General features: G+C 39.7%; 8 protein-coding genes across 17 annotated transcripts; 4 read left to right on the top strand and 4 right to left on the bottom strand.

Moving 5' to 3' along the window:
- Positions 1 to 2,127: 2,127 nt before the first annotated feature.
- On the bottom strand, positions 2,128 to 24,928 carry scara3 (scavenger receptor class A, member 3). Its single transcript, XM_061704498.1, has 13 exons — positions 24,811 to 24,928; positions 21,489 to 21,574; positions 9,147 to 9,182; positions 8,973 to 9,017; positions 8,734 to 8,853; positions 6,947 to 7,027; positions 6,754 to 6,863; positions 6,417 to 6,661; positions 5,742 to 5,961; positions 4,561 to 4,649; positions 3,077 to 3,269; positions 2,808 to 2,985; positions 2,128 to 2,727 (listed from the first exon to the last, which is right to left on the bottom strand). The coding sequence occupies exons 2-13, from the start codon at positions 21,493 to 21,495 to the stop codon at positions 2,240 to 2,242; spliced, it is 1,812 nt and encodes a 603-aa protein (XP_061560482.1). The 5' UTR covers positions 21,496 to 21,574; positions 24,811 to 24,928; the 3' UTR covers positions 2,128 to 2,239.
- A 1,663-nt stretch (positions 24,929 to 26,591) lies between these two features.
- Positions 26,592 to 38,466, top strand: clu (clusterin). The gene is made up of 10 exons (XM_061703727.1): positions 26,592 to 26,679; positions 31,486 to 31,644; positions 31,759 to 31,907; positions 32,705 to 32,875; positions 33,757 to 33,927; positions 34,386 to 34,602; positions 35,171 to 35,311; positions 35,882 to 36,108; positions 36,758 to 36,945; positions 37,984 to 38,466. Exons 2-10 carry the CDS (start codon positions 31,530 to 31,532, stop codon positions 37,994 to 37,996), a joined length of 1,392 nt encoding a protein of 463 aa, XP_061559711.1. The 5' UTR covers positions 26,592 to 26,679; positions 31,486 to 31,529; the 3' UTR covers positions 37,997 to 38,466.
- Positions 38,467 to 38,962: 496 nt separating this feature from the next.
- Positions 38,963 to 61,059, bottom strand: reps1 (RALBP1 associated Eps domain containing 1). Of its 2 annotated transcripts, XM_061703725.1 has the most exons (20): positions 60,902 to 61,059; positions 60,325 to 60,494; positions 56,428 to 56,551; positions 55,546 to 55,775; positions 54,816 to 54,981; positions 53,592 to 53,722; positions 52,706 to 52,874; positions 52,561 to 52,624; positions 50,049 to 50,203; positions 49,365 to 49,486; positions 48,923 to 49,003; positions 48,247 to 48,334; positions 47,804 to 47,905; positions 47,578 to 47,638; positions 44,591 to 44,783; positions 44,316 to 44,510; positions 42,829 to 42,918; positions 42,517 to 42,671; positions 42,299 to 42,404; positions 38,963 to 41,085 (listed from the first exon to the last, which is right to left on the bottom strand). In XM_061703725.1, the coding sequence occupies exons 2-20, from the start codon at positions 60,475 to 60,477 to the stop codon at positions 41,017 to 41,019; spliced, it is 2,454 nt and encodes an 817-aa protein (XP_061559709.1). In that variant the 5' UTR covers positions 60,478 to 60,494; positions 60,902 to 61,059; the 3' UTR covers positions 38,963 to 41,016. The 2 variants fall into 2 exon arrangements, with proteins under 2 accessions (XP_061559709.1, XP_061559710.1); XM_061703726.1 differs by lacking the exon at positions 48,923 to 49,003 and having other exon boundaries at positions 60,325 to 61,059.
- A 1,346-nt stretch (positions 61,060 to 62,405) lies between these two features.
- On the top strand, positions 62,406 to 66,811 carry abracl (ABRA C-terminal like). The gene is made up of 3 exons (XM_061705079.1): positions 62,406 to 62,515; positions 64,277 to 64,342; positions 64,721 to 66,811. Exons 2-3 carry the CDS (start codon positions 64,282 to 64,284, stop codon positions 64,903 to 64,905), a joined length of 246 nt encoding a protein of 81 aa, XP_061561063.1. The 5' UTR covers positions 62,406 to 62,515; positions 64,277 to 64,281; the 3' UTR covers positions 64,906 to 66,811.
- Positions 66,812 to 68,517: 1,706 nt separating this feature from the next.
- heca (hdc homolog, cell cycle regulator) lies at positions 68,518 to 78,476 on the top strand. Of its 3 annotated transcripts, XM_061704842.1 has the most exons (7): positions 68,518 to 68,994; positions 70,717 to 70,871; positions 70,992 to 71,722; positions 72,693 to 72,859; positions 74,090 to 74,244; positions 75,289 to 77,102; positions 77,511 to 78,476. In XM_061704842.1, exons 1-6 carry the CDS (start codon positions 68,811 to 68,813, stop codon positions 75,451 to 75,453), a joined length of 1,557 nt encoding a protein of 518 aa, XP_061560826.1. In that variant the 5' UTR covers positions 68,518 to 68,810; the 3' UTR covers positions 75,454 to 77,102; positions 77,511 to 78,476. The 3 variants fall into 3 exon arrangements, with proteins under 3 accessions (XP_061560826.1, XP_061560825.1, XP_061560824.1); XM_061704841.1 differs by having other exon boundaries at positions 70,717 to 71,722; positions 74,132 to 74,244; XM_061704840.1 differs by having other exon boundaries at positions 70,717 to 71,722.
- mtif3 (mitochondrial translational initiation factor 3) lies at positions 76,235 to 78,431 on the bottom strand. The gene is made up of 4 exons (XM_061704843.1): positions 78,375 to 78,431; positions 77,444 to 77,900; positions 76,976 to 77,127; positions 76,235 to 76,880 (listed from the first exon to the last, which is right to left on the bottom strand). The coding sequence occupies exons 2-4, from the start codon at positions 77,895 to 77,897 to the stop codon at positions 76,635 to 76,637; spliced, it is 852 nt and encodes a 283-aa protein (XP_061560827.1). The 5' UTR covers positions 77,898 to 77,900; positions 78,375 to 78,431; the 3' UTR covers positions 76,235 to 76,634.
- A 1,145-nt stretch (positions 78,477 to 79,621) lies between the features above and the next one.
- On the bottom strand, positions 79,622 to 82,231 carry knstrn (kinetochore localized astrin (SPAG5) binding protein). 2 transcript variants are annotated; one of them, XM_061704640.1, is made up of 9 exons: positions 82,151 to 82,231; positions 81,828 to 81,875; positions 81,612 to 81,741; positions 81,488 to 81,517; positions 81,314 to 81,413; positions 81,113 to 81,227; positions 80,964 to 81,025; positions 79,968 to 80,042; positions 79,622 to 79,886 (listed from the first exon to the last, which is right to left on the bottom strand). In XM_061704640.1, exons 2-9 carry the CDS (start codon positions 81,850 to 81,852, stop codon positions 79,758 to 79,760), a joined length of 666 nt encoding a protein of 221 aa, XP_061560624.1. In that variant the 5' UTR covers positions 81,853 to 81,875; positions 82,151 to 82,231; the 3' UTR covers positions 79,622 to 79,757. The 2 variants fall into 2 exon arrangements, with proteins under 2 accessions (XP_061560624.1, XP_061560625.1); XM_061704641.1 differs by lacking the exon at positions 81,828 to 81,875 and having other exon boundaries at positions 82,151 to 82,190.
- Positions 82,232 to 82,452: 221 nt separating this feature from the next.
- On the top strand, positions 82,453 to 102,488 carry knl1 (kinetochore scaffold 1). 6 transcript variants are annotated; one of them, XM_061704679.1, is made up of 32 exons: positions 82,453 to 82,592; positions 84,383 to 84,475; positions 85,172 to 85,206; positions 85,305 to 85,344; positions 85,471 to 85,527; positions 85,651 to 85,733; positions 85,804 to 85,859; positions 85,946 to 85,964; positions 86,046 to 86,089; positions 86,170 to 86,222; positions 86,346 to 86,955; positions 87,089 to 87,104; positions 87,257 to 87,300; positions 87,379 to 87,428; positions 89,929 to 89,991; positions 90,945 to 94,562; positions 94,647 to 94,779; positions 94,853 to 94,902; positions 94,984 to 95,082; positions 95,151 to 95,266; positions 95,358 to 95,448; positions 96,769 to 96,885; positions 96,975 to 97,062; positions 98,633 to 98,695; positions 98,781 to 98,820; positions 98,924 to 99,028; positions 99,164 to 99,255; positions 99,865 to 99,930; positions 100,120 to 100,229; positions 100,337 to 100,458; positions 100,586 to 100,711; positions 101,267 to 102,488. In XM_061704679.1, the coding sequence occupies exons 3-32, from the start codon at positions 85,178 to 85,180 to the stop codon at positions 101,361 to 101,363; spliced, it is 6,297 nt and encodes a 2,098-aa protein (XP_061560663.1). In that variant the 5' UTR covers positions 82,453 to 82,592; positions 84,383 to 84,475; positions 85,172 to 85,177; the 3' UTR covers positions 101,364 to 102,488. The 6 variants fall into 6 exon arrangements, with proteins under 6 accessions (XP_061560663.1, XP_061560662.1, XP_061560665.1 ...); XM_061704678.1 differs by having other exon boundaries at positions 85,943 to 85,964; XM_061704681.1 differs by having other exon boundaries at positions 85,286 to 85,344; positions 85,943 to 85,964.
- Positions 102,489 to 106,855: the final 4,367 nt, after the last annotated feature.

The following is a 106,855-nucleotide window of genomic DNA, read 5'->3' as shown; positions in this document are numbered from 1 at the left end:
TATGATGTTTAAATGGAGACATCAGCATGACATTAAAGAATAATAAATGTCTGTCATATATTCCTGGTTTACTGGAAATGTATGTTACTGTAGTCTACATTACTCTGCATTATGTAATATATACATTTTTCAGCAGATCACTTGGAGCAGTGCAATTCTTGACAATCTCTTTATGTCCCTGGCAGAAACCTCAAAAATGTGACGGGAGGCTCCGACATGTGTTTTTTGTTAATAATAAAGCCGCTCCCTTTCCTTCACAAGGCAACAATAACAATGTTCTGCAAGACGGATAAAAGCAAGACCACCACTTAAATGTCTACTTTTATTGTTCAATGCAAGCCAGTTGCATTTCATGACAAAACTCAGTTTTATTAAAAAAAATAATAATAAAAAATAAAAAATAGTATGAATCTGTATTTTTATTTCTTTGATATCAAATACTTTTCCACGTGTAAAATGAAAAGTGATGACTCTACTATAACAGCAGAAGTACAAACTGTGGTAATACACCAATCAATGCACTTTTTTGTCAGTTGACAAAGACTTCAGAGTTTATTCTCATTTGACGAACAAGAACCAATGCTATGTATTCTTCTACAACATTTGTGGTGAAAGTTTAGCTGATTAAACTTAGCTTACCATTAACACCAAAATAAAGAGGACATGTTTGTTCACTACACTAATGTTGTAACACTCGAGGCCAGTCTTGGTCCCGAGACCACATTTTGAAAGTGTTGGTCTTGTCTCAGTTTCGGACTGGCCGGACTCAGCATTTTCCGTCAAGACCGGTCAAGACCAGCACTGATCTGCTATTCTTCAACTTCATTAATGTGAAAATAAGGACAAACTATTAGTAAAATGACAAATACCTGCAATTAATTTGTTTGCTAACCTCGTACCATCCCCGTAATGTCTGCAACCTTCGGGGTGCGCATGCAAGCGAAAGTGAAAGGTAAGTACGAAACTGAGCGAGGAAAGCCCAGAGCACGACATGTCCGCTAAAGCAACGATAATTAAATTTGGCTACCTCTGCCACAAAGACTTCATATGGAAAACAACATGCAAAAGAAAACAAATTCTGCGATCTTCAACTGACTGAAACAGCGGGGACGAAGTTGAATATTAGCTGGCATCTTAAAAGAAAACAAAAACACAGGTAACCTAACGTTAACTGTACTTAACACCATCTTTTTTAAATGAATATTTCTGGAAAGAGTCATGGTCATGGTTTTTAAAATTGATTTTTATGCTCTTGGTCTTTTCACGGTCTCAGCTTGTTTCAGTCTTGGTCTAGTCTCGGTCTTGACTTGTCTTGATCTTGGTCTTGACTTGGTCTCAACTCCCAAAAGTCTTGGTATTGTCTTGGTGAGCTCTGGTCACGGGCAAGTCTTGGTCTCGGATAGTGTGGCAAGTAATTGTGGTATTTACCCTTGCTTTTAACCAGCAATTTTTAAAAATACATTTTATGTAAGAAACTATGCTAAGAGAATTGCCATCTGGCTACATTCCACTTTTTTATCACACCAACACAATACAATCTTTCAAATCTTGTTCACTGTGATAGAATACAGTATGTATTTCCACAAATATTTTAGCAAAAATGACAATGTTTGAGCTCAACATTGTACATGCAGTACCGGTATTGTAAACTGCTAATGGCCATTGGAGACTTCAAATGAATTGTACAACTTGATTTTCAAATTCTTCAATCACCTGTTTAACACAACAGATGCAAATTTAATCTTCAGAGTACCTGCTCCGAAAAGCCACAAAATGACAAATTGCTCATCTACAATTATAGAACCATTAAAGTGCCATCCTTCAGAGAAAGGTGTATCTGCATATAGATAATGAATCAAGACTACATTGTTTAAAGTTAGTAGTAACCCTCCTTCTCATGGCACAAACAACCTTCATCTTCAGTCAGTACATTCGAGTTTAATAACAGCCATGTTTCATCATCACTTAGTAGTGTGTTTTACCCTGGGAAAAAACATCTGTTATTTTCTGACGTGGCAAGGTGGGTGAAGGCAACCTATATTACACAATAATCCAAGGTGTCAGATGATGTTCAGTCTGTAGGTAGTGCTCTCTACCATTATTGGGAATCTTCATCATCTTCAAATGTCCGGTTTTAATTACTGTAGGTCTTTTTTTTTTTTTTTTCTTAAAAACTCTTCTTCAATTGTTTCTTTGTGCTTCATTTAACTCACTTGAGTCCACGTCCAATTCCAGCCCGTTACTGTCTTTTGGCTCCAGCAGCAGGTTCGCGTCTCTGCTGTGTGCTGGATGCTTTATAGAAATATTGTGCTCCTGGAGGTCCAGGGGTTCCTGGTGGTCCAGGGGGCCCAGTTGGTCCTGGTTTCCCTCTGGGTCCTAGTGGTCCAATTATGCCTGGTAGTCCTGACTGACCCTGGATCCCTGATGGACCTCTTGGTCCTGGAACCCCAGTTTTACCAATTGGACCCATATCACCTTTCTGGCCCTTCTCACTACGTGGTCCTGGTTGACCAGGGCCTCCTTTGGGCCCTGCGTTACCTATCGGTCCTTTATTGCCACTAGGGCCGGATTGACCAGGCGCACCTTTGGGCCCAGAAGAGCCCTTTTCTCCTTGCAATCCACGGCTACCTATTGGGCCTCTATCACCTTTGCCTCCGGTCAGTCCAAGAGGTCCTTTTAACCCAGTCTCTCCACGGTTACCTTTGGGGCCGGGGGGTCCTGGAGCACCTGTTGATGGATGGATGCATGAAGGTGCAGCGAAGGTGGTACACCGAACACGTGTTTTTTATACACAACAACTACTCTACCTCTTAATATAGTGAAGTTCTTGATCAGTTGTGTATGGTGAGTGTCCACCAACTTCATCTCCTCCATCACCATGGACAAGTTCCTGACATCCACATCCAAACGGATATTTAACAAAACGTTCTGCTGCCTCAGTGTGTCTGCTGAGTTAAGAAGTAACAAGACGCTGCTGTTTATGTTCTGCAAATGGTAGAGACAGAGAAAATACATTAGAATGTGGTCTGTCCAAAAAAAATCACAATCCATTCTGGTGTTTCTGAGTGGTAACAACCTGCAGATCTTCCATTTGTCTGCTCAGGCGGCTCTGGCAGGTGGAGCTCTCAATGTTGATGTACTTATACATGCTCTGGACGTGACTGACAGTGGCATTGATGCTGGATGATATCGTGTCTATCTCCATCTCGATGGAGTTCAGCCGACCGTCCAAGGCAGAGAAACGTTCCCCAGTCCGGTTTTCGTAGTATCTAACAATAACCATTAAGTGAGGCTTTAACTGCTCTGCTGTAAAATAACTTTCATCATAATGGTAGCATTTTTTGGGCCCTAATGTTTAACGTTAGATTGGGATTACAATAAGACATAAAACCAAGTAATTCCTGTGGTACGGGATATGATTTTGGATATTATTCACAGTCATAGTGAAAATGTATCCATTGTGCGACCAAAGACAAAGACCGATATCAAGAAGCGTCAGATAATAAGATAACTAATTTATCGTGTGGCTATTGCTGCCAGTACGATCGCTGACAACAAAGCAACCAACAGAACACCATGAAATTATTTCAATGTCACAATGTCCACTCCGTTATCATTTGCCCAAATACAAATACAAGAACATGGAGGGGGGAAACGGAGGAATTTCAACATGAGCTACACATTTCACATTATGCAATGTGGCTTGCTTTAATTTTGCAGATGTCTAAAGATTCAGTGCAATCACTAAGTAAAAGTACTTTGAATTCCCAGTACAGTGGTACCCTGCTATATTGCGATTCATCATTTGCACCCTTGCTGTATCGCAGATTTTGAAGTGTTTTTTTTTTTTTTTTTTTTTTTTGTGGGTTTACAAAACACAGGCAAGTCTGAATTAGAGTTGTGCGCCTTCAGTGTAGTACATCGTTATGCCGCAACATTATAGGCAGCACTGAAGTCTAATGGAAAGCGATGGAGTGTAATTACGAACAAGATGAAGGCAGGGAAGGCCCAGTAATAATCGTTGTTGCTACAGAGGAGAACGAATATACACCTGTGAGTATTGTTGTATGCCCTGTTTGTATGTGTTGCTGCTCTGTGTGTTTTAAAGTAGCAGTTGTTTGAAGGTTTATAACTACCATGACCTTTCTGCTAATTTCTTACATTTTATGCTAGCATGAAGCGAGCGGACTTTCATTTGACAAAATTACATGGTTTAATTGAACCATATAACTGGTGTTAAATATACAATGTTTGATTATCTTTTGTGTCAGTTTTGCAGTAAACATCAACTGGAAGTGACAAAAATAAACAGTTCGAAGCAAGCACAGATTGCCTCTTGTTTGGAGAACTGTGCGAATGAGAGAGCGAGAATGGGAACTCAGGAATACTTTAAAAAGTGGGTTTCAATAAGTTAATGTGTTTATCGCACATGGGTGGGGTAAAACTATTTAAACATGTCTTTATTATGGTCTCTCTATATCGCAGATTTTCACCGATTGCGGGTGACTCTAGAACGGATGCCCCATGAGGAATGCGGATTAACTGTAGTACCAAACATACTTGGAATGGTAGTGCAAGTCATGCATGTTCTCCTCATGTTCATCCATGAAAGATGTGACATTGTCGAGTTGCACCTGCAGGTTCATCACCTGAAAAGGACATTACATAGTCTTGGACATTCCAATTACATTTCCCTAACCATAACTCCAACCCAGTAAACCATTGACGCATAAATCAATGTTTGTCAACTGGACTTCATTCTGATATTTGTCATCCTAAAACACAACCACCCACTCCTACATTTGTGAAAATACAGACATAGAGTGAACCCCCAGCTATTCGCAGGGATAGGAACCAAGCCCTACTGTAAAAATTACGATACATTTTCAGCATGCTCACCGGCAAAAAGGCTTATTCATTTTGTATATAGATGCCACAAGATGGTGGCAAAGCACTTAAAAATGGAGATGATCATAAAGTATCAACACTATTCATCTAGCATGTACACAATCATTAACCTACGTTACGTAAATGACTGTACTGATCAGTAGTTAAATTATTCAACTCGAACATACAACGTTCACTTAAAGCTCATCAATAGTATTAGCTAGCATAGTAGCGTAAATAACATGCTCGCACAAACTGATGTGACATCACACATGGGCAAAGAAATGTGCACACTAGCATAGCGGTATGTCATTAAACTCATATATTAAATTTTACACAAAATAATAAATGTTAGCAAATTGTAACGCAAAGTAGACTAAACAGGATTTTAGTAGCTGCACCGGAAGAGAAGATAAAACTCACTTTTACCTTTAGCTTCATTTTGACTGTGCATGAGGTACATTCAAGGACAACCAACAAAACAGGACAAACTAGACAGACAAAAAAAAACACCATCAAAAATTAAAGCTACCAACAACCACACCAAAACACCACAAGAAGGCGCCAAATAATTACTTGTATCGCTTTGGCCTGAGCACAAAAATACCAAATTGATGTTTTTTTGTTTTTTTTGTTTTTGTTTTTTTTTAGAAAATAGCAGAGGATAGGTTCCAAAAATAATCTGCAAAAAATGCTTATTCGCGAATGCCAAACCACGAATATGCGGGGGTTCACTGTACTGTAATGCATTAGTTAGGCCCTGACCATAACACACCCTTCCTGTATTTTGTACATTTATCTTTACCACTGTAGGCTGGTAGTCGCTTATTATTATTTGACTCAGAAACACATACCTGCAGACTGAGATCATAGTACATCTCCGAGGAAATGGAGATTCTCTGGTGGTCGGCGATGATGCTGTTTTGGAGGGACCGTAACATTTGGCTGTTGCTGCTCGCGTTGGCTTTAATCGTGCCCAAAACTTGACTGTAGTTTTGCCAGTCGTTAGTCAACTTCTGGAGGACCAGAGTCTCCTCATCTGATTTTTTCTGCAGGGCATCAATCCACATGGTGCTAGAGAGGAAAGATAATATAGATAAAATATTTCCTGCTATGACAAGAGCTTAGATTTAAGATGGAAATGCATGTTCCCTTTTGAATATTGTACACATTGAAAGAATCAAAAGAACTGAATGACAAACTCCATCAATCGTAGCTTTAGTCTGGGATTGATGTTATTCTTTATTGGGGTTTCACCGAATACCAAATGATTTCCATATGTGGTCCTTCAAAAGTGAGCCAGTGCTGACTAAGACGCAACTACAATCTCAACAATGCAAAAAGTAGGGGCCCTTGGTTTACGACGGATTTGTGCACCGGATGTTGGAACGGTAAAAATCCCTAAAAGGTCTTAATTCCACCATCCAGACCTCAAAATGTCGTATGTCGACACCACCGTAAAGTGCGTATCAAGATGGCCAAGATGTTTGGCGAGTGTCTTTCTGTAATTCTCACAGCTTTCCACTCACCTAAGTGCCACTGTTGTGTTGATTTGCTGGGCAGTAGCTTTAACGTCATACTGATCCTCTGTCAAAGTTTTCATTCTCTCTTCCGTTTCCTCTATCACGTCCTTCCAACCCTCCACCTGGTCTTGGTATCCCACCAGCAACTGGTTGAGAAATTTGATTGACATGACGTGGTTCTGCATATCTGTGCTCAGCTGTTTGCTAGTGCCTGTTAGCTTGGTCTGTGTCTGAGAGGCTTGGTCCAGGACCTGAGGGGGACAGCAACCATTGTACGGTGGGCGTGAATATTTTTGGAAGCCTTGTTATCTTATTGTACATGTGCATGTGAGCCATTGTGTACCTGCTCTTGTCCCAGTAACATTTTCTGGATGTCCTCGAACTCCTGCTTGAGTCGATTTATCTCCTCACTGTACAGGGTCACGTCCAGACAGTTGGAGCAGTTACTGATTTCTAAAATATCAAGATAGGGAGTTATCTTTTAAGATGGCATGAAAAAAAACAAGTGTGTAGGATGGATAACGGAGAAGCATTACCGTCTATGACTTTCTGTGCCCTGGTGATTTTCTTGTCATAGACTGACTCTTCCTCAGATAAATAGTCAACCTTCCTAAACACTGGAGAAAGAGGAGTTTTGGGAAAATGCATCAAGATCATTTGTAGTCGTAGACAACCACAACTACTGAATAGCTTCTGAATACACTTAATACGGAGTGTAAATATAAATAGGTCAACATTGAGGAAAGCGATACCATTTTTTGCCAATGCCGAGTTCTCAAGTACTGTCGTTTCCTCACAAAATATGAACATATTCCAAATAAAACTGTGAGGTGGACAAATACAGTAACTAACAATCCAATGTAACACACTGCGATTCAGTAAGTGCAAACACATTTCTTGGACGCCATTTGCGTTTGTCTGGCTTCAATGGGATGTTGAAGGCTGCCTGCTGAAATAATTAAAATAATAAAAGAATACAGGATCTGCAACTGTAATTTCAGTTCTGACATGAAATTGTGTGGGGTCTTTTTTTGTTTGTTTTTTTGTCATTATCGAACAGATGCAGCCAAATGAAAGATGAGAGAAAGCTTATGCAGCTGCTCAGGTCCTCAAATCCCCCACGAATTTCCCAGGAGCGTGTTTGAGAGCGTTTGAGTGAATGGTCTGCATTTTCCAACATTTTCCACATCATAACTGCTGACTCAGGGGAGTGATGCGGCTCTTGGAGCCCAAATAAACGTATCCACGTTTTGTGCGCATCACCTGCTTGCTTTGCATTCATATGGCTCCTGTGACAGTGAGACTCACGGTGCTTCTTTGAATTGATGACTCAGCAAATGTACAGGTTTTTGAATGAATCCCTTCTTTTAAAAATCTGTCCTTTAGCTTGTTTGAAGGACTACCAAACAAAAAAACACAATACACTGTAAAGGATAACGTGTACTCCTGGGACTGCTTACAGAATATTATATTTGTGGCCTTGACCAAAATATGTATTACTAGATCACTGGAGAACACACAATAAGCAAGGAAATAAAATTAAGGTTTGATGATAAAAAACAATTTTCTTGTGCCCGTGCCCTGTTTTAGAAGTTACTGTCAAGTGGGTTCCAAATATTTTTTTGTTGATTACATCATCTTTTGTGTCATATACTAGGTTACATTTTCAACAACAAAATAAAAACACGAGAAACTAATCTATTTTACAGCTAAACTGCCATCATGCAATTCTGAATTTTAAGTTTTAGATGAAAACATGCTTTCCAATTCGCACGAAACCTGAACGTGTATTAAAGGAGCAACACTGCGTTGCTTGCAAAGTGTTGCTTTTTCTTTTTTTTTCTTTTTGTATTTTTTACCAAGATACTGATACCAAAGAAACACAAGGTATTTGTAGCTTGTAGTAGTGGTAGTTATAATATTTTTTCTTTTTTAGCTACTTTAAAGGGTATATGGCTTGTGTACAGGCCTCATTTCTTACTATACAGTACTTTAATCTGTACTTGAACCTAGTCTGTGAGACTCAACACCGAGCTTCACTTTCCCCTCTGAGAGCCAAGTGACAGTAAATTATGCAGATTTACTGCTCTCCGACACAATAAAGAGGACCGCTGATGTGTAAAACATCTGTTGGAACAATGCAGCTGTCAGGTAACAACATGGCGCACATTTGTTTGATCTGTGGGTGTTAAACACTGTAAGCTCTCAATTATATACATTCTTCTCATGAAAGCTTTCTTCTGCATCATGTTTGTCCATGTCAATAACTGACAGGATGTTGACTTATTGCGTGCGGTTAATTAAACAATCAATCATAAGTCACCTAGCGAGGCCAGCACTACGACTGTGATGATCAGGAATGCAACTAATGCGTATAGGACTTTGACAGCCAGTTGGAGGGAATGGCTCAGCTGGCACCTCACACAACCTCCTCGAGTGCGACCTGGACACATCGTTACATGGATCATTTCAAATTTGCATAGCTTACATATAATAAAACACAACAGATTTGGGCTCAAAAGCCGTTTTTGTTGTCAATACACGTGTGCATGTGACCTGCACCTCTAAAAGGAGGTATTTCCTCCTCCTCGCCATTGAACTCCTCCTCTACAAAACACAATTAAAAGCAAGATGTTATGTTTTGTTTCATTCGTCAGGTCATTATCACGGCAGATTTCATCAGTTTCGTAGCTATGATGTAACCGATGACAGCCAAGGGGACCGTAATATTATTACCTTTGAAAAGCTGGTTCTCATATCCTCCATAGCTGTCTGTCAAAGGAAGAAAGACATAACAAAGTAAGAAGCCAACAACAACTTTCATCACCACTGCCATAAATCATACAAACCAGCTGCTCTGTTGTCATATGCTAAAATTTGCAAGAATGGTCTTCTCTCATGACAAGTTAGAGAGCTAAAGCTATAATATGTCAAATGTGTTTCAAAATCATCCTGATGCTACCCTGGCGAACGTTGTATTTGTTATTAGTACAGTGACTCTAGATCACCGACAGTACTTTGGTTGGTATGTAATACTTGTGGACCAGCCAGTACACCTGTAGAGTTGTGTTAACAACAGCATCAGACCTTCGACTCCAACAGGCCTACACATTACTGAAATATTGCCTTAGCTCCTTCAACTGGTGTGGGCAAAGTATGCCATAGGGGCAAAATACAGTCCATCCCATTCTTTCATCTGGCCCACCGAACAGTTACATTATCAAGAGTTCTGTAATATTTGTTGCATTACTTTAGCCCAATATTGGTTACTTAAAATGTATTTGTTAATTCTGTATTTATTTTGTATTTTCATTCATGTGTTTATTTATTGTGAATAATGAAATAAAATAAGACATTTTACATTTCATATTTTAATGTAATTAATTAGTTAATTTATTATTATTAAATTAATCGTATTTGAATTGAAAAAAAAAAATTAAAATTCTAACATATTGTATTATTAAAGTTAAGTATTGTCCATACACTACATTGTAACTTGTTTTTCCCATCATTTACTTGTACATTTGTTTACAAGACCCTCCCTCACCCCTGGCCATTGAAAGACGAAATTGACGCCGCTCAACGTCAATGGCAGTGACCATTCAGATTCCAATTGACCTCTTACACATATACTATGTACTTTATATTGGTTTAACACTTTAAAAAAAATAAAATAAAAAAAAAAACATGTTGCCATGAACATGCTGACTCACACTCAGTATGTACCCAATCACACGCACTTATGAAAAGAGTCGTGAGTTCCACCAGAGGATCAAATGAACCACACAGGGGTCGTAAAAAGTCTTAGTACCTGACTCTTTTCATGTTTTAATAACTGCATGGAACACACAAACATAACTCACACACTGGAGCATGTTGTACATGATGTCAGGTAATGAAACCACTCAGCAGACCCGCAAGAAAACCTTAAAAAAATTCCAGAGGAGAGGCGGGCAAATGACGAAACCTTTTATGCTGCTAAATTATGATTATGTAATGACAATAGTCATGTAACAAGCTTGGTCGTCAACATCGGCTTTTTTTTCCCTTTTCGTTTCATGGAAAATGAATTAATATTACACTGAAACACATGGCACAAGTGAGGAATATTTGTTTTTGTTGTTTGAGGGTATACCCTTAGAGACGTGTAAGCTCCGGTCAATAAAACGGACTGCAAAAAACATGCAAAGTCAAACAACATAATCAGGAGTTAAAGAAGCCAGGCTAATGAATGCAGATGCTAAACCGTAACAAATCCCTCATGTACAGGTATTTACATTGTATGTTCATTTGTTGTTTGTAGAAGAACGACCCAGAATTAAAAACAGTAGCACTGATGCTAGTGCTAACACAATGTGAGAGGTGTCCTGGCTTGTCCATCAATATTATAGAGCACTTGGGTAGGTGATGTGAGCCTGCTGTGGCAATAACAGAGGTACTCGTCTCCGTCTCTAAACTGAAACTGTATCATTATTACTTGGAATTATTTGAGCATGGTGACATATTGCAAAGGAAGAAGAAGCACTTGAACAGGGCAAAGGGCAGAATCATCAATCTTGGTGTCATGACAATGAAGGTGATATTCACGCAGTGAAATTTTAAGCAGGGGTCACTGCAAGGATTTCTATCTTATTCCATTTCTACAGCTAATATAAACACTAAATAGTGAGTGTAGATCAGTAAAATTACCTTTTATTGAGCGCAGTCCATTTGAAAAAAATGTTTTGGCCCTGATAAAAATAAGTACAATGTTCTTAAAGACAAAGTAGTTCTAGCTGTGTTATGATTTTTGGCCTAGATTTAAAAAAAAAAAAAAAAAAAGAAAATGCTCCCAGAGTGCAAATCTGAAGAAAAAGAAAAGAAAAAAACCTGACAAGTAAATCTGACATCTGACATAGATTTACACCGTGACCTTCATTCAATGTGAGAAAGTTTACTTGCGGCCACAACGGAAAAGCTGTGGTTGCTCTCGATCTGAGCAGGGCTGACATGATAGAAAAAGGGAAAAAGAGAGATAACTACGAAGAAGAAGAAGAAGAAGAAGAAGAAGAAGAAGAAGAAGAAGAAGAAGAAGAGGAAGAAGATGAAGAAGAGCATGAACCCACTTATTCAGTTTGATGGTAGACCGTTGGTAGCAATTAGTTAAACAACATGGAAATGCCAGTATAAGTAGTGTCTTGGCTGGCTCACCAATATTAACAATTGAAGTAAACCGTTACATATTGTTACTTTAAATTAGTTTGGTGAAATATTCCTTGTAGCAAAACCATTATTTTTCCCTGTTAATGCTATCAATATTAAATAGCTATCAATAATTGGATCACTTGTCAACAAAAAACATCTTTATCACTGTTGATTGTCACTTACTTTTGCTTAGAAGTTATAATTTGAGCAACAGCAATTTCTATACAGGTATTGTCCTGCCTGGTCTACGATACTACAGATCACTGAAGTAGGTGATCTGGGGTCATCATGGCATTCTTGACACGGATGCTATTCTTCCAATTACAAACCAGTTTTACAGTACATTGTTGAGTATTGAATACAGTTGATTTCAGTCACGTTTGTACATGTACACCATATCAAGTACAGCTATTAGATCTTAAACTGGCTTCCAGAATGCATACTTGAGTGTTTTCATTTGCCATTTGAGTTTGAACTCTGTCTCCTTACCAAAGTGCTTAACTATTTATTGTCAATTATTTGGACTTTCCCTGCAAATCTAAAGTATCAGCACATCGTTTAGAACCTAAGTCGGTATCCACCCTCAAATATGTGTCTGCTGTTTAAGCCTTCCCACCCTCCGCCACACCAGCCCTTTCTCCTTTGCTCATGTTTTCATTTCTCCCCGTGGAAAAAAAAAATAAATCCTCCCATCTGACTCGTTAGTGAGGAAGCGGACCGGTCCAACACACACTGAGCAGTGCTGAGCTGACAGCGGCACAACAACACGGTCGTGCAAAGTCCCACCTAAACAGCTAAGTCACGGCCAAACCTTGTGGAACCACCAAAAATATATTCAGCTCTTTTTGAATAAGTGGCCATTTGCATGTAATTTAAAATACACCTACGACATAAGCAACTTGAATATGAACTGAGACACCACCTTTTTTAGCCACCTTTATGGCAAATTGTTGATGTTTTTCAACCACAAGGTAGAACATGATGATGATGCTCTTAAACTACTTTATTTAATTAATAAGTTTGTTGGTTTTGATCTAGTTAAGGTTATGTTTTCTTTTGCTTGATTAGTACTGTTATTCTTTAGCTCTATGGTTTCTGGTCTAATTAGAGTACAGTGGACCCCGCAGTCCGGTCCCTAACCCTGACCTGAGAAAAACTGACATGAGAAAAAAAAATAACAATTGTTTTAAACCCATTAAATTATTGAATAAGTGAGGATAAACCGCCAATAAACATTTTCGGGCATTTTTTTCGGACAAAAAAAAAAAAAAGTTTAAATCTGCGAATAGATGGATTTCTAGGTGCCGAACCGCGGGAATGCGGGTGTCCGCTGTATTAGTTTCACCTTTGTTGTCAGCTGTCATCCATGCTAGCCCCGCCCTCACCCGCATTTCTTCCATTGAGCTTTCTGCTTTTCCAACCTACCCACCTGTGTGTCATCACTCTTGCTGGACCTCATTTTGTTGAATTTTGCTTTATTCTTCTTTCACCAAGTTTTGTATTTTACGCTAAATATAGTTTACTGTATTGTATATTTCTAATGGGTTCTCATTCACTACTTTTAACCCAACTGTTTTTGGTTAAAGCGAACTCTTTTGGTTATTTAAAACTACTTCATATGTGAGCAAAGTGCAGTATATTTACATATTAGGCTGGAAAACTATCATTCATATCATGTCTAAGAATCAAAAGCTCCATCTCAGGTATTGGGCCTCATTATTCTTATTAATCAGGTAATTTATCAATAAGGAGTTGGGCTGGCTGCAACTGAGTGGCAGCCAGTCTCGGGCGTTTTCAGTTTTCCGTTAATTCCTCCTGAAAGGCACATTCTGACATTTTGTAGAAAGTCTTCCCAGAAGAGTGGAGGGAGGGAAGACTAACTTCATTTGTTCCATTTCCACTTCTTGTAGGGGTGATGTCCAGGTGTCCCAATACTTTGGTCTATACAGAATAGAAGCCATGCCTTGTTGTTAAAAGATATAACTGTAGCTTGACACGTAACATTATGTAATAAATGCTCTGTTGTGCAGAGCAGACCGAACCCAGACATTGTGTCCAAACCATGGATGGAAAACTGGACGAAGAGCAAAACAAGTGCACTATTTAGCCTTGTAACGACTTACAGTATGTGTAAAGGATTTACCACCAGGGCTGGAAAATGCCTGTTCCTAACTCTAATAAATTCAAACATTTCCTATTTCGACTCATTGCAGATGCGATCCAGCACAAACCAGATGAACCCGACGAGAGTAAAAGCATACAAAGACAAACCACATTAAAGCACGAGGAACTCGCATCTCTGCTCTGGACAAGACCACTAAACTTTAAAATTATTATCATGTCAGCCTCAAAGACACTAATTGTCTTACACAGTAAGTTCTGTCCTGAATAGTTCTTGCTTGTAGTTTGAAACAAAGTATGAAGTTAATATTACTTATAAAATCAGCCTACAGTATGTACAGCCCCAATTCCAATGAAGTTGGGACGGTGTGTTAAACATAAATAAAAACAGAATACAATGATTTGCAAATCATGTTCAACCTATATTTCATTGAATACACTACAAAGACAAGATATTTAATGTTCAAACTGATAAACTTGATTGTTTTTAGCAAATAATCATTAACTTAGAATTTTATGGCTGCAACACATTCCAAAAAAGCTGGGAAAGATGGCAAAAAAGACTGAGAAAGTTGAGGAATGCTCATCAAACACCTGTTTGGAACGTCCCACAGGTGTACAGCCTAATTGGGAACAGGTGGGTGCCATGATTGGGTATAAAAGGAGCTTCCCTGAATTGCTCAATCATTCACAAGCAAAGATGGGGCGAGGTTCACCTCTGCATGAACAAGTGCGTGAGAAAATAGTCGAACAGTTTAAGGACAATGTTCCTCAATGTACAATTGTAAGGAATTTAGGGATTTCATCATCTACGGTCCATAATATCATCAAAAGGTTCAGGGAATCTGGAGAAATCACTGCATGTAAGCGGCAAGGCCGAAAACCAACATTGAATGCCCGTGACCTTCGATCCCTCAGGCGCCACTGCATCAAAAACTGACATCAATGTCTAAAGGATATCACTGTGGTTCTGTGGTCCGACGAGTCCACATTTCAAATTGTTTTCGTAAATTGTGGACGTCGTGTCCTCCAGACCAAAGAGGAAAAGAACCATCCGGACTGTTATGGACGCAAAGTTCTAAAGCCAGCATCTGTGATGGCATGAGGCCCTGTTAGTGCCAATCTTATGGGTAACTTGCACATATGTGAAGGCACCATTAATGCTGAAAGGTACATACAGGTTTTGGAGGAACATATGCTGCCATCCAAGCAATGTCTTTTTCATGGACACCCCTGCTTATTTCAGCAAGACAATGCCAAACCACATTCTGCACGTTACAACCGCATGGCTTTGTAGTAAAAGAGTGCGGGTACTAGACTGGCCTGCCTGCAGTCCAGACTTGTCTCCCATTGAAAATGTGTGGCGCATTATGAAGCGTAAAATACGAAAACAGAGACCCCAGACCGTTGAACAGCTGAAGCTGTACATCAAGCAAGAATGGGAAAGAATTCCACCTACAAAGCTTCAACAATTCGTGTCTTCAGTTCCCAAAAGTTTATTGAATGTTGTTAAGAGAAAAGGTGATGTAACACAGTGGTAAACATGAACCTGTACCAGCTTTTTTGGAACGTGTTGCGTCCACAAAATTCTAAGTAAATGATTATTTGTTAAAAACAATGATGTTTATCAGTTTGAACATTACATATCTTGTCTTTGTAGTGTATTCAATTAAATATAGGTTGAACGTGATTTTCAAATCATTGTATTCTGTTTTGATTTATGTTTAACACAACGTCCCAACTTCATTGGAACTGTTGTTGTAACATTAACCTCAAGTCAGAGTGTAAAAATAAATTGAGGAGTGACTGCTTTAAAACCTTAACCAGCTATTGATAAACGGTTTCTCAAATAGTGTCTGGAGGCCTGTATTTATTAACCTGCAGGAAGAACAAGTTGTTTATTTAAAGGTGTTTATTTGAGAGGAGGCATTTATACAGTATGTAAGCTGATTGGTCGATGCAGAATTGTTTATCTTCGTGTTGCAATTGGAATAATATGTGTAACTTTTTTTGAGCAGTTTCTATTTACATTGTTTTTATTCTCGGTCCTCTCAATAATACAGTAGTTGTTGGCTACATGAGTTTCTGCATCCTCTATGTGGAGACACACCTGCAAGCGCTCTGGCGAAGAAACTTCGATTCAGGTTTGTACTTTTCTTGTACTTCATAGTAAAAGTAATTGCATATTCCTGGGGGCACCGCATGGTGCGGGTCGTGGGGGCAGCAAACTGACTCGATGATTTGTTTAAGTGGATGCCGCACGGCGTCCATTAGAGTGACGGCGGCTGCTTATGTGGGGAGGTACGGTAGTTGTATTTAGGAAACGTGGGCAGTGCTTTTGCATGCATTACTTAGGAAAACTCTTACAAATCATAAAATTCAATAATCTGGATAAGTATTTCATCAGTATTGTGACAAATGTCTCCACTGTAACATCCTCTTATTTGGACAATCCACGTAACCTAATGTTCTTATACATAGAATTGTTGGGACCTCGTGTAACGGCAATTTATTCCAAATCCAGTTTTCTACTGTTATTGCAAGTGAGCATCTGGACCAGATGGTGTTCTGTGGCAGTGAAACACACCTATAAAAATATCAAGGTTGGAAGCATGTGAAAGCGGGCACTTTCCATGCAACTGTAAACCACAACAGAAGATACATTTTCTAAAAATCCAAAAGTACGTTCCCCCAGCCAAATGCTTCCTGACTGTTCAGCTCTCCTCTCGTCCTCCAATTTAGCCATTTGACCCCGTGTGGTGTTTGTAAATGTAGCACCATGCCATTATTGAAACAGCTAAGTAGCATTTGTACTATTTGTTTGTGGTTCTTTGGTGATGGTTCCTCTCGGGCGGTTATGAATGGCATTTCCAAAGACCTCAATATCAATTATACACATTGTCATCAATGTCGTGTAGTCACCAACATGCACAGGAACAACTATTTATTCTTACCTTTTAACCTTTACGAGCCCAGTTGCAAATGAAAGCAGGACTAAAAAGATGCTCAACGTCAGATTGGAGGTTTGGACTAATAAAACTCAGTTGATTATTTCGATGTCTTCTGACTGAAATGTACTGTACATGTGGCCTCCTAAGAAACAAATGTAAATGTTTGGAATTTGTTGCACTGAATTGTGAAACTAGAGTTATAGTTGAGGCTTCATGAGAGTGAAGGTTCTTTTATCGTGGTTCAGTAGTGAAAAGGGATATTTTAAGGGGCGAAACGTGTTTTCTGAAACCAATTTGGGCAACGAGCCTGTGGCACACAAACAGCAAAGCCGTGTTTATACCAAATTGTTGTTGTCGTTTTAGTTGCTGTTGTTTTTGTTGTTGTCACTTTAGGCTTGTCCCATCAGGGGTTGCCCAAGCAAGTCACTCACATGATATGTTTGGCACAGTTTTTACGCCAGATAACACCTAATATGACTTTTAATGCATCGTTGTCGACGGCACGTTACGGAAGTTGTTAAAGTGCCTGCCTCAACAGTCAAGATATTCTGAGTTCAAGTCTCTCAGGAACTCCTGTATGGAGTTTGTATGTTCACCCTTTGCATTGGTTTTCTGCGGGTACTCCGGCTTCCTCGTGCACATTCCAAAAACATGCATGTTAGGTTCACTGAAGACTCTGAAGAAACTGTGTTTGGAAATACAAAGTACATTAAATGTATGAGGAAAAAAACGTCACAACTTGGTCAAAATGGAGGAAAGAGAGACACGTTTTAGCCCGTGTTGACATTGCCTTGCACGTTATGAATAGGATCGTCCACGTAGGACTGTTTAAATCTTATAGATTTGAATCCATCCGTTCATCCCTTTTCTATTGCACTTGTCCTCATTAGAGTGTTGTGAAAGCTGCAGAATATTATTTTAGGGCGGTGACGATATGAGGTAAGAAGTTATGTATAGTACCCATTCGGGTCTTTGCTCACTCTTTCCCCATGCCTTGCGAGACCTGCCCATCATCCGGACCCTCTCCCACTCCGAGCCCCCGCTGTCCCCCGGCCCTGTGAAGAATGTATGAGGCAGCATATTTTGCTCTGGTTGAACTGGGCTGGACTCACCCTCAGAAAGACTTTGGAAAACCACATCAACAGAGCTGTTGTACTCTTTGGCTTAGGAACGCACCGTACATGTTCTTGGAGTTCATTGGCTGTGCCGCCATGTGGCTCCAGACCACCTGACCACCTCCCAGAATTCTCGAAGGGCAAAGGGTGCAAGATGGGTGTGATTACTATTCATTGGCAATGTCAAATCCAAACACAATCTCACATCATGTGAAAGAGGTTATAATCAGTCTGTGATTAACAACTGTACTGGACCACTGTAATAGCAACATATAGCAGACTGCTGAATAGGTCAATTACACTCAGGTATTCAGATGATATATATTCCTGCCTAAGTGTTTATACTGGTAAAGCACAGATAAAACATTCGGGTAGGGATTGGGGAAGCAGCGTGGTTGGGTTGTCATGGTTATAACCATAACAGGAACTGGAAACAAACAGAGGTGTCCTACTCCACAGGGTTGGGAGTTCAATGTCAAAGGAAGCATGGAAAAAGGTAAGCTTTTGTTTGAATGAGGGACAGGAGACATTAAAAGTCTATGATGTGACACTATTTGTTCTTTGAAATGGAAATTTAAAAAAACAAAAACATTTACATATTGTGCTGTATGTCATGTGACTAAATGACATCACTGTGGATAGATTATATATTTTCTGCATATTCAGCCTTTTCACTTGAAGAATTTAGGTTTTAAAATAGTCTACTGTACATACTGTACTACTCAAAAGTCATTGCTGTTTGTTCTGTTCTCAGGTCTCAGGGAATCGAATAACATCTAGTCACCATCTGAGTGTCAACATGGTGGTTTGTGTATTTTACATTCTGCCCTGTTTGTATGTCGCCTGGCCGAAAATAAACTCACCGCTTACTGGGTATGGGTATAGAAATCTGACTACTGTCCTCCAACCAGACAGGATAACAAAATTACCAGTAAATCAAAAAATTATTATTATTTTTTTTTTAAGACGTTAACCCTTTGGTAAACATCCGACTACATTTTGACACAAGAATGCTGAGTCACGTTTTGAGTTCACGAATTGAGTTCAAATAAACATTTTTAAAAGTTTGTGGGTGTTGAAATGATATGGTTGACTCCAGAACAGTGGTTTGGACTTTTATTTTTATTTTTTTGCCATCATTGCACAATTTATATTGCTTTCCCTTCAAATTCTATTTTTTTTTCTTCCAACTGCAAAAATCACACAGAATAACAGAAATTCTTTGTGGTTCACTGTAAAACTTGAACTTGAACGATCAAGCAAAAACAGCCAGTAAAATTTCCCTGACCATGTTGATGACAAGCATCCTTGGGAAAGTCACTATATAAATCTAACTTATTGCTATTGTTATTATTATTATTATTATTATTGTTCTTACTATTGACCACTTGTTGCTAAGCCAATTCAACGCCAATTGGTTCAGTAAATTAATAAGTTGGGTTTTGTAAAGTCTGTGTTCATAACATAAAAAATGGCAAATAATAGTTATTCTCACTAGTCTGTTTGAGTCAATCACTCTGTATTATATATAAAATAGTTATAGTATTCGGAAGGAAAGAACAACAGCGCCTACTGTTGGATCAGATACTGCAATGCCCTCGCTGGCCCTAATGTTGTTGCCGCTGCTCTTTTTTTTTTTTTTTTTTTTTTTTTACAATGGCGTCAGGGCTTACATCATTTCAAGCTGTTAGCCCACATGTGGTATTTCCTCCCACTTCCTCCTCCCAACTGTACCCTTCAAGTCTCTGTCGGGCTTTCAGTCAAACCTCTGCGGCTCAGCACAAAGCTTGTGTGAGAAACATGTAATGCTCTAGCCCTCCTCTAAGCCCCCTGGCAAGCTTTGCCTTCATACCAGCCATCCATCCATCCATTTTCTACAGCGCTTATCCTAACTTCGGTCGAGGGCGTGCTGGAGCCTGTCCCAGTGAACTGCAGGCGTCAGGCGGTATACACCCCGAACTGGTTGCCAGCCAATTGCAGGGCACAAACAACAAACAACCGGAGAAAAGCCACGCAGACACGGGTTGAACATGCAAACTCCACGCAGGTGCGGCTGGGTTTGAACCCGGGTCCTCAGAACTGTGAAGCAGATGTGCTTGCCAGTTGTTCACCTTGCTGCCGCCTACATACAATGTCGCTTCAAATCTTATGTTCTCTTGCGCTCTCGAAGAGTAGTCAAGATGTGGGAGATTTGGCTACGGCACAAAAGACTTTTTGTCGAAGTAATGGAGATCTAATATGCACGCACACGCACAGCGATTTAAAAAACTGACAGATTGTAGTTTCTGACCCAAGATCAACAAAGCAGTTCTTTCTCAGGACTGTAGATGTGAAGCATATGCGCTACTTTTTGCAGGTGCATGACTGCATCTTACCGTGCAGGTACCATGCTAGTATAGCCAGCCAACCATTTCTTATACCGCTTGTCCTTATCAGGGTCACGGGAGTTCAGCTGGAGCCTATTTGAGCTGACTTTGGGCGAGAGGCTGGCCTGGTCTCCAGGCAATCGCACTCAGGTTCCCACCAGAAAGGCCTCTTGTGTTGAAAACAGTGGTTCCCAACCACAGTGCTAATGCACATTAGACCCGGAAATTAACCAATTTCACTTCGTAGGTGCGAAAATTCTTATTTATTTTCGACAAATAATGCAGCTTAGTTCATCTATCTATGCCAGCGACGAACAGAGTCAGGAAGAAAAATCAAATGCTTTTCCACAGGATTGGCAGAAGTATGCAGTCGTTGCCATGCAACCGCATAATGGCTTTGTGTTTAACCACGATAAACACAAATCTGTGAGAAAATTGAGCGTTTTAAATTGAGATTTTCGCATGTAAAATAGATGCCTTGGCTCAGTAAAGCATGGGGGAAACTGGTCGAAAGTCTGCCACTGTTACTATGATGTGACATCATTAGCCTCATAGCATAATTGCCCAAGTCATTTTTAAGCTACTACTCAATCCATAGGTTACATACCCCTCTTATATAACATTTCCACCAATGATAATGAAGCTTTTAGATTATTCCTGCAACTATCCACAAAACTATTTCCGATTGTCCTCATTAGGAACATATCACAGGTGACTTTAGGCAAGAAGCAGGGTACACCCTCGACTCGTTGTCAGCCAATCACAGAGCACATATACTATATCAGCAAGTGTTTCGCAACCTTTACTAAGACTAGGTATATGTTTTACGTTACAAAAATGTCACAGCACACCACCAAACAAAAAAAAAAAAAAAAAAAAAAGGGATACACAGGTTAATTATGTATCTTCTGCCATCTAGCGGAGGGGCAATTAATTGTTCTGCCTGCCACTATATGTTGCTGATATAGACAGATAGCAAAGATAATTTTAGTATCGTAGACAAGTAATTTTTGGACCAGTTAAGTGAGATAGGATAAAACGTGGCCGGCATGGTGGACGAGTAGTTCGCAAGTCTGCCTCACAGGTCTGAAGTTTGGGGTTCAAATTTCAGTTCAGGCATTCCTATGTGGAGTTTACGTGTTCTCATGTGGGAAGAAGCTACAATACCTGGAGAAAACCCACGCAAGGGCTCAAAATACACACAGATTCTACATAAGATTCAAACCCCGAACCATAGAATGGTGCTAAGCACATTCCCCCTTACCAGAATCTGTTTTTAAGATGATGCCCATCTCATTAGTGGATGCACACACGTTTTGTTATAACCGAAATACACTTCACCTTTCATGGTCCCTCACTTGGGCTCACTAATGCTCAGCTTGACGCTCGTGGTTGTGGTAGTGGTGATGTCGCAGCCTCCTCGGCTCCTTTCCGCAAAACAAGTGCACGGGTCAAAGCGGTCAGCAGGTTGAGGAATTGACATTCATTTTCCAAGTCCCAAAAAACAAAGAAAAAAATGGTGAAAGTCCAAAAGTTCCTCAATGTTCTGCCAGAGTTTAAAATATGGTGCAAAACAAGCTAATTCATTTGCATCTTAAAATTGACAAAAACATGTGTATGTGTAGTTTAATAGTGGTCTGATCTTTAGGTGAATTACAATAATGGTGTTCAAAGTGCTAAAAGTGCCTTAGATTGCAGCTCTGTGCTCTCATCCCTCTCCCATCAACAGCCTGAGGAGACTAAGAACCTCTGCAGAATGATTCCATGTGCAACTTTCAGAGGGAGGGAGGAAGAGGAGGAAGACGAAAAAGGAGAGAGCAAGAGAGGGAAACAAAGAAATTGGAAACATGAGGGAGGGCCTTGAACTGGGACAAAAAAACAAGAAAAAGGCAAGGCAAAGGAATTAAAAAAAAAAAAAGGGGGGAGGGGTCCGTGTGTGTTTTGTGGCTGAGTTAATGATGAACAAATGTTTGGACATGACAAGAATGAGCACCTTGAATACATGTAGCCTTGGAAAGTAACACTAGAAAATAGCTTGAAGGGAACACCTGCACACACCAAAACCATAATTCCAACCTGGCACTATTCTCATTTTGCTAACCTCAGTGTGCAGCAGGTGCCATTACAGTGTCAAACCCACCAATTACAATGGTGAGAATATTGACTTAACGTGGCGTAATGTCCAAATTTGTGACTTTCTTTCGTCAAGCCTGAAATTTGACCAGGGCAGTCAATTTATGAATTTTTGTAATTGTCTCGGAACACCTACGTTTATTTTATTATTCATGAAGGACAAACATTTGTGCTGGCCAACCACAACAATAATAGAGATATTGAAGACATTTACTGATTTTGAAGCTGTTATTATATAAAAACATATATAATGGATATCTAAACCATGCAATACAATCAAAGATATTCGAATGAAGTTTGACACCTGTGCTTGGAATGTTACAAAACGTGTTTGAAAATACAACACGACAAAGTCAACTAATCCAGGCAAAAACTATTCAAGAACACACTGAATACCCTGCAGGACATTCTTTGCAGCGATTGCAGGCAATTTTCAGTGTAACGTCCTTCTTGTGTGACGTCGACATCCCTGCATTGCTCCGAGGCCACATGCTCCATTATCCAAACCAGAAATGTATCCGATGACAAACATCTCTCAGCTGTCCTTTGATCACGAAGAATTATATCGTGCCGCGTTTCTAAATCAGTACACATTCCGACGCAAACACGCTTCACGCATGTCGGCCGACTCAAAGCTGCAGCTAAATTGATACCAGAATCATCCAGATGATTTTATTTTATTTTATTTTTTGAAGTCCATCTGGAGCCGATCAGCGCCGGCTCAGTCAGTATCACCCGTGGGACCCGTTAAGCCTGGTGATAATTGCGCCGTGTGCTAGAGGTGACTCATTAAGACGTTCAGCCAGGCCTCTGCTGAGCCTCGCCACAACCGTGGCGACTGTTGCACGTCAATGCTCGGCCAATTGGACAAGCACGTATTTTCATCCTTGGAGAGCAGTGATTCTCAACTGGTGGGTCAGGACCCAAAAGTGGGCCGCGGGCAAGGTAGCAAAAAAAATGACGACGACATACGATGTTTCGAGGTTCATAACAACTTAATTAAACAAGAAAGACCACAAGGAGGCATGCTCAGTTACCACCGTACTTACTGTTTTTTTTTTTTTTTTTTTAATCGGACTGTTTGATGTTGACATTAATTCCTCATTTATCGCGGGGGTTACATCCGTAGTAGGTGAAATCAGGAAAGTACCATCCAATTATTTGGGGGGGATTATTTATACATATTTTAAAGCTGTATGAATCTCCTAGACTCTTTTTAATCTTCCACTACCTATTAACCACTACCTTATTCTTATAAACACTTTTTATACTCTTGAACACCTTTAAAACTCCAGAAATGTACTGCAGTACTGTACACTATGTACATTTTATTCCTTGTAATGTGTCATAATGAATGTTTCCTTTTTTTTCTACAATTTCAATGTTTAAGGTTAGGACGTGTTAATTTTAGCACAAACAAATATAGCATACAGTAAAAAAAAAAAAAAAAAAATCCTGCAATATGAATATGAAAACAATCTGCAATGCACGGAATCCGCAATAGGTGAACCACAATATAGCGAGGGAACATTGTACTGGGTAGAAAAAAATGTAATACAAATATTTACTGTAAGTGACTCAGTAATCTCCAATAATATTTGTTGTTTTTCACAGAGGATAAAGAATAGGAGGATTGTTATATTGTCTGTCTGCATGTTTTTCTGTCACGTTTGTGTTCAAATATCTGTTCCTTAATGCTCAGTATCTTGGAAAAGCGCTCTAAAAGGCTTTTTGAACGTAAGCTTGTGTCGTTATGTTTGAAGAAGAAGAAGAAGAAGAAGAATCACCTTTTATTGTCATGGCTATTAATAGATTGTCTTTATTGATCTCAACTTCTTCTGTGAAATTGCGTCAAGACTTAGCAAGAATAGGAAAATGTGGGTTCCAGGGTGACAAAAGATGAGAACAACTGCTTTAGAGTACTGACCATTGACTTATTGATGACCTGAAGGCATACCTTAACCTTAGAAGCTGTGTAAATAGCTCTAAGTTTCTGATTGCACAAATACACAGTCTCTGTCAACCATCTGGACCCCTTCACACACACACACAAACACACGCACACACAAAATGGAACAAAACAACATTTTGCACTGGGTCACGCAACAGATTTTCAGTTTAGTCACACTGGATCTGTGGCTGGTAAACCATCGACACCGACTAACGCGAACTCCAGATGTGTTTAAGCTTCTACGGCACTTTTAACTTGCGCCATTAAAGGCACATATGTATGTCATTGTAAAAGACTGCCGGCAGATATTGAAGTTGCCTTTTGTCTCACGTTAGAAATGGAGACCTACTTATAAAAGAAGATTTTGGGGACAAGCCAAGACATATTTTTACAGTATGTTACTGCCGCAAAAGGGAAATTGTGAACATTGTCAGTCCCACAGCATGTTTTTGTGCATTATTACATACACAAACATTATTATAGCATCACAAACAAGCGCTAACTAGATCACAGACATTATTTTCTATATTACAAGCCAGTGTAATGTCAAAAGCTGTTATTTTTTCGGTTCATTATTACCTGTTGTTGCAAATCAGGGGTGGGCAAATTATGCCTGAGGGATCAGCACAGGAAGGCCAGAGCCAAGATTTGAACCCTAAAACTCAGAACTGCGATGCAGATGTACTGACCACTATGCTGCCGTGAATTTTAATGTGTGATATTATTGTTTTCAGCTCCCCCCCCCCCCCCACTCCCCTCCCCCCCCAAAAAAACCCCGTAGGTATCAATTGTGACATTTCAAGCCTCTGTTTTATGTCTCCAGCAAGAGATTTATAAGCTGTGAGAGTTGAGAGTTGCTGCCACCTAGTGTCACATTTTGTGATAGCACCGGGTTCCCCCCTGGGAAGAGCTGAAAAGTGCAAATCGCCTGCACATGCAGAAACAAGTTTCAATTTGGTTTATGGAAATGCGAGTGTGCGTGGCAGTAAATTACTGGAACATGGCGCATCGGTCCATTTCCTTTGCAACTAACTAAAGAATTAATAGTTTAGTTTGTCTTCAAAAAATAAAAAGAAGAAAGAAATGCATACGCATTTGTCAATAACTTCCACATACGTCTGTTGAAAGGATGTTTTGTAAATGTTTTCATATATTTTGACAAATATCATTTAAGTGCAATTCTTTTGCAGATTTGATATAAGTGTGACATTAAAATGTGCAAATTGTTTGCTATTGTTGATAAGCATGCTGCCTTACAAAAACACCTTCATGTTAGATTAAGTTCAATGCATTTGACAAATGCATTTCAATGTGCTATCCACTTGATTTAAAAGCCTGTAGTATTATTCCTTTTTTTGTGTGCGTGTTTCACGGCACCGACCACAGACAACACTGACCTTCCCATCTTCTAATTACTTTTCATTTCAAGACCATTTACACGCCCTTTTCTTCTTTCATTGTGACTGTTTTCACTTAGCCTACAAATTAGGATTGTAGTATGTTGTTTTTCGTACAGCACGTTTTAGGAAACGAGCTGGTTGCATTATTAAACGTTGAGTCATCTTCGTCATCATCAGCATGAATCCAGTGTTTGTGCACAGTTCTATCTTCGGCTGCCAGTAAATTACGACATTTCTGGAAAAGTCCTCAGATGCTTGAACGTCAAGTACACAGACGAACAACGGGAAATTGCATTCTGATTTTCAAAATAAATATTTCGGTTCCATTGAAATGAAAACACTTCTTGGAGCATTAAAAATAAGGATATTTATCGGGTTAAAGAAAAAAAAAGAGGGCATTAATTCAAACGTTTTTCTTTTGTAAAATAGGTTCATTGAAATGTATTTATTCATTTATTTATTTTATTATTCATTTATCTCATTAAATCGTTGGTTATTGAATTGATTGTAAATAATAAAAACGTAACATCATTGTAATGATGTTAAAAATGTTAATGCATAATTTTATTATTAAAATAATATGTTTTACATTTCTACATACCCATTTAAAAAAATTACATGTTTTACTTATTTGCTTAAAAAATTGGTTGATATGATATAATTAAATTAATTATAAACACTAAAATAGAGTAATTCTTGTTTTATTATTTAAAAAAAGACTTTTTACATATACATTGTAACTTTTATTTTTTAAATATCATCTACAAATGACCTAGCTTGTCTGTCCATTTCAAAAATCAAAAGCAAAAAAAAAAATTCATTATCCGTGAATGCACTATGTTTGTGTAAGGTAATCGAATAAAACCCCATCTCTCTATCATGACGCCATATGACATACCGTGACTTCCCTTTTATTTTGAAGGTCATAACCGGAAACTTCTTCAGATGAGTCACGTGTCTGCATGTCCCAGTTATCTGCTGCTATATAAATACGCGAAGCAGAATGATGCGAACAACTTCAGACGTCCTTAGCCCTGAGGATACATAGGTGAGTAACAGGTGCTTTTATTTTCCCTGCAGTCTGCTACAACACAGCCTGCAAAGTAAACACTTTGTCTATTTGCACATGAATATGAGTGCAGCATTAATATGATTATTGGAAAGACTGCGCAACTAACTAGCTGCGGTCTTTTATACTTGCTGCGTTTTGTAAACATCATGATTTCAATGTTTTATATAATGGCTAGGGTGAGTTTTCAAGGCTGATAAGTAGCATTTATAATGATGCTGAATTCTGGACCACATGGCTGAACAGATGACTTGTTTGTTTTGCTTACTCATGGGCGTGACCTCCATCTCTGCATCAGAATAAGTGGATTAAAGTAGATGAAGTGATAAAAAATATACTCAGTGTACTATGTGTGTATATATATATATATATATATATATATATACAAACAAACAAAACAAATCCCATATTTACAATAGTGACAGTGGACGGTGAGAGTTTGGGATATGGGGTCATTATGGGGGTCGTCCAACGATAACGTAAGTGACACACCAGTTGAGTCCTTCGGGTGCGTGAAGCCACAGGCGTGTGAAACGAGGACACCATTATCCCTTTTGCGAGGTGAATTTAAAAATATTTTGGAGCGAGAGAGAGAGAGAGAGAGAGAGAGAGAGAGAGAGAGAGAGAGAGAGAGAGAGAGAGAGAGAGAGAGAGAGCGACAATGACAATGACAAGTCAATTGAAAAGCAACAGCATGCAAAACGTCTTCCCAAAATGTAGCTGAACAACTTGTCTATGTTTTTTGTACATTCTTACATGCATTGTACATAATAATAATAATATGGGAAGACACTGCAAACCACAACAATAAACACACTGTTACACGAGTATGTCTCTGACAGTATCAATCGAAACCGAGACAGGATTGTATTGGTTCTGATATAAAAACAAACTGCAGCGGTACCTAATAATGTGACCAATAAACCAGTATTCTATTTTCTTTGATGAATTTAAAGTCTTCAGTTAACCCAACGTGCATGGTTTGGGGATGTGGGAGGAAACCAGAGCATGCGGAGAAATTAAGAACTTCAAATGTTATCTTATGCAGATGTAGAGCTGTTTGTTTTGAGTGCGCTCCCAGTTTTTGTTCAGATTACGGAAGCTGACTGAACCTTCGGCCTTTCTCTGGAGTGTTGCGTTTGAATTCTGTGAGTTGTGTAACCACCGTCCGTGCACGCAGCCTTTTATTTTAAATCCCGGAGCTCGGCCTCGGAATTGTGAATCATTCCCCTTTTCTCTTTGTCAACTGTCTCTGTTTAACTCTCCCACACTTGGGCTGCTTTTGTTAGCGTTGCTCACCCCCACGGCCCTTTCCACCCCATCTCTGCACCATCTCAGCCACCCTGCCCGGATGATTTTATCTCATTCAAAGTTCCGAAAGGGAGGCAATCCTTTCCTGTTTTAAAAAAAAAAAAAAACCTGCACCGACCAACAGATACGCAGTAATAAAGCGTCAGGTTTGCTTGTGAATAGAATACTAACCTCGTTGTCCAGCTCATGCATTATCACAGAGACGGAAATATTTTCTTTACTTCGAGATACAGTCCTGCTGGTGTTCAAAACCTGTTAAGAGCTGATACAAGAGACACAAACATTATGGGGAAACATCCACACACATGCTTATTTATTACATTCTTTCAGACCAAGTGGTGAGTCCAATATTTGTTCCATGAAACTGTCTTAATTTATTGTTTTCATTTTGTAGCATTTCCCTTGACTGCACTGCTTCCAGTACGTGTATGTTAGATTATTTCTGTTCACTCAGACATCAGCCACCATGTGCTGCCATATGCTTCTAATCCGCACTAGGCCTTCCGAATCAGTAGTGCTGGCCCATGTAACTTCAACTATACTGTATTAGCAATGGGACTGCTTCTTTAACTAATCAGATTTCTAATTCGCCCTCATGATGTCAGCATTTTTCCGTCATCTGATTAGTTGGTCAGAACAAAGTTTACTTGTTACAGCAAGTTCACAACTTCAACTAGCAAAACACATTTCTATCGCAATCGGCACAAATTAATATATTTAATGATAATTATCTAGTAGTGTGAATTTTGTTTCGATTTATTTGCATTTTATATGTATTTGTTAAATGCTGATTCTGAAAGCTCCAGATGATGTCGGTGGGCGGTTGTGTACCGGTTTACTGTGTTTTTGTATAGTATTGGTGGTTTCTGCACAGTAATTGCCTCGCAATACCGATATTAAGCGGGATAAATCCCCACTATGGGCCCACATACCAAATGCACGGCCTGCCACAGGTCAGAAAACCCCATTCAAAATACACTCCTCTTATATGCGGTGGGACTTCAAGACACATATGCGAGTCTGTGTGACTAAATAATGACAGGAAAGATGTTTTCTCTCCTCCATGGTACAAATTTAGCTACGTGAAATGCATTGTGTCTTCGGTGGACATCATTGATTCTGAAAGTGTGTTAAGCGAAGGGATCACTGAATTAAAGGTTCAAACTCTGCCTCGTTTTTGATGAACACAAATTACTATGGGCCAACTATGCTTAACCGTATTTATGGTGGTGCTTGGAGAGCTATGTATTTTTTGAGGTAGTACTTGATGTAAAGGGTTCGACAGCCACTGGTTTACATGATTAGAAACAAAATCATCAATTTATCATCATTGTAATTAGTAACTACAGCATTAGGTAAGCCTGCACTATTGGGATGCAATACTGTACTGTTCATTATTGTAGTTGTAGTTTTGCAGTGGTGTAAAACTGCATTGTCTCATACTGAGAGGTGTCTGTAACATTTTCAATCACCAATGGGAATTCCCTTTATTATGATTTAGGATATTATACTGTACATAAAATTAAAATTAAAAAAACATCCACAAACACGGATCAATGAAAATTCCGTTTTTTTACCGATGTGTCCCATAGCGGCAGTAAATGTTATCACATACAGCAGAAAAATACAAAGGAAAATGTATTTCAAAACTCAGCATTATTTAGCTGAAAGTCTGTTTCTGTTTTAATATGATTGCGTTGTTACAAAAAAAAAAGGCCAGTTCATCAAATCGACTGTCAAATCAAATCAAACACATTTGTACTCTAATAAATACGCAAGTGGATAAAAGTGACCGTGCCCGCTTTGAGGTGTCCTTGTAGAGAAAAGGTCACCTAAGTGTCTGTTTTGATAAGAGGCGTAAGGGGTCAGCAGAACAGACCAATCGGACGTCAGCTGAAATGGGTAAACAGAGAAGGAGCTGGCCGTTCGTGTTACGTAACGTCCAGCGGAAAGTCACACTTGGTGAAAGTCACGCAAAACACTGATCTAAGGTCAGCGTGGGCGCGTGATGTTCTGGTTACATTCATTCATACTCCACACACTCTGGGAGGATTGCGCAAAATATCTCAGTTGGGGTCACCAGTGGTGGAAGACAACAATACGTAACCATGTATAAATACTTTATTTATATTTCGACTCATTTTTTAAGTTTTAGTATTTATTTACATATTACTAATTTAGTTACTTTTTATATTTCATCAACTTTTTTCGATGAAAGCTTTTAGTCTAACTTATTTATTTACCATTATTTTCATATCATATTACTGTATTATTTGTATATATTTCAGTTAAGCTTGATATTTTATTTTCCTCCATTTATTTTATTTGAACTTATCTTTAGTAAAGCCTTTAGCCAAGAAAGGCATTTGGTCATCTTATTTTATTTTATTTTTTTAAAATTCATTATTATTACTAGTATTATTAGGTGGGCGTTAGCTTCCTTCCACATTCCAAACGCATGCGTTTGGGTTAATTGAAGACCTTAAATTGTCCTTAGGTGTGGAAGTGGGTTGTGAATGCTTGTTTTTCTACAAGGCTATTTGTGACATATTAAAGGTATGTGTACTATATTAAGGCTAGGTGAACCATATTAAGTTTATGTGAGTTGAAACAATCCTTATCAAAGCTGCGGCATGTGTTGGCATAACGGGTCTCGGGGGGTGTACGGTATGTGGCCTTGTGGGTCTCAAGTATGGAGCACAGGATAATGATGTGTCTAACCTCGTCAACCTCAATCTTGGAATAACATTAATATTAAAGCACCATAAAAAGAAATGCATGGAATAAATATAGTCATATAGTAAGAGTGAGTGGGGTTAGTAAATAGGCATGAGCTGGGACGGCTTGTTTTTGTTTGAGGGCCCCAAATTAGTTTTTCGAGTAATGAGCCATCGCTTGCTCGAATTTTTGCTGTCTTTTGCAAACTGAAATTCGAGTCGTGAGCGACCTCCATATGTTGTGGAATTTTTTTTTTGTAATTAAGTTATTTTAATGCACGCGGGCAAGGAGAGCCACAGTCGCTGATGTACTTTCAGCCGTTTATCGAATAGGACAAACAGTCAAACAGCCAAAGATAAAAAAAAAAGAACACTCGCAAGGAGCCCCCTTCTGTGTGTAATAAAAATACCAAAAATGTATTTTTGTCGTTGAAATATCACGTTTCAACCAAGCGCTGTATGATTTTGTATTAAAAGGACATATAATAAACAAATAATCCCTCAAATCTTAGAGGTGCTGGGATTCAATTTAGGGGTGCTTGAGCACCCCAAAAAATTAGCTATGGGAATTACACTTTATGACACGTTCTCCTTTATTATTTTTATACTAAACTATACTGTTTTGTTTTTTTTAATTAAAATATAACATGAAAAAAAATATTGGTGTTTTTGGGTGGTCTGGAACAAATTAATGGCATTTCAATTCATTAAACTAAACAATGTAGTTCCTTACCACAGTGTGTGTTTTATCACACAGGCATTTGTCATCATCACCTGCTGGCCCTTGAAGAGTCAGAGAAGATGTTAATGATGATGATGATGAAGATGAAGAAGGGGTCCAAGTCGCTGGCTGTGGTGGCTTTTTTTCTGGCGTCAGCCAACTGTATGCTGCCTCCCACCAGCGAACACCTCAAGCGTAAGCTCCTTCGGTCACACGTCAAACACAGGAAAATAATAATCCCTTTTCTCCAAGTGGGATACAGAAATGCCCCTTTATATAAAGCCATACTCAAGTGTTTCTTCCCTGCAGAGATCTCAAAGGAGGGAGAGAAGTACCTGAATGTGCAGATTGAGAATGCCATCGGTGGAGTCAAAGAGATGAAGAATATGATGCAGAAATCTTCAGAAGACCACAAGAAGGTTTTGGAAGAGCTGGAAAAAACCAAACAGAAGAAAGAGGTACAGGCTGTCCATTCATCAAGCCAGGGTCGGGTCACGTGTTATAGACCCCACGAAATCGTAATGATTTATTCACCCCAGGGAGCATCATTTTCTGTTCCAGCATGACTTAAGCAGGGTACACACGGACAACATATTAACCGTACGTGGTCGATTGAGATGACAAATACGGCACACCACATACAGTACATAACGATATCGCCACCCACAATTTCCCGTCTGCGCCCTCAACCCAGATGTCTATCGCATTACCAATACTTCCCTGTAGGAGGCAGCATAGTGCCGCATGGGTATCCAGACTGCCGGAAAGTACAAAGATCAAGAAAGAGGAGCAGAAGCAGAAATAGAAGAAGCTGTTAGTTATGACTACATTGCAGTTGCAAACTCTTCCCCTAGTCATCTTTTAGAGACATTCAACGTTTGGGCCATTGATGATTTTGATCGAAGGGGGGGCGGGGGGGGGCTTAAATTTGACCCAATTGTTGGTACGGTAATCTCACCCCCTCCAAAAATGTTTAGAATTGCCTATGGTTGTGACAAGAAGATGCCAAAGCACTACTTCTATATTAGCCACAGTCTAATAGAAGCTCCTCCCTTCACTTCATCATAGTTCTTTGGCACCAATGCAATACTTTTATATCAGAAGGGGTTTCGGTGTTTCATAAAGATCACAAATACAGTGACTAGAGCCCTGACCTTAACACAGTGGCGGCTGATCGAATGGATGGATGGAACCGTACCCCACAAGACTGAAAGAGTTTCTTTTAGGGCTAACAGCAAAAAATGCGTTGTTGCAGGAGGCCATGCTGGCCGCTCAAGAGGTGGAGGCCAAGCTGGAGGAGCAGGAGGAAATTTGTAACGAGACCATGAGAGCCCTGTGGGAGGAATGTAAGCCATGTCTGAAGAAAACCTGCGTCAAGTACTACTCCCGCACCTGCAGCAGTGGATCTGGGATGGTGGGCCGCCAGGTGAGACGTTCCATTCTTATTGTCCAAATTAAGGTTGCTAAGGAAAGGGATATTATTTCTGAAAGCTTTCTATTTGGAATTCAAACAAGGGATTTTAGAAATATTCCAAGACAGTTGGACACTGCATTAATGACACTTTGTCAACAGTAAATTACTGATGCTGTACCGTTTCACTTGCAGCATGGGTTCATTCCCACTCATTGATGCTGTGATTGTTTATGTCTATCTGTGTGTCTATATGTGCCCTGTGATTGACCGGCGACCAGTCCAGGGTTTGGTCTGTTTTTTTTGTCCAAAGTTGGCTGGGATATGCTCCCGGTCTCCGAGACTAAGAACAGTATTAGTGTAGAAAATTGGTTGACTGGATTTGTCGATATTACTTTACGTTAAGTTGTTTCATAGGATAACAAAATACTAAAACATTGGGTCGAAAAAACATGTTCCCGAGTAATATTTTTTAGTATAGTACAGCCTCTAAGGTCCAACACAATCCATTTCAGCCCGACCGCTGATTTGTTTAGATTTTTAGAACAAAGGTTCCCATCAGAAATAATGGATACACTGTATAATTAATCGGGTCCATTCGCCCAGGTAAAATCTTAATGAGATGTAGAGCCATTTGTAATAACATTTTGGCATCATTTAGAAATATAAAAATGTCTTAACTGCTATTAAATATGTATAATAAATGAATCAATTATTGCAGGGGGGATGAGTCTTCACATAAAAACTAAATGCAGCTCACTTTCCAATATTCATTTGTGCACGTTTCAATTTTGGGGTTTTGTGTGACTTGAGGTAATTTTTTTTCACCAAAGCTCCGAACAACCTGTTCATTCCGCTGTGTATTACGACTGTAAGATGTCTGACTTTCGCTGTAGTTAGAGGACCTGCTGAATCGAACGTCTCCCTTCTCCATTTGGATCAATGGGGAGAGGATTGACACCCTGGAGCAGGAAGGACAACGCCAGAACAAAGAGTTCAGGGAGTTGGAGGACAAATACGCCGAGATGGCGGACGGAGTGGACGGAATCTTTTCTGACAGTATGAAGGTAAAGTTTGGCTCAGGGGTGGGCAAACTTTTGTGCGGAAGGGCCACCTTTGATTTGTAAAGAAAACAGAAGGACCAGGTCAGACATAGATGAAGTTAAGCATATGTTAAATATGTAAAGTAATATATTTTGATACTATAATAATTAATGGTATTACATTATTTTATTATTAACTACTTAAAAATGTAAGAGTAAAAAAAGAAATAATAGTAAAATATGTCAAAGTATTTATTTTAATGATAAAACAATTCATTCTCATTTTTGCTTTTATTTATAATGAATTAAATTATGATTAAATACACAATTATTAATTAAAATTGATGTAAAAACAATTATTATTAAATGTAAGCAAATGTATTTTCAAAGAGAGTAGGCTGTTATATGACATCTGGGTTGTATTAAATAATTATTTAGTGTATATTAAGTGCCATTCGTTTGGTGTTGGGAATGTTTTTCAGGTGGCTGATCACGTGCACTACAACCCACCGATATTCGCTCTGCCCAATTTCTTCCCGTCTCGCTGGCGTAGAAGCATTCACTCGCTATTCCACGAGCCTTTCCCCAACTTCCGGGGTTTGTTCTCCAACATGATGGGCGTCGGCAGGAACCCCTTCGGCTCCTTTGGTTCCTTCGGCTCCATGATGGACTTTGATACAGACGCCCCCACAAATGAGGGTATGCTCTCGAACAATGACACCATGGATAGAAAGGGGTACATTTCCGAAAACTTTCCATGGGAAGATTAGTGGGGGAATTGGAAACATTCTGTGAGGATGTATGCAGGAATGAATGGGGTTTTGCAAGAATCAACTGGAAATCTGGGCTAATTTACAGAAATTAGATCACATGCACATATGAACACTATATTTAGCCACGAGCAAACATGCATGCAAACTAAAAAAATACTACTTGTCGTTACTAAGGTCACAGATAAGCTGGAGCCTATCCCAGCTGACCTTGGGTGAGAAATGGCATAGACCCTAGACTGGTTGCCAGCCAATTGAAAGCCATATACAGACAAATCATTCACACTCACATATACACCCACGGACAATTAGGGAGTCTTCAGTAAACCTAAGAAGCATGTGTCGAGCGTACGGAAAGCACATATCTATGATTTCCTTTAATGTATATTCCTGAAATTCTCATTTAAATTTCCATTGTTAAAAATCCATTCAGATTTTTGATGTGGTGGTTTTATGTCTGTCTAAGCATTTTGGTCTGTTTTTGTGGGTGCCCACAGATGGCAGCGTGAATGAGGACGTGGTCATCACAAAACCTTACGGAGACGGCAGCATGACGTGCAGGGAGATTCGTCGCAACTCGGCCGGCTGCCTCAAATTCCGCGATGAGTGTCAGAAGTGCAAAGAGATTGAAAATATTGGTAAATCCATTCTTGCCAATAACGGTACTGATTACTTTTTAGTCTGGCAAAAAATTTACAAACGTGTTCATATTAGCTTCGACCATGTTTCCTCACAATTCCATTAAAATGTACTGCACACAAGTTAAATACAATTTTTACTTAAAAACAAAAACTTCTACAAGATGAAATGCAAATGTTTTCAATTTAAAACTAATACATAAATGGAACTGCACTTAACAAACATACTGTACTAAATAAGAAAAAAAAAAAGCTTAAGCTGCTGGACCATGCACATTTTGAACATTTAATTCTGTGACTCTTTGGCGTACCACTCCAGGATGTGCACGCACCACTAGTGGTATTCGTACTACACTTTGAGAACCACTGAAAATGATCCTTTTGGGACCAATTACCTGGTGATCTCTCACAGGTCACAAGACACTAATGTACCACGCCACAGAAGTTGGAAATCTCTGGCTTAGATTGAAGTGATCAGATACGTTTAAATAAGTACACCTCTTGGACTGATGACAACACCGATTTCTGCATCGTTCCTCATTGATCATAGTTCGACTGTTTCCTTCACAGATTGTTCCGGAAAGAAACCCCTAGAAGGTCCCCTGAAGGAGGAGCTGGAAAGAGCTCTGGCCATAGCCGAGCGCTTCACCAAGCACTACAACGCTCTCCTCAAGCGTTTCGAGGAGCACATGTTCAACACGTCCGCCGTCATGGACCTGTTCAACAGGCAGTTTGGATGGGTGTCGTCTCTGGCGAACAACACCAACTCCAAGGATGACTTCTTCAAAGTAGAGACGGTACGTATACAGTATTGTCGTATTTCTACTTCCACTGTATTTTACTGCTTCATTATTTTACCTTTAGCAATCCTGACCAAACATAACCTCTGGCATTCACACCAAAAAGTTCAACCTTGGTCTGGTCAGACCAAGGGATTTTATTTCTCACGGTTTGAGAGTCCTTCAGATGCTTTCAGGCAAGGAAGGCGTTCGATTATTTTTTTCTTCTTCTAAATCTCTAATTGGCGTGGGGAAGATGTTGCTTATGTGCAAAATAATTTCTATGTTTCTTCATAATAACCAAGGGGTGGGGGGGAATGATGGGGGTGTTCTCCCAAGGTTGTTGCCACTCATTATAAATGGCATAAAAATGTTTTTCCTCCATCTCTTATCTCATTTTGAACACAATGTTCTAATTGCAGGGTCATTCAGCTCTGAACCAGACGCATGTAGATTTTAAAACAATTTGTTCAGATACTTTTATGATTTTTTTTTTCCCTCCCACCCAACTATCAAGTAAAATGTAGACGTTTTAACTGATTGATGATCTTAAAAGTTGGGAAAATGAAGAGCTTGTAAAAAGATACAGTAACATCATCCTGCTGTAATTTTCCTGTCAATATAATTCGAAGCAGAGTCAAATGAAATGGTGTTTTTGTCATTGTAGGTGGTCACCAAGGACCCGGTGGAGAGGCCCGGTGATGACGCCGAGCACCCAGACACCAAGGTGTCCGTCAAACTCTTCAAATCACCACCCATGAACTTGAACGTACCGGGTGACATCCCTTGGAATCACCCCAAGTTCCCTGAGGTGGTGGCCCAAGAGGCTTTGGACCGCTACAAGGATATCACTATGTGAGTGGCCTGCTTTTGGTGTAAAAGCCTTCATACTATTGCTGTTGTACATTTAAAAAATATATCAACAGGGGAGCCTTGGTTTTCGTGATTAATCCGTCCAAAAAGTCTAAAATAATGTTAATCCAATTAATTAATCCAATCCGTTCCAGACAACAGCAAAATATTAACTAAATCCATTGTATAGAGAGGAAATATTGTAAGATACAGAAAATATGAAATGAATATAAATGACTAATGAAATGTATAAATGACCGTTAACCATCACTTTTACCTTCATGGAAGACTTGATTGCATATGAAAGACGACAATTGGGAAGCTCCCATTTGCATACTTTGCTCCAAGTTCTTTCTTGAATTCTGTGGTGTTCCTCTTCTTTCTCAAAGGCACTTGGAACTTTCTTTGAACCCCATGGTGGCTTATTGAGCAGCCACACAAAAAACACTCATTTGCAAATGCAAATCAGATGCTTTACTAGTCCCTTGATTCAGATGCATGAAATCTTACAAAGCATCCAATCAGATTGCAACTATACTTTACTGCATGGCATGGTATCCGGAGGTAGCAGTGATTCTAAATAATATACAGTGACCAGATACACCTATCCAATCTAATTGGATAAAGTACACGAAGATCGATCAAGATTTCTGCGTTCACATTGTTAGAAAGGTAATAATTATGTGCCGCCATTCTCATACTGTAAGATGTTTTTAACATTTTGGCTACCTCGTATACATTTATGAGAGTCAAAATATTAGACAGCTCCCTTACAAGTATATGCACTATACCAGGTGTGGAAGTGCTACCCGCGGAGCACATATGGACACCCCCCCCCCCCCAAATTTGTTGGTTAATGTATTAATCAATCTCAAATTACTGTAAATGATCAAATACAATTTGTAAAATATACATTTTAATACATCAGTTAATTAGAAATAATTTGATCTCTGAAATATGCCCCAAGTTTTCCTTTTTTAAAGTATGAATGAGAAGCTACTCCTTCCAATTCTAATTCTCATCTTTTCTTTCCTCTCTCAGTATCGCCAAATAGAGGATTTGTGCACATTCTGCTGGATCCAAACACACCTGAAGCGACTGACCGTTTCCACCGCAAGTCCACTTAAGCCCTGCTTCTGCAAAGCGAGTTTAACCCTTCGTAGGTGTATTTAGATCTGCTTGTCCTGCTGAAAGAGAACAATTTAGTAGATAAGTCTCTAGAAAGGCCCTTTCTGTGCGTGTTTGAGCCGACAACCCTAATCCTCCTGCCCTGCTTTCAAGAGTTGATCCTACTGTTTGTTCTCATAACTTCTCTTAACACCTGCAGATTGAACTGATCCTTCACTACAACTCAGTACAGTACAAAGACATCAAAGATTTAAAAGCAATTCTTTCATAGTTATGGTCTGAGTTTGCTCTTATTGATCCATCAGTCCCCTTTATGGATCACTTTGAGTCCCTCTAAGATAAACCTTAGCAATAATAAAGCAATGTGTAGAGAATAATAAAACCTTCTCAAAGCCATTCTTGTTGTTGTTGCCTCTGTTGACCTCACTTTGGGTGAGAATTTAAGAGGAAGTAATTTCCATTAACACCTATTTATTTTTCTATATTGCTTGTCCCCATAATGGTCATAGTATATTAGTATTATCATTTGTATTATTAACTGGGCAGTGCTTTACATTCCAACGTTAGCATTTCTATTTTAAGAGTTAGTAGTGATAGTTTTAATATCATTATATTGAAGATATTTTGTGATTTTGTCACTTCCTGGAGGCCAGGGCGCCATTAACATTTGCCCTTACTGCTTAATGGGCGAGGCAGCTGATCAAAACTGAGTGTTATCCTTTATTTGCAATCACTTTCAAATTATCCTTGCAGAGTTTCCACCTTCCTTCAGCCTACACTTCTATAACAAATTGTGAAATAAAACAAATTGCAAAGGTGACTTCAATTTCCAAAGTAAAACAAAATTAAAGCAAGCATGAGGCCATACAGTCAAGACAGCCGAGCACACGTTTTAAAATGTTGTCGTTTTTATTTTTATGTAAAAATCACACAGCTGCTAGTCGACTGCAGAGATATAGTACATCCATGCAGTTTGAACATCTAGGATCCCACAGCCAAAGAGAGAAGGAATTAAATATAATATTATTTCGCTGTTAGTCAGCAATTAATCCAAATGTACACAAGTCCAAAAAGGGTGTGTCACATACAATTTACAACACAGATCTGAAACCAAATGGTATTCAAAATCTCACCACGGATTTTGTTGTTTTCAACTGATTGCTTCTGCCTGGATTGCCATTTGGGACGATGGGTGCTATTCGTGTGGCAAGCGCTAATCCGTCGCAGGATTTATTTATTTTTTTTATTTTAAATGGTATTAGTTCCAGGTGTGCCAACACGCACAAACATACTTTCACACATACAGACCCAGAATACTTTATCATCCACAACAGAGAAAAACAAAAGGCAAGCCTTGATGCAACAAGGTGGTCAGTCAGTCACCATGGAAACCTGAACTCCAAGCGGGGGAGTTAAGAGTAAGGCCTTAGACACAGAAATAAAACTTAAGAATCAACCAAACGAGAGGCTATTTTGGGATGGCACAAACCTTACTTTTTCCAGGCGACAACTAAAGTGGTTTGTGTGATGACCTTTATTTTATTTATTTTTTTATACTTCTGACAGACTAGCAGTTTAAAGACAAAAAAAAAAAGCCATACAAGACAGAGGGTTTTATGTTCAAAGTGCAGTTGGGTCATTCGGTTGTGGTGACTGGTGACTGGTCTCTAGTCTTGTTATTCTTTGTTATTTTTTGTTTTTAGTTTTTTTTAAACAGATCTAGGCTGACAGTGCAAAACACTGATGTGTAATTGCTTCAGTCTTGGAGCATATACAGTAAACTGTGTTCTGGAAGATCCGAGATACAAAGACACAGTTGCTACTATTTATAAGCTCAAACAGCTGTGGAGATGTATCGCCCCGAACTTGCATAGTGCCGACGTCATCCGGCAGATGATTCGAAATATCAACTCTGGATCTGTTCCACACGGGAAATAACAGGAAAACTCATCATCCAGAGTCCTTCATAAATGCCGCCTCCTGTGGCTGGAATAAAGTTAAAAGCTCCCTTTACGTAAAAGGAAATTGGAAAAATAAAGCTGCTCTCAAAAGGGGCTTGAAAAAAAAAAAAATGGCGAACCGGATATGATGGAAATAAGTATGAAGAACAGACTAAACCGAGGTGCGAGAGCAGTGATAGTTCAGTCATTTGGCATAAATCGGAACCCATTCAAATCAAGGCGCACAAACGCACATCAGAGGGGGCAGTAATGAGCGAGGACGGCTGAACTCACAGCGCACGAGAGGTGGAGAGACTTCATGTGGGCATCGCGCACTTCAAAAACAACCCCAAACATGTCTCTTTCCCAGAAACCACACCAAACAAGTCAGAAAACGTTAGATTTTCAGTGGCTCCTTAGTGGTAAAAGCAGGAAATGTTGAATTTTTAATTGATTGTGATCGTTGTTGTTTTGTTGAAAACATTGAATATCTGTTTTCAGTAGTATTTATTTACAGAAGTTCAATGTGTAACTCCCTTTTAAGATTTGGCTAACAAACTCTTTAAACCTTAGATTGGTGTGTTGACAACACTGGTACTTTTCTCCAGACATTTAACAAAAACAGACACACTCACACACACATTCATTCACCAGCAGATGTCTCTTCAGACAGAACTCGTAGCTACAGCCAAAAGTCCAACACTACTTCCCCACTAAGCTGTCGGCCATGGATACAGGTCTCTTGAGAAAAAATTGAAAAGTGCCACATTGAAGAATTACCCATGCCATCTTTTCTTCTCGCACTCTCACAGCCGCACTGAGCTTGCTCCCTGGCCCACTCCGCTATACACCTGATAAGTAAGTGTGGGCTTAAACATGGTGCACGCTGTGAACGGGAGGCAGGGGAAAGTAAGAGATGTGGGGTGGGGTTGAGGGTGGGGGGTGGCATCCCACCAAGAGCCGCAGCCTTGCTTTGGAGAAACTACAACCACCTCATCGGTGTTGGTTAAAGATGAGAGAAAGGTCTGAGCTGCTCCAGCTGAACTTCCAAGGATATCCTCTCTTCAAGCAAGTCCTGGGGGAAAACGACAAGGTAGGAGGGACTTGAATTAGACTTAAAATGTGGAAAAGTCACATATTGCTTCGAGGAGAAACGTCAGTGTTAGGGGAAAGTTTCCATATGGGTCTGGTCTCGGTCAGTGTTTCCCAACCTTAATTAAGCTAAGGCACATATTTTCCACAAAAAAAAGTATATACAGCGATAACTTGAGATAAAAGTGACCTGACTTTCAATTTTTAGAGATACAAGCAGTCATTGGGCCGAATTATTTGCCTAGCCTTTAGTGCAATAACATTTTATATTCCGATACCACCGTATCCCATCTTTTACGATCACTGGGCTTTATCTTGTCAACTCAAACGGGACAGGATACACTCGTTACCACGGCCACAACAATCGATCGCGCGTGTATGCTAACAAACAATGCAAAACGCCATAGATGGGCTAAAAAAATAGCATCTATGTGGCAGTGTGTTAACGCTTTAAGGAACGGATATTTGAACATATACGGTGCAAGAACACATGTAGACGGATGATAACAATACTCACAGCATATATTCTTTATCCTCTGCGAATAACTTCATTTGTGTCAAGAATGTATTATACTGACCCCCTGGTGCCCAAGTTGCATACACCAGAAGGAGCGACAATAAATTATCATTCACATTTTTTTATTTGTGGGGAGGGGAGAACTGGAATGGATTGCATTTTCCATTCATTCATTTCTATGGGAAAAGATGATTTGAGTGTTTTGAGTTATGAGCATAGTCACAGAACGAATTCAACTTGTATACTGAGGTAACACTGTATACTGAGATAATTATGTTTTATGAATAGCAACAGGTACACAGGTTAACTAGAAGTGCATTCAATATTTTTGCCTGTAACTATACATTGCTGTTATTGGTAGATGAGTGGCAACATGTTATATAAATAAAATCAGGAAAGCCCTTCTTCCAATGTATAATGTGCACCCATGAGTTTCTATTCATTGATATAGTTATATGCAATAAATGTGAGTGGTGACCCTCTCCTAATCTGTTTTGCTTATCAATACTGATCAGTAATATTAATACTGAGGTTTACTTGTTCTTTAATAATATAGTGGCACCCCCTAGTGTTTAGTTTTAGTTGTTTTTTTTTGGGGGGGGGGGGGTGCATTATACACAAGAAATTATGGTACTATTGCAAATTGTTTTACACGTTACAGAATTGTGTGTGCATGTACCTTCAGCTGTTGTTGCAGTTCACTGTTTAGTCTTGCCAACACCGTGTTTGTTTCCTTATTTCTTCTAATTGATGCTTGTATCGCCTTTTTATCCTTACCTACTGACCTGTCACCATAACACACACACACGCACACGCACACACGCACACACACATAGACTTTCTTGATACAACTGGTGACCAAGACGTATTTCATGCACTTTAGGTAACTTTCCCAACCTGGGGATAGAGGGCTGAATAGCCAAGCCAGCAGCTATGATGTTTGACTTTTGAGGGCCGTACTGCTCGTCCTCAGGCCGCAACTCATCCTCAGACTTCAACCTGCGACGAATAGGCTTGGGAGGAGGTCCTAAAGGGCCAGACAAACTCTTGGTCTGGAAGAATAACAAAAACAAGGCAAACATGAGGTTTTGTCTGGAGTTATGAACAATTAGGTTAGTTCTTTAATTTGTATAATTGTTAATGACTGTAAAATTCAGTAATATTACATTGATGTCGACTATCAAAAGAATCAAGCTGGTGGTGAATTACAGAGTTAACAGTGGTGGTAGTTCTTTCATCAGCCTGGCCGTCACTCTTGACTGTTCTTAAGGGCCCAGCTCCTTCTGAAGACTTGTCCCCCTGCAATAACCCACAGACCAAAAAAAGCATGTCAAAGTCCATCACTCAAAAGGGACATGTTATGGAAATGACTTTTTAATTGGTTGTTTACAAATAGTCTCTGGAGTGCCTGCCCAACCATCAAGTGTGAAATTAAACAATATGCCTATTTCTGAAAACCTGTCCGTGAGCAAGCAGTCGCCACTTTGTATAGTTGTAATTTACATAACAAACCGCCCCCAAACTGACTTTCCCTACCCATGACATGATCAGGAAGGCTGGGCAAAGCCAAAGTAAGGGAAAAAGTGGGCAAGGATGGTTGCGTTGAAAGTACTGGGCGTTATCCCTTCTCTTAGCAATTTTGCAGAGCAATATTTGCTGCGGGCTTTAGTGTTGTCATCTGTTTACCTTGAAGTTCAGTATGTTCACTTCTGTTGTGCGCACATTGGCCTCCAGGGGGCAGTGTGGTTCACGCATGCAGCTAATACGTAGATTTGATGAAAAAACAGAAGCTCTGCAGTATTAACTTGTTTTTCGCATGGCTTGTGAGTATTGTAATCTAGGTGTTATTTTAGACTCCCATCTTGACCTGGACAAACAAATCTTATCTGTTGTAAAGACCAGTTTTATCATTTAATAATTAATGCCAAACTCAAGTCTGATCCTTCATAAAAGCATCTAGAGAAAATAATCCATGCATTCATAACTGTAGATAATAGTAGAGAATATTGTCACACTCTTAGCTTTGGTCTCCCTCTGACTCTAGTGGCGCAGATTCACATGGTCCAAAAAGCAGCGGTGAGGCTGCTCACTAACACGAAGAACTGTGGTGTGTTGTGAACACATTACGACCCTGTACTGGCCTTAAGTCCAGTCGAGGCTACACCTTAAAATACGACTTAAGGTGGCTTAACACCCTGGCCCACAGCTACATAGCTAGTATCATACAACCCCATGTCGCCACCAGATCCCTCAGATTGTCCAGCCAAGGTCTCCTGCCTATGCAAAAAAGTGACTGCATTTCCAATTGCTGGTCCTCAGTTATGGAACAAACTGCCCCCTAAAATCCAGTCTCAAAACCCACCATTTTAAATATATTACCCTGGTATGTCATTAGTTAAGTTTTTGTCTCATTATGCTGTTTTAGTTTTAAAACTCTGATTTGCATCTATTTTATCTATTTACTTTCATCATTCACATTTCTACTTTTTCTTGGCTAATGCACTATGTACAGCACTTCGGTTCAGTGTGAGTTGTGTTTAAATGTGCTCTAATATAAGGTTTACTTGAACTGTGCATTCACATTTTGGAAGGTTTTTTTTATGTAAAAAAAAGTGTGTTGCCATAATAAAGGCTGGGTAACCGCTGATTTATCATCAGTTAGAACTAGACCATGGAGAGATGGCACGCGCACACACCTGTCCAGGATCGCTGTGCTTGTCAACTTCCGGCAGGCTGGAAGGTTGTTCAGATGCCGCAAAGGCCTGAAAATGACTGAAGTCTGCGAAATTAGGTTGCTGTGGGATCTGCTGGGGAGATGTGGCGCTGAGCGCGGCCCCCGCTCCCGGCGCACCCTCAGCCTCAGCGCGCTGTCCCGTGTGTGGTACTGATGACTTTGGAGAGGAGATAAGTGAGACATGGGTCTGTGCTTCTGAGTGAATAAATCAAGCACAACTGTTGCTTTTTGTCTTACCTGTGTGGGAAGCGGTCGAGGAGGCACTGCGGGTGGGAAAGCTATAGCGGCGGGCTGTCCTGTGGCTGAGGTGGCGGCGAAGTTGCGGTTCATGTCCAGCGATGAGGAGCGGGAGTGTGATGCGTGAGGGCGGGGCGGAGGGGGAGGGGGAGCCACCACTTTTAGAGCTTCCGGAGATGCGCCGGACTGAGACCTGGATACAGACATAGAAACAAGAACACTAGAAAATCCAGACCTCATCTACAAAATCACTGAGTGAACATAAATAAAAGGGGTCCTCGGTTTGCAACAAAGTTCCATTCTTATGACGCGACGTACAGTGGGTATGGTAAGTATTCAGACCCCCTTAAATTTTTCACTCTTTGTTATATTGCAGCAATTTGCTAAAATCATTTAAGTGAACTTTTTCCTCAATGTACACCCAGCACCCTATATTGACAGAAAAAAACAGAATTGTTAAAATTTTTGCAGATTAAAAAAAGAAAAACTGAAATCTCACACAGCCATAAGTATTCAGACCCTTTGCTATGACACTCATATTTAATTCGGGTGCTGTTCATTTCTTCTGATCATCCTTGAGATGGTTCTGCACCTACATTGGAGTTCCGCTGTATTTGACTATACTGGTTGGACTTGATTAGGAAAGCCACACACCTGTTTATATAAGACCTTAAGCTCACAGCATGTCAGCGCAAATGAGAATCATGAGGTCAAAGGAACTGCCTGAAGAGCTCAGAGACAGAATTGTGGAAAGGCACAGATCTAGCCAAGGTTACAAAACAATTTCTGCTGCACTTAAGGTTCCTAAGAGCACAGTGGCCTCCATAATCCTTAAATGGAAGACGTTTGGGACGACCAGAACCCTTCCTAGAGCTGGCCGCCCTGCCAAACTGAGCAGTCGGGGGAGAAGAGCCTTGGTGAGAGAGGTAAAGAAGTCCCCAAAGATCACCGTGGCTGAGCTCAGAGATGCAGTAGGGAGATGGGAGAAAGTTCTAGAAAGTGAACCATCACTGCAGCACTCCACCAGTCAGGGCTTTATGGCAGAGTGGCCTGACGGAAGCCTCTCCTCAGTGCAAGACACATGAAAGCCTGAGTTTGCTAAAAGACACCTGAAGGACTCCAAGATGGTGAGAAATAAGATTCTCTGGTCTGATGACACCAAGATAGAACTTTTTGGCCTTAATTCAAAGCGGTATGTGTGGAGAAAATCGGGCACGGCTCATCACCTGTCCAATACAGTCCCAACAGTGAAGCATGGTGGTGGCAGCATCATGCTGTGGGGGTGTTTTTCAGCTGCAGGGACAGGGAGACTGGTTGCAATCGAAGGAACGATGAATGCGGGCAAGTACGGGGATATCCTGGACGAAAACCTTCTCCAAAGTGCTCAGGACCTCAGACTGGGCCGAAGGTACACCTTCCAATGACCAATGACAACGACCCTAAGCACATAGCTAAAACAACGAAGGAGTGGCTTCAGAACAACTCTGTGACTGTTCTTGAATGGCCCAGCCAGAACTCTGACTTAAACCCAATTGAGCATCTCTGGAGAGACCTGAACATGGCTGTCCACCAACATTCACCATCCAACCTGACAGAACTGGAGAGGATCTGCAAGGAGGAATGGCAGAGGATCCCCAAATCCAGGTGCAAAAAACATAATTCCCAAAAAGACTCAAGGCTGTATTAGCTCAAAAGGGTGCTTCTACTAAATACTGAGCAAAGGGTCTGAATACTTATGGCTGTGTGATATTTCAGTTTTTCTTTAATAAATGTGCAAAAATGTCAACAATTCCCTTTTTTTCCTGTCAATATGGGGTGCTGCGTGTACATTAATGAGGAAAAAAAATAACTGAAATGATTTTAGCAAATGGCTGAGTGAACATTTTAAGGGGGTCTGAATACTTTGCGGCACGGTGGCCGACTGGTTAGAGCGTCAGCCTCACAGTTCTGAGGACCCGGGTTCAATCCCCGGCCCCGCCTGTGTGGAGTTTGCATGTTCTCCCCGTGCCTGCGTGGGTTTTCTCCGGGCACTCCGGTTTCCTCCCACATCCCAAAAAACATGCATGAATTGGAGACTCTAAATTGCCCGTAGGCATGACTGTGAGTGCAAATGGTTGTTTGTTTGTATGTGCCCTGCGATTGGCTGGCAACCAGTTCAGGGTGTACCCCGCCTCCTGCCCGATGACAGCTGGGATAGGCTCCAGCACGCCTGCGACCCTAGTGAGGAGAAGCGGCTCAGAAAATGGATGGATGGATGAATACTTTGCGTACCCACTGTAACTTGAATTTATACGCAAGTTGGAAAGCGGTCGTCTTTCACTACCCTATGCTCACACAAGAGTGAAGTCAATTACAATAAATATAGACACTAAAACACTTTTAGGCCATAAACATAAAACAATCAAATGAAATACGGCATGTACGGTGGTTAAAAAAATAAAATCACAATATGGATCATATCCAGACAAAGCTACTTTTAACATTACAGCTGACCCTGCCTCCGCAGCAAATGTTGTTCAAGCCAGAATATTTTCACAGATATAGGATGATGTATGTACACGGGGTCCTCGGTTTACAATGGTCCAGCCCTACAAGGTTTTCCAGTGTGCATGTCAACCACAGGAATAAAGCAAGGAATTGTTCTCTTTATCATTTGATTGTTTTATATTCATGGCCTCCAAGTGTTTTTCACAAATATTTACTTCAATTGTGCATTAGCATAGGTTAGTGAAAGAAACTTCCCATCTCCTGACTTGCGTGCATATTTGTGTTACATCAGTGTCGTAGGAATGGAAGCCTGTCATAAACAGAGGAGCCCCTCTAAATTTTTTACCAATAAAAAAGTCAGGGAATGTGTGAAATTTTTATTAATTCTCAAGACATTATCGATGGTTGGATTCTCACCAAAATATAGTGTGAAGACTCAAAATCACAAAGAGTTACAAACTAAAAACAAACCCATGTGTTTGTCGAGGGTAATAAGTCACCTTTGTCTTGCAACTGGCTCCTGGTCAGATGTGAAGGAGTCAGAACTGCTGTAACCATCACCTTTATGGAGACAAAAAGAAAAACACGGTCAGCTATACTGACATAAATATGACTTGTTGGACTACACAATTCGCCTTTTTTAATTTAAGTCATATTAAGTGGTCATATTTGCACAACAAGATTCTATTAAAGAATGTCAAACTAACCAGATTGCTATGTACTGACCTACAGCATTTGCTGGTACAAACTTCATGGTGGCGGGTAGTTTGGCTTCTTCGGACACTTCTGGTGGTTTCGCCAGTAATGGACTGGTCGGATGGTTGTGATCTGAAGATATGGAAATAAGGAGTGGATGCAAATAATTTAGTTTATAGCAATCATTATCAAGGACACACTGTTTTTAAAACAATGAGACGTCTTCTGAGGTCATTACTTGGACACTTTGCATTGCACTAATTTCAATACACAGGTTCTACAGATCCAATGTGCCAGTCGGAACTGATTCACTGTGGTGTTGAAACTAGACAAAGCTGGGCAATATAACAGTTAATTGGAGACAGCTATCAATGGCAAATCTTGTACAAATGAAAAGAAACAGGCAGTCTAAAGATTACTTTATTTCATTTGAGATGCATTATGAGGTCATTTAGCCATGAGGAGGCTCTCACCGCTGCCAGTCCTCTTCAGTTCCATTTCCTGCATGTGGATTTTACTGGGGGTCATCCGGATGGGAACGGGGTGGACGATGGCTGTGTCCTGTAGGGCAGAGGAGAGAGAGAGAGAAAGAAACTCTGCTTATCAATTTATCATCATCATTATCATCACCACATCAGCCAAGGAGATTGTTTTTGTGTCTTTCTTAGCAGGTTTATGCAACAATTTTTAGGGGTTTTACACTCATCCAAAATTTGTATCAACATTGAAGCATTTTAAAAATTATTATTATTATTTTTAAATCATCAGTGACAAATTCCTTAATCGCAGTGACAAAAATCTAATTATGATGTCCAATTGTTGCTCATCTTAAAGAAATAAGTCTGTGCTCAACTTTGTTGCCCATTGTTTTGCTTGACTGTACATCAAATGTAATCGCGCAAAGAAAAATGTATAAGTACAATAGTGCATTTTTCACCAAAACTCCCAATATATAGAAATATTAATCTATAAGGGATGTGGCAGTACGGAGGGGGGAGAATAAATAAATAAATAAATAAAAGAGACCCAATAAAAAACAGTGATACAGCAAGAGAGACAGGCAGAAGAGACAATACAGATCATTTCAGGATGGGTTAATGTCTTCTTTCCATTAAGGGTGAAACCATGCATACTAAGTGATCGACTTACAGGGTCAGCTGGTGCAATGTTAGAGTCAAATTGGGTCAGAGTTTGTGAGCTGGAGGAGCGCTCGCTAAACGTCTCCCATTGCTGCAAGGAGACAGACGGACAGTGAGAAGATGAAAAACAAGTCAGCAAGACAGCCAGTGCAGTGACATCACACATTCATATCAACAGTATGAGGCACTGTGTGTCATCGCCAGTCATCCAGAGATCAAGTGAGATCATCAGAGACAAAATCATCTTGTGACACCACTGAGTTTGGGGACAGAATAGCCCCAGAAGTAAGAGAGGACATGCTTATTCATCAGGGATTATGTTTGCTAACAACTGACATTCAGTGCCAACTACGAAGGTTAAAATGAACCTTATCAATGTAGAGAAATTACAGAATACTTGTGTGAGTAATTGGTAATTGTGTGTGTGTATGTGTCTGTGTGTGTACTGAAACCTCATTGCTCTGGTTCATCTCCGGCCAAGCCTGGTTGAGCGAGGGCATGGAGGGAGACTTGTTGGGAGTCACCTCAACAGGGGAGGCCGAGAACCCAACATCAGCTGTCTGCTCTGGAACCTCTGTGTACCATAAACATGACTCTTGTTAACTTTAATACCATAAAAATGAAAAAAAGGCTTGCTAGATGGTAACACAATGTAATAGGTAACTTTTCTTTTTTTTTTAACATAGCCTATCAAAATGACAAGTTTCCTATTACTGGAGTAACATAAAATAGTGACAATATATTTATGTTTATATAAGGAGCAGATTTGTCTTTTGATTCATCAATCCTTTTTTATACCGCTTGGTGCTTAGCCTCATTAGGGTCACAGGTGAGTTGAAGCCAAACCCACACCATGAACCAGTCGCCAGCCAATCGCAGAGTACAGATAGACAAACAACCATACCAGCAAATGCTGTTGGTCTGTGTACTCTAAACACTTTCATGTCATCTCTTCTGACAAATAAATTGCAGATGAAACACATTTTGTGCCAAGTATCAACAAAATGTGAAAACTAGTGAAGCAGTGCACAAATGTAGAGTTAATGCACAGCACAGACTATACTTTTGAGATTTGATGTGGTCCAAGGTGAAGAGACGGACCAGGAGAACAAATGAAAGGGAGTGAAGCTGCCAACCTGCTGAGTCATCTAGGTCAATCAGCTTTGGCATTAAGCTCTCAGGCAGCTTCTCGGGGAGGTCATAGCCATTCTTCCTGGCTACCACCAAGTGGAATGCAGCGCAGAATTCATCCAGGGTTAGCGCGCCATCTTTGTCGAAGTCTGAAAGCTCCCTGAAGACACACAAATGACTGTGGCTAATTCATGCTATAGCGACAATTAAAAAAAAAGATCATCTTACAAGATTTACATTCTTCGCACATGACTATGGTTTTCTGCAACATTGTGAAGGATTTCACCAGTTAACAGGTTTGACAAAGGAGTGTTTATGGATTATACCGAACATTAACAGACTTCTCATTAGTTATCTAGAGATACATAATACATTGACGCAACTATGACATCATTTGGTAGTCTTAACAGTAGGGGAAACCACATGGGTACAATCAAATGACAAAGCCACAATTCTACCAAGCAGTATTAAATTGGGGTCAATCGGTGCCAATTTAATTTGTAAAAATAAACCCTAATCTGGCTCACATTTTCACTTTTGCATGCAAGATGATGATAGCTGTGCTCGTTCTGGCTTATTTGTGTACATTACAAGAAATGTTTTAGACAAAAGCACTATGTATTCTTTCCACTTCATTCTCATTTTGCAGAAGCGAACATTCTGTTAATAGGGCTACAGCACAGGTCACTAACTGACAGACCGCGGTCTGGGTCTGGACCCACAAGCAGTCCCATACGGACCTACACCTATAGCTACAAAAGAAGGATATGATTCAAGACCTAGAGGGCACTTCTATTTTAAGCAACACAGCATTACAGGCTTTATGGTAGTGACAAAACGTACAGACAAATTACGTGCAAGTTAAGCCATCCCACATGACTGTACTCAGGTCAATCAAGTGTGCATTTCTGGCGGTAATCACTGACTGCACGCAGACCAGAAAGAAACCGCAGGGAAGCGAGAAAAAGACTCAGTATGGAAGTCAAGTTAAAGACGGAGAAATGGAGAAGGTTCAGAAAAAATTTGGAACAAAAAAAAATTCTAATCCAACGGCCAGTTATTTTTTTGTTTATACTTCCCAGTGGGAGATTCCCACTGGCACTTATCAAAAGTGCAGCACATTTACAGTGGTGCCAACCTATAAAAATTCACTTTCAGAACAATTTGTCCAAATTTCCATATTTTCAAAATGTTGTTAAGTCATTTCTGTGCAACAGTCCTAGTTGTTAATAAATTACAGGTTCAATATTTGTTATTTTTATGTTTTTATTACATCAACATTATAATGGTGGACACCTGCATAGAATAGCCTGAATAGAAGTACCAGTATATGAGATTTGGATGTTCCATCAAAAATATCTGGGGATGTGTGATAAAATAAGAAAATAGCATGCACCAGCCAGCTTTTCAATGTGGATGCGCTGGTAATGTCAGAAGCTGGATTCCCCCCCCCCCAATATTCTCAACAATCAGTGTTACGGCCGTAACGAGTTAGCGTTCAGTGATTTCTGTAACAAAATACAGACGTTCCGTAACATTTGGCAGCTCCTTAATATTACATGATATGCCATTATGAGACAAAACAAGGTTTTGGACAAACAACCTCTCAAAATGTTCATTTTTTATGATTTGTTAAATTAAAATATGTAAATTTTTTGTTGTGTTGAGATGCTAAACAGAAAAAGAGAAGACGAGGGGAAGAACCAGTCCTTTGACTAGGCCTTGGTCCCTGGCGAGGTTGCTCTGGTGCTCACATATCTCAGACCGTGTCACTCTGGAGGTGGCAATTACTATAATCGTGTGGAAGGTATTTTGCAAACTCAGGTGTAATATGTTCTTTTTTACAGTACAATTCTGTGTTTTATGTCTGAATTAGTTTTGGATAAAGTTGAATGCAAAAGCAGCACTGTAATATTCCCAAATGTTAGGAGACTGATGTCATATAAAGGTATTGGGAAACCTAACCAGTGAAAAATATGTATACATGGTGGATTAAAAGATATCTGATATTCTGGCAGGAATAATGGATGTTAGAAGCTTTGCTTTGACTTTTGTCAGTCTCAGTGCTTTAAATTGTTTAAAAAAACAGAATACTTCATTTTCACTGCATCCATAATAGTCGAACTTCACAATTTCCAAAGGTATCCTAATATCTTGTAAGGGATGCAAAAATTACATTTAGCTTTTTGGTCTCTTGACATACTTGGAGAAGTCGCCTACTTCTTTTTTTTTAACCTCAGGATACATTACAGATTCTGAGTATATACTGGATATGCTGTATCTTCTGTCCAAAGTTGAAGATAATACAAGTTGTTTTGTTGGCTTTAACTTTTTAATATTTAATTCCCTCACCCAAAAAAAAATTAATAACAGAATCAAAAAGGACTCTGATCAATAAGCAGTATCAGTAATGGAACCACAATCGCTAAATTCTTATCAGTTCCCATTACTACGAATAAGCAGCACACACATCAGAATGTATGATTGCCTATTTGCATTGAAAAGGCGCCGACTCACCAAATATGTGACAACTCTAAAATGGGCAATTTGGACTTGGTGAAGAACTCTTTTGCCGCTGAACCTGTGATGCACATAAAGAGACAGGAAATGACTCAGTCAGCACCTTCTTACTGAGAGTTTTCTGTGTTTTCTGTTTTCATACCTGGTATGAAACCAGTAAGGTCAGGTTGAATGGTTTTGAACTGGTTGATATAATACTGTCTCTGTTCGTCTGTGATCTTCCAGGGATCATCATAGCCACTGGACTGCCGCTGGATCTCATTGGTCGCTGCTGCTGCCGAGGCCATCGTTGTTCGTATCGTTGTGCTTTCCTAGGGAAGTAATCATGTGACAGATGGATTATTTATTCAGATTGGAGATTTTGTTTTGATTCTACCGAATGAAATCAACATGAAAAAAAGATACTTCTTCTTGTTCCTTTGAAAGTTGAGTGAGGAGGCCCTGCTTTTTCAAATAAAGATTTCATTATGGACCACAAATTGTAAAGGAAGGAAATTTCTACACATGCAAATCCCTACTTGATTCTTTTAAAGACAAATTGAGAGACTTGCAACAAGACTAAATTAAATAACACAAAATGTACTCATACTTTGGGCAAAGCTTCTCAGTGGATGAAGGAAAATTATAGAAACATAGAAACAAACAAACGAGTCTCATTTTGACTAAGACGCACTGACAACAGGTTCAGAATCTAATTTGATGACATAAAGCATGAAGCCATCCGTTAGAATTTAACTGAAAATGTTAAAAACAGATGCGTTGAATTTACCTTTGCAGTCTTATTTTCTCCAGTACCTAGCTGAAGATTAGCTTTTTAACTCGCATTGTAATCAATTAGAAAATAAAACACCAGCCTGTCATTATTTAATTATATGGAATAATCTCAATCTGCCATGTTTGTTGTGAGCCAGAAAGAAAATGATGGCTTAATGTAGGTTATGTAGTAACTCTGTTTTGTGCGATTTGACAAATGCTGGTGTAGTCATTCATGACTATACAATCCTGACACCAGCATAATGTTTTATTACCTGTACGGATGGGGGGTGCACCCCCGGGAGTGTGCTTGATGGCGGCGTGTCAGCTGTGAAACTGACCCAACTTTCCTGACCTGGAAGAGGGGGCGAGTGTGACAGCCACATCCCATCACCTGCCACAGGAGCTGCCATGGGCAGAAACTAATCATCAATGCTGTTAAGAAAACTAGGAGGAACAAGGCTATTTTAAAAGGTCCAACATTATTTTCATTTCGTCCATGTAATATTTTCCAAATATGGGGGTCCTTTGTTTAGGAATTCTGTTCTATGGTGGCGATGTGACCTAAATTTGTATGCAAGTTGTATCACTACCCTATGCTGATGGCAGTAATTAAGTCAGAATTTAGGCTTTACACGATCAGGATTTTTGTTCAAAAACCAGATAACCGATCACATCACAAGATAGAGCAATGTGTTTATTTAAATGACTTGTTCATATACTGTATATACTTGTATACTGTATACTGAGTATCTTCAAAAGTATTCTCTGGCATTTTATACAAAAGCTAAAACATCAATGACATCTCAGGGGCATTCAAGGATTGGCCACTGACATAAGTTTAAAGTTCAGTCAGGTCAAATCAACATTACTTGATGCAGAAATAGTGGGTGCTAACTTACTGTAATTAAATTACTTTATTGCAATTAAATTACTTTAACAAATACTGTTAATGACATGCCAATTCTAACATTCTCACTGTCCCTGTCGGCTATATGGACGGGTGTTGCCGAGCGTTTGGGTCAGCGTTCGTTTGGTTGTGCCTTTCCTTTTTCTTGCTGCGTTGCTTGAATGTGTCATACTGATCCTTTTGTATATTTTTCAGGTCCCTGATCAAATTTGTTGTGTTGAAGCATTTAGATGACCTTCCCCCATGAGGTACATCAGTTTTGCACAGATTGCTAATGATTTACGTGTTGTCAATTACGTCATTGATCGGATCGGCGAATTATGACATTGAAGCGGATCAGCCAATCAGCATAAAATTCTAATCAGCAGCCTATACCGATCAAGCCAATCAGATCGGTGTAAAGTCTATCAGAATTACAGTGAATATTTGTATGAAAAACACTCCTAGGTCATAAACATGATACTGAGCTCCACACTTGCACCACGTGATAAGCAGAGCACCGCAGACCATGTCGGCACCGTCATAAACCGAGGACCCCCAGAGAAATATATTTCGTATATTTCTAACAATATTATTATCATTGAATTACCAGTTTGAGATTCCCGGAACTGCGTCCACACGACTCCGGTCGGTGCCACCACTGGTTGTCTGTCTGTGTTTCCGCCACTGTGCTGCCGCTTGTGTTTCCTCCAGGAAGGTGGGGAGGTGGGAGGGGACTGGTGAGGGGAGACCACGGGCGATGTCGGTTCTCCCTGCTAAAAGAAACAAAACATTTGTAAACAATCATCCATCCATTTTCTGAGCCGCTTATCCTCACTAGGGTCGCGGGCGTGCTGGAGCCTATCCCAGCTGTCATCGGGCAGGAGGCGGGGTACACCCTGAACTGGTTGCCAGCCAATCGCAGGGCACATACAAACAGACAACCATTCGCACTCAACAGTCACACCTACGGGCAATTTAGAGTCTCCAATTGATGCATGTTTTTGGGAGGTGGGAAGAAACCGGAGAGCCCGGAGAAAACCCACGCAGGCACGGGGAGAACATGCAAACTCCACACAGTCAGGGACGGGGATTGAACCCGGGTCCTCAGAACTGTGAGGCTGACGCTCTAACCAGTCGGCCACCGTGCCGCCCATTTGAAAACATATATTTCAATATGTATCCCCTAATTGGTCAAGACCTCACTTGCTGTAATTAAAAATAGTGTTTTGTTGTTCATTTAAGGCAATGCAAGCTTAGATTGTAATTATCAGAAAGCTTAATGAACAAACCGACAATAACAACGAGGAAGATGATGCTTGGCTGCCAGACGTACACACCTGTGTTTCTATGCTCGGTGCTGTGGGCTGAACTGCCTCATGGACAGGATGTGCGCTGGCTGAGGGGGGGGCTTTCTTGTTCTGGTGTCCCCTGCCTGGCGGTCTTGGTATTAACGCGGCGGCAGAGGCGGGGTATAAGCCCTGACTGTCCGGGTCCTGGTATAGCGCCACGTGCCTTGCCTCTGCCTCATTCTTCCCCACCACAAATCTGGGCAGTGGCAGGTCCTTGACTGCAAACACAATAATTATTTCTGAATATAAACCAACATCCATCACAGAAGAGCATCATGATTATTTTGCTGTGGGTAAGTAGTGTCTATGCTTCCTTATAACATTGTGAAATCATTCCAGGGTGTTCATGTTACAATATTTCCAGCTAAGTGGTTATTTGTTTTTCCATACAGCTATTTACAGCAGACAAACTCTGGTCATTTAAGCCTTATGACTGCTTCAATCTCTTGTCTGAGTGTGTAACATAATTCCCTTATTTACCATACATACAGTGGTTCCTGGACTTAGGAGTGACCCGAGTTTTTCGAGATACAAGCACTCACACCACAGATTTTATGTTCCGATTTTCCAGCAAAAGAAATGTTGTTATGAGCATTAAATACTGTTTTGACTGACACTATCATAGAAATACCACTTGATGAAAAATAAGCATTGTAAACACTCTGACAGTGTTAAATACAACCTAGCCTATTAATGTTACATTTTGATACAGCCCTAATTTTGAATCTAACCATCTTGTTCCCTATCAAATAATCTTGCAATATTAACTGTATTACAGGAAAAAAAATGGAATTTAACAGTGGCTTCATTGAGAGTTGTTCAGAGGCTGTTCCAAAAAAAGAATCTAACTAATTTTAAATAAGGACTCACCTGAGTTGAGGCTTTCCACTCTAAGAGGCAGGCCCGACTGGGCGATGGCAATCAGTTTTAGGGCGATGTAGAACTGGCTCCGTCCAAAGTGACCCAGCCGAGTGGCTCCACACAACTCTGTGATCTGAACACACGCAGACAAGCGGACAACACCAAGCATTACCAAGGTCATATAACCAAACAGACCCACGGCAAACGACTGAAGACAGATGAGATGTTTTGTTGCATCATCGTCTTGACTAAACAAAAATCGAAAATGTGAATGCAAAGTACACGAGTAAAGATCTCTCACTGGCCATAACATTAGGTACACTGCACACTACAATTGTGATCAAACACAAGAGCTGTAAGGGAAAAAAAAAAAAGTAATTTGATGTAGGTCTTGTTGTAGGTCCTTAGATTGTTCAAGTGTACCTCAGCCCACTGTGCATAGCCAACCTACAAAAAAAAAAAAAAAAACCAGACCAAGAAATAGAACTCATAAGGAAGACTCAAGTGTTCAGCCTGTCACAGTTGAACGATCCTTTTTTTGTGCAGACAAACAGTACAAGTCATTTTATTCAGTCTGTTCAAACACAATACTCGTTCTGTCTCTAACAAGCCAGCGCAGCGCTTAGTGCACATTAAAATAAAAAAAGAACGAAAAGTACAATGCTGCTTCTTTTTTTTCCCCCACCACGCATCTCGCCTCTTTGACCTTGAAAAAGATGCTGAGTCACAAAGTGCAAACACTGCCACCACTGACAGCCAAAAAGTCACAATAATGAACGTCTTTACCTCAAATGTCATAATATGCCATGTGACCAAAGCAAATAAAACATAAGCAATTTTATAATATTATATATACATAATACAACACACATTAAAATGACGAAAAGTAATTATTAAAACATAACACATAATTAGTAACTGGTGATGTAATGACCACATATGTTGTCTGTTTCTTCGCAATAATTATTTTCTTGTGTTTCTTTTATTTATTTATTTTAATTGTCACAAGAGGTTCTTTTCACTATTTTGTTTGCAGCGATGTTGTTCGTGCAAGCAGTGTACTTCAGTGGAGACGATCTACTGAATGCGCAAAAAAATATATACAGCGAACTAGTGTTGTCATAATTCCATTACAACAAGCTGGAAATGTTTTGACTTGAGTTCGTTGTCACATTTCTGTGGGGCCAATTATGTATTACTCATGCACTCGCTGTAGTTGTCTCGCCATGCTGCACTATTTGCATATACTGGCCACTCATGCCAGAGTAGCATCTGCTCCATTTGCACACTGATTGAGGAGTATCTGTAACATTTGCACAACCGACGTTGTCTCAGATGATCGCACTACTCGTCACTTTAAACCGCATACACTCCTTGAAGTCTCAGCGCCCTTTGCACAATGGTCATTGCACCGGACTATTGCAATATTAGTCATTCGAACTGCTCTAAGTGGACTCTGCATCTTTTTGCACAATTGTTTTTTGACAATGTCTTTATGTCCCCAAAGTGTTCTGTAAATTGACTGTCTGTTGTACTAGAGCGGCTCCAACTACCGGAGACAAATTCCTTGTGTGTTTTGGACATACTTGGCAAATAAAGATGATTCTGATTCTGAAATGACACCATGACAAAAACCAAAGACATTGGTAAAAGCATTGAATCATAGCTGACAAAAGATTGAACTTCAAATTCAAAATAATATTGGGCAATGGATGATAATAAAGGATATATGTACAAAATTTCATTTCATATTTTCATGCCGGCGCAGTACAGCGAAACCTATATGCCATAGACACTGTATTCTTAAGAGTCGTTTGATTTTTTTTCATTATTAGCTAATTCAGTTATTCACAACTGGTGGGTAGGGACCCAAACGTGGGTCACGGACCAATTTTGGGTGGGCCACAGACAGCGAGTGAAAACTTGCCTGTATTACTATTCTGATTTTTGTCCATACAGTATCGCAGGAAAGTGACAAGAATAGCTAATTTGGTGTTCTTTAGCAACTAGTTTACTCAGTGACCAAATACAGTGCAGCTCAGCCTTTGGCTGGCGGACATCATGGCAAGGAATATACTTTTGGCGGTACAGAAAACTCCTTTGAAGCACCATTTAAAATATAATATACTGTGCATTCAGAGGCTATTTAAAAAACAAAACAAAAACAAAAAAAACTTTATTGTTCTTAACTCTTATGAAAGTCGGTCATTCACACCTATGGGCAATTTAGAGTTGTCAATTAACCTACCATGCATGTTTTTGGGATGTGGGAGGAAACCGGAGTGCCCGGAGAAAACCCACGCAGGCACAGGGAGAGCATGCAAACTCCACACAGGCGGGGCCGGGGAGTAATAATAATAAATATTTATTATTATTATTACAAATCATCCTCAATTAAAACAATTTAATTTAATTTAGGAATAATTTATTTTTTTCATAATTGTTCTTAGTTTGTAGTATGTATACATGTTTGAAGATTTATTAAAAAGTTTTTTAAAGCCTTGTCCTCTTCCTGTCAGGCATTTTGGAAACGACATCATTGCTGGATGCCTGCCAGAAGTAGAGTTGTGACTGAATTTCTTGCTTTGGAAAGGGAGCCACCACAAAACATTTGTAAAAGGTTGGTGAAATGTGTATGGGGTCAGGGTTATGCCATCAATGATGACACAGGATGGGAATCAATGGTGACTATGATCTTCTCCTTCCCCCAAGTATTATTCCCAAGATTAACTGCTGAAGATGGTCTGCCACTCCTTTCCTTGTCACAGAAGTCATTCAAAGCAGGCCCTTATTCTTCGCCTTTGATCCTGGACACCCACTTTTTGACTGTGTTCTAGCCTATTGCAGCTTCCTCATACATATTTTGCAACCTTTTGAAAATGTTTAGTGACAGTTCCCCTTCCAAAGCAAGAAATTTAATCACAGCTCTTGGTTTCTGACGGGCAGCCAACAAAGAAATCATTTCTAAAATGACTAACGAGAAGAGGACAGGCTTAAACCAAATTATATATATATAAAACAAACCTTTATTGAAGTTTTAAACTTAAAACTGTGAACAAGAAAATACCACTTAGTAGTAGGTTAAATTAAATTGGGGTCATTACTTCAGTGCTTAATTCTCCATTGTTTGATCTGTCAGTTTTATAAACTTCAACTGGGAGTGACACATTTGAAGTAAGCCTGCTTTGCCTCTTTTTGGGAGAACTGTGTGAGCGAGACAGTAAGAACAGGAATATTTGAAAAAGTGATAAATTAATAATATATAAATGTGTTCTCCACATGTTAAACGTGTATGAACTCAAGTGTCTGAAGTGTGCTTAACCCTAAAACAGGTTTCAACTGTAATTGATCAAATCGACTAGCTGTTGAGTCCTCTTTCCAATATAAAAGAAAACAAGATAATACAGGCTGCTTAAAACAACTGCAAAAGGCTTGTCTACAAATAGGTATGTATACATCAATATATGTATTGTATTGATACACGATTATGTATGTGGAGAGGAAATGGGTAAAGGAAGGATGGAGGCGAGGGGACAATAAGTTTTGCTAAAATTAGAGAAGGAAAAGTGAGCAGTAGTCATGAGTTCGTTTGATGCAAGATTTACATGTGTGCTCATGAAAGCTTGAGGGCAAACAGTACATGGCAATCGGAAATGTGCAAAACAAACACACACACCATGTTTACAGCTGGGCTGCGCGGAGAAGCTAACGTTAGCCAGAAGAAGGTGTGTCTCGTACTGCGTAGCGCTCCCTGCTAACTGGTGAAGGCTAACGGTAGCCTTTACTGACAGCTCAGCTCTCGACAGCCGCTCAAGTTTATTGAGCATCCAAAATATTGCTTTGAGGGCAGATTCACTGGAGCGCAATAAAGCGTAAAAAGTGAGGACTTTAACACCGCTAGCTTACCTGTATGACAACTTCGCTAGGTAGCTGGGCCGCCCGGAAAAGGTCAAGAACTCTCCCGTAAGAAGCCACTTTCTTGGTGTTGTCCGTGTCGCAGTAAACGAACAAATCCGAGTAATATTTCTGCTCGACATCACTCAACGTTAGACTTTCCATCGTACTGCTGATGCCACCTTAAAAGCAGACGAACGGGGTGTCGATTAGCCCCGGAGCCAGTCGCTGGGGCACGATCCGAAAAATGGACGAGACTTCAGGATCACAACTTAGCTAGCTTCGCAGCTAGCGTTAAAATGAGCGCTAATTATGTTCTCAAGTCGCAATGACAAAGTGCTGTCCCGCGACGCCCCTCTCTCTCTCTCTCTCGCTCTCTATCTCTCTATCGTCGCAAAACACTAGTTGTTGCTCAAGATAGACGATTACCATTTAACGATGAAATGCTTTTATACAGTTCTCCACTTAAGTTAACTTGTTGGGCCAGCCAGGCAAAGGAGCCAACAGCTGGCTAGCAGCTACCTTCAATCTAACTCGGCGGCACTAGTAATGGCAAGCTAAGCGTGCAAGTCGACCCCAAGTATCTCACGTCAAAAGACGCCGCCTTTCGTCCGCTACAAGCAAGTGATTCGTGCGTTTCGTCAGGGTTCAAATCCTCGGTGGGCCCGTTAGAAGTAAAGTTTCGGGCTCTTTGGGTTCCTTCCTCTAGTGACCATCGCCGCCATTCCTACTTTGCGCTGTCACAGACTCCGGTAAATCAGCACTTCCGGGATGATGCTTCAAAATAAAACGCACACGACGTTCATTTTTACGCGTTATAAGTGCACGTGCTTTCACGCTTAACTTGACATGACGGCACAAAGCAATGCAATGCAAAATTCCCATTTTAAGGGATTTTTTCAACAGAAACGTCACAATATTTATATTATTTATTTGATTTGATATTGTCTATACTCGCAGAGCATGTAAAACATGTTTGTTTAAAAACATCTAAAACATGTTTGTTTAAAAACATTGTTTAAAACATGTTTGTTTAAAAACAACATGTAGAGCATGTTTTGTGTGTGGGCATGAAAGACATCCCTGCACAATTTTTTATGCTCAAGGGCCACATTTCATTTTTAAAGTAAAAAAAAAAAAAAAAGGGTCTAGTAAAAAAAAAAAGTTAAAATGTGTATGTAAACTATGTAATTTTTAATGATGAAATAATAATTCATCTTGTTTCAATGTTATCATTTATAATCAATTTAATTATAATTAATGAACCAATTATTTACTATTATACACAAAATAATTACATATAAAATAGTTTGACTATTTATGTTTGTGTTTAAAATAAATAAAATATCAAATTATTCAATCAAAATATGTTAAATGTATAGGTGAAAGTTTTATTTGCTAATATTTGTATTATATTATTTGTGATGAATTAACCAATTATTTAATTTGAGAAAGGAATAAAAATAATAATCGACACATTTTAGGGAAATATGTTTTGCAACAACTATTTATAGGACTCTAAGTGTATTTTTCCTCAAAATATATTTTTTTATTCTGTATTGTAATAGACGGCACGGTGAACGACTGGTTAATTGCCCGTAGGTGTGACTGTGAGTGCAAATGGTTGTTTGTTTGGATGTGCCCTGCGATTGGCTGGCAACCAGTTCAGGGTGTTCCCCGCCTCCTCCCCGATGACAACTGGGATAGGCTCCAGCAACCCCGCGACCCTAGTGAGGAGAAGCGGCTCAGAAAATGGATGGATGTATTGTAATAAAGTATTCCCAATGTCTGATTTCGAAGTCTACTGTTTCTAGCGTTGCTATTCCTGAAGGAGGCTCAATTTTCTCAAAATGTCCTATGCTCAGCAGTTTATTGAATGCATCACGAGCTGTGACTTAGTTGGATTTGTCGAAATTTGGCAATTTATGGCAGATTCATGATTTAAAAGCACGAAAACAAAATCAGCTACATTTTTTTAAAAAGTCAAGGTACATGTTGACTTTTTTTAATTGACCACATTTATATTCTATTTTAAATGTAACCACGTCCACTTCAGTGCGAATTTTAAAATCAGCCCAGGTCCCTTGGGCTGTTTAGCGTTTTAAGATTTACGACGACCTCAAATGTAGCGTAGTTTAGCGTAGTATTTATAGCAGGCAGCCGGCACCGCATCGTTCAAAAGGCGAACATCACATAACTACAGGTAAGAAATTTTAAAGTTGTTCGGAAATGTATATATATCTATATCACATGGAACCAGTGTATATTGGTGGACATTTTTAAACGTTTTTGGGCAGCGCACTTTCCATTCGTATTAACAGGACTCCACCCTCTCGACTGTAAGCAGATCACCGCTTACAGTATATAGCGTTACCACTGCCAAGCCTTCTCATCAAGGGGTGACTGTTTTGATGTCGTTCTATACATTATCTAGCTATGCATCACCAACGTGGACATTGTAATGAGAAGGCTTTCACGGTCATGGATTAATAGATGGTGGCTAGCCGGTAACGTCGACCAACCACTTCCGCATTGACTGCAATCCGCCCTGTTCGTGTTGTCGCTTGTTCGCATGCTTCGTATGTAAATTACATGGACAATGTTATGAAACCGCACAATACTTTTTATAAATTAAATAAAAAAATAAATAATGGAAATGGAAGGATGAATTAATTCAACAAACAAAATATTTCAAACACATGGGGAAATGTGTAATGATCAGATGAACCCAAGGTTAAACCTTTCGACACACTTGTGCAGCAACATAATTTCCGCTTTTTTATTGTTTGTTTTCCAATGGAGTTGTACAGGTTATAGGTCGCATCAATGATGGAAAGGGTTTTTAAATGATTTATCTTGGTCTCTTTAAAAACAAAACAAAAAACTGGCATTTGAACAGAGGTGTGTAGACTTGTTTTTAATCCACTGTATGTTGTGCAGTGTAAAGGCAGTCAGCCAAGTTGCTGTAGAAAAGGTTTGATGCGACTTGTCTAAATCTTGTGGAAACGCGAGCAGCAAGAGTTTGCAATTTACTGATGCATTATTGTACAACCCCAATTCCAATGAAGTTGGGGCGTTGTGTTAAACGTAAATAAAAACAGAATACAAAGATTTGCAAATCATGTTCAACCTATATTTAATTGAATAGACTACAAAGCCAAGATATTTAATGTTCGAACTGATAAACGTAATTGTTTTTAGCAAATAATAATTAACTTGGAATTTTATGGCTGGAACACGTTCCAAAAAAAGCTGAGAAAGTCGAGGAATGCTCATGAAACACCTGTTTGGAACATCCCACAGGTGAACAGGTGGGTGCCATGATTGGGTATAAAAGGAGCTTCACTGAACTGCTCAGTCACTCACAAGCAAAGATGGGGCGAGGTTCACCTCTTTGTGAACAAGTGCGTGAGAAACTAGTCGAACAGTTTAAGGACAACGTTCCTTGGCCGAAAACCAACATTGACTGCATGTGACCTTCGATCCGTCAGGCGTCACTGCATCAAAAACCGACATCAATGTGTAAAGTATATCACCACATGGGCTGAGGAACACTTCAGAAAACCAATGTCAGTAAATACAGTTCGGTGCTACATCCGGAAGTGCAACTTGAAACTCTATTATGCAAAGCAAAAGCCATTTATCAACAACACCCAGAAACCCCGCCGGCTTCTCTGGGCCCGAGCTCATCTAAGACGGACTGATGCAAAGTCGAAAAGTGTTCTGTGGTCCGACGGGTCCACATTTCAAATTGTTTTGGGAAATTGTGGCGGTCATGTCCGTAGCTTAAATTTAAAAAAGATATTACAATGCGTTACTGACTGTGGTCTTAAGAGGCACCGCTACATTGAAAAAATATTGTGAATGAAATCTGTTTTGGGTTTGTACTAAAAAGCACCCCTCTTAAACTATTAAGAACCCCATTAACATGTTTATATTTTTGTATTCTATTCCCTTTCCACAGCAACAATGAATGTTGCCCATGAAGTAAACCTGCTGGTGGGGGAGATTGAACGACTTGGGAACAAAAGTAAGTTCAGGCTCTTCTTGTCCATTGTGGCATTATGTGATTCTCTTTTATCTAGCCAGTCTGTTTTGAAGCTAGTTCTTTCCTCAAGTCTAATTAAACCATAAATGTTATTCATGTGATTTTTTTTTTTTTTTTTTTTTTTTTTTTTTAAAAAGTCGACTACTCCTTGTGCTGGAAACAAATGAGCATACTCTGATTATGTTGTTGACCGTTACATTCAGTAGTAATATTCCTAAGTCCACAAGTAATAAAACCTACTTTATAGAAATTGAGTCAGTATTTGAGGAAACGTGTGCGCTACTGTATTATTATGTCGACGGTTTCCTTATACTGCTCCCAGGAGGCTTGAAAAATTCACTTCTCTAAAATTTATTGCAGATGCTGACGGTCAAACAAGTGTAAAGTTTGGAGTGCTGTTCAACGACGACCGCTGTGCCAACATCTTCGAGGCATTGGTGGGCACCCTGAGGGCCGCCAAGAGAAATAAAATTGTCAGCTTCGACAGCGAGATCCTTCTGCAGGGCGTCCATGATGATGTTGACATCGTTCTGCTCCAAAAATGAGGTCTCTGTTTCCCGCAGCGGCTGCAGGTGGAAGTGTTTTGCTTTCTTTTCCAAATACTGAGCTTCTGCTGTGTCAATTAAAAGTTTTTTATTTTTATTTTTTTATTTTTTTTCTCCCCCCTTCCAAAATGTGGAAAACCCAGTGATTGAATTCCCATTCGAAGACCAAACAAGTTAGAAACTCTGCTGGTATAATTTGTATTCACTTTAATTTAGATTAGTTTGATTTCAAACCTGTAATTGGGCGTGGGGATTTCAAGGGCTATTTAACAGCCACAAATGACAAGGATATTTTTAATGACTTGTGGCTCCTCAAACAAAGCACACTGGCTTGATACAACAAAACAGTCTGGTGTATAATTAGTTGTATTTGAAAATTTTGACTGAATTGTAAACATAAAAGTAACAGATTTCTTCAAAACAAAATGCTCAGGGTGAAAAAGAACATTGAAGAGCTACTGTAATTTACTGAACACGGGTCAAATTGCAGGGTAATTCATGCTGTGAGCGGATCCTAAACAGTCTCGCTTAACAGGCATCATAAGCAACTTTTGTTATGTCATGCAAACTTGCGTAATCAGAGCAAACTGTTAGCGACAAATCATTTCTAGTGGAGATGTTTTTAAAGGTACACAAGGTAACATTCGGCACTCGGTGTGCATATCAAAAATTAAATATCTGGACTAATCCCACAAAAAATAGCTAAAATATGCTATTTCAGCTAAAGATGGTTCTCTACATTTACACGAGTCCATTATGCTACCTCTCAACTTTTGTATTAGCACATGATAAATTCAAGACCAGAAATCTTTGAAGACAATTGCATTTCAGCAAGACATTTGTACCTTTTTGTATTCTTTGCCATGTGATGTACATCCCACCTTTTTGTACAGAATATTTTTTTCCTTGCCAACCAAACTCCAAAATCTATCGAATGGATAGCGTTTACATTGGACACATGTTTGTAAGTGCAATTTTTTTTCAAGCATATACTGTAATTGCTACGGGGTGCCAACAAAAAATATCAATTTGCACTTTCTCTCAGGACCAAATCAACTCAACCAAATAACCTTAATGAATGAATGAGCTAGTACTGGTAATAGTTTTTTTTAATTTGTCTATTCACCACTGTTTGTTTTGTACTGTAGGTCCAATGAAACTCGCAGATCAGGCACAATCACATCAAAATGTAATGTTATATTATTTAAAATCTGACGATAGCACAACCGTCTTGTATGAGGCTGAAAATGAGCCACATTTAAACAGGAATTACTACTCGTATAAAACTATCAACTCTGCATGGTTTTGATTGCTCCGGTGGTGTGCTACATCACATGATGTAGGCTTGTGTACATTTCTAACAATTATGGGAGATTCAAGCAGTGAGATGCCTGGTCTGCAAGTTCAATGTCCCATTCACATCTACTGCTCTCATGGCAACCTAGGTGGATCTATTGTGTCAGGTGTTAATTTGTTAGTAGTTTTTTTTTTTTAAACAACATGCCTTGTAATTGGTATTCCATCAGCCTTAGAGGGATCATATTTTATGTGAAATGAATTTGAACTGTAACTAAAGTGAATGGACTGTATTGTAAAAAACATTGGCTATCATCTTGATAATAGCACTGGAAAAAGATCGCCCTGGTAATATAGATTCTATTAGGTGGGGACACACTGTTTTTGCTCAAGAATGACCTTTCTTAACTCGAATGTAAATGATATGCGAAGATGGAGCAAGAAGAGGCGAGAGCGCTTGCCAGAACAGCACCAATACCTCGAGCTGTCTACACTTTGATCCGTGTCTGTGAATTAATGCATCGCGCCGGCATCCTGTGTTGGTATTGGTTATCACAATATTTTGTATTGGCAATAACCCATGTCTACATTCTAATAAATAAAATCTTTACACTTCACCTTGTTTTGCCGCACATTTTGTTTCGTGGTAGAAAAGATGGAACATGTAAGAGTATTCGCTTGTATTCTGGTACCATTGCAGTAAGATGTGCAAAGTAATTTGTAGTTGTGCATTTTAAATGTTTTCAAACATACCTTTAAATCCGGGCAACATAGTGACTTTGTGGTAAGCACGTCTGCCTCACAGTCCTGAGTTTCAGGGTTTGAATTTTGGCTCCAGCTTTCCTTTGTGGTGGTTGCATGTACTCTCGCTGTGTGTGTATTCTGGTTTATTCCCATTCCCAAATCATGCCGTGCATTTTAAGTTAATTAAAGACTCTTAAATTGTCCATTATATGAGTGTAAATGTGCCCTGCGATTGGCCACTGACCGGTCCAGGTGTTATCTGCTTCTCGGCCAAAGTCAGCTGGGATAGACTCCATAATGCATCCAATAGAATGGATGGAACATTAACTCCACTTGGTTTCTAAATTGCTTCATATTCACTTTGGTTACATTTATTAGGAAGGGAAATTTTGTCTTCTATAAATCAACAAAAGTAAAATTTATTTAATCCAAGGTTCACGTCCATGTCTGAATCCCTCATGCAAAATGAAAAACGACAGATGTGATAAGAAATTCAGTCATATCACAACTCAAGTCTGGTGAATAACCTTGTATCATAAATCAGTTGCCTCCCACATGAATATGATGCAGATGACCTGCTCTCCCTTATTTCTTCATTCCCTTTGAGGGCTCGCTGCGGTCAACAGCTGAACGTCAGGGGAGAAAACAGTATTATGCTGGTTCTTATTCAAGTGGGCTATAACATTATTAAAGTCAGGAAAGGAAAAACATCAATTTGTTATTCAAGACATTTATTACAATAGTCACTCACTGGCCTCAACACTAGGTACACTTGCATAAGATCCAACGCAAGAGCTGTATGTTACTATATTTGCAATTGTGCCTTTGCAAAGATAATCCTACACACACACACTGTGGTTTTAGTCATTTTCTTATTTTTCTATTTTGTTTTAACACGGTGGACGACTGGTTAGAGCGTCAGCCTCACAGTTCTGAGGACCCGGGTTAAATCCCCGGCCCCGACTGTGTGGAGTTTGCATGTTCTCCCCGTGCCTGCGTGGGTTTTCTCCGGGCACTCCGGTTTCCTCCCACATCCCAAAAACATGCATTAATTGGAGACTCTAAATTGCCCGTAGGCATGACTGTGAGTGCGAATGGTTGTCTGTTTGTATGTGCCCTGCGATTGGCTGGCAACCAGTTCGGGGTGTACCCCGCCTCCTGCCCGATGACAGCTGGGATAGGCTCCAGCGCGCCCGCGACCCTAGTGAGGATAAGCGGCTCAGAAAATGGATGGATGGATGGATGTTTTAACATGATTCCCATGTAGTTATTTTAATATTAATCATAAATGCATAATAAATACTAAATACACACTTCACTTCCTTTTGTTGTACAAGACAAATGCATTGATTTATTTTCATTGTATCTCCAATCAAAGTTTTTTTTTTTCCTCCCCAATTTTATATCGTTTGGTCTTCTTGCTTCAGTAATTATCCAGGATCAATACATTTTCATAGACGGTGAGTTTTCTGACTGGTGTCTAAAAAGCGATTAGCTTTCAGGATTCCCAGGTTACTTGGACGCAGCACAGGTCGCCGTCGGCCAATGCCAGGGGTCCAGTGACGTCACGGGGGAGGAAGAAGACGACAGAACACGAATGAAAACAAGAGACGGGCACGCCTTCTCTCTTTTAAAGGTTATACCAGCGTAATAAGTGCTGCTTTGAGAGCTGCACGAAGAGACTAATAACAACTACTTCGACAGCAACAACAACACGTCTGTTATTCACTAAACATCGAGAGTAACCGTGCAGAAATGGAGTCCACAGAAATGACAGACTACGTTGTCACCAGGCGTTCATGAAAGCGAACGAACATAACACTCGACTCACGAATCGTATGAAAAAAAAAAAAATCAAATAAAAAATGCCCAACCAGAAGAACAACAAGGGGAAGAAGAGCAAACGCACCAACAGTAGCGGAGATGAACAGGAAAGTGGAGCCTGTGCGGCCGCAACAGGAGGAGCGGCCGCGGTTGCTGCTGCTGCTGCTGCTGCTGTTGTCGCTGCCGCCGCTGCCGCTGCTGCACCCGGGAGCGAGCGTTCGACTGGTAAGAGGGGAAACAGGACACAGACGTACATTTACGAGTTTGGTGATGCTACCTTCCTGCCCTGCTCTGCCTTTGCGGCTGTGCGACGATGCTTGCACAGCGACGTTGCAAAAACGTCTGCCTTCCGTTGCAAAGAAATCCAGCCGTTGCAAAACTTCCCATGCGAAATGATGACATTTGAAGGGTTCGCAGAAGATCTGCAAACGTAGGCTCCATGACGATTGGGGGCCTAGTGAGAAACCCAGTGTGTTTTTATATCGTTCGTGTTTTATCCGACACAGAAAGTCTGCTCACTTGACAATATTTTGTTTCCAGTGATTGGAATCCACATAACATGGCTGATAAAGTGCATTTCCTCAAGCAGTTGATCTGCTGCCGCTGTCTCCTTCAATGTATTGCTCGCGAAGTACCTCGTTCGATCTGCAGCCTTGGAACGATAGGCCTATGCACAATTGTCAAATTGATGAAGGGAATTCGGCGCTACAAACAAACACACTACCCCAAATGTGTTCAATTGTGCAATGAATATGGCCACGCCATTTGTTGCATGCACATTTAGATCTAATGCCAGCCAGTGTTGATTGTGTAGATTGCAGCTGACTGCCCACACAGTGTTATAGGAGGGTGATGTATTTCACCACGCGTTTGCCTCTATTCCTGTGCAGGCTTATTAGACACAAATTGCAGTGGTACTTGTTATTACATACTAATAACCTTATTATACAACTCATTCAATCGATCTCTTTTAATATACTCTTTATATATACTTGGTTTGGAAATCCCTTGTAGTTTAAAACCAACTGGTGGATTATCTTCCTCAAGAAAAAGCCAGAACCCCCACATTTGCGTGTTGTTTCATACCCAGAGTTGAATGTTGGCACAGCTTGAATTGAGCTGCGTCTTAGTCCATTTAATACATCATTAAATAATAATGATAAATCAAGACCAATGTTATTTTTTAGGTGTCCTTTGCAAGTGCCACCCATGTTTTTAGTTTGATATGCCGTGGATGATGGGTAATTCTTAATTACGTGATTTTGCTGTTCGTTTAAAGTCGTGCTCTTTAGGGATTCCGGATGGAAGACTTGCATGTATTGAGTTTGATGATAATGTTTGGCACAAGCTGATGATGCATTAGTGGCTAGTTAGTTAGTAGCACTGTCACCTCACTGTCAAGAGGGCGCACAGTTCTGGTCCCAGTTTAGGGATTTGGACCTAAACTAGCCCTAATTTACATAGTTCCTCCCCACTTATGGATGTTAAACTCACAAATCTCTGGTCCAAAGCCCAAGTCCTTATCAGCCCTTTTCACACTGCCCCTCAGAGTCGTCTTTTTTCAATTTTCCGTGTGAATGATACAGACACGCAATGGAGAGTTGGAGTAAAACTTCCTGGTATTCCAAGAGACAGGCAGGTGGCTGTGTAAAAAGGAATAGCGGAAAGTCGAGACCAGGGTATGTAAGAGAGTCACTTTTCCAGCCCTTTGTGTTGAAAACAATTGTCACTGTCTGACAAGTATTTTATGTGTCACACCGAGACATGGTACGGACATCGTGACACATCTAATTATCAAATTGCGGGACGCTGCTCTGTGAACAGATGTGGATTTGGGTGCTTATACAGTTTGTGCCTACTGCCCCTCTGTGTTAAATGCATCGAATAAATCTCACTGTACATAGGACACAATAATAGTCTGGTCTCCTCCTGTCTTTAATCCTTCAGAGGTCCAGTGTGCGACCCCTCTGGGCTGCAGCTTGGGCCGGCCCATTGACCTGGAGAAGGATGACTACCAGAGGATCCAGTGCAACAATGAACTCTGTCCTTGTGGAAACTGGATGCATCTGCAGTGTTTCTACGAGTGGGAGAGCTCCATTCTGGTACAGTTCAACTGCATCGGCCGTGCACGCTCATGGAATGAGAAGCAGTGTCGGCAAAACATGTGGACCAAGAAAGGATATGACTTGGCTTTTAGGTTTTGCTCCTGCCGTTGCGGTCAGGGTCATCTGAAAAAAGACACTGACTGGTATCAGGTGAAGCGCATGCAGGACGAACGAAAGAAGAAGCCATCTGAGAGGGGCACTGGGAGGACGGGGTCCTGTGGAGGGGCTTCTGGGTCTGGGGACAGTGTGTTTGAGGACCCCAGGAAAAACAAGCTAGCGGGAGGAGTCGGTAAAACAGCACACAGAGCATCAAGTCAGGAGCTACCACGAAGACAATCAGTGGACCGCCAGAACTCAATTGAGAGAGGAGCAGGAGCAGCAGGCGGTCTCTTTCCTTTAGGGCCTCCTTTGAAGTCTCCATGTGACTCCCCAGGACAGTCTCCTCCAACTGGTTTTTCCTTCTCGCCCACCTCTGTCCTCGGACCTGGCGGTGTTGGCTCAGGTTTTCGGGGCTCCCGTCAATTAGGAGAATTCCTCAAATCCGCAGTCCACATGGACGCGCAGCGGAAGCATCTTTTAGTCGGGGGAGCCCTCAGCCGAGCCTCTGGTTGCATTCCTCACCTTGACGCCGCAGCTGTTCTACCCCTGCCGATGGCCTTCACCCTCCCTCTTCATCACCGACTTGCCTCCGGCAGCTTAGGTGATGGTACCCTTCCTCAACCTGTGCAGTTCCTGAGGAGGCTGGACCTCTCAGAGCTACTCACTCACATCCCTCGCCATAAACTCAACACCTACCATGTTCGAATGGAGGATGATGCCCAGGCAGGTCAAGGAGAAGAACTGCGCAGGTACGACCCCTGAACATGTAAAGTCTACTTGTCATAATATTTCAGAGCTGTGTCATGGGCGATCGTTGTGTTGTTCCCATACCATCATCTGTTGATGTAAAAGATATCCATCCATCTATTTTCTGTACCACTTGTCCTCATGAGGGTCGCGGATGACCTTGAGCCTAAAGGCCTTTTCACACTGCACTTGGTTTTCTTGGTGTTCGACATGGGGCAGCGCGCAAGGATGACAGTGCCCCGGTGCAAGCTTGCCAATATTTGGGGGGTGGGGCAGTGATTTCTTAAAAATCAAATTAGTGGGACAAGATGGGGCTAGAGAGGGATGATTTTTTTCCCCCCACAGGTCATTTTAATAATGTACTACTGTCCGGTCATACTGAGAGTTTTAACAAAAATGACAAACTATGATATTTTTTCAGAAATTGCAAACATTCCCTTTAAGCACACTCGGCATACCAAGAACTTATTGAAACTTTTTCTATGCCTCCAACATCTTTGCTGAGACCTACAACAGATTGTGAGCCAGACCCTTTCTCAGGTCCACTATCAGACCTCACAAATGTTCTTCTGGATGAATTGACAAACATTATTACACTCCAAAATCTTCCAGAACGACTTCTCAAAAGAGTGGAGCAAGTCCATATTTCTTCCATTTTCACTTCCTGACGGTCCTGTTCATTCAAATATTTTAAGTCTAACAAACTTAAAACAGATTATTCTGTGATGGATATTTGTTTTAGGGGATGACGAGTAAAAAACATGGTGTAAAAATGTCTCAATCAGATATCCCACATTGTTCTGCCAAGGCAATTCATGTGTGAAGAATCAGTGAGACAGAGGAATTGGCAAATAAGAAGTTGTCTTTCATCCAACTACAATTTAGCCGGTTTAGAATGACCACAAAAAGGAAGTCACATTGAAGTTTAGAACCTTTGTGAAGTTTACACACTGTTGTCTACTTGTCTTATAGGTTCATCCTGTCCACACTCAGTGCAAGCCAGAGGAACGTGGTCAACTGTGCGCTGTGCCACCGGGCCCTGCCAGTGTTCGAACAGTTTCCACTAGTGGATGGGACGATGTTCCTTAGCCCATCACGCCACGATGAGATTGAGTATGATGTTCCTTGCCACCTGCAAGGTCAGACCGGATTCTTGGTATCATTTGGAATTATTTAATCTATACATTGTCAAGCCACAACATTGCATTCGCTTCCCATAAGTCAATGAAAATCAAGGTTATTCATTATACATTTTTTTTGTTTTAAAATTGTATTCTTTTTGTATAATAGTTGGCAAAGTTGAATTAAAAAATGCACGTACTGTAATTATTAACAGTAAAGCATTGAAGTCTATTTGTGTCGTGTTAATGTGAATTATCACTATGCTTGCACAAGATTCTTTGATGTACTGTACTGGCCCACACGCTTTGATGTGGATGGTGCATGGCATAACTATGAAAGGATATTTTATTCGGCTTTCCATGCTTTATGTAACCGTTTCTAGGGACAGTTTAATTTGGCCGTTCTGTTCAAAAGTGGCGATTGATTAAAAATTTGGTTTGACGCCATGGCTGTTATTTACAGAAGGGTAGAAGGCTGCAGCATGCATATGTAGTATGTGGGAGAAAAAAAACAAGTCTGAACACTCAAATATAATCCTATTGTGTTAGTATGACCTTGTTTTAGGACACATTTGATGTACTGTATTACTGTGCTGTATCTAATTGAACAGCTTCGCTATGATTTTGATCATACACAAGCTTATAATGAGGAGAATAGCGTCTGTCATTGACATGGTAAGCCCCAAATCATCCACTTTCAGATAGTTGATCATATTGGTGGACCGGCATGGATACCTTTCTCTCTTTTAGCATTAACCTCTCTGTTAACTTTACTATTCACTGTTAAATGCGGTGCTTGTATAAACATTGCAACACCTTAAAATGATCAATGTTTATTTCAAGACATCAGGTTGCAAACAGATTGTGAATTATGTTGTGTTCATCATGTACCATTCACTGGCTTATTTTTCTTCCTTTTCCTCAGCTGGAAACTAGTTAAATGTTGATTATTCATCAGGAATTTCAAGCGAAGTAAATTATGTATGAATGAAACACTAATATAATATGCAACAAAGGGTTGTATCCTCAGTAGAAGCTTCAAAAATGGTACAGTGTCTTTCTTACTGAGTTCTTTGTCTGGTAAATATACAATTTCTCACTTCACCACAGCAAATAACTAAACCTTAGTTAATATGCTGGATATTTAATGCAGTAAACGCAAAATGACACTTTCAAGGGCGTTCACTATCCCCCCCCCCCTACTGATGCTTTATTTGGCAACTAATCATCTTTTTTCATCTCTAACAGGCAGGTTAATGCACCTCTATGCCATATGTGTGGATTGTCTAGAAGGTGTCCACAAGATCGTATGCATCAAGTGCAAGTCCCGCTGGGATGGGAGCTGGCACCAACTGGGCACCATGTACACCTACGACATCCTGGCTGCTTCACCTTGTTGTCAGGTAGAAGTGCAGATATACGCATAAAAAAATGTGTGCAATTGTAGTGACAATCTGTCATTGGTGGTTACAGTGTTCTTTTTTCTTGGAAACATCAGTTGACGGAAAGAAAAGTAGCAATAGGAATAAATATATCTCATCAATATTACAAATAACAATTGAAGGAGACATACCATTAAGCCCAAAATGATTAATAGCTAATTTGTATTGGTCACACCCAGGCCTAATTACTGACTGATTTGTCGAATCAAGAAATCACTTGTCAGACAAAGTAGGCTCCATGATCACAAAAAGAAACTTGGCATGCTACGATCCAAAGAAATTCTAGAACAAATGTAATTGAAATCTATCAGTGTGGAATAGGTTACAATGCCATTTCCAGGGCTTTGGGACTCCAGCGAACCACGGTCAGGGTAATAATCCATAAATAGAGATAACTGGGAAAATTTCTGAATCCTATCCGGAGTGGTCAGTCAACCCAAATTACTCATAAAGTACAAAGACGACTCATTTAGGAGGTCACTCAAGAACTGAAAATGAAATTCAAAGAACAATAGGCCTTATTGGCCTCAGTAAAGGTCAGTTTTTATGACTCAACCATGAGAAAGATAATTGACAAAAATGGGATCCATGCGGGACTTGCAAGACAAAAAACATTGCTGACAAAAAACAACAACACAAAGGCTCGCCAGGAAACATCTTGATGATCCCCAACTAATATTTTTGCTGATTCATATTTTTACACTTGCAATGCCACGAAGAAGTAATATGACAACACTTAAAAATATGACAAAAAAATTTGTAATTTGCTTACAACTGTATTCTGGTAGAAATTCAATTTTTTTTTCTCATTTCATTATAAATTTTAACTTTTGGGATACATTGTTGAATGTCTTCAAACTGATGGTTGGGGTATGTTGTTGAACATCCTAATATACTGTTTTTAGCTAAGTGTTTCAGCAAATGGAAAGAAAAGCCCAATTTCATGTTTGATGTACAAAGATTGTCATTTTTTCTAATGACCTATGTCACTCTGTGTGCCACCAGGCTCGTCTCAACTGTAAACACTGCGGGAAGCCGGTGGTGGATGTTCGTGTCGGGATGCAGTATTTCTCCGAGTACAGCAATGTCCAGCAGTGCCCTCACTGCGGCAACCTGGACTATCACTTTGTCAAACCCTTCTCCTCCTACAAAGTACTCGAGGCTTATTGACAAATGTTTTGCATGCGAGTCAAAGCCACTTTTAATTTTTTAAGTTTAGGAAAGTTTATATTTTCAGGTTTAAGGAGGAGCTTAAGGTTATTAGTTGGATGTTTTAGTTTCCATATGTTCAGTTTAATTTTATTTTTTTTATGTACAGACAGAGCATGACTGTGAAAGTTCCATGGTTGTCTAATGCTGAAAGCGCAAGAAAGGTGTTGGATCAAGTGTGAAGCACATTTATCTGTGACAAGTGAATGTATCTGTAAGCCAAATTAGTTATTTTTTACCATGAAAGGACTTCATTCTTGAATAAAGGCAAGATATATATATATAGTGGTGTGGATGGTTATCCTCTAATCAGGTAATGAATTAAGTTCACCACAACTAACCATTTCAGTAAAACAAGTAGTCAATTAATGCCTCCAAAGAGCAATAGGATAACAAAAATGTTTTGACCTATTTATTTTATCGTAGATGAAAAACCAAAACAAAACACACAAAAAAAACTGAATACTGCAGTCAGAAGAGTACCAGTATTAGCGGAATCAGTGACATCTAATCTATTAATTTTGTGGCTTTGGTTTGATATATTAGCATTTGAGTGGATTATTCATTTAACATCATGTTTAGGTGACAGTGGCCAGGCTGTTGACTCTGTGACTGGAGTGTAAACATCTGGTGTCTGCCTCTTACACAAAAGAAGACAAATTAAGTGAGGACTGTGACATTAGAGCATCTTCCATGGCTAGGAGTAATACTGAAGATGGCAGTTATCACCAGGACCAGAGCGTTTGTACAACATTTTTAATTCAGTTTAGTCTCAGTGGAGACTAACCCCCTTACCTGTTAATTAAGACGTGTCCAAAACATTTGCATTATAACCAGAATATATCTTATTTTAGACCAACCATGCTTGAATTGTTTAATTGTTGAGCAGCCAATCGCAGGGCACAGAGACAAAACAAACATTTACGCTCACATTCATACCCATGGAAAATTTAGAGTCTTCAACTAACCCAGCCTGCATGTTTTTGGGATGTGGGGGGAAACCGGAGTATCCAGAGAAAACCCACGCAGGAACGGGGAGAACACGCAAACTCCACACAGGGGAGGCTGGATTTGAATCCGGGACCTCAGAACTGTGAGGTGGATGTGCTAACCAGTCAGTCTATTTTAATTGCAAATATGTCCTATTTCTTATTGGTCATTATTGAAGAGTCCTCTTTTGTGTCCAGAGGCGACATTTCATTGTCAGCAGCCTTTGGGCTGGCAGACTGCAACAATGGAGGTTGATCTTTGTCTCTTTTGGACAGTTCCTTTGCTGAAGGTGGCCGAAGGATACACATGGCTGCTTGACCCTCACGTATGACTTTTGGCTTTGAAACAAATCCCACCATCACCTCCATTTGATGAACCATGTGCTCTAGGTTTTCATCCTGTGTGAAAATGAGATTCATCATGTGGGGAAAATCAAGGCACAATGTGTGATAAATTTTGAACCAGTGGTGAAATGGGAGCGGATCTTCCTCACCAAGTTGTTTGTGGACTCTTTGCGTGGAGAGCGTAGTGTTATCCTAACATGGTGCTTCTTCTCCAACCAGCTCTCCACCTGCTTCAGTTTGGTCATCAGGTCGTGAGAAGCAATACTCGAAGAAAAGGTGAGCTCTTTGACCTGCACAGGAGCTATACAAAATGCACCACAATCAGCTGTTGTACACTGCATTTCACCTGCTTGTGAAATCTTTAGGTGAATGAGGCCTCAATCGCCAGTGTCGTTTTCAGCCAAATCAACACATTTGCCTTTGCCTTTTGTACACAACCTAGAAATGTGTGATATTGCTGCAACTAAGTCGTCCCGTAACTCGCAATTCTCAAGTTAAATACACGCGTGTTAAAAAAATACAGGTACAGAATTTAGTTTAGGGTCTTTTTACAGCTCTGTGCGCAAGTGATGAGACTTGTGTCCAAAGAAAATGGAACTTATTTTGGTTTCACACACCTGCCTTGGCTTTCTGTTTTTCCCACATTTTCATCTGTTCTTCGTGGATTTGTTTCCCACTCATCAGACGATACACCGGAGGATCCTGACGTTCACTGAGTACCACCAGTTTGAGGCCCTTCTCATCCATGATTCTGAGCACATTTGCGCGGTGGAGGAGACCCAAGTTTTCCCCTTCCTCACTGATGACTTGGATCTGGCGCTGCGGGATTTTCCGGCCGACGCTGGTGATTGTGGTACGAGCCCGAGGATCCTGCTTTTTTTTCTTCACTGCAGGAGTCTGGTTCGAGTCATCCGCATCTGTGCAGAAGGAAGACCATCTCCAAGGCTTAGCAAAGATGCTGCTCTTTTCACACCTAAGAATCCTCAATGCTGGTGTCCAAGAGCCTGGACTCCCCCCATTCACCATGTGGACTGCATGACAAAGCAGTTGCCGCACACAACCTGCAGCCATAATCTAAAAACAGAGAGCACACATAACTGTGTTACCAATTGAGGCAGGCCTACAGAACTGCTACATCATTGAAAGCGAGTGCATGACCTCGTTAAATAATTGTGCTGTGCAGATTGAACACACCCCATTAGAAAAGTACAGAATCTACTAAAATCCTCCAATTTAAGTACATTTTATTGTTTTTCTTACAGTACACAACGGAAAGAACATTATATGGTATTGTGTTAAAGCCCAAATAGTTCTTGGGAGACACACCAAACATGCTTTACTTCCTACATGTACATTGTAGTTTTTGTTATGTTTCTTTACTATCAGTACAGTATTTCAAACGACGAACCCATCAGCCTCATCACTGTGATACACAGTGCGTTGCTCATAGTAAAAACGGCATTATTCAACAGTTTTATAGTTGCTTAAGGCTTTGCTGAACACATAAAAACAACCAAATGATGTATTTTTGCAGCATTTGACCACTACCGTTCAATGTCGCGCGTGCACGCTTATCTGGAAGGGGGTTGCAGGGCAGGCTGCTTCCGCAATGCTCTTCTTCTTCTTCATGACCTTACTCCGGGAAAACGCATCCAGTAAATATACAATACTGCCATCTACAGATCACAGGCAGAATAGCAAATTGAGGATTATTCCTTGATATTATTTATTTCTACGGATTATTCAAAATTCTAATTTTGCGTCAATTTAACTCCGAACACGAGCGATATGTGACGACAAAACGATAATATCATTATCCCTTTAAATTAACAACACAGTGAAATGAAAGAACCAGAGAAAACCAGAGTAACCCTCTTATTAATTTACAAACCTGTTGACTAGTGTTTATAGTTTACTAAGAGGAAGAAAAAAAATATGACTCGACACAGCTTTGCTGCAAGCACAATTCTGACATGATAGTAATGAGCGAACAGACAACAGGTCCTGCATGAGTTGACCAACATAACGAAAAATGCCAAATTAGTCATTTCTGAAAAAAAGAAATCTTCCCTTGTTTTTTCAGAGATAGAGAGAAAGACAGACAAGCTGGTGTTTTTTTAAGATAGCAAAAAAACAACATTCAAAAATCATTCTTGTTGCCAACTACATCAAACAATTCTGAAATAAGGCCATGGATGGGGAATATTTTGCTTCTCTGAATCTGTTGCTGTCATTGTTAATGCTCCCTAGTTCACATTCCTCCATGCCTCTGCGGTTATGGGGCCCATCTTTTTTTTTTTTTTTTTAGCATTTCAAGATCTCAAACCGCAGTTGACTTTACCTCTCAATATTTACATCAAGTCATCGTCCACGGAGGTTGAAAAAAGTAACAAGCCCATTTTAGCAAGGTGTAGAAATTACAAATGTGTTTTCAAATATATGGAGTAAAAGTAAAAATAAATACCCAAGTTCAATATTGAACCAGTAAAGCAAACAGAACAATTATTCATGATAAATAAAACCACCCTTCATAAAGTTCAACCACACCCCAAAACCTTGCTGCCAGACTGCTGATTAAGAATAAAATAGTTCATGAAAGTACCAGAATAAAATCTTATAAAGGGAACATTTATATTTACCATTATGTTAACATTGTATATTTTAAAAATGAAAATAAGTGTACTTGTAGCTAAGCAAGCGGTCGTTGCAAACGAGGTAATGCTCCAAATACACTTCCAGAGGGATGCATGTCTGCAGCATGTAAAGCATTGTTTTGAAATAATAAAAAAAACAAATTAGAAACATGACAATTATTTATTAAGACTGAATAACATTTAAAGACATTATGCACGCACTCACATTAACTAACAAATACTTTTAAAGCCATATTATTTACTCACACATACATTTAAACAAAACTACTTTACACATTTATAATAAGAGAGCCTCCGCCTCCATTAGAGCGGTTTCCAAGTCGGCAGCTTCCAGAGTGAAAGTCTGTCTCTCTTGCATCATTTGTTCCCGTGCTTCAGTCAGGTCTAGCATTGTTTTCTGGATTTCCTAAATATGTGAAAATGATTGATGTCAAACCATGTAAATACTCCTCCTTGTCCTACTACTCCTACTAATAATAATAATCACCTGCAGGCGAGAACGCTGCTGAGTTGCGATGTCGCCAAAAGCTTTTAATTCATTCAGCAGGTCTGTGGAGACACTCTGGAATAGGACACAAGTGTTGCAATAATCAGTTGTGTAGGTTTGTGGGTCGAGACAAAGGAATGCATATTTGGCTTGAAATCTTGACAAGGTTACAGTTTTCACACATGCTACTGTACATTTCAGTGATTACCAACCAGGGTGCTAAAGCACACTAGTGTGCTGTGCGAGATCATTAAGGGTGCCGCGGGAACTTATACATACAGTGCTTTATTTACACTATGACAGTGCCCAAAGCTCTTTACAAAGCCTCACATTCACCCATTCATACATCAATGGGCAGATGCTGCCATGCAAGGCGCTGCCAGGACCACTGGGAGCAAATTAGGGTTCAGTGTCTTGCCCAAGGACACTTCGTCATGTGGACAGTCAGAGCCGGGATTCGAACCAACGAGCCTTCGGTCACTGGACAACCCGCTCTACCAACTGATCCACAGCCGCCCCTATTATCCATCCATTTTTTGAGCCGCTTCCCCTCAGTAGGGTCACGGGCATGCTAGAGCCTATCCCAGCTATCATCGGGCAGGAGGCGGGGTACACCCTGAACTGGTTGCCAGCCAATCCCCTATTATCCATTTCCACTTAATTTGTCTGAAAATGATCATCTATTAATTACACATACTGCATCTTTGTTCATCTATATATGCCAGCGACGTATTATGACAGAAAAATTAAATGCTCTTCCATTAGATAGCAGACGGTACAATAAACCTATACATGTCTCATACAACAGAAAAGTTCATGGCTTTCTAAAATTTTACAAAGAGTAAATTAATTTGTGAATAAATTGAGATGAGATCATCATTATTTCAGTATTCGTACTTCTTGTAACATTGGGTCAGTTAAGGTTGGGAAACACTGGTACGGTATGTTTCATTTTACAGGACATCACATGCAAAAACCTTAAACACATTGGCATACCATGGCTTCTTTTCTTTGTTCTTCATTCTGTCGTGTAGATTGTCCAATTAGTTCTCCTGAAACTAAGTAGCAATCAATCAGAATGGATTTTAATTTCAATAATGTTGTTAGCAGAATTATTAGAGCAACATGCTTTGAAGCATACTTACTCGGGTCTATTTTTGCAGCTACTAAGATTATCTGACAGTCCTTGAGGTTTTTCTGCACCTCAGAATTCTCCTTTTCAAGGTCACTGAACTGCTGTTGCAAATGGGAAACTCTTGCCTGTGTTTTAAAAATAACACACGGGTACAAATTGCTAGAGTAGCACCAAGTATGATGTTAATCAGGAGTTGTTTATCTTTCTATACCTGTGTTTCTATGAGGTTTTTCTCCACTTGCTCTTTGGCAGCCGCCAATTGTCGATTTTGCTCCTTTAGTTCCGCCTGCAGTTCATATCTTGTGGAAACCCTAAGGCAAACAGTATATGCTTTTATGTTATATCCCGACTGTGCATGCCCAGCAAATTAATTCATGTTACTTACCCTTTGTAAACTTTCGGGAAAACATTTTTTCTGGAGGACAAGAGTGGATTTGGGCGACATTAAATGTAGCAGTTAAATGCTTATCCATTTTGCATCCTCCCAAGCGTTGTTCATGATTTCTCACCGCGGTATGTTTTCTTTGTGTTTGAGGACACCATCTTTTTGGAGAGAATTAACCGAAGCAGATCCTGTTGCTGTGTCCTTCATTTCATTTTTTGGGGCTGATTTCTTTGCGTCAGCATGGACCTGTCCTCCTGGAAAATAACGTTACACAATTCAATCCGTGTTGTTGAAATCAATTAAATAAACTCATCAGAAAAACGCGGCTGATTGTGCCTACCGGTAGCTTTGGGAATTTTTGACATTGTCCTATCCAAGATGCCAGCGACTGTAAATGTGATTACAAATGACTGGTTTAGTAAATCGATTGACTGGAGGTTACTCGACTAACTATTTAGGCAAAGGGTAACGTGTAAAATACATATACACAAGAAAGTGGCCAACTAATTAATTAAATTCAATGTTATTTTATGTCAGCGAAAAATGTATTACAGTTGGAAGTGGAACGGACAATTCAGGTTTTCAACCCCAAATGTAACACAGGTGAATTATTAAGCATAACTTTTTATTTTCAAACACACAATATTAAAAAAAACATCCTACCGTAATCACAACGTTACGTGAAACGTCTCATCAAAACAGTAAACCGCAAAAAAATTCAAAAGAAGAAACCCACAATCGGATTTCCGTTAGCATCATTTCCGATATGCGTTTAGAGGACGCTGAAATTTATTTGTTTCTTATTTTGGGTAAATTTATAAACACAGTATTATAAACAAGTTTTGAACTGAATAATTAAAATACACGAGTAAAATATCAAAATAATTCCTTGTAAAATCAACGGCAGACGTTCACTGCGCATGCGCGTAGGCGGGACAATTCAAAACTCCAGACGTTAGTTTATAGTTGACGTTAGCTAGGGTACAATGCAGCTTTTTTTTACGTTGTACGTCATGGTTAAAATATTTGTTCACGAGTAACGTTATTTCTCAACAGCTATAAGCTATAAAAAGCTTATAAAAAGTTCACAAGTAACCACTACGAGGTATGTCTGACTTTGTTATTTATTTCCACATTTTTGTTCCCATTTATTAATGGCAAGCTATAATGCTAACAACGAAATACTAGTGGAAGTAAATGCACACGAATTATATTTTGTCAAAGTCACTAACTGTTTGCGTCTTTTTTTGAGTGACAGTGAGCCCAATGAACATTATTATTTTCTGGTCATAGACGTGTGTTTGCGATTAAGAGTGAGTGTGGTGTTTGTTTACTAATGGAAGAAGTCCTGTAATTGTCTTTAAAAGCCGTATTTCGTTAATATTGTAGCGTCGGTGAATTCAAAGAGCAAAAAAAATAAATAATAATTTGAAGCGAATTAACGTTTGAGATGAAAGATCAAAGGAACATTTCAACTTGAGTATTGGCTCATATCGGGGAGTGTGCATGTGGATGCTTGTGAGTAGGTTGTCGAAAGCTTTGGATTGTGCTGCCATTACTTTGGCTATTTAGGCCTCCATCGAGTGACTCTTTAACATAGACTTACCATAAAAGTGTCAATTTCATTTAAAAAAAAAAAAACCACATTGGTTTTGTCATACGAGTGTCCAGAAAAGGCCCCTCTGACGCGTTATTATGATTCGCACATAGTTTCTAGGCAGGACACGCCCTGCTCCAATGTTACTGGCTCCAGGACACGCGCCGCAGCACTATGATTGGCTGTTGTATCCCTATAGAACACGCCTTCCTACCTCCCGACAGGAAAAGTATGTGACATAAGTGTGGCAGCGTTGTTTCCTACTAACTCTAGCCCACCCAAATCCTTAACCCATCCTAAACCCCCTTAAGGCCCACCCCTAGCCCTAAACCTAACAAAGCAAGCGTGTTTGTTTTTACTTAGTGCAAATGATATACAGGTTTGGAATCAGAATCATCTTTATTTGCCAAGTATGCCCAAAATACACACAAGGAATTTGTCCCCAGTAGTTGGAGCCACTCTAGTACGACAACAGACAGTCAATTGACAGAGATCAACTCGTTACATCTGCATAGCCTGCCCTTCCTGCGACGCAAGAGCTAATCATGTCGCAGTGGGGCGCATCCTGCCTAGAAACTATGTGGGAATCCTAATAACGCCCCTCTGACAGCTACTTCTGTTTGACCCAGTTTTTTAACTCCGTAGTGGATATTTGGCTAAGACTGCCACCTTCCCTCTGATTGGTTGCCTCTGTGTAGAAGACCCCGTTGTGAGAGCGCATGTTTTTTATGTTGACAGCGCTGGCTCAGGAGCAGAGAGGTAGGCGGAGATCTTCGCTAGTGACGTAGATAAGCTTGATAAATTCGAATGACCTGGTTTCAGGCCTCTCGGCAGAAAAACGTCTGGAACTCAGGAATTTGTAGACGATTTTAATAATTTTTTTATGTTTACTGAGGCACAATAAAGACAATATTACATCCCAAATACCCCCCAAAAATTGGTTTGGCAAAATACGATACGTTTAAGCAAGACAAGTGGAACCTACTGACAATGACCGTGTTTGCTTTTGGCACGTTATGTAATGGTAAAACATAACTTCATATGATTTTGTTTTGCAATATAATATTATATGTGTATTGTTTCAATTTTTTCTTATTTACACCCCACACATTTAACCGTCTGAACATTTTCAATTCAACATTGATTAACACTTACTCGTAAGCGTCGAGACCTCTCTTATGCTCGCTTTAAATCTTTTGTGTAGGCCTAATATATTAAAAGAGTTTGATCAAATACATTCCCAGCCAGGTAGATGGATTTGGCACTCATTTGTCTATAACTATGTATTGATAATGCAGAACCTTTGCCACGGAGGACGGACGTCGCTGTGGCCGCTCACAGCACTCTGTCAACGGACGCGAGTGCGCCTACGGCCTGCTGAAGAGGACCGGGTGGGAGATGCATTTCTACGTTGAGCAAATGAAGCACATGCACGTTCTGTGTGTATAAATAATTGTAAAGCACAATTCACCAAGTGTTGGATTGTGAGCTCTGAGGGGACGTGGGTGAAGGGTGAAATAAAATAGAGGAGTTTATTTTTGAGTTCGTCATCCGCTCCCATTCATGGGAATTGAACTTGCCACATGATTGCTGGCAGCAATGAATGCCAGCTTCGCTATTTCATCCATCAGATTTACATAAAAAATATAAATATACTGTAATTAAGTATTGTTGTTAAACACAACATATGTATGTATGATTACAGACTGTATTTGTATGCCTGAGACTCGCTCGCTTAAAACTCTACTGCTGAATTGAGTGGGTGGGTATCGACCGCGAAGTGGGCAGGTACTTGAATATTATTGTCAAAACTACGTCACACTATCGGCAATTTAAATCCTGTCATTTGGAAGTGGTTTTGGTGTTTAAAGCCTATTGCATTCAATCGACAAACCGCATAGATGTCAATCTTAAACAAGGTCACAAACTCCTTTTGAAGTATGTATGCATAAAACAGTAGAGAAAAATGGATTCTCATGGAAAGGGACTTTTAAGCGATGCAAAACTAACTTACTTGGTTACTGCCATTGAAAGGTTGGCTGTACCCGTCCTCAATTTATGAATACAGTACTCTTTTTATAATTTAGTGGAAAATGGATCCCTTGGACCCTGGCAAGAATGAGTGAGTCAAACACTTTTGACACACTTAACACAATGTTCGTCTTATTGGTTTTTTTCTTATTGGGTTTTGTGATTTGAAGTGTTTGTTTTATATTACAGTGAAAACAGTGAATACTGCTTCAGGAGACGCATTTCTTCTGTGAGTAATGTAAATGACTTTTGATGAAAATACAGTATACATATTCTTACATACTTTATGGAAGTTTTTTTTACAATTACAACAATTATGTTATTTTTCTGATATTTTTGTATTTAAATTTTTCAGATTCTTAAAGCCCCACGGAAATCAATATTCACAGATCCAGAGCAACAGGAAAATATGGTAAATGGATTTCTTGGTTTAAGATGTATACTGAAATTGTGGAATGTTATTGTACGACTCGGTCTAACCATGTAATAATGTTTCCAGAATATATGTAATATATAATGCAATATTATTATTCAGGTTGAATGTGCCAAACCTACTGAAAAAAGAAATTCCAGAAGAGTTAGCTTTGCACCAGCCAATGATGTCCTCCTTTTTGCCAAGTAAAACACTGAAAACACGCACATTTATGTTAAAACAACAACATACGTTAAGACTTTGTTCCTTTTCAAGGGATGGTAAAAATGCCTCCCCACTCCGCAGTCCATTCCAAGAGTTAATGTCTACAGGTATGTAAAGTATTGACTTTATCTGATCAAATACTTAATAATAAGCACTTTTGTAATTATTGCCTTGCATTTTTTTTTCTTAGCAGTGCTACCAAGACAAAATAGGTAAAGTAACTATTACAATGATCTCATTTTCCTGAAAATAAAATGATCTGGATGTAGTTTTTTTCTTTTGCCCCATTGTAGTGTTCAGGTGTCAATTGGTGAAGATGGGATTCAACAAATAATGGGTATATAATTTTTTTTATTCTTTTGAGCTGCTGTTTGTTTTTGTGTACATTGTAAATATGTTTGTCCAAAATCAATCTAGGAATGGAGCCTGTGATAAGTGCACCTCTTCATACCTCTGACCTAAATGGAAAGGTGATATTATCTTCATTACTATACCAAGCTTTTACATTTTAAATGTGAATCTTTATGATGTTCCTCAAAGATGTTTCACAAATGTTTTTGGTATCAATTCATTTACATTTTACTCGTCCTCAGGCCACCTTTGAACCTGGAGTGGGTTTTGGAGAGAAAACAGTGATGTATTGTGAGGATGATGGCTTCATGGAGATGACCCAGAGTCACACTATCAACATAGCTAATAATGAAGGCTGTCTTGTAGATTCTCCACAGAAAAATAGAACCACCTTGCTTTATTGTGGAAAGAAGACAGTGATGTCCTCAGCAGATAGCAAATCCTTGGATATGAGCCAAAGGTATAACACGAATGTCACGAGAGGGTGGCTTTCAGAATCACATGGATCAAATGTGAAACACTCCGAAGCCACATTGGAGACTAACATGTCACAGATTAAAACCCAAAAGGTAGATGTGAATAAGGAAAATCAAACTCCGACTTCAGTTTATTCTGAAATGGGGAAATCGCCTAATAACGCCAGGAATATTGGACTCTCTCAAGACATGGATTTGACAGTTACCCACACAAGCCACATTACAGGATTGACAGATGATGCTGATGATCCTTTTCAGTGTCTTTTCCCCACACAAGAAATGTATTCCCAGTCTGATACTGCATTACAAGCAATACACAACACAAAGACCCTGCAGAAGCAGACCGGCATGACACCAGGATTATACAACACAAAAGGTACTTTATTTCAAGTACAAACACATTTACTTTCATTTAAACTTTTCCTACTGACTTCTATTCATTTCCCTTTTCTGAGTAGCTTTTTAACATCTTTGGTAACATTTTATTTTACTTTATTTCTTTATGACAGCAACATTTGGAAACAGGTATGTTGGATTATACCCACACTCCAGTTAGTCATTTTTACTTCATTAAATTTCATGAACTACCAGTGAGAGTGTATTTATTTGTCGTCTCACAGATCTTATTGTATATAAAATTAATGTAACGAGCAAATTTTGTAATTGTTTCCCAAAAGGTTTGAGAAGGAAAATGCTGAAGAAGAATCTTTTCAGATAACTGGTATGTTGTTTATTGTTCAGTCTAATCATCTGCATTCATCTAATGCTGTTTGTATTAACTTGTGCTTTACATTTTTAGACACACTCTATTTAAAGAATCAGTCTTTTCATGCACTTCAACGACAAAGGGTAAGTTTTAAAATTCTATATATTATATTACTTCAGGGATCTTAGACCTCCATTATTTAGCAAAGTCCACTATTTACACTGTTCCAAATTATTAGGCAAATGGTATTTTTCTCAGATTTTCAAAACAAAAAAAAAATCTCAAATGTATTATGATTAAAACAGTACAAACGCTACACCATGCTGCTACACCATGCTGGCTAGTGTTCACAATGTTGATAGCTATGGCCATCAAAGTCCGCTGCGGTCACACGACACCACCTACCGTAAGAAAAGCCTTTAACTTCATAACGGCAAACGTAATTTTCCCAAACTCTTTTTAGAGCCATGTCAATACAACAATGAGCTGACTACGGTAATTAATCTGCATGCATTTACCTCATGTGGCTTCCTTCCTTCTGCGACGAAGCATTACAGCAATCGATTTGAACAATACAAGCCTACTCAGATGTACCTTATCTAACCTCACTATTTTAACTTGTTGTCTAAAAACAAAAATCCAGACTTTCAATATAGGCAACAATTAGCCCCACAACTTGCTTCTCCAAAACGAGGAAATGGGTTTTACAACACTTCAGACATTTTGAGCATTCATGACTTTATAGATTTGTTCTCAAGCTATTTTCACCACTTTAAATTGGTTAATATTGCGTAGAAATAACAGACGAAGTTGGGACAGACAAATAGTGTTGATTTGTGAAGAAACCAATAAAATGTACAGTACTAATATAAGGAAATGTGCTCGCTTTCTGTCACCTACGTCGGCAGGCTCATGCAGGTTTCGACCTAAATGTGTGTGGGCCAAAATATGGCTAAATAACAATCTTAAAATTACGATTGAGTATATTTTGGAGGGAATTTCAGTCCAGAACTATGGAATAAGTGCTGCTGTTCGCAGTATTAGATAGGTCCTTTAACATTTAACTTTACTAAATATACTTCACTTTTCAAGCTATTCCAGGGCAGTTGAAAATATAAGATGAATGATGATTATTTGATAAGATGTTATATATATTTTTTTAGGACAATGTAAAAGAAAAATGCACAGAGAAAAAAAGGAGGTTTACTGCAGTTGACGGCTGTATGGACATGAGGCAGAGTATTACTCCTTAAACCACAGGAGATCTAGCACCTCTCCCAACTCAAAATTTGGAAATTTATCCCTGTGGACGAAAAACAGGTCTTCTAGTATCATCCAAATCCCAAATTCCCAAAACTCCTTGCAAACATGTTTAAACCAGAAGGCCCCCACATTAACGCTAGACATAATGGAATTGCTCAGATTAACCCTCTGGTTAAGGCAAATGTGCAACTATTTAATGAAGATCCAATCCATCCCAAAAATGACCTGAGCATGGATATGACATAATTTGAAACAGGCAGTATCATTGGGATTACAGAGACTGATGAGCCACTCCAATGGCTTCCACCTGCACAAGAAATGCAAGGGGGACAAACCACATTTCATTAGTTATGCTCTTATGGACAGACTTCATCTTATAATATAGGTAAAATAACTATCAAAATAATTTGGAGTAATATTAATGGAGTGATAACTGAAATGCACATAAAAACTAAATCATTAATTTCCATCTGTACATTTAGGGAAGGAAACCCAAATGACTGTGAAACATCAGGTGTGCTTTTATTTTTTTTATTTTGCTGAGGAGTAATAGATGGAAAAAATAAAATATCACTAGCTTAGTATCATAATTTCCTAAGTATTTTTTATGTCTTAAAAAAAACATGAAAAAAAATCATCATCAACATCTCGTTGCCATAGTTCACTTTTGCAAATTACCATAATGTTGATGACTGAAAATCTACTCAAAAAACACAACTTTTAGCAAGCACATTGGTATTTGTTGTTGATATTATACATATAATGCTATTTAGCTAATGATATGAAATACTGTATTTGCCTTGGCTCAATGAAAGTTGGGAAACAATAACACTGTAAGACGAAGTTGCCACTCTGGTACTTTTATAGTACAGACAGCATTGCAATGAGAATACTGCCTTAGAACAGGTCTATAATAATGATGATGATATAAAATGCTATTTTACCTGTTATTTGGCTTTTAAAAAGGCTAGGAATATAATTAAAAAGACTCTATCTTAATTCAGGTGTGGTAGCCTAGGAGGTTAATCCTGGTGATTGAAAGAATTTAAAGGTGGAGTTTGCAGTCAAAACAGCAACAACACTTTTTGTCATATATGTTAAAAGCTGATAGGAGAATAGTTATATCTTTTGAAAATTCATCCCACTCTTCCCCCATCCTCAGCCTTAATATTATTTTAAAACTTGTCACACCGCGACAACTGTTGTGGCAGAAGAGGTGACTCAATCTGCCGCACACGGCAGCCCCTCGCAAAAGGAGACCATTATCTTTTCTTGGTCATATTATTATCTCTGGTTAGAAACAAAAGTTAAAAAGAAGGAATTGGACAACTCTGGAGACAAATCAAGGGTTAACTAATGTATCAGTGATGTCTTACACAGATGGCTGCATCGCCGGGCTTGGAGCACACATCGTTAACGTCACCATCCTCACAGGGTCCTCAGGTAAGTTCATCACCTCTCTTATAGAGTGCCGTGAAAAAGTATTTACCCCTCCCTTCTGAGATTCTTGTATTTTTCCATATTTTTCCTACTTTAATGTTTAAAGACCCAGTAAACTTAGCAAAAACGTCCCAAAGCAATGCTCAGCCACAAGCTGTTGGTGTATCTATTACACAGTTAACTTTCCCTGATATTTTGCTGTTATGTGGACGCAGACACAGCACAAAGCCATGTGAAGTGGAGAGTTCTTAGACAAACCAACATCGTACTGACAAGCTCGCTGGCTAGTTAGCTTGGTAGCCAGTTGAGTCATGAGCCAATGCATGTAAAAGAGTTGTCTTTCTGTCGACTTTAATGACTCCAAAACAGCTGTCTTAACTCAGTGTATAGTTCCGGGACGACGACTTCTGGCGTTTTTTCGTATTGCAATTCCGTCATGGGGTTACTGTATTTTGTCCATTTCTGTGTTTTGAATTGACAGGGGAATCCAAAATGACCCCAAATGTCAGATTTAAAAATATAAGTCGCTCTGCTGCTGCAGCTGCTATTTGGTTCAGTCACCATTGTATTTGGCTTCCGTCCATACAACGCAAACCACAGTACCTCATAATGGCCTCAAGAAGTGAATCGATTCTGCATATTTGCTGAATCGATATCGAATTGCGCTAACAATTGCAATGCATTACTAAATCAATATTTCCCTATTGGCAACATTCCATCATGAAAAAGTCATGCTCGCAATATAGCAGCCTTGCACACTAAGGTTAGTGATCTTAGCAATCTTGCTAGCAGTTTGAAAACTGCAAACTTCACCTTTAACACCATACTCTGCCCTGCCTTCTTGGTTGTGGCATTTTTTACATTCTCTACCAAAATAGAATCTCTAGTGGATGAGTTAAATAAATAAATGCCGGTATGATTTAACTCAAAATATTTTGTTTTGTTTTTTCCCTCAGATTAATTCTGAGACTCAAGAGGACTGCAGAGAGCAAGCAGTGAGATTTACAGATGGCGATGCTCACTTGGATGTGACTGGTACTCATTCTGTAAACATAGCTAGTACTTTCACAATACAATCACACAAAATTCTGGACAGTTTACCTACGAGTGATGAGAGAACAATGAGGTTCACAGCATATGATGCCACAATGGATGTGACCCGAAGCCTTACTGTAAACATTAGTACCCCTTTTGAAACAGGAGACCAAAAAAATTTCAACTCTGTGCCTGCTGGAGGAGAGAAAACCATCAGATTTTCAGCAAATGACGCAGTGATGGATATGACGCAAACCCTCACGCCAATAATTGACACTCCTTTTGAACCAGGAACACACCACAATACTAACTTCATCCCTCCTGGAGGAGAAAAAAACATCAGGTTTTCAACAAATGACACAGCGATGGATTTAACGCAAAACCTTACCGCAAAAATTGCTACACATTTGGAAACAGGTGCACAGCAGAATGGTAACTCCATACCCGATGAAGGAGAGAAAACTATTAGGTTTTCTGCAAATGACGCATGGATGGATATGACGCAAAACCTTACTGGAATAATTGACGCTCCCTTTGAACCAGGAGCACACAAAAATGTCCACTCTGTACCTGCTGGAGGAGAGACAACCATGAGCTTTTCAGCAAATAATGCAGCAATGGATTTGACACAAAACTTCACTGCAATAAATGATACTCTCTTTGAACAAGGTGCACACCACAATACTAACTACGTACCTGGTGGAAGAGAAAAAAATAGTTTTTCAACAAATAGCACAGCGATGGATGTGACGGGGAACCTCACAGCAAGCATTGCTACACATTTCGAACCACATGCACACCAGAATGGTAACTCCATACCTGCTGGAGGACGGAAAACTATCAGGTTTTCTGCAAAGGACGCAGTGATGGATATGACGCAAAGCATCGCTGCAATAATTGATACTCCCTTTAAACTAGGAGCACACAAAAATGTCAACTCTGTACCCGTTGGAGGAGAGAAAACCAGGTTTTCAGCAAATGACACAGCAATGGAAATTACACAAAACCTCACTGCAATAATTGATACTCCCTTTGAACCAGGAGCACACCACACTAATAACTTTGTACCTGCTGGAAGAGAAAAAACTTTCAGGTTTTCAACAAATGACACAGCTATGGATGTGGCTCAAAACCTCACAGCAAACATTGCTACACATTTGGAACCAGTTGCACACCATAATAATAACTTTGTACTTGCTAGAGGAGAGAAAACTATAAGATTTTTAGAAAATGATGCAGCAATGGATGTGACAGGGAGCCTCACCGCAAACATTGCTACACATAAACCAGCAGCCCATCAAAATATCAACTTTGCACCTGCTGGAGAAGAGAAAGCCCTGAGGCAAATCCTCCCTGCAAACATTGATTCACGTTTGGAACAAGGAGCACCCCACAATCAGCCTATTGCAGGAGAGACAATTATTAGGTTTTCAGCAAAGGACACTGCAATAGATATGACACGAAGCCTCACTGTAAACATTGATGCTCCTTTTCAACCAGTAGCACACCAGAATGTTCACTTTGTACTCACTGGAGAAGAGAAAATGCAGAGGTTTCCAGCAAAAGACGCGGCTATGGATGTGACACAAAAACTCCCTGCAAACATTGATTCACATTTGGAACCAGGAGCACACCACAATGAACCTACCAATGAACTAGGTACAAACCAGAATGTTAACTTTATACCTACAGTGAGAGAGAATTGTATGAGGTTTACAGTAAATGATGCTGCTATTGAAGTGACACAAAATAATCCTCCTTTAGAACCAGGAACACACCAAAATGTTCACTTTGTACCTGCTGGAGAAGAGAAAATGCAGAGGTTTTCAGCAAAAGACGTTGTTGTGGATGCAACGCATAGCCTCCCTGCAAACATTGATTCAAATTTTGAAGTAGCAGCACACCACAATGAAGTTACCAATGAATCAGGTACACACCAAAATTTTAACGTCTTACCTGCAGTTCCAGAGACCTCTGTGAGATTTAGAGTCAATGATGCTGCTTTGATAGTTCCACAAAGTCATGCCATAAACACTGCTACTTGTTTTGAGCCACAGACCCAACAAAACAGAGAGTGTTTTACTTTTGGAGGAGAGAAGACCATAAGATTGACTACAAATGATGCACCTGTGGATGCAACACGTCGTCACACTGTAAACATTGCTGTTAGGTTACTATCCAATGAAGTTCCTCCAGCCAAGAAACAAGAAGAGCTTTGTGGTCCGCCAAAAAAAAGATCTTTATCAGTTCTCGGTTTAAATCCAGGACAAAATATCTTTTGTAATACAGGTTTCCCTTCAACTGACCACATTGTCACGAAGGCAGACCCTCCATTAGAACCATACATTGAAGAATCGGTTGACAAAAACAAAATAAGACCAGCGCAGGCTAAAACACTGTATGTGGATAATAAGTACAAAGTTCCAGAAATTAAAGATCTTCATGATAGTCCTTTAACAACGATGAAGAACAAGGATGGCTCTTCTCAAGGAGCAGAGACTGACATAAACATCAACCTGACAGAAGTTCAAACAGGCTTTATTGTTGGAGACAGTTGCTCGGGTGACCCCCCTCAGTGTGAGTCATCAACACAACACCCATGTGCTGATGTTCAAGAGAGCAGAGAGATGACGTCACAACAAACCAGTGGAGTGCCTGAACTATCTAGCCAAGATGTAGTGGAACGTACAGATTCCATTGACTCAAAAGAAACTCAGAGAAGCAATGAAGCTGAATTAAGAAATAAAACCAGCCCTTTGTCGCAGAAATTAAATTCACCTAATGCCGGTGACTATTGCAATGGTTCAAGTCCTTCCGCGCAGTCTAGACGTTTAAGTTTAGCTAATCTTCAATTAAAACTGAGGCGTTTGAGCTGCATGAATAGCAAGACATCTGAGATTATTGCCACAGAAAGCTGCACTGCTCCTTTGCCTTGTTTGGACCCTGACGCTGACAAAAACACAAAAGATAACAAAAATGATTTGGTCCCTGAAGTTGTGCCAGATGTTAAAACAGACTTGGAAAATGTTGAGGATGACAATACACAACATGGTCCGCAAGACTACACACCCGTGGTAACTCCTTTCAAATTTAAGACTACAGAGCTTATGTCAAGACTGTCAATGAAAGGCTTTAAGCCAAAAATCCCACAAAGAAGCCCAGCTGACGAACCAAAAAAGGCAAACTCCATCTATGCCAATGCCAAGGAAAAATCTGTGTGTATGACAGCAACTGAAAATATTACCAGTAAACTGAAGAAGTGGAATGATGATTTGAGTGACATTAATGATGAAGTACTCTGTAGTTGCGAAGATTTATCAGAAACACTGGACACAGCAAGTGCCCTCGAACTCTCAGAAAACATGATCCCTTTTGAAGATTTCAACATAGATGAATCCTTACTGGACAATGTTTTTCAAGAAAACAGCCCAAATGGTGCCCAAGGAATAAAGAGACCCTTACCATCAGATGAAAACAATGCAGAGGACAAAAAGAAAATGAAGGCATCCAGTGAGATGGTCCCTAAGGCTGTTGAAATGGTAGGTCAATACATTAATCCTTTTTCAAAACCAGGCACGTAAAGCCAAATTTATTAGATGGTAACATGTTTGATTTCTTACCAGGGAATACCAGCTCATGTTCTGGAATATGATCGTGTGAACATAACTACAGTTCCAACAATGTCAAATCAGGCCATGGATTCCTCCAACAGTACTCACACAAACAGCAGCCGATATGACCCTACCGTTAATTCTAGTAAAAGTTCCCAGTGTATACGTTTTGTCATGTTTTTTTTAAATTATTATAACGTTTCATTTGTTGTTTTCAGATTTTAAACAGAGCATGTTGGAATCCCATCTTGAAGGCAAGGATGTGCAGGTTTGTTTTTAGATCTGAATCCATAAATTCATGAATTGTTTTTCCACAAATCCCAGGGATTAATTTTCATATTTGTTCCAGAAATTAGAAGATGGCACTATAACAATGCTAGAGTTCTTTCAACTCTTCAGCATAGACTTTGTGGTCCATAAGCCCCGGCAAAGCGTCGTTCCTGGCAGAGTAGGTTTATTCTATCAAAAAGATCAAAACTGACATGCAATAATATGAATTGTTTTCGGTGTGCTCAGCTTCCATCCGACACTGATCGCTCAACAGTGGATGTATTGAAAGACAGACTTATAAATCGTCCCAAAGAAAAGGTCTATGAATCTGATTTTGAGATCCTCTCTGAAAAGGTGGAAGGGTAAGAGTATTTTTTAAATTATAGCCATAAGCGTCACTCAAATACAGTAAAGTAGTTGTCTTAAATGTTTACGACACTTTTGTGTTTTCAGGTTGAATTGCAGAATGTTGGACTTAAACAAACCTCTCAAGGTGGTCAATAAATGTTTGTGGAAAGAGATGAAAGAATGTTCTGGAAAGGAGGTATTTTTTATTTTTTTGTTGTCATGATGGTTGCTGACGTTACCGAGCTAACTGACCCTCTTAACATGCTCATACTGTACATCCATCTTCAAAAAGATATGAGATGAGGTTTTTTTTTTCTTATGGTTTGCAGAGGAACCTCCGATAGTGAATTCATGTTTTCCTGGTTCAAACTGTTGCCATAAGCAAACCTTTATGAACTGTACAGGCAATTTATTAATTTATTAAGAATATGAGAATATTACTAAGAATTTATTAAGAATATAAGAATATTACACAGTTACACACTGTGTAATAAAAAAAATAAAACTACTCATCCCCAGAAGACACGACAGAAGCAAAGCTAGAGTATGTAACTATTTTTTGTTTAAAAAAAAAAAGTAATTTTCACTTAAGCCCCTACTAGAGATGACAATTCTTATGAAGCTTCTCAATATCTATAACATCTTACTGTATTTATTTGTTTGACTTTTGAATATTTAGTGTCTACTTTAGACATTCACGCGCTGGCTCACTTGGTGGCCAAAAATGGCATACTGGAAGTGACGTATTTTACTGTGTAGTTGGTGTAGCGCGCCCCCTTGTTTCTCATTTGTAAAAAGCTATCGAAACATATTATATTGCATTTTTGTAGCAGAAAAATAATTTTACAATAATTACTGTTTAATTTAAAAAAAATAAAAAAATGCCACGAACAAACAAAAAAGGATTTGGACAGTCTTTCCGAGGACCCCTTAGCTGCCCAAAAAGGTGCCTGATAGAAAATACACACACCGAACAATGCATGCACATAACGCAGCAATAATAGGGAATGACTCACTGTTTGCATTGAACTGCCTGGGATATTTCTATCGGATATCTTCATCACAAATGCAGATAGGCTGCGATGTGCAAAGAAAACAATAACAGCTGTCTGCCTGGAATGAAATCCGCACAGCTTTTATACTCAACCCGTGCTGTGGCACAATAATAGTTGTTCTTCAAATATAATTTTTATAATCGTGATAAGATAAATTTGGAATAAAAATTACATTTCGATTAGTCGGCCAGCCCTTGTTACTGGTAATCTTTTCGATGCTCACTGAGTCTCCCAAGATTTGCTGACATAATGAGAGAGGTTTTAAATCCAAGTTTTGTTTGATGCTAGAGGCATTTTCCCCATAAAGTTTTGCTTGAACTCCACATTGTATGACTTTTGGCAGGTTCAACTTTGGATGCTCTACTATATTAGACCTTCCTATGTGGAAGCTCATTGGGCTGATTCTTCGCAATTTCCACATTCAGTGAACTTAGTTCTTCCATGACTGTTTGAATCCACAGATGAGATCTTTTGGTGTAAAATTAAAAGAAAGAAACAATTTCTTCAGAAAGATGAGCAAAGTCCGCTCCCATGAAATGAAGGAGGTCCTGTACTCTGATCTTGTACAAACTATTACGGTAAATAGAAAATCCTGTTAAAATACTTCAGTGTACTCTCAAGACTGGTTGGAGCGCTTTATCTGACATTGAGATTTTATTCTTTTCAGGACGGGCAACAGAAGTTGAGAAGTACAGTTGATGAATCTAATGAGATGATCAAAACTCTGGATGACTGTATTTGTGATTTGGAAGCAGGTAATGCCTTCTGTAAAAATAACCACTTTAGAAATATTCATTATGTGTAATTATTTTTTGTTCACTTTGTGTTATTTAGTGTGTTTGTGGGTTTACAGTGTTAATCTATAGCAGGGGTCACCAACCTTTTTGAAACTTAGAATGACAATACTTCTTGGATGCTGATTAATGCAGCGGGCTACGTACTTGATATAGACTTCTGAAATAACACATTTGCTCAAATCCACATGGACTGCCCATGTGGTCATACACTTAAAGATGATACCCCATCTCTTTTCACTCCTACGACCAATCTTCACCTCATAGGGACCAAAACAGTCTACTCCTGTGGAGTAAAATGCAGGCTTGTGGATGTACAATCTTGTAGGGGGCAGATCAGCCATTTTAGGAATATGGGTGTTCCCTGCCATTTCTGACAATCAGTGCAGTCTCACTGATGACGCTGACTATCTTCTCATCCGTGAACAAGCCAATACCTCCGTCTGAGTTCTGCAATCACTCATTCTAGACCTGGATGATGTGGCTTTCAGCTGTAGGCTCGCTCTGATGCATAGCAAAATGAGTGAACATCTCCTAAGCTAGTAGAATATGTGAAGATGGCTTAAACTGGTAAAGTATCCATTGCTTGACTAGTGTGGCACCTTGGAAGAATGATGTGCGGCAAATTAGGCAGTTCGCTTTCCCAGTTTCGGCATGACTGGAGAAGGCCTTTAGGAAACTGGGACAACCTCCAATCTCTCTTTTTTTTTTTTTTTTTTTTTTGGTCCCAGAGCTGTTGGACTCGGGTCTTAGCCCTAGTTGCGTAGTGAAGTGGGTCATATTGGTTACCCAAGACTCTATAGATAGTCCGCATGGTGATCTCAGAGCAATTGAGGTGGCGAGACTTGTATGACAAGGTGTCTCTCTGACTGAAAGTGCCAGTGAAGCCCGAGGGCTGATTCTGAGTGTCAGCTAGAATGGGAGATCACTGAAGAGACATTGCTTGCCCACACTGACACAGGTCAAACCATCCTTCTGCTAACTACTTCCACAACCGATCAACAAGGGCTTTGGCCTCTTCTTCAACATGCAGTTATCCACATAAAAGTACTTCTCAATCACCTCTTTGACAGGGCTCGCTGGGTGTGTGTGATCTATGGCTGTCTTATGGAAGACAAATATCGCCCAGCAGGGACTAGAGGTGGTACCAAAGGGGAAGACCCGCCACTCATACACATTGGGCAGTTAGCTATGGTTCAAATCCATCCAAAGAAATCTCAGTAGTGGCTTGTTTTCGCGAAGGAGCCTCACTTGGTGAAACAACCCTTGAAAGTTACTGCTGATGGTGACAGCATGTTTCCTGAGTCAGAGTAGTGACTGGGCCTCATGGAGTTCCAGGCAATAGGAATTTGTTTAGGTTGTTGCCGCTGTATTGGAATGAGCGAATAAATGAACACCACCTGGGTCTTGCTGTAATGCAGGACAATATGATGGGGGATGTACCAACCCCTCTTTGTAACACTAGTAATAGCAGAGGTCGAACGTTTACTACTGTATACACTTAATTATTATTATTTATTTTTTTTCACAGAACTTGCAGCAGTTGAAGAAAAAGGAAATGAAAACAAGCCAAGTCTGAAGTCACTCCAGGAAGGTAAGCTATCACACTGCATGTTTAGTTTAATTCACTGTATTTGAATTCCAGTAGTGAAATTAATGAATGGCGTTTTCTTCAACAGAAATGAAGAAGGTCAATGAGACTTTTGATGATAAAAAACGGTAAACAGATCATAAATATTCAATGTTTCCTTTGAAAAATATTGTTAATGTTGGTTAATATTTAAACGTGTTTCGTGTCTATGCTTTTTCCTCTTTACCACAGACAAATATATGAACTGGAGGTTCAGACAAAGCAGGCTTCAAGAAAATTGAGCAGTCTGAAAGTTGAGACAAAAAACCTTCAGAGCTACATTGGCATCCTCAATACGTCAGTTTCTCTTTTCATGAGTTCTTATACGATATGATATTGTAACTTACACATTTTAACTGTTTGATTTTACCCTCCGGTATTTGTTTGCATACAAGGATATCCATGTGTTTTTTTTTTTTGTCTTTTCCTTAGGATCAATGAATGGCGCTTTAAAGAAAAGACAGACAACTACACAGTCTACACTTTCCTCTATGACACATTGCATCTACAGCTAGAGTACAAAGGTACATTTTTGTCTTCCCACAGAGGAAATAATGTGCTTTACTTTCCAATATACAGTAGGAGGTCCACTTAGTATTATGTCAAACCACTAACGGGCTGCTAATGGACGAACCCAAATTTTGGGGACACACATTTTCTCTTCTCCTGCTATTATATTATTATTGGTGATGTTACTTGATTGTATGTTGATTGATTTTGAAAAGAATCAAACATAGTTAAGCAAATATGTGTAGAACTGACAAATTTAATTGCAAATGCATTAAGTCCAAGTTACCTGAAATAAAAATAAAGCAACACAACACAATAGGCTAGTAATAATTTTTCCCTTGCCTCCCAAAGGGGAATCAAGTGCGCAGTTCAGTGCCACCCACAGTCCAGTGGTTGGGAACTGCTGCTTCAATATGTTTTCCATATGTAAATAATCAATAAACGGGGTGTCTCATTTGTGTTTTTTTACATTCTTAAAGCTTTGAAACCGCTATCCATCCATTTTCAGTAGCGCTAGTCCTCATTAGGGACACAGATGAGCTGGAGCCTATCCCAGCTGACTGAGCGGTAGGTAAGCTACATCATATTGCTAAAACAATAAATTTGCTGTCTTTGTTTTGTAGGAAATGGGGCTGATAAGAAACCTGAGCAGAGCATTTCACATATCAATTTCAATTTTCTTCTTGATGGTGAGGGGAAAAAAAAAAGTCTATATCAGCAGTGGTGATGCATAAAAACTGTCTGTAGATAGTACATTCATCTGCAGTTTCATCCACTCTATTACCATTTTGTCATACAGAAATCATGAGAGATTACATTTTAGGTTGAACATGGTTTTTTGAAAAAAATAAATTTCAACAATGTATTTTCATATCTAGATGAGAAGTCACAGAACCATGCCAGTATGGTTCACAAGCTGCTCTCTCAGTACATCGAGGGTGAAACAGCCTGGGTGGAGAAATACCCAACATGCAGACACGTTCCAAAGGTCTGTGTAGATGGATTACGGTCCAGCATTGGTTTTGTAATTATATTGGATGTTCATTATGCACCAAGTTACTGTTTCTGGTCTATTCTTCTTCCCATTGTGTTCAGCTGCTCCATGACATGTCCTTGGTGGTCAGTTACTGTCGTCTCTTGGGGGAGGAGTTACGACTGCTGAAAATGTGGGGAGGTTTACGGCTCAATATTGTGGAGATCAGCTGTGTGGACACTCAGTAAGTTAGTCTCATCATGTATTAGTTGGTATAGTTTTTGTCTGTACACTGCCTTTTACTTGTATGTCACATATGTTTTTATTATTGCATTTTCCATACGAATAACAATGTTGTCATCTTGTTCTAGAATCAATATTGTCTTCAGCAGTCTGAGGAGATGCTCCAAGTTTGAGGTCACCTTGTCAGTCAGCTTGGCCAATCACCTTTATGTTCTTCAAGTGCATGGCTTCAAAAATATCCTTGGAAACACAACGTATGTATGACCAAGGGCCTTTAGACTGTATGAAAAATCAAGTTAAAGCAGTGGTGTCCAAACTGCACAAATCTTGACCCACTTTGTCTTTTGTTAAAAGTGACCTGTGCTGTAGCTCCTCCTCAAAGCAGTAGATAGGACAAAAGCACGACACTACATTCCAACGCCCCAAGTTTAACCTCAATGCAATAAAACCTCACTCCTGCGTTAAGAGTGGCGCTGGTCAGAAGGTAGCCAGCAAGGGCTTTTAACCTAGCAGTTTGTGCTACCGACTCTCATGCAGCAAATGGGGGAGAGTGTGGTTGCGTTGGTTTGAACCTCGGGCAGGACCAGGCTGAATGGCCACCGTTAAACTCACTCAATACTGCCGAGTGTAGACGTCACTAGCTCTAGTTTAAGATAATTACAAAGCACTATAAATATAACTCCTGGCCTACCCAGATTGATTGATTTGTATTGTCTAAGAAAAATATAGATTTTGGACACCCCTGCCTGAGATTCAAAATTTCATGAACATGCTTCTACTTTTTTATATGATGTTGCTTGTGTGTGCAGGAGCCACCAGATCAAACAGATTGTGAAATCATTCACTCCAGGCAAGAAGCTCTTGACAAAGATTGTCAAAAAAATTAACTGTCATCTCCTTTGTTGAGATTTGTACAATGTATTGATTTATTTTTCCTCCATATGTTCTGTCTGCAGTCAGTCTCTGTAGTTTCCAGAGTCACCTGTAGATGGCTCCCATGTTCTTAGTTTTGTTTACAAAATGACATATTGCCTTTACATACAGTATGACAAAATAGTATGCCCTATTTTTTTTTTTTCTTTGTTATTCATGTATTAAATGTGGTCCGTTAATTCATCCACCCGTCCATTCATTTTCTTTATATCTTTCGATAATGCGATGTACTGAAGTGGTTGATTAGAACAACCTTTTCCTATGTTGTGTTGACACGCATTTAGAAAACGTTTGAAAGACTAAAGGACTTGACGCAAAAAAAACCAAAAAACTACTGGCTGCTCATTTTAGGTTGTTTGGTGTTAAAGTTTTGTGGGTCACATTACAGTTAGAAATGCTATATTTTAGTTGGCCTTAAGGTGGTGCTATGGCTGTGTTTTGTAAAGCTTTGATATACATTTAATCTATTAAAGGTGATTTCATATGAATGTATGGAATTAAAAAATTGATGTTTATTTCCATAATGTAATTTTCAAGAAATGTTCAAACTTACTGTTTTTGTTGTGCCTTTGTTGTGAAATGTAAACGTAAACAACCTTTTCGCTCTTAACGCATATCTTGAGTAATTTTCCTTAAAATGTTACCTCTCCAGACCAGAGAGCTGCTCTATTGCAGCTGCTCGACTAAAGTTTATGTTAGGTGCGTTAAATAAGTGCATTTGTGTTACACCGCTTTGCTCCACTGCCTCTTGGGTGATAGGAAACTGACGTGGACACTGGGCCAAGGTTTTCTGAAAGGTCAAATGAATAGATGCGAGCCTCTGAGAGGGTGGGATGGGGGCGGACTGTCCATTTCTGTCCGATGCCCTGACATCGAAGGTCAAAGGTGATTTTCCAAACTGTCTCCTTCAAATAAGCCATCAGGGGAGACAATTTCCTCCCTCCTTCTGTCCTTGCTCTCCCGCTCCAGAAACGACAACTCCTGTCAAACCACATTGAGGACACCTGAGGTCTTCAGGCAGAGTTTGTTTGAAAGTGCCATTTGGAGCTGCTATTTCACTGTCATTTCAACCCATTCGCAAGATAGAATTTCATTCAAATGCTGTTTTTTTTTTGCTTCCAATAAATGCTTCTTTTTGTTTGTGATAGACCATTAAAAACTCATTTCTATTGTATCTGGATAATTCTGTGATGTATCAGCATGTTGTAAATCAGGGTCAGCAACTATAACCCACTCCATTCTTTAATCTGACCCACCGAGCATTTGCAATACATTATGAGAAGTCCTGTAATATATTTTGGGTTAAGAGATTTGTATGCCTAAATTTAATGAACTAAAGTAGAGTTTGTCCTCACTGGTATCGAATTAATTCATTAATTACAGAGGTGATTTTTTTTTTTTTTTTTATAAACCATCTACAAATGACTACAAAATCCTGTGGTCGTTGAGTACAAAAATCTGCCCACCCGTGTTGTAATCCCTAGTTCCATTTCATTCTCTATTTATAGAGGAATTTATATTTCTGGTTAATCTGTCATATTTCTGTCTTTTCCCATTGTTCTGTATGAACATAGAATATTGCACATTGTATATACTATATACTGTATGTTTGATCTGGATCAGGCAACACGTGTCAACCTTACATACAGAACTCTGCACACAAAAACACCTTAATTTGTTTTCACATTCACCGCATCATAATTATTGACAGTTTTCCTTCCTCGGTAACAGTTTCATCCATGATTTAGAGTTATTTAAAAGGTCCTACAATGTCAATAGCGTGTACTAATTTTATTACGTGGAACATTTGGCTGCAGGCAACCTGCTTTAATCTTTTTATCCTCACACCTAGAAACAGTATTTCACTGTAGTAACCGCATCATTGTCCTCCACTGACATCAACAACTGTAAGGTACGGTGCTGAAATTGGTTTTGGAAGATTGAAAGCGACTGGGGGGTTTGATGTGTTGTCGTTATCCGCAGCTAGTTGAAGCTTATCCAAGAAATGACATAAATTGGATTTTGTTCTTGGAGGAATTAATATTTTCCATTGCTAAGTGGTGAATGTTGATATTGACTACCCTTTGAGAAAACTCCTTTTTGTGTGTGTGTGGGGGGTGGACGCAATTTTCGAAATGACATGATATTTAATATTTGGTCCAAAAACTCATGATAATCTGTGTTTTTTGTTGTCGCTGTGTGTAGTTTCATTGCTTTCAGAGCGGTGCACATTTTTTAATTTTCATTTTGCCATGTTTGTTGACTGACCAATCACATTCCAACGTACATATATTTCCTGATTGAAATGCTTTTTCAGCCTCTGGCTCGACTGATTATGAAGCACTGCACTGTATCATAATGAGAGAGCTGTTTCTATCGTTTTGGTTCTATTGTTTTGTTACATGCAAGGGCCAAGTAGGGTGCATCAGTGAGCTGTGCAGTTCAGCATCACTTCAAATTGCAACTACAAGTTAGCAGTTGAATTGAAATGGAGAATTAATAAAGTGGCCAGTATCGTATATACTAGACGTGCTTGACTATATGGAAAACTGCACAGTGAGTCCTGAAAAATACATATCTGAGTGTAGTGAAATTAGAATTGATGAAAAGCATTTTCTTTTACCTTGACTTACAAATGCCCCGACTTCATTTTTCGATTTACAAGTCGTCGCTATGGGCGATTGTTTTTGCTTTGTGTTGCGAGCGAAAATCGAAGACCAAATTTAAGATAAGCTTAAAATACTTCTCGAGCAAAGTGAAAAAAAAATCAGCAGTTATGGTACTGAGATACCCTCACATGTGGGCAAAGAGAGCAACAGTCATTCAGCCGTTTATTATTTTAGAGCAGTTAAACACCAAATACAAAACGAGAACAATCACAAGAAGCTGCTGCAATACCTCAATTTAAGACAAGTTGCTTCCTCACCCAACCAACTAAGCCACCCGGAATCTAGATGTTGTGATGGGCATGTCACTTATGACGACATGCCCCTTACAGGCACACATCCAACACAGTGACTCCAGTACATACAATAATTACGTTTTATACAACCTGTGTATTGCTTTACATTCTCTTTTATTGTTTTCATACAGTACAGTGCTATTCTTCATGTTACATATTTTTGGGGAGGCGAGAACAGATTAATGGCATTTTGATTGGTTTTAGTGGGTAAAATGAATTTGACATATGTGTACACTGAGTTACAAGATTATTTCAAGTTCCAATGTATCCGTGTGTATGCCTACAAATGTGTTATGAAAAAGTTGTTTTGTCTGGAATGAAGCGCCTCCTGTATATAAGGTTTTCGTCGTGGGAAGCCGAGACAAGGGGGGCCTGTACAAAGTTGACTCCAGATATTACTGTTGTATTCTCATGTCCTGCAGTCATTGCTATCAGAGACCCTACCCCCCACCAATGCACTCCTGTACGCCTCCCGGACAGCTGAAGTTATCTTGTTATGTGGCATTAGGGGGCCGACTTAATTGGTCCTTGCAGGCAGGTAATTAGTTCTGGTGGCATGTGCTCCCAGAGGGATGTGAATGGAAGGAATAGAGCCTGATACCCCTCACCCCTCTCTTCCCCTCCCACTTAACACATTCACACACACACACACGGAAGTTACCACACTCTCTTGTCATTCTTAGGAAAAGACAATAGGTCTGCCTTGTTAAAATAGGCTCCTGCTCAGCAGGACAATAACAGAGCCACAACAGCTGCCCCATAGCATCAAGCCTCAGTGGTCCCTGAAGCCTCACTGACCAGCGCTTCACAGTTTTGTAACTTTGGTTATGACATACTGCCAAATGAGCTTAGTATTAGTAGTTTTCAATTGGGGGGAATGTACTGTATGTCTTGTGAAAGAATGAGGCAAGACTTTCGGTTTTAACTGCAGTTAGTTAATTAGCAGGATTACAACCATACCTACGTCTCCATAATATACTGTAGAGGGCCGTGGTAGACGGTCAGGTCCAACACTAATATGTGAAATCCATTCTTTTCTCTCGGCCCTAGAAGGAGTAATAACGTTAATGGGCTTGCAGTCAATAAGCTATTCAGTATCACCTTGGCTTTAATATTATCACATGTACATGACACAACAACTGACTTCTCTCATTCCAATTCAAACAGAGGACAGTGGTGCTGTCTGACCTCCTGAATCGTTAACTAGCTGGAAAAACCGTCAGCTAACACCTACCGAACAACATAAACAGTGACCTATGATAAAATGAGGACTGGTAATGGTAATAGTGTATATTGAGTGGTTGAAGTTAAGAAAGTCAGCGAGAGGTGGGAGGAATTGGGAGGAACAAACCATTTTTGAGGCAATTCGGGGGGAGGTTGTTGTTGAAATGTTACATTTCAAACAAGTACTGTATGGTTTTACACTTTTCTGTCTTGTTTAAAGAGGAAAAACAGTATCCATTTTCCACTCACTGAAGGTCCAGGTACCACATGCATGGCCCGCCAAAGGGAGAGATGTTAGCACATTATGGCACAAATATTGATAAAATTGCAGACCTTGATTTTTTTTTCCTACTTTACTTTTCATTGTTACAGTCCTCTTTGCATGAGGACAGTGATGCTCCAGATGGAGCAGAAGACTCTGTTGTGTTTGGGTGTTGACAGCCACTTGTTATTGCACATTGCTTTGTAAAAGGAATGGCTCACTTACCAACATCCAGGTCAGTGACACAATGTGCAATTCAGATGATTCGGTTTTTTTTGCGCAGTAATAAATCATAAGACATAGTGACGATTTTATTCCATATTTGTTTTTGTTTGACTTTGACTCAACCCTACCACAATGGCTTCAGCTGAATGCCATTTGAGATCTATTTGGATCCATGGAAGACAGACAAGTATCTGGAACACCAGTAAACAGAGTGCATCGTGGGTGCTTCGCCTACTCTTTGGTAGAATATTGATGACAAAACAGGAATTGAGACCCTGCGTGGGGAGGACATCCCGGCGTTCGCAAAGCAGCGAGGTAATCAAAGAATAATAGATTCCTCTAAAAATATACGGTGTCGGATACAGGAGGGTTCCAGTTGCAATTGAGTTAGGGAGGAGCATGTTTTGTTGCCGCATGAAAATATGACACAACCCAGACACAATAGTGGCCCCATCGCTGATTTGTTGGGATTTCAAAACTATTTCCCCCTTTTGAAGTAATGGAATAGAAATAATTTGTTCCAATTGAAACTGTTCTCATCATGCAATCTCTATTAACTGTTTAAGTATTTTTTAAGTAACATTTTAGCATTCATAACTGTCAACGGAAGTTAACCATGCATTCTAGCCACTAGTTTACTCCGTAAACAAATGCAGTGCAGCTCAGTCTCTGGCTATGTCACAACAAGTGGCGGTGGTTTTGGCGGTAAGTCAAACTCATTTGAAACGTCATCTTGTGACTGCAGCACGAAAGAAAACAAGTGTGGTGTAACACAATATCCAGCGACATTGA

Source organism: Phycodurus eques, chromosome 18, assembly GCF_024500275.1.
Source record: "Phycodurus eques isolate BA_2022a chromosome 18, UOR_Pequ_1.1, whole genome shotgun sequence".
Taxonomy (NCBI): Eukaryota; Metazoa; Chordata; class Actinopteri; order Syngnathiformes; family Syngnathidae; genus Phycodurus; species Phycodurus eques.
The sequence above is the reverse complement of the archived record's forward strand: the minus strand, read 5'-3'. Positions and strand labels throughout refer to the sequence as shown.

Coding starts and splice junctions, on each gene's coding strand:
- scara3 (XM_061704498.1), bottom strand. Junction 9,018..9,146: donor TGAGAACCAGCTTTTCAAAG/GTAATAATATTA, acceptor TGTGTTTTGTAG/AGGAGGAGTTCAATGGCGAG. Junction 3,270..4,560: donor GACTTGCACTACCATTCCAA/GTATGTTTGGTA, acceptor GGTTATTGTTAG/ATACTACGAAAACCGGACTG.
- clu (XM_061703727.1), top strand. CDS start 31,530: ATGTTAATGATGATGATGATGAAGATGAAGAAGGGGTCCAAGTCGCTG. Junction 35,312..35,881: donor CAAAGAGATTGAAAATATTG/GTAAATCCATTC, acceptor TTTCCTTCACAG/ATTGTTCCGGAAAGAAACCC. Junction 36,109..36,757: donor ACTTCTTCAAAGTAGAGACG/GTACGTATACAG, acceptor TTGTCATTGTAG/GTGGTCACCAAGGACCCGGT.
- reps1 (XM_061703725.1), bottom strand. CDS start 60,477: ATGGAAAGTCTAACGTTGAGTGATGTCGAGCAGAAATATTACTCGGAT. Junction 54,982..55,545: donor CACCGAGCATAGAAACACAG/GTGTGTACGTCT, acceptor TGTTTCTTTTAG/CAGGGAGAACCGACATCGCC. Junction 50,204..52,560: donor TTAGAGTTGTCACATATTTG/GTGAGTCGGCGC, acceptor GTGTGTCTTCAG/GGAGCTTTCAGACTTCGACA.
- abracl (XM_061705079.1), top strand. CDS start 64,282: ATGAATGTTGCCCATGAAGTAAACCTGCTGGTGGGGGAGATTGAACGA. Junction 64,343..64,720: donor TGAACGACTTGGGAACAAAA/GTAAGTTCAGGC, acceptor AATTTATTGCAG/ATGCTGACGGTCAAACAAGT.
- heca (XM_061704840.1), top strand. CDS start 68,811: ATGCCCAACCAGAAGAACAACAAGGGGAAGAAGAGCAAACGCACCAAC. Junction 71,723..72,692: donor CAAGGAGAAGAACTGCGCAG/GTACGACCCCTG, acceptor CTTGTCTTATAG/GTTCATCCTGTCCACACTCA. Junction 72,860..74,089: donor TGTTCCTTGCCACCTGCAAG/GTCAGACCGGAT, acceptor CATCTCTAACAG/GCAGGTTAATGCACCTCTAT.
- mtif3 (XM_061704843.1), bottom strand. CDS start 77,897: ATGGCTGCAGGTTGTGTGCGGCAACTGCTTTGTCATGCAGTCCACATG. Junction 77,128..77,443: donor AAAACAGAAAGCCAAGGCAG/GTGTGTGAAACC, acceptor CATTTTGTATAG/CTCCTGTGCAGGTCAAAGAG. Junction 76,881..76,975: donor AAGAGTCCACAAACAACTTG/GTGAGGAAGATC, acceptor ATTTTCACACAG/GATGAAAACCTAGAGCACAT.
- knstrn (XM_061704640.1), bottom strand. CDS start 81,852: ATGTCAAAAATTCCCAAAGCTACCG. Junction 81,742..81,827: donor AAAAATTCCCAAAGCTACCG/GTAGGCACAATC, acceptor GTTATTTTCCAG/GAGGACAGGTCCATGCTGAC. Junction 80,043..80,963: donor AACAAAGAAAAGAAGCCATG/GTATGCCAATGT, acceptor GTCCTATTCCAG/AGTGTCTCCACAGACCTGCT.
- knl1 (XM_061704678.1), top strand. CDS start 85,178: ATGGATCCCTTGGACCCTGGCAAGAATGA. Junction 86,090..86,169: donor TGGGATTCAACAAATAATGG/GTATATAATTTT, acceptor AAATCAATCTAG/GAATGGAGCCTGTGATAAGT. Junction 87,301..87,378: donor AGAATCTTTTCAGATAACTG/GTATGTTGTTTA, acceptor TTACATTTTTAG/ACACACTCTATTTAAAGAAT.